The 144,179-nt window shown below is 35.9% G+C and overlaps 7 protein-coding genes across 8 annotated transcripts; 5 read left to right on the top strand and 2 right to left on the bottom strand.

Moving 5' to 3' along the window:
- Positions 1-16,920: 16,920 nt before the first annotated feature.
- LOC127813585 (uncharacterized) lies at positions 16,921-17,662 on the top strand. The gene is made up of 2 exons (XM_052354628.1): positions 16,921-17,111; positions 17,194-17,662. Exons 1-2 carry the CDS (start codon positions 16,936-16,938, stop codon positions 17,342-17,344), a joined length of 327 nt encoding a protein of 108 aa, XP_052210588.1. The 5' UTR covers positions 16,921-16,935; the 3' UTR covers positions 17,345-17,662.
- A 9,286-nt stretch (positions 17,663-26,948) lies between these two features.
- Positions 26,949-27,599, top strand: LOC127812700 (putative B3 domain-containing protein At3g24850). Its single transcript, XM_052353219.1, has one exon. It carries the CDS (start codon positions 26,949-26,951, stop codon positions 27,597-27,599), a length of 651 nt encoding a protein of 216 aa, XP_052209179.1.
- A 17,182-nt stretch (positions 27,600-44,781) lies between these two features.
- LOC127813589 (ABC transporter I family member 20-like) lies at positions 44,782-73,016 on the bottom strand. Its single transcript, XM_052354632.1, has 3 exons — positions 72,735-73,016; positions 72,536-72,651; positions 44,782-45,019 (listed from the first exon to the last, which is right to left on the bottom strand). The coding sequence occupies exons 1-3, from the start codon at positions 72,856-72,858 to the stop codon at positions 44,843-44,845; spliced, it is 417 nt and encodes a 138-aa protein (XP_052210592.1). The 5' UTR covers positions 72,859-73,016; the 3' UTR covers positions 44,782-44,842.
- Positions 73,017-77,758: 4,742 nt separating this feature from the next.
- LOC127812698 (mitogen-activated protein kinase kinase kinase 20-like) lies at positions 77,759-78,772 on the top strand. The gene has a single exon (XM_052353217.1). The coding sequence runs from the start codon at positions 77,759-77,761 to the stop codon at positions 78,770-78,772; it is 1,014 nt and encodes a 337-aa protein (XP_052209177.1).
- Positions 78,773-79,584: 812 nt separating this feature from the next.
- On the top strand, positions 79,585-83,879 carry LOC127812436 (uncharacterized). The gene is made up of 3 exons (XM_052352813.1): positions 79,585-79,752; positions 79,942-80,110; positions 83,466-83,879. Exons 1-3 carry the CDS (start codon positions 79,693-79,695, stop codon positions 83,660-83,662), a joined length of 426 nt encoding a protein of 141 aa, XP_052208773.1. The 5' UTR covers positions 79,585-79,692; the 3' UTR covers positions 83,663-83,879.
- A 22,694-nt stretch (positions 83,880-106,573) lies between these two features.
- LOC127813759 (uncharacterized) lies at positions 106,574-112,655 on the top strand. The gene is made up of 7 exons (XM_052354897.1): positions 106,574-106,881; positions 106,961-107,107; positions 107,205-107,303; positions 110,318-110,509; positions 110,680-110,799; positions 111,332-111,403; positions 112,064-112,655. The coding sequence occupies exons 1-7, from the start codon at positions 106,615-106,617 to the stop codon at positions 112,286-112,288; spliced, it is 1,122 nt and encodes a 373-aa protein (XP_052210857.1). The 5' UTR covers positions 106,574-106,614; the 3' UTR covers positions 112,289-112,655.
- A 12,446-nt stretch (positions 112,656-125,101) lies between these two features.
- Positions 125,102-126,665, bottom strand: LOC127812539 (protein yippee-like At4g27745). Of its 2 annotated transcripts, none has more exons than XM_052352958.1 (4): positions 126,388-126,665; positions 126,089-126,163; positions 125,796-125,921; positions 125,102-125,534 (listed from the first exon to the last, which is right to left on the bottom strand). In XM_052352958.1, exons 3-4 carry the CDS (start codon positions 125,886-125,888, stop codon positions 125,307-125,309), a joined length of 321 nt encoding a protein of 106 aa, XP_052208918.1. In that variant the 5' UTR covers positions 125,889-125,921; positions 126,089-126,163; positions 126,388-126,665; the 3' UTR covers positions 125,102-125,306. The 2 variants fall into 2 exon arrangements, with proteins under 2 accessions (XP_052208918.1, XP_052208917.1); XM_052352957.1 differs by having other exon boundaries at positions 125,796-125,939; positions 126,388-126,663.
- Between the last annotated feature and the right edge of the window lie 17,514 nt (positions 126,666-144,179).

Here is a 144,179-nt window from a genome sequence, read left to right as displayed (position 1 = left end):
GTGATTTAAACAACTCTTTTTAGAGTTACTCTTAAAATTATGTGTTCATGCTAAAATATTTTTCAAAATTAATGAAACATTGAAAATCCAATGGTTTCCGAAGAGGCAATTAAGAGTCACCTCATCTACTCTAGTCTCATCTCATCTCCATTAATTAATAAGAAAAACAAATTTAATGATAATTAATCAACTATTCATCACCACTCAAGGTAATTAAATTTGTAACTATATATATATATATATATTGTAAAAAGAATCAATCTGCTAGTTAAATAAATTGGTGACCATTTAAAAAAAATATCAAATCATCCACGATCAGTAGTAGTTTGCAAGTTTAATTAAGGATTTGATTTGACAACCTTGACTGATTTGTAGCTATGCGTACCATGGAGTCCAAACAATGTGCGTAGTCTCAATTGGCTAAAGGCATATTTAGCCCCTTAGCTTTCCCAGTTTAATTATTTTATCCCCTGAACTTTTGAAAAATGGGCTATCAACCCTCTCAACTTTTCATTTAAGGTTTATTAAACACTTCAAAATTTAAAATTAATATTTAATAATACAAACATACACGGTAAACATAAATTTATCAATATTTAAATTATTAAATATTGATAAATTTATATTAATACAAACATACACAATGAACATAAATTTATCAATATTTAATAATTTAAATATTGATAAATTTATATTGATACAAACATACAATTATTTCACTGTGTATGTTTGTATTAATATAAATTTTTAAAAAATAATTGTGTATAATTTATTAATATTTAATAATAAAAATTTATCATTTAGACATCAACATATATATTTATATTGTATTAATATAAAATTTTAATAAATAAAAATATATAATTTATTAATAGATAAAATTTGATTAGACATCAATATATTTGCATTGTATCAATAATAAAATAATAATTTATAATTTATTAATATATATCATATTAATATTAAATTTAATATTAAATAAATACGCGTGCAACATAGTGTCCCAGAGATGATTTTGAATTTTGAAGTATTTAACAAGCCTTAAATGAAAAGTTGAGGGGGTGATAGACTGTAAGCACCCCCGCCCGGATATTCCAATCACCCGGTCAATCCGAACGAGAACGCCTACATAAGAGAAGAGAAACAAACATAAGACAAAAATACCCTACCATGCATACATATGAAAAATACAACAGCGGAAGCAAAACAATAGACATGCACGCCTACAAGTACCCTGCTGGAACAGCAGTCAATGAGTATGTAAAAATATACAGACACCTGTGCCAACGATAAATGATACCAGGAACAACCGGGCACAGTCAAAAATGAGAGTCAGAACTCCTAACAAAACATCAGAGAAAACGGAGGCAGCTAACTGTACACCCTACCGACACGGCTGGCTGTTAGGTGGCACGGTCCTCGCCCTCGACTTTAGCCTTACCCTTACCTGGAATGATGGAAAGCAAGGTGAGTCGCAAGACTCAGCAAGTTTATATGAAAAGGAAGGCTGTAAACGAAACAGAAGAGGAGATCACCCCAAATATAAACCCACATGTACACACAAGTCATGTGACGCAACAACGCAACAGTGCCGCATAATAAAACATATACCGGTCCTTGGGGCCCACATAAAACACCTGGCACCCAAGTCCCATACCAACCTGCCGCTGCCCTGAAAGGCAACATAAATCACCACAAACCTGTGCGCACTGTCCCGGGTCGGTACTCCCGTCACCCGTATCCCTGCCGGTACTCCCAACAGCCGAGCCAAAGGCTCCCTCGGAACGGTACTCCCGTCCGAGAACTAATAACTACCAGTAACCATGCAATGCATATAAAATGCAAGGCGTAATGAGCACCAACGTGATACAAGGCGCCCATACATCCAGGCATCAAGCCATGCTCCGCCCACGTAGTAAATCACACGCGATGCATATGCCCGTGCTGGATGCAACCTGACCAATCTAGAATGTCCGTGATCAAGCATAACCAAATCATGATGATCCCATCATGCAGCCCGAACCCATGTGCATACCAAATCATGCAACAAAAATGAAATAATCAGGCATGCTATAATCACATAACGGTAGAGTAGGTTAGCAGTGCCTGACACCGGTCAGCGGTCAGTGATCAAGAGAGACCATCTAACGGTCTAAAATAGACCGTATAACAGTCACACCGTCTCCGTACAGCTAACCCTTGCCCCCACTGCCTAACCACTCTAGCCAATAAATAACAAAAAATCTAATAATAATACCCGACAGCTAAGAACCTAGCCCCGGGTGAGTACGACATCATTCCCATAGGCTTGGGGGTGATACAAACCCCCGTAGGCAACCAACGAATAATACCCTCGAAACCAGGTTAATAAATTAAATTATTAAACACACCGTTTAAATTCCATAATTTATTAACAGCCAAATCTAACGAATGGAGGTCAAATAAATTGACATTGAAAGAATCGACAATGAGGGTATAAAGAACTTGCCTTTCTGGAGATAGCCTTAAGCTCAATTTGACTAAACACGGTCAAAGTTATACCAACTGCAATATTCTATTTATTGACAAAATTAATAAAATTGGGCCCCAAATGAAATTTCAACCGCAGAGAATATTAATTACTAGTTGAGGTACATACCTGGATAATTAAATCAGGGATTAAACGGAGTTTAATTAGATTTTTGAAGCCCCAAAATTCTCAGATTTACGTCGCGCACGCTGCTGAATTTTCTGCCAAAATTTGCTCACTGTTTGAGCAAAAGAAGTGCCCGAAATCGGGCTTTAAAAAGAGGCAAAAGGGGCGGCCCACAGCGCGCCACGTGGCGCGCCCAGCAGCTGCTCATGGCTGCCACCGCCTTGCCCAAAACGACGCCGTTTTGGGCAAGGGTTTTGGCTGAAAATCAGCCAAAATTCCTTCACAGCATGCGCGCACCCGCGGGTGCTCGAACCCGCGTCTCCCCGCTGGCAATCCTCGCGCGCGACCACTGCGCCACACGCTACTTTTAACCTATATATGATTTAACTTATATTTATTATAACTTTTTCCCTCTTCCGCGATTCACGCCCGCACCCCTAAACTTTCATTATATACACAAACGCCCCCTAATTTAATTACAGTTATGCCCAAAACTTCTAAAAATCACACAACTCAATTTATTTTAATTTTTTTTTTTAGAATCCCAGAAATTCCTAAAATAACACAATTAATTATCCTAACTTCTTATTTCCATAAAATCATATAATTAAATTTTTATTTAATCCCAACAACTTATTTTAATAATTCTTTTAAATCCAATTACCTCAAAATTAATTTAATTACCATATACGGGCGTTACAAATCCTCCCCCCTAAAAAGAATTTCGTCCTCGAAATTCGTACCTGGCTAGGCAAACAACTGAGGATGAAGTCGCCTCATCTCCTCCTCTAGCTCCCAAGTAGCCTCTTCAGGGGTATGTCGCTACCACTGGACCTTCACATAGGGAATCGTACGGTTACGGAGCATTTTTTCTTTCTGATCCACAGTGCTAGCAGGCAACTCGGTATATGACGCATCCTCTTCCACCACGAGCGGATGGTAGTCAATTACATGCCCGGGATCTGCCACGTACTTGCGAAGCATAGAAACATGAAAGACATCATGTACGTGGGCTAACTGAGGGGGTAAAGCTAATCGATAAGTCAACGGTCCGACTCGCTCAAATATCTCAAACGGTCCCACATAACGAGGACTCAACTTGCCAGATACTCCAAAGCGTCGAACACCCCTCATCGGCATAACCCGAAGAAAAACATGATCACCAACCTCAAACTCCAAATCCCGGCGTCGTCTGTCAGCATAACTCTTCTGACGGTCCTGAGCTGCCTTCATCCTAGCTCGAATCAACTGGATCTTCTCTGATGTCTGCTCTACCAACTCCGGTCCAAGCAATGCTCGCTCCCCAATCTCGGTCCAACAAAGCGGTGATCTACACGGTCGCCCATACAACGCCTCAAATGGTGCCATCCCAATGCTGGCCTGGAAGCTATTATTGTAGGCAAACTCCACTAGTGACAGATGATCATCCCAACTCCCATGGAAATCCATTACACAGGCGCGGAGCATATCTTCCAAAGTCCGTATGGTCCGCTCCGACTGCCCGTCAGTCTGAGGATGGAAAGCTGTACTGAAAGTCAACTGGGTCCCCATAGCACTCTGCAACGCCTCCCAAAATCGTGAGGTAAATCGAGGATCCCTGTTTGACACAATGCTAACTGGGACTCCGTGCAGTCTCACCACCTCGTCAATGTATAATGTGGCCAGTCGATGAATAGGATAGGTCTTCTTGACAGGTAGAAAGTGCGCTGATTTGGTCAATCGATCGATAATCACCCATATCGAATCGAATCCCCAAATAGATCGTGGCAATCCTGAGACAAAATCCATAGCTATGCGCTCCCATTTCCACTCCGGCACAGATAAAGGTCGTAACAATCCTGCGGGCCTCTGGTGCTCAGTTTTGACTTGCTGACACACTAAACATCAGGATACAAACTCTGCTACGCTCCTCTTCATGCCGCTCCACCAATATTGACGCCGTAAGCCCTGATACATCTTCGTCGCCCAGGGTGGATAGTATAGGGAGAACGATAAGCTTCATCTAGGACCTCTGCCTAATATCACTGTCACTCGGCACGCAAATCCGCCCACGAAACAATAGCAAACCATCGTCCCTCTGGCTGTACCCTAATGGCCCAAATCTCTCCATATCAGCCATAATCGCATCAAGCTCCACATCCTGTTGCTGTCGATCGCGAATCTGATCCTCAAGATCTGAATGGATACTCATGGCAGCACAATAGAGTGTAGGATTATCTGATGCCACTGAGATAGTAAGATCACTCATCTGCTCCAATAAGAACCACTCCTGCACCATCATAGCTGCAGCTGATGCTCCACGACGACTCAATGCATCTGCAACCACATTGGCTTTACCTGGATGATAGAGGATCTCGCAATCATAATCTTTAAGCAACTCTAACCAACGGCGTTGTCTCATATTGAGTTCCCTCTGTGAGAAGAGGTACTTAAGACTCTTGTGATTAGTGTAAATCTGGACTCTCTCACCATAAAGATAATGCCTCCAAATCTTCAAGGCAAACACTACGGCCGCTAACTCCAGATCATGTGTCGGGTAATTCTCTTCGTGCCTCTTCAACTGTCTGGATGCATAAGCATTCACTCGGCCGTCCTGCATCAAAACACATCCCAACCCTGCATACGAGGCATCGCTATATACAGTAAATAACTCACCACACCTGGGTATCGTCAGTACTGGCGCCGAAGTCAAACGTCGTTTCAACTCCTGGAAAGACCTCTCACAAGACTCGTCCCAAATAAATCTGACGCCTTTCCTCGTCAACTTCGTCATGGGTGATGCAAGCCATGCAAAGCCTTCTATGAATCGTCGATAATAACCGGCAAGGCCAAGAAAACTCCGAATCTCTATCACTGTCATCGGTCTCGGCCAATCCATCACGGCTCTAGTCTTTTCTGGGTCTACTGAGATACCCTCACCTGAGACCACGTGTCCCAAGAATACCACTCGGGTCTGCCAAAACTCACATTTCGAAAACTTGGCATACAACTGCTCCTCTCTAAGCTTCTGCAAAACCACGCTCAGATGTGCCTCGTGTATCTCAGGGCTCGGTGAGTAAATTAGGATGTCGTCAATGAAAACTATGACAAAAGAATCTAAGTATTCCTTGAATACTCTGTTCATCAGATCCATAAATACTGCAGGTGCATTGGTCAGCCCAAATGGCATGACCACAAACTCGTAATGGTCGTAACGTGTACGAAATGCGGTCTTCACAATATCCTCATCTCTGACTCGCACCTGATGATAACCTGACCGCAAATCTATTTTGGAAAACACTGATGCACCACGCAATTGATCTAGTAAATCATCCACACAGGGTAAGGGGTACTTATTCTTAATTGTTACCTGATTAAGCTGCCGGTAGTCTATACACAGTCGCATAGACCCATCTTTCTTACGCACAAATAATACTGGAGCCCCCCATGGCGATGTGCTCGGTCGAATAAAACCTTTCTCCAAAAGATCTTGCAATTGCACCTTGAGTTCTTTCAATTCATTGGCAGCCATACGGTAAGGAGTCTTGGAAATAGACTGCGTACCTGATATCAGATCGACTGCAAAATCAATCTCCCGGTGCGGTGGTAGTCCCGACAACTCATCTGGGAACACATCTGGAAAGTCTCGCACCACAGGATAGGCAACCAACTCCTTCTTCTCCCCAGCTATCACGGTTATAAATGCAAAATAAGCTTCACACCCACGTCGTATAAGCCTCTCGGCGTGCATAACCGATATAATCGGCGTAGTCACCACAGGCTTTACACCCCGGTATGTAACAACTGGTCTCTCCGGGTGCTCAAATGAAATTACCTTCCGACGACAATCAACTCGAGCATAGTGCCGTGAGAGCCAATCCATACCCAACAGTAAATCAAAATCCTGGATTGCCAAAACAATAAGATCCCCCACAAAAACCTGGTCGTAAATCCCTATCTCGCAATCCCTGACCATCTCACTTCCCAACAATACCATCCCTCCCGGTGTCGAAACAGATAAATCATATGGTAAGGGGGCACACGGGATTGGGATCTTATGCAACAAATGGGGTGCTATAAAAGAGTGAGTAGAACCTGTATCAAATAAAGCACGTACATCGTGGTCATGAAGAGAAAGTATACCTTGTACCGTATCACTGCCCTCAGCTGCCTCGGCGGCTGTCACCGCAAACGCCTTCCCTGCTGTAAGTCAACAAACTCGAACACCTTCTGCTCTCTGACCCAAGCCGGTATATAAATCTCATTGAACGCCGCGACAAACTGTGCCCATGTCGGGCCCCCATCACTATATCGTTGTCTGGTGGTCTCCCACCATCGCTCGGCGTCTCCTCGCAACAGAAAGGTTCCTAGTCGAACTCTATGGGCCTCTGCACAGCCTATAGATCGTAAATGCTTCTCCACAGCCAGTAGCCAATCCTCGGCCTCTGTCGTATCGGGGCCTCCACTAAACTCTGGTGGACGTAGGGCCATAAAGTCTTTAAGCAATGCAGCACCAGAACTGTCCCCATCTCTCGGAGTACCTGAATGTGACGCTTGGGCCGTAGCTACCATCATGACTGCGCTTCTGACGTAACTGAGATGCCGCCAGTACGTCCACGGCCCGTAGAAGACCTGCCAATGTCTCCTGCATGTCCGGAGGCCCTGGCTGTCTCTCATCTCCTGTATTTGTCTCCTGTACCTCAAGAGTAGGGACAAGGTGTCCTCTACCTCGTGCTGGCGGTCTACCACGACCTCGTCCACGGCGTGCGTCCATGAGTCCTTAACAACCAAAATTAATTAGAACGTATTTCGAAATTAAGGACACGACCTAACACTCTAACTCTACCTAACAGCCTTGGTGTACAGTTACTTGTCCCCCAAATTGACTCAATGACGCTCTGATACCAACATTGTAAGCACTCCCGCCCGGATATCCCAATCGCCCGGTCAATCCGAACGAGAACGCCTACATAAGAGAAGAGAAACAAACATAAGACAAAAATACCCTGGCATGCATACATATGAAAAATACAACAGCGGAAGCAAAACAATAGACATGCACGCCTACAAGTACCCTGCTAGAACAGCAGTCAAGGAGTATATAAAAATATACAGACACCTGTGCCAACGATAAATGATACCAGGAACAACCGGGCACAGTCAAAAATGAGAGTCAAAACTCCTAACAAAACATCAGAGAAAACGGAGGCAGCTAACTGTACACCCTACCGACACGGCTGGCTGTTAGGTGGCACGGTCCTCGCCCTCGACTTTAGCCTTACCCTTACCTGGAATGATGGAAAGCAAGGTGAGTCGCAAGACTCAGCAAGTTTATATGAAAAGGAAGGCTGTAAACGAAACAGAAGAGGAGATCACCCCAAATATAAACCCACATGTACACACAAGTCATGTGACGCAACAACGCAACAGTGCCGCATAATAAAACATATACCGGTTCTTGGGGCCCACATAAAACACCTGGCACCCAAGTCCCATACCAACCTGCCGCTGCCCTGAAAGGCAACATAAATCACCACAAACCTGTGCGCACTGTCCCGGGTCGGTACTCCCGTCACCCGTATCCCTGCCGGTACTCCCGACAGCCGAGCCAAAGGCTCCCTCGGAACGGTACTCCCGTCCGAGAACTAATAACTACCAGTAACCATGCAATGCATATAAAATGCAAGGCGTAATGAGCACCAACGTGATACAAGGCGCCCATACATCCAGGCATCAAGCCATGCTCCGCCCACGTAGTAAATCACACGCGATGCATATGCCCGTGCTGGATGCAACCTGACCAATCTAGAATGTCCGTGATCAAGCATAACCAAATCATGATGATCCCATCATGCAGCCCGAACCCATGTGCATACCAAATCATGCAACAAAAATGAAATAATCAGGCATGCTATAATCACATAACGGTAGAGTAGGTTAGCAGTGCCTGACACCGGTCAGCGGTCAGTGATCAAGAGAGACCATCTAACGGTCTAAAATAGACCGTATAACAGTCACACCGTCTCCGTACAGCTAACCCTTGCCCCCACTGCCTAACCACTCTAGCCAATAAATAACAAAAAATCTAATAATAATACCCGACAGCTAAGAACCTAGCCCCAGGTGAGTACGACATCATTCCCATAGGCTTGGGGTGATACAAACCCCTGTAGGCAACCAACGAATAATACCCTCGAAACCAGGTTAATAAATTAAATTATTAAACACACCGTTTAAATTCCATAATTTATTAACAGCCAAATCTAACGAATGGAGGTCAAATAAATTGACATTGAAAGAATCGACAATGAGGGTATAAAGAACTTGCCTTTCTGGAGATAGTCTTAAGCTCAATTTGACCAAACACGGTCAAAGTTATACCAACTGCAATATTCTATTTATTGACAAAATTAATAAAATTGGGCCCCAAATGAAATTTCAACCGCAGAGAATATTAATTACTAGTTGAGGTACATACCTGGATAATTAAATCAGGGATTAAACGGAGTTTAATTAGATTTTTGAAGCCCCAAAATTCTCAGATTTACGTCGCGCACGCTGCTGAATTTTCTGCCAAAATTTGCTCACTGTTTGAGCAAAAGAAGTGCCCGAAATCGGGCTTTAAAAAGAGGCAAAAGGGGCGGCCCACAGCGCGCCACGTGGCGCGCCCAGCAGCTGCTCATGGCTGCCACCGCCTTGCCCAAAACGACGCCGTTTTGGGCAAGGGTTTTGGCTGAAAATCAGCCAAAATTCCTTCACAGCGCGCGCGCACCCGCGGGTGCTCGAACCCGCATCTCCCCGCTGGCAATCCTCGCGCGCGACCACTGCGCCACGCGCTACTTTTAACCTATATATGATTTAACTTATATTTATTATAACTTTTCCCCTCTTCCGCGATTCACGCCCGCACCCCTAAACTTTCATTATATACACAAACGCTCCCTAATTTAATTACAGTTATGCCCAAAACTTCTAAAAATCACACAACTCGATTTATTTTAATTTTTTTTTTTAGAATCCCAGAAATTCCTAAAATAATACAATTAATTATCCTAACTTCTTATTTCCATAAAATTATATAATTAAATTTTTATTTAATCCCAACAACTTATTTTAATAATTCTTTTAAATCCAATTACTCCAAAATTAATTTAATTACCATATACGGGCGTTAGATAGACCCCTTCTCAAGTTCAAGAATAAAATGGTTAAACTGAAAAAGTTGGAGGGGCTAAATATGTCTTTAGCCAGTCTCAATTCATTAATTTTCTGGATATGGTTAAGATGGAGCATATGAAAATTTTAGACATGCATGCATGCATGTGTATACATCTATCTACTTATCCATACACACTTTATGCAAAGATTCTGATCCCCTTTTGATTCTCCCATATATATATATATATATATATTTGTCTACACTCCGTGTCGGTCACAAGTTTTTATTTGGGTGGATAAAAGTAAAATAATAAAAAAATTAAAATAATATAATATTAATAAATTATTACAATTATTCTCCAAACATTTTTATATTTTGATAACATCTTAGAATGATATTATTATCAATTTACAAAATCTTCATGAATGTCAAAAAAACAAAAACAAAAACAAACTTGAGATTTTTCAAGAATATCTCAAAATGCAGTTTTAAGATTTTCAAAAATTCTTTAAATTATAATTTTAAAATTCTTAAAAATGTCCCCCCCAAAAAATATCAGTACCTAAATGCAGTTCGCCATCGCTTTGGCGCACTGAAGCTTTGACTATAGTGTTACGACTTACGAGCCACGTATGACCAAGGGCCGGGGCCATTGCCTGACATATGTGGCTCGGCCACACTACAAGCAATGTTCTAAATATCGGATTGGAAAGTGAATCTGTGTATTAATTAATTAGGTCATGGCTCACTTGGTCTGACCTATTAAATTAGAATCGTTCGATCAATGATGTCATATATATATATATATTTTATAATTAAATAATATATATATTAAATTTATATTTAAAATACTAATATTTTATATATTATTATGAAAAATATTATTATTAACTAATATACAGTTAATATTTTATATATAATTGTTATATATGTTATTAAAGAATTAATTAATAATTAAAAATTTAAAAATAAGTGAGAAAGTAAAAAAATCGAGATTAACTCACTTTCCGATTTACCTGTCCAATCGAATTTTGATCGGCTTGAAAGAAATTTAATTTTTTAAGTTAAATTGGAACGAATAGGTCACCAATTCCTGATTAAACCAGTCCGATCGATTGATCCAATCCGAATTTTAAAACAATGCTTACAAGAAAATGTAAGTGCAATCCGGAGCACATGCCAACTAAAAAAAAAAAGAATCAAAACAACACACTCACGTGAAAAAATAATAAAAAGGTAAAAATAAAAAATAGTCTCAAAATATTGCAAGGTTAAGCAAAAGGGATACCAACGAGACAAAAAAAAAAAAAAAGAAGAAGAGAAAACAGCAATCAGTTCAAGATACATTGGAGCTTGAGAGCATGATAGGAGTGTTAGAGAGAGAAATAGAGTCATAAATTGCTCTCATGGAAAGCTTCCGCCAATCATAAATAAAAAAAAAAAAAAAATGAAAGGGCCCCATGAGGTAGCTCAGCGGAGGAAGAGAAAAATGATGGTAAGGACGTCATAGGTTCAAATGGTGGGAGGAGCAGTTTGAAAACAAGTGATGTAATTCTTGCTGAATTATGTGTCGTTGGATCCAATACTGATTCTGTTGACTGAGATCAGACTCGAATTTATCTGCCTGTGATTCTTAGGGGGGGTCATAGGCCCAGGATTATGGGAGCGTAAGCAACGATATCTGAATTATAAAAAAAAAAACGAAAGAAGAAGACTGAAATATAAGCGAGTAGCAGCTGAAGACGATTCCAAAGAGTTAAAAAAAAGCTACATGATCATTTGAATGGTGACATTTTGAAATCGGGTTTTTGCTACCGATTAATTAAATTAAATTTTTATTTTTTAAAATCAAACTAACTATTTTAATCTGATTTTCAAGACAATCAATCTACTGATCCAAAATGAATAGGTATATATATCATTGTAGTAGATGTCAGCCAGCGGATTTTCTCGCAGGGAAAGTGGGATCTGGCTCTGAGTTTTCCTCGTGTTCTCTTGACCTTTTTTTTTTGCCCTTTTTGCTGAGCGCACATATTAGTCAGTCTCGACTCGACTTTCCCCGGACTTAATTCATAGGAAGAAAGGGAGAGAATAAGGCCCTTTTTTTGCCGTTTTTGCGGAGCCGGCTCCTTTTGTTGCTCGGAAGGTTCGAATACCAATTAAACTTCTAGAAAACACGTGGGGGACCCAATTAAACTTCCAAATGGGCCGATTTCTTCTAATTGTTTTGATCTAAAAGTGATTATTATTTTAATTTTATTTTTTAAATAAATAAATAAATATTCATGTATTACATGTAACTAGATAGATTTGATTTCTTCAGAGGTGGGTGTTATACCTACATAATAATAATTGAATGGTCATAAATTAATAAATAAAAAATTAAAATAGCTCCATCATTTGAATGGTCACATACATACTATTAGACAAGATCCAATCATTTTTACTTATTAATTTATATAGGCGAGTGCATATTTACTTTACGCCACTCACTCCTGACTCGAATTGTTTTGATCTAAAAGTGATTTATCGTCAAGTTTTAGCCATGCATGTATATATATATTAATTTACTTACGCTCACATCACACATTAGGTGAGTGGGTGCATAGCCCCCTTTTCTCCAGATCACCCTGGCCGGGTTTATTTTGTAGGAATCTAATTAAACAGGATGAGTACCTTTTCTTTTTTTTTTTTTTTGTCTCTGTTGATGTCTGAGATGATGATGGAGGTGGAGCACCCAGAAGGCAATTTTCTACGGAAAAATCTGAGTGTGATTGGATCTTGTCTTTGATCATCTTTATTAATTTTTCAAGATAGATATTATTTATCATTATACAATTGAAATTAATTTGTATTTATGACAAAATATAATTAGATATATGATGTTATAACACAATTTCTGGGGGGTGGGGGTAGACAAAGAAGCCAGTTAAAAGAGAATTTTGACGACTTTTTCAACCCAACCGCAAGGGATGACATGAAATCCACGATCGGGCGTAGTAGCTTTTATAAGCTTTAATTAAAGCAAACAATAATCTACAGGCCAACACTCGTTGAATTCTTGGAGTAGTCCATAATATATAATTAAAAGTGGAAATTGCAAAAAATAATCACTATTTAAATGTAAAATTCGTTTTTATCCCATTTTTAAAAAAAAAACGTTTATGTACTTTCAAACAAACTAATTACATGAAATAGCCACTTTGTCAGATTTGACCATTATTTATTTAAAAAAATAAAAAAAATAAATAAATAAACACAATAAAAGTAAAATACTAAAATACCCCTCAACCCCCCCCCCCCCATTACTCCTTTCACCCACCCACTTCATCTCCCTCACAAAGCAACCGCCCGCCGCCGCAGTGACAGCCACTTGCCGCCACCGCCGCCGTGATGCCACTCGCCGCCGCCGCTGTAAGAGCCACTTGACCCGCCGACATCGATCTCATCTTGGCTAAAAAGGTAGGAAAATGTTTATTTTAATAGTTAGATGCTAGAAATGGTCGCCGACGAAGCTTCGTCGTCGGCGACCATGGAGATCGACCGGGCTTCGTCGCGAACGAAGTCCCACGGTCGGGCTTCGTTCGCGACGAAGCCCGCTGGGTAGAAGCCCGACGGGCTTCGTCAATGGCTTCGTTGCAGACGAAGCCCGATCGGGCTTCGTCTGCAACGAAGCCCCCTCCCTTCCGATCGAGCTTCGTCTGGAAACGAAGCTCGATCGAGCTTCGCTTCCAGACGAAGCCCGAACGGGCTTCCTGTAACGAAGCCCGATCGAGCTTCGTCTGGAAGCGAAGCTCGATCGAGCTTCGTTTCCAGACGAAGCTCGATCGGGCTTCGTTACAGGAAGCCCGTTCGGGCTTCGTCTGGAAGCGAAGCTCGATCGAGCTTCGTTTCCAGACGAAGCTCGATCGAGCTTCCTTGGGTCTTCAATCGAAGCCCGATCGGGCTTCGTCTGTAATCGAAGCCCGATCGGGCGCTTCCTCTCCCTGCAAACGAAGCCCGATAGGGCTTCGTTTGCCGTTTGCAATCGAAGCCCGATCGGGCTTCGTTTGCAGGGAGAGGAAGCGCCCGATCGGGCTTCGATTACAGACGAAGCCCGATCGGGCTTCGATTGAAGACCCAAGGAAGCCCGATCGGGCTTCGATTGCAGACAAAGCCCGATCGGGCTTCGATTGCAGACAAAGCCCGATCGGGCGCGACTAAGCCCCACACCCAATTGGACTCCCCCGACTGTTGGGCTATGACACAGCCCGATTATCGCTGCCCAACAAAGCCCAATCAAGTTTGGGTTGCGATGATAAGGTTGGGACAATTGGGCTTCTTCTTCTTTTACTTGTGCTTTTACATGTGCTAAGACAATTGTTGTTTTTGTATTTTTTTTCTTACAGATGGCTGAACAACAAACTACAAAATTTACTTATGTTCATGCTCACCGAATATTACCCCCCGGAATGCGAGTTACTACTCATTGTGGGATCAAACACCTTGAGGCGATGCGTCGTGCTCTAGACCGATACAAGTTATTGGATAGATTCCTACAGGGCCCATTAGGACATTTCTTGAAGATGCCTTTGTCCCTCCATTTGACTGCACCACAGTTGATATATCATGTTCTACTTAGGGAGGTGACATTTTCGAGTGCCCACCACGATGAGATGTGGTTCGAGATTGGCGGCACACCATACAGATATGGGAGGCAGGAGTTCATACTTATTAGTGGACTCCGATTTGGGGCTATTGATAGGGAAAGCCTTGAACCCAAACCTATTGAGCCGGAGAGTTTACGTGCTCGATTATTTCCACAACATAAGAAGGGGGTGACTGGAGACGACCTTGAATTACTTATTAGTACCAAAGAGGATATGGTTTCAGAGGATGCCCTGAAACTGATTTACATTGCTGTGGTCGACATGTTTTTGTTGGGCCAGGATGAGCGTGGGCATGTGGATGATTTCTTGTGGACTATGGCCGAGGATTTACAAGCATTTGAGATGTTCCCTTGGGGTACATATGTCTACAGTAAGAGTCAACATTACATCCGGTTGGCCACGAAAGAAAGAAAATTGACTGGTGAAGGTGGGAAGAAAATTAACCTTTATGGTTTTGTATGGGCGTTTCAGGTACTCTTTCCTTATTGTAGATGATTTGCCGTACTCATTCCTTATTGTATATGATTTGTCTATAGTAACTAAATATTTGTTTTGTTTTCTAATTTTTATTTTCATTTCTTTTTTTTTTTTTTGCTTTCTACAGTGGTGGTTGATCGAAACGTTCCCATGGATTCAGAATAAATGGGCCGTCAGACTGTCCGAAGCAGACATTCCAAGATGCAGAAAATGGCTATCTAAAAAAAGGCCACAGATAAAAAATTACGACGACTGTCTTAGGAAAGAAGTAAGTGTGCAACTTACCTCTAAATTTAGTTTATTTTTAAATCATATCTATCTATATAATACAATTTTGCAGGCACGAGGATCGAGTCCGACTCTTGAACCCACTGATGATGAGAGGGAAACGAATTTTTGGAGATCTTTTAACCCTCAACACTCGGTTGGGGTCGACGTCTATAAATTTGGGGGCGGAGGGGGTGAAAAAGAGGAAGAGAATGACGGGGATGAGGACGAGGGCGGGGATGAGGACGAGGCGGGTATGATACATTTAGATGAGGAGGGAAAGGAAAAGAATGGGGAGGAGACAAGATTCCCTGATAGTTCGCACCACGGACAATACGAGACAGGGGTATGATTTTTATTATAATAATGGTTTTAATTTATATTTTTTGTAATTGTTTATATATTTTTTATAGGAGGGAAAGGAGAAGAAGGATAATGAGGAGGCAAGGTTCCCTGACAGTTCACATCACAGACAATACGAGGCAGGGGTATGATCTTTATTATAATAATGATTTTATATTTTTGTAATTGTTTATATATTTTTTGTTTGCCTTTTGTAGATCACCGAGATGCTGAAACAGACTCTAGATATGTTGCGGAGAATAGATGGGGAAATGGGTCAGGTGAGGACACAATTGTTGAGACTAGAGAGGGCGCAGGAATCACTAGAGAGGGGGCAGGCAGCACTATGTGCTCATCTACGCATCCCACATATTTCCCTAGATCGCAGCGATCATGCTCATGAGCAGTCCCAGGGTGGTGATCAGGTAAATCTTGATCATCACGATGAGGAGCAGGCATCTACATCTAGAGTAAGTTCCAAATTTACTTTTATATGTTTTACTTCATTCTAAAATACTATTTTGTAACAGTTAGGTTTTGTTCAGCTACAGGAGGAGGAAGTGGTTAGGGTCGACAGACGACCTATGCGAGATAGATTGCCATCGCAATTTCGTCGGCCACCCTTCACCGATCCAACAAAATATAAAAGGAGAAAGAAGGATGCCGCTTTGGAGGGGTCGGACGTGGACTCGACGCCACCGGTACTAGACCTAATCCCGCCGGACATAGAGACAGTGCCCCCTGAGGGCTATATTGAGTTCATAGGTTCCAATGAAAATATTAGGTAAGTAACAATATTTATATTTTTTCTATTTGCATCAACAATATATTCTTACTTTTATTTTTCTTGGTTGTTGTAGTCTTCACACTGGTTTCATTCTCAACCTAACACCGGATGACCTCCGAAACATAGAGAATGAGGCCAACTGGTTGGAGGGTTACCATATTGATAGTTACATGTGTTGCTTGAGACGTATACAGTCTCGGCGTCAATATGACACAAACTACGCTATCATGTCAACCTCGTTTTTTGTGAGTTTGCACTACTTATTTATTTTTTTTATTTTTTTGCATTTAATTTAGTCTATGACCAATATTTTTATTTTATTTTTCAGGCATCCATAGTAAGATTTTGGGAACAGGAGTACGGGGGCAACAGGAGGTTTTTTGCGCCTTCTATCGCATCTATCCCGGAAGAGTGGACCGGTTTCGTCGACGGGCGCACTGACAGGAGTCTCCCTTGGTGGACGGTCGATTATGTAAGTCTTAATTCATTCCATTTAATGATTTATTTATTTATTTCCGTACTACTGACGTATTAAAATAAAATACAGGTGTTGCTCCCTTGTAATGTAGCGAATTCTCACTGGTTTCTCTTAAAGATTTGCTTAAAAGATATGAGAATTGTCATATATGACTCCAATGCCATGAATGAAGACAGTCGTAGGAGCAGGGTCGAAGCTATACAACCACTTGTGAGCCTCTTACCCATTCTACTAAAGAAAGCTGCATATTATGAACATGTAACCACAACTGCGACGCTAGACAGAGATTGGGAAGTAGAGAATACTGATCCTCAGAAGTTGCCTCAACAACCGGATGGGTAAATTAATTTAAATTATATTACATAGTCAATTTTCATGAAAATATGGTTATGCTACCAATGTGTGTTATGTCTAATACAGGGCCAGCTGCGGGTGCTACGTTATCAAATACGTCGAGGACATACTGAGGCATAATGAGGATCACTGGCAGATGCACCCGACTGTGGATGTCCGTACCCTCCGGAGACAGATTGGAATATTTTTGTATAGACATAGTACGATAGTACGGTAGTATACTTGTAGATTAATAGATTAGAAAATTCTTCGTTTTGTGTTTTTATTTTCATCTAGTTTAAATGTTGTATATATTTTTGTATAGGTATAGCAAATAGCAAATTATGTATTGTTCACTTGATGAAATGTGGTTTGTGGTGTTGTTGAGGGTAAGGGATAAGTGGTTGTGGTGGCAGTATGTTGTTGGGAAGAGAGACTGAGTCTCTAATGTTGTGATGTTGTCATGTTATTCCATTGTTGGACATAGAGACTGAGTCTCTAATGCAGGTAGGATGACCAAGAAACAGGGGAGACTCTGTCGAAATTTTTAAATCACACTTGTGGGGTAATTTGAAGATCATTACATCATATTGGTCAAATGTTAGTACTTAGAACAATTCATCATGTATTTGTTGTGCATTCTACCTTCAACTAACCCAAACAACGTAACAAGAGATCATTTTAGTGTTAGTGGAAACCATAGATTGAGAGGAAAAAAAAAAACTTGAAAATGACAAAAGAAATTTTGAAGTTGTTCCTCACACAAAGTGAAAAATAATGACGTTGTTGTGATATATACATTATGGCTTACTCAAATAACATTAAAAGACATCATTTTAGTGTTAATGGAACATACTAATTTGAAGAAAAATCAAGAAAAATTAAAAAATTTCATTTTCGGGCTTGGTGGGCCACAAAGCCCGATGGCCGGGTTTCGTGGCCCACAAAACCCGATGGCCGGGTTTCGTGGCCCACAAAGCCCGATTTTTTTTTCGATTGAATTTTTTTTTTTTTTTTTTGTAGTTTCCCACTATTTGCCTCAAATAATAATGATTGTTAAGACAATACACTCTAATTTTTGAGCAAGTTTATTATCATAGCATTATTATCTTGATTTGTCCAATTATTAGTACCAATTGTGATCATGTGTTGGTTGGGTTGATGGTAGATGGACATTAAGTGAAAAATAATGACGTTGTTGTGATATATACATTATGGCTTACTCAAATAACATTAAAAGACATCATTTTAGTGTTAATGGAACATACTAATTTGAAGAAAAATCAAGAAAAATTAAAAAATTTCATTTTCGGGCTTGGTGGGCCACAAAGCCCGATGGCCGGGTTTCGTGGGCCACAAAGCCCGATGGCCGGGTTTCGTGGCCCACAAAGCCCGATGGCCGGGTTTCGTGGCCCACAAAGCCCGATTTTTTTTTCGATTGAATTTTTTTTTTTTTTTTGTAGTTTCCCACTATTTGCCTCAAATAATAATGATTGTTAATACAATACACTCTAATTTTTGAGCAAGTTTATTATCATAGCATTATTATCTTGATTTGTCCAATTATTAGTACCAATTGTGATCATGTGTTGGTTGGGTTGATGGTAGATGGACATCAAGTGAAAAATAATGACGTTGTTGTGATATATACATTCTGGTTTACCCAAATAACATTAAAAGACATCATTTTAGTGCTAATGGAACATACTAATTTGAAGAAAAATCAAGAAAAATTAAAAAATTTTATTTTTGGGCTTGGTGGGCCACAAAGCCCGATGGCCGGGTTTCGTGGGCCACAAAGCCCGATGGCCGGGTTTCGTGGCCCACAAAGCCCGATGGCCGGGTTTCGTGGCCCACAAAGCCCGATTTTTTTTTCGATTGAATTTTTTTTTTTTTTTTTTGTAGTTTCCCACTATTTGCCTCAAATAATAATGATTGTTAAGACAATACACTCTAATTTTTGAGCAAGTTTATTATCATAGCATTATTATCTTGATTTGTCCAATTATTAGTACCAATTGTGATCATGTGTTGGTTGGGTTGATGGTAGATGGACATCAAGTGAAAAATAATGACGTTGTTGTGATATATACATTATGGCTTACTCAAATAACATTAAAAGACATCATTTTAGTGTTAATGGAACATACTAATTTGAAGAAAAATCAAGAAAAATTAAAAAATTTCATTTTCGGGCTTGGTGGGCCACAAAGCCCGATGGCCGGGTTTCGTGGGCCACAAAGCCCGATGGCCGGGTTTCGTGGCCCACAAAGCCGGATTGCCGGGTTTCGTGGCCCACAAAGCCCGATTTTTTTTTCGATTGAATTTTTTTTTTTTTTTTTTTATAGTTTCCCACTATTTGCCTCAAATAATAATGATTGTTAAGACAATACACTCTAATTTTTGAGCAAGTTTATTATCATAGCATTATTATCTTGATTTGTCCAATTATTAGTACCAATTGTGATCATGTGTTGGTTGGGTTGATGGTAGATGGACATCAAGTGAAAAATAATGACGTTGTTGTGATATATACATTATGGCTTACTCAAATAACATTAAAAGACATCATTTTAGTGTTAATGGAACATACTAATTTGAAGAAAAATCAAGAAAAATTAAAAAATTTCATTTTCGGGCTTGGTGGGCCACAAAGCCCGATGGCCGGGTTTCGTGGCCCACAAAGCCCGATGGCTGGGTTTCGTGGCCCACAAAGCCCGATTTTTTTTTCGATTGAATTTTTTTTTTTTTTTTTTTTTGTAGTTTCCCACTATTTGCCTCAAATAATAATGATTGTTAAGACAATACACTCTAATTTTTGAGCAAGTTTATTATCATAGCATTATTATCTTGATTTGTCCAATTATTAGTACCAATTGTGATCATGTGTTGGTTGGGTTGATGGTAGATGGACATCAAGTGAAAAATAATGACGTTGTTGTGATATATACATTATGGCTTACTCAAATAACATTAAAAGACATCATTTTAGTGTTAATGGAACATACTAATTTGAAGAAAAATCAAGAAAAATTAAAAAATTTCATTTTTGGGCTTGGTGGGCCACAAAGCCCGATGGCCGGGTTTCGTGGCCCACAAAGCCCGATGGCCGGGTTTCGTGGCCCACAAAGCCCGATTTTTTTTTCGATTGAATTTTTTTTTTATTTTTTTGTAGTTTCCCACTATTTGCCTCAAATAATAATGATTGTTAAGACAATACACTCTAATTTTTGAGCAAGTTTACTATCATAGCATTATTATCTTGATTTGTCCAATTATTAGTACCAATTGTGATCATGTGTTGGTTGGGTTGATGGTAGATGGACATCAAGTGAAAAATAATGACGTTGTTGTGATATATACATTATGGCTTACTCAAATAACATTAAAAGACATCATTTTAGTGTTAATGGAACATACTAATTTGAAGAAAAATCAAGAAAAATTAAAAAATTTCATTTTCGGGCTTGGTGGGCCACAAAGCCCGATGACGGGGTTTCGTGGGCCACAAAGCCCGATGGCCGGGTTTCGTGGCCCACAAAACCCGATGGCCGGGTTTCGTGGCCCACAAAGCCCGATTTTTTTTTCGATTGAATTTTTTTTTTTTTTGTAGTTTCCCACTATTTGCCTCAAATAATAATGATTGTTAAGACAATACACTCTAATTTTTGAGCAAGTTTATTATCATAGCATTATTATCTTGATTTGTCCAATTATTAGTACCAATTGTGATCATGTGTTGGTTGTGTTGATGGTAGATGGACATCCTCACACAAAGTGAAAAATAATGACGTTGTTGTGATATATACATTCTGGTTTACCCAAATAACATTAAAAGACATCATTTTAGTGCTAATGGAACATACTAATTTGAAGAAAAATCAAGAAAAATTAAAAAATTTCATTTTCGGGCTTGGTGGGCCACAAAGCCCGATGGCCGGGTTTCGTGGGCCACAAAACCCGATGGCCGGGTTTCGTGGCCCACAAAGCCCGATTTTTTTTTCGATTGAATTTTTTTTTTTTTTTTTTGTAGTTCCCACTATTTACCTCAAATAATAATGATTGTTAAGACAATACACTCTAATTTTTGAGCAAGTTTATTATCATAGCATTATTATCTTGATTTGTCCAATTATTAGTACCAATTGTGATCATGTGTTGGTTGTGTTGATGGTAGATGGACATCCTCACACAAAGTGAAAAATAATGACGTTGTTGTGATATATACATTCTGGTTTACCCAAATAACATTAAAAGACATCATTTTAGTGCTAATGGAACATACTAATTTGAAGAAAAATCAAGAAAAATTAAAAAATTTCATTTTCGGGCTTGGTGGGCCACAAAGCCCGATGGCCGGGTTTCGTGGGCCACAAAACCCGATGGCCGGGTTTCGTAGGCCACAAAGCCCGATGGACGGGTTTTGTGGCCAACAAAACCCGATGGACGATTTTTTTTTTTTAAATTGAATTTTTTTTGAAGATGGTCCCAGTAGTAGTCTCAAATAATAGTGATTGTTAAGAAATGACACTCTAATTTTTTAGTATTATCATTGCATCATCTTGGTCCAATGTTGTTAGTAATTCATATATCAAAAAAATTTAGCAAAGTGTCCCTTGTTTCTAGGCCATTGAAACTGCATTATATACTCAGTTCTCTACTCAACAATATACTACAACACAAGCTGTTAATCATTAATTATGAGTTTAGATGAAGGAAACTGAAAGATTACGAATATGAATAAATCCCAATTTCAAATATTAATGTAAAAAATAATATTCATTACTGAACTCCCAACAAAAAGAGATTTGATTGATGTTGTCATCCTTTTTGTATCGTGCCAGTGATTTTTAAGCATTGCTGAAACACAAAAGATATATGGTCAGAAAAAATTCCATTAACACTTTGCGAGTAAAAAATATGTTTTTTTTTTTTCACAAACGATCTAACAACTATTGATAATATATGTGATAACATTTGTGATAACATTATATCATACCTGAATGAGTTAATGCCTATTGATTGTTTTCTTCATTGATAATATTATCATCACCTGGAATTGACAATTGTATAGGGCACCGACGACGAGTGTGTCCAGTCTCTTTGCAAATGCTGCATTTTCGGCTTGCCCTTGCAGAGGCCCTAGCAGCGCCCCTGGATTCTGGAGTAGTGGCTGTGCTCGACTCTCCAATGGAGGAAGTCCATTCATTAGGGCAACCAAGACTATTGTGTCCTAGTTCACAGCATTTTCCACATTTTTTTCTTCGACGAGCTTCCCCCATGGAAGGAATTCGACCATTTCTCGGTCTACCCGGTTGTCTTCTTTGCACAGGTGGGAGTATAACCATCTGTCTGACGTACGCTGGAAGAATCCAAGCAGTCTTGTTAGGGAGAGGATTGATGGGAAGTGCATATGCACGTCTGACCCAATCTGCGGTGTAATATGAATGGCAAAGCATATGGTAGTGCACCCTCATGAAACTGTCGCATAAGGCAAAGAAACACATAGTGTTAACATATCACACTAAATTACGAACATAAGACGCAAATAAAAGTCAAACCATGATACCTGCTAACAGCAATTGCATGAAGACATGGCATTTGATCAATGTCCCACTTGCGACAACTACATGTACTCGCAACAATGTCAACTATCCCATCGCCTTCCTTTGCATGTTGCACGAGGTATTTGTTCCCTTGTATTACAGGAACTACACGATATCCTCGGTCTAATGTTTTGGCATGCGCCAAATTGACATGTGCCACTGCAGCGGAGGTCACAATGGTTTCGAGTCTGGCAGCTGCAGCACGCCTATCACTAAACCATTTCTGAAGCATATGTCTCAAAAATTCATGTGCACTTGTTATAGGCAACCGACGTGCTTTCATCATGCATTTATTGAGAGACTCGGCAATGTTGGTGGTCATCATGGAATATCTTCTTCTTGGACAATATGCTCGTGACCACTTTTCCGGTCTTGCTTCCATCAATGTCAGATGAGTCTGAGGATGCATCGATTGTATTTCTGCCAAGTATGTATCACACTCTATTGTGGTGTAGCTGTATGCTGCAAGGTAGAATGCAGTCATCACATCTTTTCGTTGTCTACAACGTTTCTTCAAGTTTTGCTTAAGGTGGAAGAAACAAAAGACATGTGGGACAGAAGGGAAGACACGACTCATCGCATTTGCAATGCTTTGGTGACGATCAGAAACAATGACTAAATCTTCTCGCACTCCGATAGCCTCTCTCAATTTTGTCAAAAACCATATCCATGATCTGTCAGACTCACCATCTCCAAATCCAAAAGCGATGGGATAAATCATTTCCTCCCCATTTTTGCAAGTGGCAACGAATATCACCCCTTTGTGTTCACCTTTCAAATGTGTGGCATCAACGGCAACAACTGGTCTTATGTAAGACTGGAAACCATGAAGGCAAGCTCCGAGTGCAAAAAATGAATATAAAAAACAATTATTTTCATCTGTCTCTATTGCCGTGATGCTGCCAGGATTTGTTTCTTTTAACATGTGAAAATATGAGGGTAGTTGCTGATATGATTCATTAGCATTACCATAAGTAAGTATCTTTGCATGTTGTAAAGACCTCCAAGCTTTAGTATACATAATCTGCACACCATGTTGCTCCAACAACTCCCCCATTAGCATTTTAGGTGTATATTCACTACTCGTCACTCTTTCAGAGAACAAACTTCCGATGACAATAGCCTTCACACTTCGAAAATGTGAATCGTAGACATCCGGAGTACACGTGTGACTCGGCATAAATTTCACCACATGCCAAAACGAACAACCAGGTCTGCATCTTGCACGAAGCATAAATTTGCAGTTCACATCCTTGCAACCAGCCTCAAATCGAATTGTGCACGAACGTCTGACTCGATAGTCCATCTTCACATCAACACAATATTGTCCAAATGCCAAAATTAGTTCCTGTTTACTTCTAAAGAGTGCACCCATGTGTAAAAGATCACCCTGGTATGGAATTGACACTTCGGGTCTTGTTTCCTCAATTGCATAATTTTCTACACCAGGAACAATCCAATTTCTTTGTAAATGGTTGTCCTCAAATTGTGAACCTGAAAATCTTACTTCTGGGTACTCCGGACTCACTCCTCTTTCATCACCACCACTATCACTATTATCACCATCGCTATCGTCACTATTATCATCAGTTTCATTATCACAATCATCATTCGTGTCTGGAGCGTCATCTGACAAACCATCCATACCATATATACCAAAATCATCATTTTGTAGTGGACTATGTGCAGATGTAAATGGAACGGCACCTGAATCTTGATTACCACCACTACGTAGGTTACAAACTCCAATATCTTTACAAATCATATCAACATACATCACTTTATATTTTCTGTCATCGCACATAATAAACCTGACACCGTAGTCGTCCTTGATAGGGAACTTGGTAGCTGGAAGTTCACTTGAGTGTTCCGTTACAAAATGAATGGTGATGTCGTATCTTGTTTTATCAATTCCTGTCACCGTGTACACAATCTCAACCAATTGAGTAAAAGTCGTATTTTTGTAGATTCCCGCACACATCCTATTACCCCCAATATACTTATTATCATTCCATTCCCCGTTCCACACGATAACCAACTGCACTAAATCCATTGCTGTAAGATTGAAAGGAGGAAAAAATTAGTCTCACCATTACCATGGATGTAACGGATCCACACACACCCAAATCGGGTTAATTTCCTCATTAAACCAAGTCATAACTATAAGTAAGTAAGTTTATTTGCTTTTTGAGATTTGTATTTTATTTTCTTTTTCTAAAGAGTTGATTTGTACAATTAAACATGATTTTTGACTTATAAACCAACAACCAAGTCATGATAATTTTTCATATGTAGTTTAAGAAAAATATTTAAAAATTTTATGAAAAATATTGGAGGATTTTAATATAACACATTTAGGCACAAATGCTTAAGAAGTGAAATTTTGTTAAATAATATGATAAAATTAAATATATTATATTAAATTATATTATTTTACACTCATATATAATATTAAATTATTTAACAAAATATTCATATTATTTTAAAAATAATATATATAATCGTGCTTGTGGGCTACAAAAATCATAATCGGGCTTAGTGGGGTAACAAAGCCCTATCGGGCTTAGTTTGGGAACAAAGCCCTATCGGGTTTTGTTCCCCCACTAAGACCCATCGGGCTTTGTTCCCCCACTAAGCCCGATCAACTGTTATCGCCCACAAAACTCATTAACGATGTGCAGTTTTGATTTTTTTTTTTTTTTCACCCAAATTAGTGCAAATTTGGAATGATATGTATCAAAATATGTCTTGCCAACAACTACAATCATTCTACACAACCTTAATAAGCAATGTGAACACAAAAATTATTTTAAAAAAATTAAATAAATTGTAAATCGAATAAATACCTTGAGATTGGGTTTGGAGAGAAATAAACTTGTTGAATGGGACTTCAGTGAGGTCGCTGTAATTGATAAAGAAGATTGAATGACCCAACAAACAAAAAGATTGAATGTATGAAGAATGACTAAGTTTGGATAGTTTGACAATGAAAAGATAGAGAGTAACGTGAATTTTGGAAGAAGAGAGAGAAGAAAGGTTATATAAAAGAGATAAGGATATTTTGGTAAATGAGACTAATAACAGTAGGGTTTTCTATTTTAAAATTTCATTAAGGGTATTTTTGGTATCTTACATAAAAGTGGCTATAGAGTGTAATTAGTTTGTTTGAATAGTTAAAAACGTTTATTTTCTATGAAAAGTACAAAAACGATTTTATACATTTGACTTTGGTCAAATGTGAATTCAGCCCTAATTAAAAAGCCATGAATTAATATTAATTAATTAAAACAGGGCCTTTTTGAATTTTGTATGGGATCAAACAATAACGCTATTAATTATTGCCAATAACACCACCATCAATCAAATTCCCACTATCATTGTCATTAGGAGGAGAGAGAGAGAGAGAGAGAGAGAGACAAGGCGGTACTGTCTCCCACGAGGGAATTAAGCTGAGATTCTAATGATGATGATGGTTTGACTAATTATCCAATTCTCCTCCTCAATACGAAAGCAAATATATAAGTATGCGGCTCGTAAACATAATAAGACAGTGATACGCATTCCGTTGTCTATATATATATATATATATATATTTATATTCTCTCTCTTATTTTCTTCTATGAACCCTGTCCATTGACTCGATTGTCGTAGTTCCCTCCCGCCGCCGCCCATTCAGTTGCTATATCGGTCCTCTGGCCGCCGATTGCACGGTACTCCGTTTCCGTTCTGGATTGCTTTGTGATTGTGTGATTTCTGTAAGATTGTGTTTTTGTGCAGCCTAGCTAGGCTAACAGTAAAGTTCTAATTAAAAGAACAAAAACAAAAAATTATCTCGTACGTGACTAGCCAATTTCACCTATATATTCAGGCGAAGTTACATTAATTCCTTATATTTTAATTAATTAGTTACCAAATAAACGTTTGATCAACATCTAACTCGAAATCTGATTAGATTCTCAAGCTGTTTCTCATGTTAAACTGAGAATAATGTTTGATAATATTTTCCAATTAATTCAATGATCAGATTTAGAATCCGTGTCCAAATGAACATCAGGTGCATAGATATCCTCATATCTTTAGAATAAGTAAGCTATTAGCCATGCAAGTGTATATATATTTACTTACGCGCGCACTTTAGGCAAGTGCATAGCCCCCTCTTCTCCTGATCACCTTGGGTTTATTTTGTAGCTAGGAAATCCAAACAGAATGAGTACCGTTTTCTCTCGGTTGATGATGATGGAGGACCCAGAAGGCAATTTGGCCAAGTTTGACGCCTTCATAGACCCATACAAAGATGATTTAAAGAAGCTCGAGGAGGGTGAGCAGAAGATGGAGATTCTCCGCCGCATTATCAAGATGCGGAATTACGATAAAGTAGATGCTTGCGAACTAATTCGCTTGCCTCTGCGCCCGGTAGGAAATAATTCATACGAGAATAATCACGACGGGGAGAATGATTTTGCTCCTTTGCCGGAAAAGTTCCGACGAAGGATCGAAAACATGAACGGGTCTAACCCGGTTTTGGTGATTCAGAAAGAATTATTCAAAACCGACGTGAGTCCTCATCGTGGCCGTTTGTCAATGCCGGAAAGCCAAATTCGCGAGGAATTTTTTCTCTTTCATGAAGAGCTGCAGCTGCCGGAGATCAAGGGGACGTTGATCGGGCCGTCGAGACAATTCGAGTGCTGTGTGACCTTGAAGAAGTGGAACATGGCCAAGAAATCCGGCAGCGTCACGTCGATATACAATTTGGTGTCTGGTTGGAACTCCTTCGTGTCGGCGAACCATCTCCGGGAAGGCATGGCAGTGCAGGTTTGGGCGTTCAGAAAGGAGTCGAAGCTCTGCTTTGCGCTGGTTAAAGTTGGTGGCGACGACGAAGATGAATGAAGCTCCAGCCGGCGCGCAGTGGAGAAGATGGTTCCACATATATATTTGCATGAACCTGATGATGCATGAGAGATGAGATGAGATTTCCAATTGTTATATATCAAGGAAGGGGTAGGTATTCTAAAAGTAGTATTGCATGCATGTATATATGGTGAGTTTAATTAGTTTATCTCAGCATTACTTGTTTGGGGAGCATCATGCAGATTTACTTCTTTTTATTAGATGTAAAATGTAAAATTCCTGATCCCCTGCACATTGTCCCACACACGTGGGAGGAATTAATCATAGTACACAACGATTCCTAAAGTAAGAGGCTCAGATTTACTTATTTTTCTAGTGTGAGTGAGGTTTGGTCTGGTTTGTTTCTGGGCGTCTTTGCGGGATATGTTGGTGGTCTTTTTGTTAACTCCCGTTCAATTTTTCTTATTAATATATTTTTATCTATTAAAAAAAAACAGACAGTGAAAGATCATAGATTGAAATTCCCTTTTCCCTTTTGTTAGTTAGTTTCTTTGATTTAACCATAACGATATTGTTCATTATTATTCTTAATTTGTTGCATCCACTACTTAATTCATTACAAACCAATGATATTACTATTCCCTAAAATACACTATAAATTTACTTTAGAGTGATACAATCTTTATAAGCAACTCACTGATAACGTAAAAATATTAAAGAATATTCAAGGAAAACAAAATAATGGAAACAAGAAGAATAAGAGCATATAATAATTGTTAATGCCTTTGATTGGAAGTTTGTAATTGAGAGATTTTTTTAAAGTTATAATTGAAAATTTTATAATAAAAAATAAATTTATAAAATATTCATGAAAAATAATAAAGATTGAAAAGAGAAAATTGGGAACAATAGAAAGAAACAACGTAAACATTGGAAAAAGAAAATGAAGAAGAAGAAAATAAAATATTATAAATTGATTGTTGTGCTGGTATTCATGTATCTATCTATGTGAAGTTTAAATTGAAAGTTAAATTTTATTTTTGAGTAAATTTTTTGAATAAAATATTCGTTAATAAAAAAATATTTAAATTACAAAAATTTTGCACCTTCCTAAGTGCGCGGACCTAATCGGTCGCCCAGATGGCTTTGTGGTCCAGCCTGGTCTGCATTGACAACTAGATGGCCCAGTTTAACCGAATTTGTGCACCCTGAGTGACTTTACTTGGCCACCCATTCCCACCCCCCCAAAATGACTGTTTTACTTGGACAATGCTACTCGGACGAATAACTTGACTAACAGATTGACAAACCCTTTTAAATTACAAATTAACCCTCAGCTTTCACTCTCTCTATTACTCTCGGTTCTTCTCACTCTTTTTCTCTTTCTCTTTCACTCTCTCTCTCAAAACCATCCTCTCTCAAACCCACTCTATCTCTCCCCCATTCTCTCTCTCAAACTTGCAGTATCTCTCCCCCCTCTCAAACCCACTCTATCTCTTTCCCATTCTCTCTCTCAAACCCTTGCAGTGTCTCCCCCCTCCCACCCTTTCTCAAACCCACTTTATCTCCCCCATTCTCTTTCTCAAATCCCAGCGTTGCAGTGTCCCCTCCTCCCCAGCACACTGCTCTCACACCGTCGTCGCCCAAGGATGGCCCCACCATCGTCGCCCGCCGTCGACCCCCCCCCGCGTCGCTCGAACCGCCATTGTCAAGCCCCATCACAGCTGTATTGACAACGTTTATATACAGTTTATATATACAGTTATAAATATTTTAATTTTTTACATGTACATATATACATTTATATATTTTCTTTTTTTCTGCTGTTATTTTTTTTTTGCTTCTGTTGTTTTCTTTATGGTGATTTAGCTATTGAAATGAAAATTAAAAAATATAATTTATTTTGAATTATGAAAGAACATAATTTATTTTGATTGTATATTTAACAATTGAGTAAAAAATATTAGTTGTGTTATTTTCGCTTATTTCATCTGTTATTAATTTTTCTTCAATTTGAGGGTATTAATTAAATTATTTACTTGTAAAATTATAACATTTGTGTAAAATAACTGTAAAATAAGATTAATATTTTACTTAAATCAGATTGGAGTAAAATTACTTGGTAAAATTTTGGAGTAGTGTAAACCAGTGTAAAATAAGATTGGTAAAATTATAACTTGGTAAAATTACTGAAATCAGTGTAAAATAAGATTGGAGTAAAATTAATATTTTTAAGATAAAATCTAATATAATTATATATATATTTTTATTATTTTACAATTAAATATAATAATAATTTTTTTTTATTTTACAATAAGATATAACAACAACAATCTTGATAGTTGTCATTATTAATATATATATATATATAATAAGATCACACAAGTAATTAAATAATTTATTTTCTCATTTAAGATCACTTTAAATACCAATTTATTGCAACACTATTAATTATATCTTAAAATCATCTCTTTTTTTATATTAAAATTATATTTCTTAAATAAAAAAAAAAACATAACAGAGAGTGGGTGAAGTTTGGGCGATTCGACCAACGCGATCGCGGGGGGGGGGACGATGGCGGCGACACCATCCTTGGGCGACGGTGATGGGAGCAACGATGGCGCGTTCCTCCCTCAAGGCCGAGAATAAGAGAGAGAGAGATAGTGTGTGGGTGAAGTTTGGGTGGCAGTTGTTCGCGATGGCGGGTGGGGGCGAGACGGTGCGAGAGGCGGTGTGGGGGGCTGGCGACGATGGTCAGTGGCTGGTGGGGGGGTGATGGCGACGGCGATAGCGATAGCGATGGCGGGGGGTGTTTGCGGTGTTGGTAGGGGAGACGGCCTGTGCAAGCAGGGGGGCGACGACGAGCGGTGTGGGGGGCTGGCGACGATGGTCAGTGGTTGGTGGGGGGGTGATGGCGACGGCGATAACGATGGCGGGGGGTGTTTGCGGTGTTGGTAGGGGAGACGGCCTGTGCAAGCAGGGGGGCGACGACGAGCGGTGTTGGCGGGGGAGACAGCGGTGGCGCCATCTTTGGGCGACGACAATGCGAGCAGCGATGGCGAGGTTGTCGGCGATGGAGGTGCGATAGCAGTGTGGGGGGCGGATGCTGCACCCGCGGGGTGGGTTTGGGGGGGCGATTTTGAGAGAGAAAGAGTGGGAAAGAGACAGAGCGAGAGAATGATTTTGAGAGAGAGAGAGAAAGGGGGTTTGAAAATAAGCTTGAAAATGGGCGGGCAAATATAAAATTTACTCAAATTGAAACTAAGATTATCGCGAGATTTTGACACTAAAATCTCGCGATAACTTGGGTTCGTCAACTCGTGCGTCAAGTTGTAAGTCCGTGTAGGTGTAGCATTATCCGTTTTACTTGGGGGTGGGGTCCACCCATTTCCACCACCAAAATGACTGTTTTGCCCCTGGGGTAAAGTCACCCCAGGGTGCACAAAATTGCACTCCAAATTGGAGACTGGTGTCTTGTGTTGTCTTCTGAGTTCTAAGATTATCCGTGCATTAACAAAATTACAGATTGTAGTCAAATAGGAACTCAATCAAAAATCACAAATTTTATTGTCTTAAATTATTATATTATTATTATTACTATTTTCAATACTTAATTTTTTTTTTTTTAAATGTAGAATAGCTGGGTTGGTTGGTTGGTTCAATTCAATTCCGATTAAACTGATGCTATATATATGGGCCCAATTTCTAATTGTTTTGATCTAAAAGTGATTATTAATATTTCAATCTGATTTTTAAAATAAATAAATATTCATGTACGTTACGTAGTAGACATGAGCGGATTTTTAAAGTGGGTGGTCATGTCTGCACAATAATTATATTTCTAAAATAAAAATTATCCTAACAAAAGTCTCAATCGCCATCTAATAATTCCATTTGAGTTAATTTTTTTAAAAATATTATAGAGAGAATCTATCAACAGTCACGTGTCACATTATATTAGGCGACGTCCTTACAATTGGGAACACCAAGAACCAAACGCGGAGCGGACAACGCGACAAACCAGCAAGAGCAAATACTACAAAATCCTGTAGTGGGTCCATCTCTAATTGGCTAGTTGCTAAATAATTAACGATGGATATTTTTGTTTTGTATTAATTAGGGTTCAGAAAAAATCATATGAAATCACCAAGAAAGATGGATGAGGTGGACGGGCTTCCATGCATTATCTATTTCATGTTCTTATCTATGTTTATCATGAACTATAATTTGTTATTTTCATATTCCCTTTAGTGAGTCTTAGGTCTTATCCTCCATAACTAACCTTACAAATAGCTCAAGACCTAACATGGGAAGGCAGTGGTGATGGATACATCATCGTTGGATGCAAATGAAGGGTGTGTTAAGCTAAGATGGTATCTTGTTCCAAGCAACCTAGGTACCAGTGGTGAAAGTTTTGTATAATTGTTTATTTTATCATTTAGGACTTGAGTTATGTTGAGCCAACTTACTTATACTAATTAGGTTTTGATGATTAATAAAAAGGGTATTATCAATATACAAATTATAGTATTTTGATGATTAAAAAAAGAGTATTTTTAAATATACTAATTGTAATATTGAATTTATTTTTATTAATTATCAAAACTTAATTAGTATGAATAAATTGGCTCAACATTTAGAATCAAAGCAAGAATAAGATTTTATGAGATAAGACAAATCTTATAAAATCCCATAAATAAGATCTCTCTCTCATCTCATAAAATCCCAACAAGTTATACGATTATCTATATATATATATATTATAACAAAACAGTCGTCAAATCATTTTCCAGCCCATTTTTAGTTTCTATTTTGAAATTTTATTATGTTTTGTTTATTTTTTTCTTACCCGAAATAGAATTTTTGTAAATCATTAATTAAGCCTAGATTTGTGAAAAATATGTAGTTCTTGGAATCTGTAGATAATGTTTTTTACCTAAAAAGTTTTTGGAAAATGTGTAAGTATGGTATATGAAGAGACAATAAATAATCTATATTATTAATTCTTAAATATTAATATAAAATTTTAATTAAAATAAATTACAGAAAAATAAAAATTTTTTAAATCGAGAGAAATTTTGAGATATCAAGTATTACCATTGAATACTGACTGTCAAGTAAAATTTTTTTAAAACTAAATTTAATTTTTTATTTTATTTTTCATAATTTATCTCTCATTCTCTCTAAATAAAGCCACCACTACTTACTCTAAAACCCTTAATTGGTTTCAAAATCATGCAAAAAAAAGTACAAATCTTATATATATTTATGTTATTAATTAATTTTAAAAAATAAGTAGTTAGTAGGTTATGTTAAATTAGTTATTTAAGCAAAATTTAATTATTTTAAATAAGTCATTTAAGTTATTTTGACAAAATTAATATTTTGTATAGGCTATTTATATTTATCATATGTTGTCATATTTCTTTTAAAAAATTTATTATGTTTTATATTTTAATTATTGACAGCAGAAATATGTGAAGTCATATATAGATAATTAATTTTGAAAATTTGATTATTATCATTTATATAATTAATTGATTATTTGAATTATTTTTATTTTTTATATATAGTTTAATTAATTTAATTTTTTATAATTTTAAATGTTATAATTTTATATATAACTTAAATATTATAATTTTATTTTTTAACTTTATTTTTTTTATTGCTTTCTTAAAAATTGACATGTCTTAAATGTGGTAATTGATTGTAAAGAGAAATATGTAAAGTATGTATGGATAATCAATTTCAAAAATTTATTATTGTCATTTATATAATTAATTAATTATTTAAATTATTTTTATTTTATATATAGTTTAATTAATTTAAATTTATTTTTTAAAATTTTAAATGTTATAATTTTATTTTTTTAATTTTATTTTTTTTATTACTTTCTTAAAAATTTGATCGTCTTGAATGTGGTAATTGATTGGCAGGAGAAATTTGTGAAGTCGTGTATGGATAATCAATTTCAAAAATTTGATTATTATAATTTATATAATTAATAATTATTTAAATTATCTTTATTTTATATATAGTTTAATTAATTTGAATTTATTTTATTATAATTTTAAATGTTATAGTTTTATATAATTTTATAGTTTAATTAATTTAATTTAATTTTTTTAAATTTTAAATGTTATAATTTTATATATAAGTTAATTGATTATTATCATTTATTTAATTAGTTTAATTGTGCTTTTGGTTTTCAATCAATTAATTTTAATCGTATTTCTGGTTTGTTGTGAACAGGTTTTGTGTAACAACTTAATTTTTTGAAAATCATCCTAACATTAAGTTTTTCAGTTAATAGTTATTTTTTAACTTTATTTTTTTGTTACTTTCAAAAAAAATTGACCTATCTTACATGTGGTAATTAATTGTAAGGGAGAAGATGTGAAATATTGTATAGATAATCAATTTTGAAAATTTGATTATTATAATTTATATAATTAATTAATTATTTAAATTATTTTTACTTTATATATATCATTTAATTAATTTAAATTTATTTTTTTAGATAAGTCGTTTAAGTTATTTTGACAAAATTAATATTTTGTATAGGCTATTTATATTTATCATATGTTCTCATATTTCTTTTAAAAAATTTATTATGTTTTATATTTTTATTGTCGGCAGGAGAAATATGTGAAGTCATATATGGATAATTAATTTTAAAATTTTGATTATTATCATTTATATAATTAATTGATTATTTAAATGATCTTTATTTTTTATTTATATAGTTTAATTAATTTAAATTTATTTTTTTATAATTTTAAATGTTATAATTTTATATATAGCTTAAATATTATAATTTTATTTTTTAACTTTTTTTTTGTTTACTTTCTTAAAATTTTGACATGTCTTGAATGTGATAATTGATTGCCAGCTTGTATAGATAATCAATATTTAAAGTCATGTCAATGTAAACAGATTTTTTCTAACAGCTTAATTTTTTAGAAGTCGTCCTAACATTAAGTTTTTCAATTAATAGTTATTTTTTAACCTTTTTTTTTTATTACTTTTTAAAATTTTTGATATATTTTGAATGTGGTAATTAATTGTTAGGAAGAAGATGTGAAATCATGTATAGATAACAAATTTTGAAAATTTGATTATTATAATTTATATAATTAATTGATTATTTAAATTATCTTTATTATATATATAATTTAATTAATTTAAATTTATTTTTTTATAATTTTATATATAACTTAAATGTTATAATTTTATTTTTTAACCATTTTTGTTGATTTTTTAAAATTTGACATGTTTTGAATGTGGTAATTGATTGTCATGAGGAATATGTGAAGTCATGTATGGATAATCAATTTTGAAAATTTGATTATTATCATTTATATAATTATTTATTTATTTAAATTATCTTTATTTTATATATAGTTTAATTAATTTAAATTTATTTTTTTATAATTTTAAATGTTATAATGTTATATATAACTAAATGTTATAATTTTATTTTTTAACATTATTTTTTTTGTTACTTTCTTAAAATTTTGACCTATCTTAAATGTAGTAATTGATTGATATGAGAAATATATGAAGTCATATATGGATAATCAACTTTGAAAATTTGATTATTATCATTTATATAATTAATTGATTATTTAAATTATCTTTATTTTATATATAGCTTAATTAATTTAAATTTATTTTTTATAATTTTAAATGTTATAATTTTATATATAACTTAAATGTTATAATTTTATTTTTTAACTTTATTTGCAAACGTAGTGAAGTTTTTAGTGTGATGAAGTTGGTAATTAACCCTAATTTGATCTTTAAGTGCACGTGTATGCTAGAAGCAAGTCTGGTTAGTATAGTGTTTGAGGTTTGCAATGTGTTAAGAATGATTATGTGCTAAAACATGTTCTAACATGTTATGCTCATCTTTCTCAACAGCAAGAGTCTGATCTTTATTAAAATATTGAAAATACCAAAATTGAGGAGAAAAGTGTGCTTAATCAATTTTCATAATTTAATGTTTATATTTGTAAAATAAGTTTGGGGGTTCCTAATAAATATGATGTAAGTACTAATTAATGACATTATATTCTAGATTTTTTCATCTAATGATGAGGTTACTACGTCTTTGAAGTCGGGTCGCGAGTTATAGATACATTGAAAAACTATGAAAGTGTTTTATCAAAAAGGCTCTCCTTGGCGATTTGTTAACTAATGCAACTAAGAAGATTCAATCGATGATCAAGAAGGAGAATAACTGAAAAAAGTTTATTTGATTGGTTTCGGATTATAATTTTTTTTATTAGAACCTATTCCTATAAAACTTTTGAGGTTATTTTGTTAATTGCTACTGAATTTTATTTATTGACTTTTGTTATAATTTCTTATGTAAGGTAAACTTGGTTTGCTAATTTTTTATTTCTAAATATTTTGGTTGTTGCTGGATTTATATCTAGGCAATTTGTTTGATCTACATGTTTTTTGTTTTCTTTTATTATTTAGTTTTTTTCTTTTTTTTACTGATTCACATTTATGTATTTGCTCATTTTTTATGTTCTTTCACTTCTATTTATTTGTATAATTTTTTTAGTCCACTAATTTATAGTGGGTGTCTAACATTCCTAAGCACATTCTTACTTGTATTTTTTTTTTCACTGCACAAATTATTCTTTTCAATGTATTGCTCAAGAATTTATCATAATTTAGCTATAGTTTAATAACATGCATAATATTGAAATAATAACGAACGAAAAACATCTTCAATCAAATAATTAATAAAACGGATCGAGAAATCATCATTTATATTGAGTAATCAACTACTTTACTACTGAGAATTCAGAATAAGATATGCCACATTTTTAGTGTTTCATGCATCAAAGTGAAAATATTGTATTAGAAATGGTAGACGTTAACCTCACTCTAACGAGTCACGAATACTATAGACGCTGGATACAATCTTTTGTTAAATACACACATATGTGTTGTTGTATGTTTATTCATTTCTCACGATTGTAACATGATTATTTTTTTTATTTTCTACTTCTTTATTATGATTTTTATTTGTTATAACTACTCAATTATGTAATTTCTGCTTTAACGATTATATTTTTTCTTGCGATATTCGTGCATCGCATGGGTGATGCACTAGTTTTTGGCTTATAATAAGTTGGTGTGGGATGAATGAGTTTCAAGCATAAGGTTGAGATTTTTAACTATTTACTAGAAAGCAATAAGTTTTATTTAAGTTTACTCCCATGATCTCATTATGCCTCTATAACAATTATGAGATTTCAAACATGTAGCCTAACTGAAATTCAAGTGTTTTTCATTGTCTATTTTATTTTGGGACTTGAGTTCTTAGAGAGCAAAGGCGGCGAAACCTTGATTCCACCCAGCGTGCCCAAACCTGTAAGAGCATAGTCGACCTGCAAATTTAGCCAACCATGAGTTACGGAGGCACCCCAAAGGTGGGACTGAGGACGCCATACTATTAGAAACAAATTTGTTTTCGTCTCAAAAAAAATTTGGTCTCTAATTCGGTTGTGTGATTGGTTTCAAAATCGATCAAATTTTACATTTAGAGGTGAAATTTTCTCCATCTCTAAATTTAGAGAAATTTTTTGTCTCTAAATTTAAAGGCAGACTTAAAAGAAATTACCTACCATTGGTCGCCGTCCATGGCAGATTCCAATAATCAGAATAAATTATCAAAATCGCCTTAGCTTGATAACCAACATACTTAAAAACCAAAACCGTCAAACGATCGAATCTCAATAAATTTAAAAATTAACTTTTTGAAAAAAATGATGCCTATTTCTGGGAGGAAATTGCTGGCCACTATTCATTGCAAATTCCGACAATCATAATTGATCAACAGAAAGGCCTTGGTCTAGTCACCAACGTGCCCAAAAATCAAATTGATCCAATGATTAGATCTCAACAAATTTGAAAATTAACCTTTTAAAAAAAGCTACCCATTTTTGGAAGGCATCACCGCCAACGTCCATGGTAGATTCCAACGATCCGGGCAGATCATCAAAATGACATTGGTTTAGTAACTAACATACCCAAGAATCAAAATAACCAATAGTCAGATCTTAATAGATCTAAAAATTATTTTTTTTTAAAAAAATATTACTCATTTCTAAAAAGACAACACCGGCCACCGTATATGGTAGATTCTGATGATTAGAATCAATAATCGGAATTGCCTTGATCTAGTGACTAGTATACTCAAAAACTAAAACACCGACAATTGAATCTCACTGAATCTAAAAATTATAATTGGAGACCATTAGTTCTTACTTTAAATCGAATAAGAAAATAATAGATTTAATTTAATTTTCATCTGTTCAAATTAATTGAATAAGAAAACAATAAATTTAATTTTAAAATATGGAAATCAAGTATAAAGTAAATTTCATTTTACGCGATTATTTTTTTGGAAACTTTTTATATGATTTTTATTTTGAAATTGAAATTGAAAATGACGTAATTTAACTCAATTTAATTGAAGTTGTACGAATGTTAATTTTTGATCAACTTATTAAGCATTTATGTGACTTTAACAAATCACACTTTGATTTTATTTTTTTATGAATTCAAGATTTTCTTTTTTTAGATTCTAATATTTCACAAAATTATCTTAACTCCCATTTAAGTCTAATTTTTATTAATTTTAAGATAAATTTTAATTTTAAAAATTTCTCTAAAATTTTTTATTTGTAAGAATGCTTCTCAAAATAAGGTTGAGAAGCATTTTAAAATTTTTATCAGACTGTTTATTAAATTTTTTGGAATGAAAATTGCACTTTTTATAAGATGGGGATCATATAGATCATTTTTTTTTTATTTGTAAAACCACAGATAAATTTATCTCCCATCATTTTTAGATAAATTTATCTATAAAATCTCATATAAAAAATCACGTGATTTCTTTTCAGTGAGTTGTCAGATAAATTTAATAAATACAATAAAAATATTTTAGTCTGGAATGCTTTTCAAATCCCACTTCTTTCAACCCATATTTTGCTTAATAAACATTACTTTTGTTGCCAAACTACAATAATTATATTTATTTATTTGGGATCAACTAAAGTAGAGTCCTTCACTAGAGTTGAGGGTTTGAGATGTTGCCGGCGAGGTCAATAGGGTCGGAGCTACAGTCCTAGAAAGCCAATAGAACTAGAGCTCAGAAGGGGTCTTTGGGATAGCTTGCCCGGATAAGGTCTTTGGGGCGACGATGGAGGGATGCCCCAAAAAGTCTTTGGGGAGATGAGCCTTCAGGGATCATAACTTTGCCTTAGCCTGTGAACACAATGGATGTCAGAAAAGCAAGTTAGATATTCTCTCATGTAGGCCCCCACGATGCCTAAGTCAGACAACAATCCAAAGATAATGTCCAAGAATATGCATGTGAATGTCTTATGTCCAATGTACATGTGATGTAATGTCTCCCATAAGTCCCGAAGAGTAGTCAGGAACGTTCTAAATGAGTTCTAGAGAGAGACAGGGTTAGATCCAAATGACTCGTGAGAGTTGAGGAAAAGATCAATTTGCCTTCGAAGAGACTAATATTTATAGACAAACACATAAGACCCACGTATAAGTCCGAAAAATGCATCAAGAAGCATATGTAGAGAGAGGTCGGAAGGCTTGGGGATGTCTTTAGGGTGAGGCCTCGATTGTTGTCCCAGGTGGTCTTGAAGAGGGTTTCGGGGACACTAGATGGTTTTGATTCAGGAGACCCGAAAGATGTCTCCAAACTTAGCAAAATGAATGAGGCCAGATTATTCTTGGGAGACCCTTTGGGTGGCTCGGGAGGCTATCGTCTTGGAGATTATCTAGGGAACTATGATTCACTTACTTAAAAAAAATTTAAGGCACCTCACAACAACTATCTTAATGGTATTAGATCAAATTGAGATATATATTAAATTAGTAATATTAATTATTGTCCATAGTTAAGTTGGCAATAAATGTTTTCTATTTTTAATTTATAAATAATTTTATTAGATGATAATAATTATATTATATTTTGAATTAATTAATCAATTAATTCAATTATTTAAAAACACTAATAAAATGCAGTAAATATACAAATTAAAGATGTTTAAAAATAATTTTATTAAAAAAAATATTTTTATTATTTTTATTCTTGGACTATAATATCATTCTTACATATACTCTATTATTGAAGCAATCTAGAAGAATTATATATATATAAAGGGTCATTTTTATACAAAAATAGAAATAATTAACACAATATTGATTATTTCATTATTTTATTATAAAATAAAAAAACCTCAATATAGAGTTTATATTCTGTCTTTAATTTTAGAAACGAAAAAATTCCATCATGGGAAAAAGAATTCTAGAATTTGTCAAAGACAAAAAAATTTGTCTCTGAATCCCTTTCTAAAGGAAAAAAATTTAAAGACAAAAAATATACATCTCTGATTTCGTATCTGACTTAGAGAGATATTTTTCATCTCTAAAAATTAGAGATGAAAATTTTCTATCACTAATCCCTCTTAGGAAGAAAGAAATTTTAGACACGAAAAATATCCGTCCATGATTCTCTCTTTAACTTAGAGACAAATATTTTTCATCTCTAAATCCATCTCTAGAAGTTTTTTTTGCCAATCCGTCTTTATCAGAGACAGAAAAATTTCTATCTCTAAAATCGTTTTTTTTTTATAGTATTCGGACATGATATATGGCATGAATAACTAATTTTATCAAACAGATGGTATCTTAATATCACAAATTGTACATTCACATGAACTTTTCAAAAATAAAAATTGACCTGTGTAAAATCATTTTCTACACTTTATGTCATATTATTCAACATAATATGCTATACAATCACATATTTTTATGTTAATTATGTAAATAAAATGCTCATACCCCATTCTTTGATTACACCTAGAGAAAAACTAAGAAAATAATGTTTATGTTGCTTCAGCTTCTAACTTCTTATTGTGGCTTCTTGAAATGTTTTTCAAACACTTAGTAGTTTTTTCAAATATTTTTATTTATTGATTTTTTTTCTAATTTCTTCTCTCTTTTTTTGAATTTTTATTTATTATTATTTTTCCTTTCTTTTTCTTTTTCTTTCCTTTTTTTTCTTCTTAATTTTCTTCCCCACGTGCCTCCATGCACAACTCACTTGGCATGCCAACTGCACGTGCCCAACCTTCCAATCGTCTTTTTCGGTGCTCTCACTCAACTTTGTTGTTTTTTTGTCTTGTCTTTCCCTTCTTTCTTCCTCATTTCTTCTTTTATCCTTATTTTTATTCTTCTATTTTTCATGCCAAAACAGCCTCGGCCCTTGAGAATTCTACCTTGTTAGACTGGCAGCCAAGCCATCTCATCTTAAAATTGATCTAAACATGGCTGATTTGTCCCTTAATTAAGTTGTAGCCAAGCCATCTCCCAGGGCCGACTTAAGGCATAGGCCACTAAGGCCTATGCCTAGGGCCCCCCAAAAATTGAAATTCTCATCCATGGCTTGGGGCCTAGGATTGTAATTCATGAAATTGTCAACTTCCTTGAGCAACAACAATTTAGGTTTGGTGGCCTCGTTCTCGGAGAAGGCCAGTCGGCATCGCTTCTTGGGGCTACCGTCGTCCCAATCCAGAAACGAGCTGTAGAAACAAGTGTAATCCTCCTGGGTGAGAAACGGAAAGGCAGAGACTTCCATCAAAAGGACAACAAATCTAATGAGAAAAGAGAGCTCATCGGAGTTGAAATGCATGTGAACGAAGAAGACAGTTTGAACATGGGGAAGGATGTAGTATACATATATGGAGGATGCATGCATATATATGGGTTAGTTGGTTTACGCGCTTGGGGATAGCGCGAGGGGGGAACGCCCATTGAGATTCAGCTCATGCCTTTCCTTTCCTTTCCTTTCCTTCCTCTTGTTTTGTTTCGTTTCTTGTGGGCACATTTGGGTTTGGCGAGTCCGAAAATTGCCCAGAAACTTCTCGAAAATCAGCGGAAATGGGGCCAATAACTTGAAAAAAATCCTACACATTACATAACTTAAACTTTCAAAGTTAAAAAAAAAAAAAAAAAAAACTAATTTGTTATTCTATTAAAGAAAAATCTGTATAAAAGGGATTTTCAGTTTTTAGATAAAATTAAAAAACAGCATCAACTGTTTCTCTTTTTGGGTGAATTCATAAAGCTCTTAAAATTAGCTTCTTCTTTTTTTTTTTTTAAGAGAGATATATACACATTTTAGGGTGTTTTAATTTCAAAAATTAGATTAACTAGGTATTCGATTTGATTTTAGAAATAACACCAACTCCAAAAGTAAGTGTAACACGAGAAAGATTAACTAATTTGACTATATTATTAATTGAAAAATATTTATTTTTTAAATTAGAATATAAAAATTTAATTAGTGATTTTATATATCAAAAAATAAGAAAAATAAATTTTTAATATTTTTTATTATTTTTTAAAAAGTCACTTATTTAGTTATCGCCTAAGCCCTACTAACCCTTGAGCCGAACCATGTGCTTCTCTCCGAGAATCTTGAGAATCGTCGTTTTCCCTAACCACAACCAAACAAAACCGATCAATAGCAAGAATTTCGATTTTTAATTTCTCGGGGATGGTGCTAAAATGGGAACGGACTGGCACCAATGTAGGCAGCAATCGTTGGCGTGGAGAGTGAGTGAGAAGCCGTCGATGAAGGGGACGGAGCCCGACAGAGGATGGCCGTCTATGCTGGGGTAGGTCAAACTGAGATCATTGATCACCGGATTGGGAGAAGTCTCTTTCACCACCATTGATTATTACGAACAGAAAACTTGGGGGGCGCTTTCCAGAGTTTCCATCGGCTTTAACTGAGCTACTAACATAGTTAGTTGGACCGACTTGGTATAAGTGTATAATTCAGTAATTTCATGGCTCATGTTGGACACTAATGCACTAAATAAATGTATAATTCAATAATGTGCAAGTGTTGTTCCCTACTTATGGTTCAATCTATACGAGTGCAACTCCGTCTTACTTATATTTTTCAACGATCAAATTAGTTTTGATATCGAAAATAGAATAAAATAATAATTTAATTTACCTTAAAATTTATGTCTTCATATAAACGTATTATAAAATAAGAGAATGTCAACTACGAATCATGACTCAATGTAGTCTAACCTAACATCATGGAGAAATAGTTATTTAACTTATTTACAATAATGCAGCCTAAATATTTATAATAAAATATGAAAAGAAAATAAATTTTTAATTAAAATAATATCATTATATTTTAATAATTGATAAAATATTTATAGTTTTTGACTATTTAAAAATTATGAAAATATAGCTTTTTCACTTAACAACTAAATATTTATTAATTCTTATAAAATTATAAATGAAAGTGGGTTGAAATTAAATTATTTTAATTTTTTTTTTAGTCCACTTTTTTTCCATTTTTAGGAGTGATGTGTAGGAAAAAAGAAGTGTAGATCAACTTATAAAAAAATAAGATCATTTGAGTTGGGTAAGACTCAACACTTGAAATTATGAAGGTGAGTAAAATTTTGATTAAATCAAAATAATCGACCAAATTTTTACTTCTATTCGATCTCTTTATTGAAAAAAAAAAACTAAAATACCGAACTGACTAAAAGTAAAAAATAATGTCATTTTTTACCAAATTAAGAATTAGAGAAGGATAGATTTGACAAAAGAAGAAGTTGTTCAACATACCATAAGGAAAATTTAATTTTTTTAAGTTTTTTTCAATTTGAGCAACTATTCAATCGATGCAATTCAATTTTTAAAAAATGTTCAATTTATTCGATTTGAGTAATTCAGACCAAATGCTCATCTGCACTTAAAACCTTTTAGGTTTCTTAATTTTTAATTAAAAAAACATGTTAAACAATACATAAATTATGAAAATGTTATATGTAATACCAAATAGCAAAACTGGCCACCTTAACTTAATTTGTTAATTAAGTTTGTTTTCAATAGTCTATTTTAATTATGTGATTATCTATATTTTCTACCTGTTTACAAATATCTATGAAATCCACAACACCAAATCAAAAAAGATTATGAATTTATTAAATCATTAATATATTACAATTGGGATTAACTTAACAGTCTATTAAATCCATAACAGTTTGGGACTAGAACTCAATATGCATACACACTTATAAATAAGGTTAGATGGATGCATATATGCTTGTGCACGTCATTAACAAAAAGTTGTAGCAGTTTGGGTGAAGATTGAAAAAGGTTCTTAATCACTAATTGGCAATGGATACTATTAACTGTAACTGGGTGAAGATGTGGGCCATTGGGAATGGAGCATTCGGGGAAGCGCACATGGGAATTCATCGGCCCCCCAACATTGATTATTCGAAGTTATTGGTTCCTATAATTACAGTCCAGTCCGCTGAATTCAAAGACTCGTCGTCTCTTCAAAACAAATGAAGCATCATATTCACATTGAACGATTGCCCAAGGATCATTGGCTGATACAAAGAAGACGTAAGCAACGAAGACAATAGGATGGTCTACAACCTTTTGCTAGAGTTCGCTCCTGGCAATTCCCTAAAGAATCTCATGCAGAAAAGCAGCGAAGGAAAGTTGTCGAAGTCCGATGTGAGGCGCTATCCTAGGATGATCCTTAACCCGAGAACATTCTTGTTTTTTCCTCCAAAAATGATGGGAACAATGTAAAGATAGTTGATTTTGGGACAACTCAAAAAACAAGAGACGACAAAAGAAGCTGTAGTCCTAGAAATGGTGGTTCACATTGTGGAGATCTTCGTTTCGCTTCACCGAAGTCTATTTTCCATGGTTTGATCATAGGGTCAATGGATATATGAGATTTGGGGTACATGGTGGCGAAGATATTGACTGAAAAATGGTATAGGAGTATCGGAAATTTTGGGACCTAAGATGTCAAGTTTCTCTTAGAGCTAGGAAACCTCAAAATTGTCAAAAATCTCGGATTCCCCATCATCTGTCAGATGAAGGGCGAGATTTTGTAATAAAATGTCTAAATAGGCGATCGGAGGGTATATGGATAGCTAAAAGACTTCTGAACCATCCTTTCATTGTCGATGAGTCAAATGGATTGGTGGATGATGAGGATGAGATGGTGCCATCGTGGATTAGTGTTGATGATGGCGAATGGATTTCTCGAGTCTCCACATTTGGGGACTTGGGGGGGCTCGTCAGTGCAGAGAAAATTACAAGGGAATTGTGAGATACTCACTCAATTAACAATCAATGTGTACAGTGAACCAATTATGTTAATAACATTAAACACTTAATATAAAAAGGGTGAAAAATAATTTGCTAGGTTTTTCATTTCTCACCTTAATGGGTTCGATTCTTCTATGAGGATTAATTCTAGAAACCACAAAAATCATCTTCTTATCAGAAACATCCATTTGTATCGGCACCTCAAAGCCAGCAAAAGCAACCTCTCGCCTCCACTGAGAAAAAGAAAACTTCCAATCAGATATAATTCATTATCAGTGCCATTGTAGGAAAACCCACGGCCGTTAGTGGTTTTCAATATTTCTTTCTACAACATGCTTTAGTAATTCCCTTCTAAAGAGAGAGAAAATGAAAGGAATATGGCAAGAAAAAAAATAATAAAGGGAAACAGAACTCTCACTACAAAGTTATAACAACTTGAGCCTTAGGAAAATCCAGATGAGAAAGAAGCTTGAAACACTTTCCTAGTTAATGCTTTATTTCACTAATAAAATGATGTCCCTTTTCAAAATAAAAACCAGAGCTTACTCTCAAACACCCTCCCCCTCCTGTTTCTTTCCCTCCATAAGTTGGAAAATTCTAATTCTTAGCTCATTTATGCGAAAAGTGAGTTGGAAATTAACCAAACAGAGAGAAAGAAAACAATTGCATTAAATTTCATCAACTCCCTTCCACTGGGAGAAGGAACTAGGAAACCAGATTTAAATCTTTGTAGAAGCAAGTTTTGTCAGAAAATAAATTTCCCCAGCACATGAGAAAAAGGGAAAAGAGTTCCGTCAAGCAATCAACCTTAAATTCACAGGTTAAAGCAATTAACATTATCCCATGAAGACATTTCACACAAATTCACAGCTACTTTTCCTACCAAACAGCCACCAGCTGAATCACAGCCTCCATTTACGAAAATACTCACAGATCAATCAGAAATTTTGAACTGAAGCAAAATAAGCAAATCAACCACAAATGTATGCAAAATAGACAAGTCATCAAAGCATACAAACCAGAAAATGGTTAAAGTGCACGATATATAAGTTATCCATAAAATACTTTTAGAATTACAAGATAGAAACCAACCTCTCCCCCGAGGTAACAGAATGTTTTAAAATGCATGATTATTGTGGTATCATGCACGTAATATTGTTGAAAACCAATCATAATAAATGTTATAATGTTCTCTTTCTTTTGATTTTTGTATGGGATCCAACAATAACAATTACATACCAATTACCCTCTAAAAATTTAAATATTAAGGACAATCCTAAATATCAAAAGCAACAAAACACAAAGGCTTCTTGCATGTGTGTGTGTATATATATATATATATATATATATTACAGAAATTTTTATTATAAGAAGTTATCATACTTCTAAAATTCGCATTTATTAATGTTGAACTGCTAAATATCGGAAACTTTGCTAACTAGAAAGCAAATTTTCATTATCTTGAGATGGTTAAATGGATTAATCCAAAAAGTACTTGTGTCACTTTCCTAATTTCACCGCCATTGCCAATATTGATTGATTCTTAATTATCCAGACAGGAAGACTCAGAGGCTTAATTCCTTCTAGATCAGCTATTTTAGTTGGATTTACTTTACCGAGTGATATACTCTTTATCTTCTAACAGAGATAAGAAGCCAAAATCAAAATCAAAATTAGTTGTACATGATCGGATCACCTATTTAGCCAATTGATATACAATATTTCTTATCACGTGGAAATCAGACAAATATTACATTGCCACTGGGTAATGGGAATAATTGGCAGTAGCTTTTGATAAGATTACTGCAGATTTTGATCTCATCTGATCTGATACCATGTGTAATCCAATTCATTATTGGTTTTGGATTAATGGACCTACACATCCTTCTATAAATATGCATGCATACGTACATTAGAAAATATCATCGTCAATAACACCATCATCAAACAAATTAACACTATCATTGTCATTAGGGGGAGAGAGAGAGAGATTGAAGGGCAATTAATGGGTTCTTGGGTAAAGATACAGTTTCTTGGCAAGGGATCCTTTCGGACAGTGTGCAAGGCAGTGCCTCCAGTAAGGGAATTAGGAGATTCTGATGATGATGGTTTGCCAACATCATAGCACCTACAATTGCTGTCAAGTTTGCAGATTTCGACTTCTCATCCTCTCTACAATGGGAAGGAGAACTCCTTCACATATTGGGTGATTGTCCTACAATCATCTGTTGTTATGGAGAAGACGTATCGGAGGAAAACGGCAAGAGTCTCTACAACCTATTGCTGGAGTACGCTCCCGACAGTTCACTCAAGAGTCTGATGGAAAGAAGCAGAGGGAGATTGCCTAAATTTGACGTCAGGCGCTATACTCCCATGATTTTGAAAACTCTATGCTACATACACAAGAATGGCTACGTGAATTGCGACATTAAGCCACACAACATTCTTGTTTTCCCGTATGAAGATGGTACCGGATACTAGGTGAAGATAACCGATTTTGGATTAAGAAAGAAAATAAATGATGACAATGGACGAAACTACGGTCATTTGTTGGGCCACAATTGCAGAACTCTTCTATATTCTTCACCAGAAGCTGTTCAGTGGGGCTCTAATAAACCACCTACAGATATATGGGCTCTTGGGTCCACGACATCCGAGATGATTACTGGAAAACATCCGTGGAGGTACAAGAACAATATGGAGCTTAGACACAAGATAGCTCTTATGAAAGAACGACCCAGAATTCCAATAAACATATCCAGCGAGGGAAAAAGATTTATTGATCAAGTGTTTGGACAAGCAATGGAACACAAGATGGACAGTTGAAAAGCTTCTACAACATCCTTTTGTTCAAGGGGGAACCAGAGGAATTGGCCAATGAGAAGCTACTACTAAGTATTGATGAAGATATTCAATGGATTTCTTGGCTCTCCATGTTTGAAACTTCAGTAAAAGAACATCAAGAACAAGAACAAGAAGAAGAAGATGACAATGAAGATGAAGATGAGGAGTTGTTCTATTTGCCTTCATTTTTGAAGCTTTTTGTAATCTATTAATATCTCTCCATTGTCGAAACCATCAAACTTAACCATTCTTCCTACATTCAATCTTTTGCTTGTTGGGTCATTTAACTTCTTCATCAATCATCGCAGTGACCTCATTGAAAAACTCATTCACGAGAAGTTTCCCTCTCCAACAAGCATTCAATGTATTGATTTTGATTTATATTTATTTGGTTTTTCAAAAGTATTTTTGTGTTGACATTGCTTATTAAAATTGTGTAGAATGGTTATGGTTGTAAATAAAACATTTTTGGTAGATATTTATTCCAAATTTGTGTGATAAAAAAAAATTCAAAAAAGACACACCGTCATCGAAATTTGCAGAAGTGACACACCGTCATCTGGCTTCATTGGGCAACAAAGCCCAATGGGGATTCATTACCCAACTAAGCCTGATGGGATCCGCATCGGGCTTTGTTGTCCAACAAAACCATGGGGATCCCATTGGGCTTTGTTGGCAACGAAACCCATTGGGCTTTGTTGGGCAACCAAACCCGATGGGATCCCCATCGGGCTTTGTTATCCCACGAAGTCCGATAGGCTTCCCATCGACCTCTTGTCCCACGAGGCCCAATGGGTTGGCAACGAAGCCCGATAAGACTTTTCATCGGGCTTCGTTGGCCAACGAAGCCTGATGAGAAGAACTCTCATGTGTGCCAAAATGTTATAAATTAATTAAATTAAATGTGCTTAATGTGTTATGTTAAAAGCATTGCGAACGCGATGAGCCTTGTTTTGCCTCATGTCCCCCATGTATTTTGTTTCTTCCACCTTAAACAAAACCTAAAGAAACGATATAGACAACAAAATGATGTGATGGAGACATTCTATCTTACAGCATACAGCTGCACTCAAGTAGAGTGTGATACACATGGCAAAATTTCAATTGATGTATCTTCAGACACACCTAACATTAGTGGAAGCAAGAATGGAAAGGTGATCGCGTGCATATTGTCCGAGAAGAAGATATTCCATGATGACCACCAATATTGCCGAGTCTCTCAATAAATGCATGATGAAAGCACGTCGGTTGCCTATAACGAGTGCACATGAATTTTTGAGACATATACTTCAGAAATTGTTTGGCGACAGACATGCTACTGCTGACAGGATTGTAACTGAGATTACTTACAGTGGCATATGTCAACTTTGCCCATAGCAAAACATTAGATCGAGGAAGTAGTGTAGTTCCTATAATACACGGGAATAAGGTCCTCGTGAAACATGTCAAGGAATGCGATGGGATCGTTAACATTGTTGCGAAGACATGCAGTTGTCGTAAGTGGGATCTTGATCAAGATCCCATCGCATTCCTTGACATGTTTCACGAGGACCTTATTCCTGTGTATTATAAGTACTATGTCTTCATGCAATTGTTGCTAATAGGTATCATGGTTTGACTTTATTGTTCTTATTACATTCATTGTTTAATGTGATATATTAACACTCTATCTTTCTTTATCGTACCTGACAGTTTCATGCGGGTGCACTACCATTTGTTTTGACATCCATATTACATCGCAAGCTGGGTCAAAAAGGGATATGAACTTCCCATTAATCCGGTCCCTAACAAGTCCGCTTAGGTTAATTCTACACATGTCAGATGGGTGGTTGTACACCCACCAATACAAAGAAGATAATCGGGTAGACTGAGAGAGCGTCGAATTCCTTTTGGTGGGGAAGCTCGTTGAAGGAAAAAATATAGAAAATGCAGTACACAGGGACACAACCGTCTATCTTGCCCTAATGAATTAAGAGACGCCGCCATGGTCGTTCTCTTTTGGTGAGTCGAGTACAGCCGCTACTACAGAATCAAGAGACGCTGCCATGGCCACTGCAAGATCAAGTCAAAAATGCAGCATTTGGAAAAAAATTGGACACGCTCGTCGTTGGTGTCATATACAGTTGAGCAATCAAGATGATAATAATTTTGGCAACGATGTAGACAATCAATATAAATGAACTCATTCAGGCATGATAATGTCGTCACTTATGTTAATTGTTAGATCGTTTGAAGAATAATGTGATTCCTTACTTGCATTTACAGTGTGAATAGATTTCTTACTGACCATATGATACAGTCGCCGTAGAAGGCACGAAAATTGTCCCGGTGTCATTCTATTTTTTTCTCCAAAATTCTGCTATAAACACCTGTAACCAAATAAAACAATAACCCGGTCGACAAACTAAATTGAAATGCAAAAAAACCAAAAAACAAGACTAATTTAAAATGTTTGCAGCGCTCACAAATAGCCCGGTCGACATGATAGCATAATTCCTATCGTATAGTGGATGAGACTGTGCACGTCTTAAGCAACACATGTAACTATCAATGTGTTCCTCCCCCAACTATTCGGTCTCTTTCTCAATGCCCTGAAAGTCGACCAGGGATAAATTGAGGACGTAACCGGTGTGACAACTACAACAACCAAGAATTAGAATTTTTAAAGTTGAGAACGTATTGTTGTTGTAAATAAAAAAATAATACAAGTTACTTACCAAATGTCTTATTTTGAGGTTATGAACTCAATGTAGCCTTCAAGGGGGTTAAGATCATCATCCCCCACTTTCTCGGGCACCGATGGCATTGCCTCCACGTCTGGCTCATTCGCTGGGACATATTTCTTTCTATTCTTCGGTCGGATCGAATCAGTGTAAGGAGATTTTAGAAACTGTGACGGCTGTTTGTCTCGCATAGCACGTTTAGCGACCCTAACCACTTTCTCTTGCAACTGTACGAAATATTACAACATGCATTTTTAAAACGATATGTAAAACGTATAAATAAAAGTGAATTAGGAACTTACCCCAGATGTAGATGTTTGGCCCTAGAAATCGTGATGATCAGGATCTATCTGATCAGCACCCAAGTGCTACTCATCGCCATCGTTGCTGTGAGCTGAGAAATCCTCAATAGGCAGGACGCGTAAATGAGTGCACAGTGTTGTGATCTGTTCTCTCATTTGACTCATTTCCTTGTCAAACTGTATCCTCATCTAATTGATTTCTTGTTACATCCATGTCCTTAACTGACAGATTTTCTATTGCATCCATGACCTCAACTGACTGATTTCCCCATCCATCATTTGCAGCGTTTCCAACGTTAAATCCAATCTCTCGGTAAACTGTAAAAGACAAAAAAAAAAAAAAAAAGTAAAAACAAAAAACTTATTACAAAAAATAAAAATAAAAAACATTATTGTAATAAACATATCCCATTCTCATATTGTGCGCAATGCGGACTGTGCTACCCAAATCTTGGCGTCCTCTGTTCATGTACAGCCTCTTCCTCCTCATCCCTATGTATCCAACCCTGCCTACCTCCTCACTCCCAATTTTGTAGACGTCGACTCCAACCGAGTGGAGAGAGTTATAAGACCTCCAAAAATCCATCTCCCGCTCAGTATAGATGGGGTCTAGTGTCGTAAACGATCCACGTGCCTACAGAATTGTATTTTTTTAGATAGATATTATATAAATAAAAAGAAACGAGACATTTTAGGTCACATTTACACTTACATTCATCAAATATTTCTCGTAATTTTTGACTTGTGGCCTTTTATTTCACAACCATTTCCTACACCTAGGAATGGTGATTGATTCGGATAGTCTGACAGCCTATTTATTCTCAACAAATGAGAATGTCTCAATCAACTACCACTATAAAGAGCAAAAAATTTTATAATAAAAAAATATAAAACAAATTAAATTAAACAAACGTTAATAAATACAAATCATATACAATGTATAATGTAATGTAATACAATACGAAGAGATTAAAATATTAGTGATTGTACTTGAAACGCCCACACGAAACCATAAATGTTGATTTTCTTCCCAACCTCGTTAGTCAACTTCTCCTTCTTTGTGGCCAAACGAAGGTAATGTAAACTCTGACTATAGATGTACGTCCCCTAAGGGAACGCCTCAAATGCATGTAAATCATCGACCAAAGCCTACATGAAATCCTCAACATATGTACGGTCATCATGGCCCAACAATAGTATATTGACCACAGCAATGTAAATTAGTTTCAGGACATCCTCTGGTACAAGTCATTTATCATAAGTTGCAGTTTTATGTCGTGTCCGTAAACTATCTGCCTCAACTGGCCTCGCTTCAATGCTTTCTTTATCAATGCGCCCAAACCGGAGTCCACTAATAAGGATGAACTCCAGCTTCTCATACCTGTATGGTGCGCCGCTAATCTCGAACCACATTTAATCGTGGCGGGCACCAGGAACTGTTACCTCCTTAACTAAAATTTGAAATAGCAGTTGTGGTGCAGTCATCATTTGTGATAAGAGGTATATGCAATAAGTGACCTAATGAATCCTGCACGAATCTATCCAACAATGCATACTGGTTGAGAGCCTCATGAACTGCCACAAGGTGCTTGATCCCACAATGAGTAGTGAGTTGCATTCCCTACATTATTATTCGGTGAACGTGAACATAAGTAAATTCTCTAGTCTGTTGATCAATCATCTGCAGGAAAAAGAAAAAAAATAATAATATAAAAAATTAAAATAAATTAACAAACAGTTAAATAAAAAAATTTGAAAAACACTAAAACTAATATAAAAGAAAAATTAATAAACTAATTGAGAACATGTGATAAAAATGATAGTGAAAAAGTTAATTTGACATTCTTTAAACGTATGTTTTGATTGGGTAACTAAACAATATCAAATTAACTTTTGATTGGCTGACCAGAGGTCATCGGCCATGGCGTCGATAGCTATTGCAATGCCGAGATTCGACTCGTGGCTGAGAAGACTCGTGTAAATCGGTCGACGAAAACGATGACCCACGTCGTGAGCCATCGACCAAAAGGGGACACGAACCGTCAGTCAGGGCAGTCACGATGAACCTCGATTTTGGAGAACATCGTCGACGATGGCGGATGCAAGGCCCAATCAGTCGACGGCAATAGACCCATGGCCCTTGTCATCTTCTAAACATCGATCTCGCCATGGTCGTTTTTTCCCATCGACCTCCGGTCTTCTCCCCTCTCTCGTCTTTTTACAATCGGCTGCCTATGTGACCGCCATTAATGGAAGCAAGCCACCGGCGATGAAGAGTGAGAAAGAAGAAGGTGGCCAAGGGCAGGAAAAAGGCACCAACGGGAGCGGCAGGGCAAGGTGGAAGGCGAAACCCTAGGTGATTTGGGAAAGAAAATGAGTTTTGACCTATTAAATGTTCGGTCGACCCACTGGGTCAGATTTGGATCAAAGTCAAGCATGAGTTTGTTTTGCTAATGTGTCCATTATTGGACACAACAGCACGCCACCTCAGCGTCACGTATGTAGGTCCACACGTCTGTCTACTTTAGGACAAAATTAAAACAAAAGTTAAAGTTCGATAATAAAATTGAAAAAAATGTGAGAACTGGATAATAGAAAAAAAAATAACGCTAAGTTCAGTGTAAAATAGTCTATTTGGCCATATTTTTATGATGTTTTCGATTGCAGGAAGTCGTTGGATTGTTCTGTGGAGGTCTACATGCAGCTTCAACGCTAGCAGTTATCACTGTAGTGATCTTTTACCTTTTATTCCTTTGAATTCCTTTCCCTTTTTTTTACGTCTTGCTATTTCAATCATGATGCTTAAATAGTCATTCCATTTTAAACTGATTGGGTTGTGACAATCAGTTTAAAATGGAATGACTATTTAAGCATCATGATTGAAATAGCAAGACGTAAAAAAAAGGGAAAGGAATTCAAAGGAATAAAAGGTAAAAGATCACTACAGTGATAACTGCTAGCGTTGAAGCTGCATGTAGACCTCCACAGAACAATCCAACGACTTCCTGCAATCGAAAACATCATAAAAATATGGCCAAATAGACTATTTTACACTGAACTTAGCGTTATTTTTTTTTTCTATTATCCAGTTCTCACATTTTTTTCAATTTTATTATCAAACTTGAACTTTTGTTTTAATTTTGTCCTAAAGTAGACAGACGTGTGGACCTACATACGTGACGCTGAGGTGGCGTGCTGTTGTGTCCAATAATAGACACATTAGCAAAACAAACTCATGCTTGACTTTGATCCAAATCTGACCCAGTGGGTCGACCGAACATTTAATAGGTCAAAACTCATTTTCTTTCCCAAATCACCTAGGGTTTCGCCTTCCACCTTGCCCTGCCGCTCCCGCTGTTGCCTTTTTCCTGCCCTTGGCCACCTTCTTCTTTCTCACTCTTCATCGCTGGTGGCTTGGTTCCATTAATGGAAGCCACATAGGCAGCCGATTGTAAAAAGATGAGAGAGGGGAGAAGACCGAAGGTCGATGGGAAAAAACGACCATGGCGAGATCGATGTTTAGAAGATGACAAGGGCCATGGGTCTATTGCCGTCGACCGATTGGGCCTTGCTTCCGCCATCGTCGACGATGTTCTCCAAAATCGAGGTTCATCGTGACTGCTCTAACTGACGGTTCGTGTCCCCTTTTGGTCGATGGCTCACCAACGTGGGTCATCGTTTTCGTCAACCGATTTACGCGAGTCTTCTCAGCCACGAGTCGAATCTCGACATTACAATGGCCATCGACGCCATGGCCGATGACCTCTGGTCACCCAATCAAAAGTTAATTTGATATTGTTTAGTTACCCAATCAAAACATACGTTTAAAAAATGTCAAATTAACTTTTTTCACTATCATTTTTATCACATGTTCTCAATTAATTTATTAAATTTTTTTTTATATTAGTTTTAATGTTTTTCAAATTTTTTATTTGACTGTTTGTTAATTTATTTTAATTTTTTATATTATTATTTTTTTCTTTTTCCTGCAGATGACTGATCAACAGACTAGAGAATTTACTTATGTTCACGTTCACCGAGTAATAACGCAGGGAATGCAACTCACTACCCATTGTGGGATCAAGCACCTTGTGGCAGTTCGTGAGGCTCTCAACCAGTATGCATTGTTGGATAGATTCGTGCAGGGTTCATTAGGTCACTTATTGCATATGCCTCTTATCACAAATGATGACTGCACCACAACTGCTACTTCAAATTTTAGTTAAGGAGGTAACAGTTCCTGGTACCCGCCACGATTAAATGTGGTTCGAGATTGGCAGCGCACCATACAGGTATGGGAGGCTGGAGTTCATCCTTATTAGCAGACTCTGGTTTGGGTGCATTGATAAAGAAAGCGTTGAAACGAGGCCATTTGAGGCAAATAGTTTACGGGCACAACATAAAACTGCAACTTATGATAAATGACTTGTACCAGAGGATGTCCTGAAACTAATTTACATTGCTGTGGTCAATATACTATTGTTGGGTCATGATGACCGTACATATGTTGAGGATTTTATGTAGGCTTTGGTCGATGATTTACATGCATTTGAGGAGTTCCCTTAGGGGACGTACATCTATAGTCAGAGTTTACATTACCTTCGTTTGGCCACAAAGAATGAGAAGTTGACTAACGAGGTTGGAAAGAAAATCAACATTTACGGTTTCATGTGGGCGTTTCAAGTACAATCACTAATATGTTACTCTCTTCGTATTGTATTACATTACATTATACATTGTATATGATTTGTATTTATTAACGTTTGTTTAATTTAATTTGTTTTATATTTTTTTATTATAAAATTTTTTGCTCTTTATAGTGGTGGTTGATTGAGACATTCTCATTTGTTGAGAATAAATAGGCTGTCAGACTACTCGAATCAATCACCATTCCTAAGTGTAGGAAATGGTTGTGAAATAAAATGCCAAAAGTCAAAAATTACGAGAAATATTTGATGAATGTAAGTGTAAATGTGACCTAGAATGTCTCGTTTCTTTTTATCTATATAATATCTATCTAAAAAAGAACAATTCTGTAGGCACGTGGATCGTTAACGACACTAGACCCCATCGATATTGAGCGGCAGACAGATTTTTGGAGCTCATATAACTCTCGACACTCGGTTGGAGTCGACGTCTACAAAATTGGGAGTGAGGAGGTAGGCAGGGTTGGATACATAGGGATGAGGAGGAAGAGGCTGTACATGAACAGAGGACGCCAAGATTTGGGTAGCACAGTCCGCATTGCGCACAATATGAGAATGGGATATGTTTATTACAATAATGTTTTTTATTTTTATTTTTTGTAATAAGTTTTTTGTTTTTACTTTTTTTTTTTTTTTGTCTTTTACAGTTTACCGAGAGATTGGATTTAACGTTGGAAACGCTGCAAATGATGGATGGGGAAATCAGTCAGTTGAGGCCATGGATGCAATAGAAAATCTGTCAGTTAAGGACATGGATGCAACAAGAAATCAATTAGATGAGGATACAATTTGACAAGGAAATGGGTCAAATGAGAGAACAGATCACAACACTGTGCATTCATTTACGTGTCCCGCCTATTGAGGATTTCTCAGCTCATAGTGACGATGGCGATGAGCAGCACTTGGGTGCTGATCAGATAGATCCTGATCATCACGATTTCTAGGGCCAAATATCTACATCTGGGTTAAGTTCCTAATTCACTTTTATTTATACGTTTTACATATCGTTTTAAAAATGCATGTTGTAATATTTCGTACAGTTGCAAGAAGAAGTGGTTAGGGTCGCCAAACGTGCTATGCCAGACAAAAAGCCATCGCAGTTTCTAAAATCTCCTTACACTGATCCGATCCGACCGAAGAATAGAAGGAAATATGTCCCAGCGAATGAGCTAGAAGTGGAGGCAATCCCATCAGTGCTCGAGAAAGTGGGGGATGATGATCTTAACCCCCCTGAAGGCTACATTGATTTCATAACCTCCAAATAAGACATTTGGTAAGTAACTTGTATTATTTTTTTATTTACAACAACAATACGTTCTCAACTTTAAAAATTCTAATTCTTGGTTATTGTAATCGTCACACCGGTTACGTGCTCAATTTATCCCCGGTCGACTTTCAAGGCATTGAGAAAGAGACCGAATGGTTGGGGGAGGAACACATTGATAGTTACATGTGTTGCTTAAGACGTGCACAGTCTCATCCACTATACGATAGGAATTATGCTATCATGTCGATCGAACTATTTGTGAGCGCTCCAAACATTTTAAATTACTCTTTTATTTTGATTTTTTGCATTTCAATTTAGTTTGTCGACCGAGTTATTGTTTTGTTTGGTTGCAGGTGTCTATAGCAGAATTTTGGAGAAAAAAATACAACGACACTGGGACAGTTTTCGTGCTTTCTACGGCGACTGTATCATATGGTCAGTAAGAAATCTATTCACACTGTAAATGCAAGTAAGGAATCACATTATTCCTCAAAAGATCTAACAATTAACATAAGTGACGACATTATCATGCCTGAATGAGTTCATTTATATTGATTGTCTACATCGTTGCCAAAATTATCATCATCTTGATTGCTCAACTATATATGACACCAACGACGAGCGTGTCCAATTTTTTTCCAAATGCTGCATTTTCAACTTGCTCTTGCAGTGGCCATGGCAGCGTCTCTTGATTCTATAGTAGCGGCTGTACTCGACTCACCAAAAGAGAAAGACTATGGCGGCGTCTCTTAATTCATTAGGGCAAGATAGACGGTTGTGTCCCTATGCATTGCATTTTCCACATTTTTTCCTTCAACGAGCTTCCCCACCAAAAGAATTCGACCCTCTCTCAGTCTACCCGATTGTCTTCTTTGTACTGGTGGGTGTACAACCACCCCTCTGACATGTGTAGAATTAACCCAAGCGGACTTGTTAGGGACCAAATTAATGAGAAGTTCATATCCCTTTCTGACCCAACTTGCGGTGTAATATGGATGGCAAAACGAATGATAGTGCACTCGCATGAAACTATCAGGTACGATAAAGAAATATAGAGTGTTAATATATCATATTAAACAATGAATGTAATAAGAACAATAAAGTCAAACCATGATACCTGTCAGCAACAACTGCATGAAGACACAGTACTTGATCAAGATCCCACTTACGACAACTGCATGTCTTCGCAACAATGCTAACGATCCCATCGCATTCCTTCACATGTTTCACGAGGACCTTGTTCCCGTGTATTATAGGAACTACGCTACATCATCGATCTAATGTTTTGCTATGGACAAAGTTGACATATGCCACTGCAGGTAATCTCAGTTACAATCCTATCAGCAGTAGCACGTCTGTTGCCGAACAATTTCTGAAACATGTCTTAAAAATTCACGTGCACTCGTTATAGGCAATCGACGTGCTTTCATCATGCATTTATTGAGAGACTCGGCAATATTGGTGGTCATCATGGAATATCTTCTTCTCGAACAATATGCACGCGATCACCTTTCCATTCTTGTTTCCACTAATGTTAGATGCGTCTGAGGATACATCAATTAAATTTTTGCCATGTGTGTATCACACTCTACTTGAGTGCAGCTGTATACTACACGATAAAATGTCTCCATCACATCATTTCGTTGTCTATATCGTTTATTTAGGTTTTGTTTAAGGTGGAAGAAACAAAATACATGGAGGACATGAGGCAAAACAAGGCTCATCGCGTTCGCAATGCTTTGGTACCGATCGGATACAATTATCAAATTCTACTACACGCCGATAGCCTCCCTTAATTTTCTTAAAAACCAAATCCATGATCTGTCAGATTCACCATCTCCAAATCCAAAAGCGATGGGATAAATCATCTCATCTCTATCTTTACAAGTGATAACAAAAATCACCCATTTGTATTTACCTTTCAAATGGACGGCATCAACAACAACAACCGATTTTGTGTAAGGCCGAAAATTCTTAAGCGAAACCCTAAGAGTAAAAAATAAATACAAGAAACGATTATTTTTATTAGTCTTTATTGCCGTAATAGTGTCGGGATTTGTTTCTTTTAACATGTGAAAATATAAGGGTAGCTGCTGAAATGACTCATCTACATTGCCATAAGCAAGTTTCTTTGCATATTGTAAAGACCTCCAAGTTTTAGTGTACATAATATGCACACCATGCTGCTCAAGCAGCTCTCCCATTAGCATTCCAGGTGTATATTCACTAATTGTCACTTGTTATGAGAACAAACTCCCGATAACAATAGCCTTTACACTCCAAACATGTGAATCGTAGATGTCCGGACTATATGTGTGACTAAACATAAACTTCGCCACACGCCAAAACATACAACCAGGTCTGCATCTTTCACAAAGCCAAAACTTACAGTTCACATATTTGCAACCGGCTTCAAATCGAACCGTGCACGAACGTCTGATTCGATAGTCTATCTTCACATCAACACAATTGTCTAAAGGCCAAAATCAATTCCTGTTTAAGTTTAAATAGTGCGCCATGATAAAAAATATCACCCTCGTAGGGAATCAGCACTTCTGGTCGCGTTGCCTTAATTGCATAATTTTCTACACTATGAATGACCAAGTTTCCATGTAAAGGCTTATCCTCAAATTGAGAAACTGAAAATCTTATTTCTGGATACTCCGGACTGGCTCCTCCTTCATCACCACCACCACTGTCATCACCACCGTTATCATCACCGTTATCATCTATTTCATTATCACCATCATCATCTGACAAACCAGCCGTACTATATGTACCAAAATCATCATTCCACAGTAGACTACGTGTTGATATAAGTGGAACATCAACACCTGCATCTTTATTACCACCACTATATGAAGGAAATTGGTATTGCAGCTCACTTATGTATGTTACATACTCCAGCATCTTTATGAATCATATCAACATAAATCACTTTATATTTACTTTCTTCGTACATAACAAACTCAATACCATAGTCGTCCTTGATAAGAAGCTTAGTGGCTGAAAGACTGCACGATGGTCCATTAAAAAATAAATGTTGATATCGTACCTTATTTTATCAATTCCCGTCACTGTGTAAACAATATCAGTTAATTGAGTAAAAATCGCATTCTTATTGGCCATCATACAAGTCTTATTACCCCCAGTATACTTATCATCATTCTATTCCCCGTTTCACATAATTACCAACGACAGTTTATCCATTGCTGCAAGATTCAAAACAAGAAGTTAGGTTATTTAATCCGGACATGGTAAATTCCCCAATTCTAACTATTAGTAAGTATAATAGGCTTGATTTCATTTTCTTTTTCTAAAGAGATAATTTGTACAACTTAAATACATTATTTTTTACTTACAAAATAACAATTTTATTACTAATATAATCTTCTCTAATTATAACTAAAATATTTAGTATATGAAAAAAATTTAAAAATTTTATAAAAACATTAGAGGATTTTAACATAACACATTAGGCAAATTTAATTTAATTATTTTATAACATTTTGGCACACATGAGAGTTCTTCTCATCGGGCTTCTCATCAGGCTTCGTCGGCCAACGAAGCCCGATGGAAAGTCCTATCGGGCTTCGTTGCCAACCCGTCGGGCCTCGTGCGACAAGAGGTCGATGGGAAGCCTATCAGGCTTTGTGGGGCAACAAAGCCCGATGGAAATCCCATCGGGTTTCAGCCTATCGGGCTTCGTGGGCAACAAAGCCCGATGGGGATCCCATCAAGTTTCGATGCCTAACGAAGCTCGATTTTTGCCCCACGAAGCCCGATGGAAAGTCCCATCGAGCTTTGTTGCCCAACGAAGTCCAATGATTGAGTGCCACTTCTGAAAATTTCGATTATGGTGTGACTTTTCTAGAAAAAAAAAATCAACACAGATCTAGAATGAATATCTACCAAAAGTATTTTATTCACAACCACAACCATTCTACACAACTTTAATAAGCAATGTCAACACAAAAATACTTTTGAAAAACAAAAACAAATATCAATCAAAATCAATACTTTGAATGCTTGTTGGAGAGGGGAAAGATAAAACTCTTACTCAATTGATTAAATTCCGCTATTACAATGGAAACTACCCAATTACAGTAGCTTGCAGCAATGGAAATCAGCAATAGCAAGAAAAGAAAACAAAAGAAGTCGGGCCTATTCGAGAGGGCCTCACTCTCCCACAACTTCTTCAACAATTTTCCAGATCTTCCACACCTTTCTCTCTCATTTCCCCTCACCTTATATACCTTCTCAACAATCTGTTACAGCCACGTGAGAGAATATTCTTCCTATGATGCACGGAAACGGCTCGAAGGCGCCGTTTTGGCGTTTTCGAACCGTTTCCCGTTTCGAAAAAGGGGAAAAATGGCCCGAAACGTTTTCGGGTCGTTTGTGTAATTTTTAGATACTTCTGCGCCATTTCAGCAAATAATAAAATTTATTGGAAACACGTTTCAGCTAATTTCAATGGCTTGAAGAAAAGCCCTAACCCCAAAATTAGTTCCTCTCCTCCTCTTCTTCTTCTTTTTCTTCTTCCAGTTCGAGTTCGATCACCCTTGCCTTCGCCGCCATCTGCTTTCGGTCCTGTTGCTTCATCACTCTCGCCGCTGTCCGGTTCGTCGCATCGCCGTTAGCTTCGTCGCACTCACCGTCTAGTTCATTTCAGTGCTCCTCGTCGTCTGCTTCCAGCCCTCCACGTCTACTTCCAGCGCCTCGCTTCGTCGCCTTCGAAATCGCCATTGCTGTCGTGCCGTCATCGCCCTCGCCGTCGTGCCATCGTCTGCTTCATCGCCATCTGCTCGGCGTTTGCTTTCCTCTTGTAAGTAATCTCCCTAGATGTTCAAATGCAATTACAGTGTTGATCGTATAGTTGCAATTACAGGTTTCTTCCCTTGTATTTGATGCATACAAACTGATGCTAAACAAGATTCCTGTCTTTAATTAAAGCCTTTGGGGAAGGATGCATTTTACCCTGGCAAGGTCATATGGAAGTCTAATTATACATAGAATGTAGGTCAGGCATGTAATGTTACAGAGGGTGATCAACATCTGATTGATGTACCTTTCTCAACATTATTGCTTGTGCTTCTTGTGCGAAATAAGTTGGAAATGAATCTTACAACAGATGAGATAAATATAGTGATGCAGAACCAGAAACAAAAACACAATAGCAAACCCGATTACTTAAATCAATATCAATAATCAAAGTTGTTTTCAATTACATCCTAAAGAACTATTTATAAACAACTAGGAGCTAAATTCCTTTCTTACTAGGTTTCTAAAATCCCAATCTAATTAGGATTCTACTAACCACTAACTATTGGAACAAAAGAAATCAAAAGAAATTGCGAAGCAAACTAAAATAAGAAATAAATAAAGAAAACAAAATAAACAATACTAATTGCTAAAATCTACTCTTTTGTCCTGCATCATATAGTCTTATCGTAAGGTTATTATGTAGCATGCATATAAACTGACACCACTACATGGAAAACCAAATTATATAAAGATTTTTCATTCTTTTCTGAACCTGAAACTTGTTATCGATTTTCTGTCCATTAAAGCAAAAATGGAAACAAGTTGGCTGGTTCTGGTATTTTCAAGCCGATTAGGAAATATTTACCAATTACTATGCTGCAGATCAACTAGGGAAGTACATGTAAGAGGATTCTATATGTACTCCAGTAACTCTATCCTCATATGTCCTGACACATGTCTGAATTTTGAAAAAGGCACTGTCATTAGTTTGTTACTGTCTTTTTCTGATTTTTATCACCATTCTTTGGCCAAGCAATAAGCTTTTCCTTATCTGTATGAATTTATTTTTGATTTGGCTAAGTGACAGTTTCCTGAAACAAACATGCAATTTGACTTGAGATATTTGTCCTCTAATTGGCATTTGTTAACAGTCACTCACTCGACCTTGTTCTAAACTGAACTTTTGGATATTAATCTTTAAAAATATTTGTCATGTTTAGTGCTGAAGCCCTATATTGATCCAAGTAATCCTCTTGTAGTTGTAGTTTGTACTTTAGGATCTAAAACTTGATCTCCACCTATGTTGATTGAAATATGGCAAGACTTTTCTCCTGTTAAGTGAAAAATTATTGCAAGTTTTGAGTCTTCAAGAAAAAAAAGTGAATCAACTATCTTACAACAAGAGAGAAAAGTATATGAGATTTGCAGGACTTTTCCCGACAATATTTGTATGCCCTCTTAATGGAAAAGTATATGCATTATGCTTATTACATGGATTATAAATTTGTTAAAATTTAATCTTATATTATGAACTCTATATTTGATCATATATTGATTTATTAATTTAATTCATAGGTCATATGGCTCATTCAACTTCAAGTTCAGGATCTAATAGCAGTATTTCATCAAAAAATAAGAATGAGGAAAATAGTCCATTATGAAAATATGTGACTAGAATGGAGAAAATGGGAGAAAGAGGGGGTAGTTGGAAATGGACTTGCAACTTTTGTGGTTTGCAAAAATTTGGGACATACACAAGACTTAGGGCTCGTCTATTAAGTATCAGTCAGAAAAGAATTGCTTGTTGTAAAAAGGTAAGTCCTGAAATTATGGTTGAGATGAAAAAAGTTGAAAGAGAAGTTGAAGAAAGATTATCAAGTTTACAACATAAGCAAGTGCCATTACCGACTAGTAGTGTTTCTTTGGGGCATTCTTTGTCTTTACATGAACCAAGTGTTTTAGAACATTTAAAGAAAAAAAAATCCATGGATTCACCTCTTGCGAAAGCTTTTGACATGGAAACTAGAGCACAATTAGATGCTGAGATTGCTAGGATGTTTTATACTGGGGGTTTGCCTTTTAATCTTGCTAGAAACCCATATTATCTGAGTTCTTATTCATTTGCTGCTAATCATCCATTAGGTGGTTATGTGCCTCCGAGTTATAATAAGTTAAGGACCACATTACTTCAACAAGAAAAGGCAAATGTTGAAAAATTGCTAGAACCTATTAAAAGCACTTGGTTGGGAAAAGGTGTTAGCATTGTTACTGATGGTTGGAGTGACCCACAAAGAAGACCCTTGATTAATTTTTTGGTTGTTTCTGAAAATGGTCCAATGTTTATCAAATCTGTGAATTGTTCATGTGAAGTAAAGGATAAATAATTTATTGCTAATTTGATAAAATAGGTAATAGATGAAATTAGTGACCAAAAAGTTGTACAAATCAATGCTGCTAATTGCAAGGGAGCTGGGGAAATCATTGAGGGTATGTTTCCACATATTTATTGGACTCCTTGTATTGTCCATACACTTAATCTTGCTTTGAAAAATATGTGCAGCTAGAAATTTAGAAAGTAATCAAGAGACATATGATGAGTGTCATTGGATCACTGAAGTGCATGGAGATGCTTTGGTTATAAAAAAATTTATAATGAATCATTCAATGAGATTGGCCATGTTCAATCGGTTTAGTTCTTTGAAGTTGCTTGCAATTGCTGACACTCGATTTGCTTCTATTGTTGTTATGCTTAAAAGATTTAAACTTCTTAGACGTGCACTTGAAGCAATGGTTATAAGTGATGAATGGGCACAATATCGAGATGATGACCAAGAAAAAGCTCGATTTGTTCGTGAATTGGTTGTGAATGAGAATTTTTGGGAAAAAATTAATTATATTCTCGCTTTCACAGCACCTATTTATGATATGCTTAGAGTTTGTGATACAAACAAACCATGCTTTCATTTGGTCTATGAGATGTGAGATTCTATGATTTTCAACATGAAGAAGGCTATTTATGATCATGAAGGCAAGCTGCCAAGTGATTTTTCATCATTTTTTCATGTCATTCATCGTATTCTTCTTGCTCGTTGGACAAAACATAGCACTCCATTACATTGCCTAGCTCATTCTTTGAACCCGAGTAATTTTCAAATTCAATCTTTATTTCTTACTAATTCAACACTCTATGTATTATTTTTTTTATTTTTAAATTTTTTTTGATTTTGTCTTTTGAAGGTATTATAGTGATAAATGGCTTCAAGAAAAAGAAGGTAGAATGTCTCCACATATGAATGGAGATGTCTCTACACAAAGAATGAAGTGTTTTAGGAGACTTTTTCCTAATCCAGATGAGCGTGTTATTGTTGATGATGAGTTTGCTGATTTTTCTCTCAAAAGTGGGCCATTTGGAGACCCAGATGCTATCTTGAATAGCTATGACAGGGAACCTAGGAAATGGTGGGCATGTTATGGTTCACATGCTCCTTTGCTTCAAAGGTTAGCTTTTAAGGTGCTTGGACAACCTACTTCATCTTGTTCTGAAAGGAATTGGAGTACTTATTCTTTCGTTCATTCATTTAGAAAGAATAAATTAACTCCAAAACGTGCAGAGAATTTGGTCTTTGTTCATAACAATCTTCGTCTTTTATCGAGAAACACCTCTCAATATTATGACGAGAAGACAAAGATGTGGGATATAGGTGGAGATGAATTTGGAAGTATGGAAGATGTGGGTATTCTCGAATTTGCTAATCTCTCCTTAGATGAATCAGAGTTGGAGTCTGTACTCCTTGACGAAGATATTAGTTAGTTTATAGAGACATAACGTGATGAACTAAATGAATTTTTATAAATTGTATTATGTTTCATTCTGTTATTTAAATTCTATGTTTATTTTAAATTACTAAGTCATGTAAGGATAATAGAACTTTCTAAATATTGTTTATGGTTATTTGAATGCATTGTGGACTTTATGTTTATATTTGTTTAAATACATTATGGAACTTATGTTTATTATTTATATTTGAATTTTTTTATATTAAAAATTATATTTATAAAAAAACCCCTATATTTTTTAAATTTACAGTTTACCCCGCGTTTTCGTTTCCTACCTTTTTAGAAAAATACCGTTTTCACGTTTCCGTTTCCGCGTTTCCCGTTTCCGTGCAACATAGTATTCTTCCCCTAACAAACTTTGGACTCTTCTATCCTTTGGTCAATTTTCTTGGCTACCCTTGATTTCTCCCTTCCTTTTACGCCTCTGATAGGCATGAATAACGGGGGTCCTAACATTAACCCCGCCCAAGAGACACACCTTATCCTCAAGGTGAAATTTAGGAAACTGTTGTTGTATCTAATGGTAGGGCTCCCAAGTTGTCTCTAGGGGTGGCAGCCCCTTCCATTGGATTAGAACATCAAGGTTTCTCAAATTCTTTCTTGTGCCCGGCCTAACCCCCAACAAAAACTCTGGTTCTGCCTTCATCTCCAACTCAGCCGTGAGCTGGTCTGGAATTTCTGTTGTCCCTTGCACTGCTCCTTCCGCCTTGCGAAGCTGGGAGACATGGAAGACGGGATGGATCACGCAGGAAGGTGGTAGGGACAGCTTGTACGCCACCTTCCCAATCTTCTTCTCCACAGAAAAAGGCCCATAAAATTTCGGTCACAACTTCTCGTTCACCCTAGCAGCCAGTGTCTTCTGTCGGTAGGGGCGGATTTTCACATAAACCAGTTCGCCCTCAAACTGCACGTCTTGTCGCCTTTTATCTGCTAAATTCTTCATTCTTGCCTGCGCTCGCCGCAATTGGGCCTACAACTCCTCCAAAACAACATCCTGCTCTAGCAACTGTTGCTCGATTGCTGAAACTGCCGTAGTTCCTTTCTCATAACGCAGCAACGGGGGAGGTTCACGCCCATAGACTATTTGAAAAAGAATTAGTTTTGAGGAGACATGATAAGAGGTATTATACTAATATTCTACCCACGAAAGCCAGCTGCACCACGCCTTGGGTTTGGAGGAGGAGAAACACCGGAGATAAGTCTCTAAAGTGCAGTTTAGGACCTCAGTTTGACCATCTGACTGGGGGTGATATGCGGTGCTTCTGTTCAACTGAGTGCCTTGCAACCTGAATATTTCTTTCCAGAAATGGCTGACAAAAACTTTATCTCAATTGGAAACGATCGAGTTTGGAACTCCATGCAACCGGACAATCTCTTTCACGAAGATCCCTGCTATGTTGGCTGCTGTAAATGGGTGTCTTAGAGCAATAAAATGTCCATATTTACTAAGTCGGTCCACCACCACTAAGATAGAATCTCTCCCCACTGATTTGGGCAACCCTTCGATGAAATCCATAGATACCTCCTCCCAAATTTGACGAGGAACAGGAAGGGGCTGCAGCAGCCCTCTCGGAGACAACGCCACATATTTGTTTTGCTGACACACAGGGCAATGCCTGATATATTGCTAAATGTCTCACTTCATTCTCGTCCAATACACATTGGCTAATATCCTCTTATAAGTCTTGAGGAACCCGGAGTGGCCCCCAATCTGTCCGTCATGTCCTTCTTCTAACATCAACGGAATGAGAGTGGAGCCCTTAGGGAGAAACAATTTCCCTTTATACAACAACTGCCCATCCACCCATGCAAAATCGGGTCTGTTCTTAGGATTTTCCAGCACCTCTCTAATAATTTCTTTAAGTTTCCCATCTTCATCAACCTCTTTTTTGAGCTGGTCCAGCTGCAATACTCAAGGAATGATGAAGGTCATAAGTGTGGTAGGTGAATGGACGCGTGAGGGCATCCGCAACCCGATTCTCCATCCCCGGGCGATATCAGATCTCAAAGTCGTAACCCATCAGTTTGACAACCCACTTTTGGCACTCCGGACTGACTACCCGCTGTTCCATCAAGAATTTAAGGGTTCGTTGATCCGTTCTTATAACGAACCTTCATCCCAATAAATAATGTCTCCAATTCCTCACAGCAAAAACTATTGCCATCAGCTCCCTCTCATACACCGACTTGTTTCGACCATTGGGATTTAGGGCATGACTGAAGAAAGCGATAGGTCGCTGCCCCTGCATCAAGACTGCCCCCAAACCATGACCCGACGCGTCTGTCTCCACTATGAATTCCTTCGAAAAGTCCGACAAAGCCAGCACGGGCAGTTCAACCATTGCCCTCTTCAGAGACTGGAAAGCTTGCTCCGTCTCCTCATCCCAAGAGAAATTATCCTTCCTTAGGCGATCTGTCAACGGCCAAGCCAGCTTGCCGTAATTCCTTACAAATCTTCGATAATACCCCGTAAGGCCTAAAAATCCTCGAAGTTCTCGCAGCGACTTAAGACTGGGCCAGTCCAGCATCACCTGCACCTTGGCATTATCGGCATCCACTCCTTCTTGGGAGATGATGTGCCCCAAATACCCAATCTTCCGCTGTCCGAACATGCACTTCTTAGCGTTAGCATATAGCTGGTGAGCAATTAGAACTGTTAACACACACTTTAGATGTTCCTTGTGCTCCCTCATACTCTTACTGTAGACTAAAATGTCATCAAAGAACACCAAAACGAATCGTCTCAAGTGCTCCTTAAAAATCTCATTCATCAAGGATTGAAAAGTAACGGGTGCATTTGTTAAGCCAAACGGCATGACTAAGAATTCATAACGACCCTCATGAGTGTGAAAAGCAGTCTTCAGAATGTCATCCGATGCGATACGTATCTGATGATACCCCGATTTCAAGTCTAGCTTAGAAAAAACAGCAGCCCTGTGCAATTCGTCCAATAACTCTTCAATGACAGGAATAGAAAATTTATCGGGAATTGTTACCTTGTTTAAAGCCCTATAATCCACACAAAATCTCCAACCGCCATCCTTCTTCTTGACCAACAATACCGGGCTGGAAAATGGGCTGATACTCGGCCTGATAAGACCTGCTGCCAACGTCTCTCGAACCAGCTTCTCAATTTCGTTTTTCTGGAGATAGGGGTAGCAATAAAGTCGTACGCTTACCGGAGAGACTCCAGATTGTAACGTAATAATGTGATCCCTTCCCCGATGCGGGGGCAGCCCACAATGCTCCTTAAACACCTCCTTAAAATCTGCCAGCAGGTCCTGCAATTCCCCAGGAACCATCTCTTCTCCCTTCTTTTCTTCAGCTGTCAAACTTCCCAACTCCAACAGCACTCCTTCTCCGTTTTCTCGAAAAGCCTTCATCATCGACTTCAAAGTTACCAATGTGTTGCTGAGGCTGGGGTCCCCAAGCAGTGTGACTGTCATACCCCCCAATCTGAACTTCATAACCAATGAACCCCAATCTACTTGGGTCTCCCCAAGCGTGGCTAGCCACTTCATTCCAAGAATTACATCAGAGCTTCCTAGCTCTAATGATAGGAAATCATCAATTACCTCAACATTTTGCAACCGCAGAGTAACCCCCTTACACACTCCAACCCCTTGAACAGCCATACCCGACCCCATGATCACTCCATAACCTCTCGTTTGAGTCTGAGACAGCCCCAGCTTCAGCACCAGTTTAGCAGCTATGAAGTTGTGAGAAGCCCCACTATCGATTAAGACCACTACTTCTTGGCCATCAATTTCCCCCTTGATCTTCATGGTCTGTGGAGGTGTTAACCCCACCACGGAATTCAAGGATAGCTCCACCACTTCCCCTATTCTGACTGTGTCTTCCGTTTCCCTTGAATTTTCTCCAGTTTTAGCCTCTACTGTTTCTACTTCTCCCTCTTCCCTTTCTTCCTCATAAATTACCATCACCTGCAGCTCTCTGTTCTTGCACTTGTGCCCCACCGAGTACTTCTCATCCCAACGAAAATAGAGACCCATCGCCCATTTGGCTTGCAACTTGCTCTCGCTTAACCGTTTAAAAGGAGGGTTACTCCACCTACCGACGGCTGCTGGCCAATGCGAGGAGGCGGTGCTGTGTGTCGCCAACTTCGGCGGTGCTGGTGGAAGGGGCCGAATCACCGGCTGGGTGTTTGTTACTGGGAAGGAAATGGCCGATACCCGAGTTGGGCCTGATCCAAGATAACCTCCGCGGACCACCTGATTCCTCTCCTCAATCCTTTGGGCCATCTCCATCATCTGCTCCAGTCTCGTTGGCCGCAATACCCTCATCTCCGCCCGAATATCCAGCTTCAGGCCATTTAGGAAGTGACCTTCCAGAAACGCTTCTGGCAAACCTTCAAGTGATGAAGCTAAGGTCTCAAAACAAAGGCGGTAGTCCTTGACGGACCCCATCTGCCTAAGCGCGAGGAACCTCTCCTCCGCGGTGCCTTCTTGAGTCGATCGGAATCAATTGACCAACATCGCTTTGAGCTCCTCCCAACTCCTCACGCGCCAACACCTTTGCTCCCACTAAAACCAGGCGAGAACAGCTCCTTCAAAACAGAGCGCCGTCGAATCCAGCTTCTCCGCGTCCAACAGTGGATTCACAGCGAAGTAGCATTCCGCCCTAAAGACCCACCCCTCAGGGTCGTCTCCCTCAAACAGTGGCATCTCCAAGCGTCGACCTCTCGTCTCCAGTCTTCCAAAGTCCTCAGGCACTCCGCATTTGTCCCTCACTCTTTCTCCCACCCCTGGTGTCTCATCCGCTGTAAAAGAGGAACCCAATGGTACATTCTCCTCACCTCGTTTCCCTTTCCTATCCTTCTCCTGCGCCTCCCACCTCTCTGTCAGTAAGTTGAATTGGTCCAACATCATCGCCATGTTCTTCTCTATGTTATGCACCTTCTGAAAGTCATTCCGCATAGAATCCAACCCCACTCACAATCCCTCCATTCGCACTTCCATCTGTTGTTGATAAGTTTCCAATCTTCCCTCCAACTCCCCTACTCTCTCAGAAACAGAGACACCCATAGATCAATGCTCTGATACCAGAATGATAGAACTCTTACTCAATTGATTGAATTCAGCTATTACAGTGGAAACTACCCAATTACAGTAGCTTGCAACAATGGAAATCAACAATAGCAAGAAAAGAAAACAAAAGAAGTCAGGCCTATTCAAGAAGGCCTCACTCTCCCACAACTTCTTCAACAATTTTCCAAATCTTCCACACCTTTCTCTCTCCTTTCCCCTCACCTTATATACCTTCTCAACAATCTGTTACAGCCACGTGAGAGAATATTCTTCCCCTAACAAACTTTGGACTCTTCTATCCTTTGGTCAATTTCCTTAGCTACCCTTGATTTCTCCCTTCCTTTTATGCCTCTAATAGGTATGAATAATGGGGGTCCTAACAGGAAACTTCTCGTGAATACGACTTCAATGAGGTTGTTGCGATGATTGATGAAGAAGTTAAATGACCCAACAAGCAAAAGATTGAATGTAGGAAGAATGGTTAAGTTTGATGGTTTCGACAATGGAGAGAAGAAAGTAAAAGCGTGAATATTGGAAAAGAAGAGAGAGGGGAAAGGTAAGTGAAAGAAATAAGAGTATTTTGATAAATGAGGCTAAGGGCAATGTGGAATTTCCATTTTAAAATCTCATTAAGGGTATTTTAAGTATCTTATAAAAGTGACTATAGAGTGCAATTAATTTGTTTGACTATAGAATGCAATTAGTTTCTTGAAGTGGCTAAAAACAAATCTATTATATTCATTCTGGTTAATTATGAATTCATCCCTATGATAATAGGGTTAATCCAGCATAAATTATCCATTACAAATATATTACATGTGCACAATAACTTTGATTATCCAATGTTTATACTCTAATTATGCATGACAACTTGAAGATTCGTTGGACAGTGACCTTCTATCTAATTGGATTAGTCGTTCCAAGTGCAAGTATGGCATTGTATTTATGTCGATTGTAACTTTAGAGCCATATTATCACTTTTTATTTGTTTATTTAATTTTTTAAACTTTAAAAATAAGATTTGAAATTGTAACACACAGTATAATAAAATTAAATTTTATTCCTTTAGAAAAAAAAAATAAAGTCAAAACTATTTCATAGTACAGATATGACAGAAATTTTAACTCCGGGATAAAAAATTCAAATCCTTAAAATTAAATATGAAAAAAAAACTAAACTGTTTGAATTAATTAGCAAAATGTTTTTCTATTGTATTTCATTTTCAATGCAATATATAACTCCTAATTTTGTTATTTAAGCCCTTTCTATTTTATATCTACATCAATATCATCCAATTATTCATTGTCAAATAGGAGAAAAGTTTCTTTTTATATAGTCATCTAAGCCAAAAAGTAATTTCCTAGTATAGATAAACAAAAGCAAATTATTAACTATGTCTCAATAATAAATATTTCATTTTAGCATAGCAATTAATAGAGTATAACATATAATTTATTAAATTATATATTTTTAAAATCACCAAATGAATTTATATTTTTCTAATTAAAACAGGAAAAGTTGAATGACCAAAGGGTCGTGTGTACTACTTTATCCTGCCTGACCATGAGGTGCAGCTGGCACCCAATGCCGCATGGTACCGCCCCACCATGAGGTTAGGCACACAGCAAATAGTTACTGGAGCTACTAAGAATGGATCATTCAAGAACTACACAACGGGGAATAAACAAAAACTCATGTATTCCCTCAACCACAGAAGAAAGGTCGATAAGGTGATGACCCCATTCAAAATAGAAACAGAGCTTACTCTCAAACACCCTCTCTCCTATTTCTTTCCTCCATAAGTTGTATAATTCTTTGATCATTTATAAGAACAGTGAGTTGGAAATTAACCAAACAGATAAAGAGAAAACAATTGCATTCAATTTCATCAACTAACTTCACTGGAAGAAGGAACTACGAAACCAGATGTAAATCTTTGTAGAAGCAAGTTTTGTGAGACTGAATCAGTTTCCCAGCACGTAAGAAAAATATAAAAGAATTCCATCAAACAATCAACCTTAAATTCACAGTTTAAAGCGATTAACGTTATCCCATGAAGACATTTCACACAAATTCACAGGCACTTTTCCTACCGAACAACCACCAGCTTAATTACAGCCTCCATTTATGCAATTACTCACAGATCAATCAGAAATTTAGAACTGAAGCAAGATAAGAAAATCAACTATAGATGTATACCCATAGATAAATCATCAAAAACGGTGAATGGTTAGAATGCAAGATAGAAACCTAACCTCTCCACCGAGGTAACGGAGATCACCAAAAGACGTCAAAACGGTGTCGTGAAATGCCGATCTCCCAAGCACGCGAATGTGCTTCCCTCCGAGAATCTTGAGAATCGTCGTTTTCCCTAACCACAACCAAACAAAACCGATCAATAGCGAGAATTTCGGTTTTTAATTTCTCGGGGAGGGTGCTAAAAAGGGAACGAACGGGCGCCATTGGAGCCGACGAGGAGGCAGCGATCGCCGGCGTGGAGAGTGAGGGAAAAGCCATCGATGAGGGGGGCGGAGCCCGGCAGAGGATGGCCGTCGGGAGAAGCCTCTTTCACCGCCATTGAATATTGCGGACGGAAAACTTGGGGGGCTTCCCAGAGTTGCCGTTTGATTTAACTGAGCTACTAATCGAGTCAGTTGGACCGAATCGTGGCTCATCCGTGAATAATGCTATTCATCTCAATAAAGATAAATAGTGATGAAATGACATGTGAATATTGGGATTCGTTCCCCTGCAAATCGTGCCTCACTGGTGAATAATGCTATTCATCTCAATAAAGGTGAATAGTGATGATGTGACATGTGAATATTGAGATTCGTTCCCTTGCGAATTGTGGCTCACTGGTGAATAAAGCTATTCACCTCAATAGAGGTAAATATTGGGATTCCCCCCCACCCCCAAGAGAGCAGGTAAATCAAGATCTCAAGGGCCGCGTGACATGCGAATATTACTCTTCACTGTTGGTCGCTAATGCACTAAATAAATATATAATTCAGTAATGTATAAGTATTGTTCGTTAGAGTCGGACCACTACTAATTTCAAATTATAAATAAGAATTTTCCTTAACAGTGTCCTCCTGATTGACTAAATCTTTTAATTTAATATCAAAGTCATAACATTCCTTTTAATCTTTTTCAAATGAGTGAGAACCAATAGGTTAATCATTCAATCAATTCAATTATTAATTTAATAACGAATCAATTAAATTATTCAGTCTAAATAGAATAAATTTATTTTAAAAATACAATTAAACCAATAGATGTTTAAATTGAATAAATTAAAAAACTAAAATAATGAAAAAAATTAAATAGACTGAACTGACTACAAAATAAAATAAAATAAAAAAACCAACAAAATTGAAAAAATTGAAAATTTGGTCAAAAAAATTATGTTCTTTTTTTTATATATTTTGGTCAGTTCGATTATTTTAATTTTTTAATATTAAGATTGAACCGGATTAAAATAACTAAAATTGTCAAACTTATAAATTAAACTAAAGCGATCTACCGTTTTAACCGAATTGAACTGATAATTTCAATTGATTCGGTTCGATTATTTTGATTTAATCGAAATGTTACTCATTCCAAAAATTTAATACATTTCTTTTTTTATAAAGTTATTTATATTTTAAATAAATTTAAAATAATTTCTTAAAATATAATTGGATCAACTCACTCAATTTGGCCAAATTGGATTAGAGACATAAGTGTCAGAGCGCAAGTTCATGGCAACTTACTCTTTATGAGTTATGAGACTATTGAGTCATCCATATTCACGTCAGATTTAATCTAATAGACACAATGTTAGACCTAACAAATACTAATCCAACTTAACTCATTTTTTTTTACACAAATTCAATTATTTTAGTTTCACTACTTTAGTCGTTTGATAAACAAATCGACAGAATGCTCACCTCTCCATGTAATTATTGTTCTATTTATTGTTGCTTTTAATAGACTTTTATTTTGGCCACCAATAGGGTATTAAAGAGGATTTAATTATAATTATAATTATTTTAGTTTGTTTTCTCAAATTTATTAACCACATATAAATATAAATGTATATGTTTTTTAAAGTGCATTTCATATAATTTAGACACTTTCTTAATTTCACAGTCATTGTCAATTAATACTAATTGATTCTTAATTTTTCTTATCTTCTCTTCTCTTCCATAAGACATAGCATATCTAACTGCCAATTTAAAATGATTAAGATTTCAAAATTAAAATTAGTTGTATATATATAATAGCATGCATAATCCAATTCATAATTGATTTTGGATTAACGGGTCTTTGTCTATAAATATGCATGCATGCATTAGAATTTACAATCGTCAACAATGCCATTATCATCGTCATCAAGGGGAACAGAAAGAGAGAGATTGAAGGACAACTAATGGGTTATTGGGCGAAAATACAATTCCTTGGCAAGGGATTATTCGGGACAATGTCCAAGACAAGGGAATTAGGAGATTCTAATGATGATGACTACAACGATGACGGTTGGCCACTGATCACAATTTCAGCAATCATCATCAAGTTTGTAGATTTCGAATTTTCCACCTCTCTTTAATGGGAATGAGAATTGCTTTGTGTACTGAGTGATTATACTAGAATCATCCATTGTTATGGAGAAGACATATCCGAGAAAATTGGCAAGAGCCTCTACAACCTCTTATTTGAATATGCTCTCAGCAACTCTCTTAAGAGCCTGATGGAACGAAGTGGATGGAGATTGCCTGAATATGACGTCAAGCGTTACGCTCACATGATTCTGAAAGCTTTGCACTACATGCACAAGAACGACTACATGCACTACGACATTCTTGTTTTTTTGTACGAATATGGGTTTGGAAACATACGTGAAGATAGCGAAATTTGGACTAGCAAAAACAACAAAAGATGGCGACAAATGGGACAAGGGCCATTTGTTAGGCCACAACCGCAGGACACTTCTATATTCTTCACTAGAAGCCATTGGGTGGGGCTCTAACATACTACCTACAAATATATGGGCTTTTGGATGCACCATATCGAAGATGATAACCGAAAAACGTCAGTGGATGTACAAGAAACAATGTGGAGCTTAGAAAAAATATAGCTTTTACGAAAGAACATCCCAAAATTCTAAAAAACATATCCGGTGAGGAGAAAGATTTATTGTTCAAGTGTTTGAACAAGCAATGGAACATCAAATGGATAGCTAAAAAGCTTCTACAACATCCATTTGTTCAAGGGGAACCCAACGAACTGGCCAATGAGACACTACTGATGAATATTGATAAAGATGTTCAGTGGGTTTCTCAATTCTCCATGTTTGAAACTTTGGTAGTGGAAGATCGAAGACGAGAACAAAAAAATGAAGAGGAAGAGATTAAATAGGAGAATGATGAGCTGTTTTGTTTGCCTTCATTTTGTAAGCTTCGCGTAATCTATTAATATCTCTCATCTTGTAAGATTTTGTAAGTATTATCAAATAATAGTACATTACTCATGGATTTGATTATGATAATTGGGTTAATCATGTACTAGTTAATTCTTCTTTTCAAATATATTACACGTGTACATTAACTTTAGTAATTATGCAAAGTTTGTATTCTAACAAGATATTGCAACATTGATAATTGAATTGGTCGTCATGACATTGTATTTGTGTTAATCATGACTCTATAGTTAGTCCATGATGGGCTTTCTAGTTCTTAAGGAAAAAAATCATAAGTTCAATGGTTGTTCAGATTTAATTTGAAGCCTAAGCTATATCATACTTGTATGACTCACTTGAAAACTTAGCTCAAAAACTACTCAAACAAGGAGTACCAAAAAGTGCACGGACCCAAACTCACGCTCATACTTGGATCGTCCAATCTATTTAAAGAATCAAATCCGATTATCGACGTGACATAACCCTGGCCCATATCGACCCTCTAGCCTACCTACATAAAAGCATAGTATCCTAAGAAACATGATAACATTTATTACACAGTTATTGACTTACTACTGTGTTATTAATTTTTTAGCATAGTGAATAATTTGAGTGTTGGTGAATGCACCAAAGACAATAGAAAAGTTGGTTAAGTTTGAAGGTTGCTAAAACTATTTTAGAATCGAGATAAACTTGAAAAGAATACGATTATATATAACATAGATCAAGTAGTGATAAGGTCGACTCCAAAACCCTCATCAATAGCTGGAATATATTTTTTATTTTTATATAAGTTTTTAAATAAAAACTTTTAACACTACTTTAGTTATTGGATAAATCACCAAGATATTTTGCTAAGTGTATTTAATCCCTTTATATTTTATATTTACACTAATATAATCCAATTATATACTGTGGAATAGGATAAGAATTATCTTTTTATATAGTTATCTAAACCAAAAAGTTATTTCCTAAAATAGATAGGCAAAGAGAAACTATCAACTACCTATATATAATAAATATTTATTTTTTCAAATTAAATAATAAATATTTCATTTTAGCATATGAATTAATAGAGTATAATATATAATTTATTACATTATATATATTTCATAATTAGTAATAAATAAATTTATATTTTTCTAATTAAGTAGATAAAGTAAAATGACCAAGGGGTCAATACTGTGAGATTAGACATAAAACAACTAGCATCTACCGAAGTATGGTAAATGACCACAAGGGACTTACGGCTATTTGACATTTGATCAAATAATAATAAAATTAAATAATGTTGTGACCACGATATTATTATAAATTAATTATTAAAGACCAATTTACCCCTTTATCCAAATAGATTATCATTATAAAAAAAATATATTTTTGCCATGACTCAAACTATTTTTAAATAAAAAATATATTTTAATAGGTATATGTAAATAACATATCAGAAAAGTGATAAAAAATAAAATAAACTGTAATTATAAATAAATTTATTTATAAATTTTTATTTTTGTGCACGTGAATTAGTCCTCGAGTGTGTATATATATATATATTTATATATAAACATAAATTTAAAGAAAACTATCTATAGATAAACTTTACATATAAATATTTAATTTTGTGAAGGAAAATAAATAAAAGGAGATAAATAATTTTTTCCCAGAATGAGAAAAAGGTAGAAAAAACAAAAAAAAAAGGAAATTAATAAGAAATAAAGAAATATCAAATATGATATTAGTTATAAGAAACTTAGATAAATCCACATATAAAAAATATATCATTAATTTATTTTGATAAAAATATAAAATATTATGCTATAATATAATGATTGTGAATTTATTAAATCATTAATCTAATATAACTAGAATTAGCCTAATGGCCAATTAAATCCATAACCAGTTGAGATTAGGATTCAATTAGCATATATGCTTATAAATAAGACTAGAAGGGATGCCTCCATGGTTGTGCATGCCATTTAGAAGAAACTACAGTAGCTTTGGTGAAGATTGAAGAAGATTACTTAATCGCTAATCAACGATGGATATTCTTAATTATAATTGGGTGAAGACGCGAGCCATCGGGAAAGGAGCGTTCGGCGAAGTGCACATGGCGATTCCGCAATCCCCTAACATGGATTATTCGAAACTTTTGGTTCCTACAATTGCAGTCAAGTCTGCTGAATTCAAAGACTCATCATCTCTCCAAAAAGAAGGAAGCATCTTGTTCATGTTAAATGATTGCCCAGGGATCGTCCATTGCTATGGAGAAGATATAAGTGATGAAGGTGACGGAAGGGTCTATAACCTTTTGCTGGAGTTCGCTCCTGGCGGTTCTCTTAGGAATCTCATGCAAAGAAGCAGTGAAAGGAAGTTGCCAGAGTCCGATGTGAGACGATACACTAGGATGATCCTTAAGGCTCTAATACACATACATGAGAGGGGTTACGCTCACTGTGATATCAAGCCTGAGAATATTCTTGTTTTCCCATCTAATAATGGTGGGAATAATGTGAAGATAGCTGATTTTGGGCTAGCACAAAAAACACAAGATGGTGTAAGAAGTTGTAGTCCTAGAGGTAATGGTTCACATTGTGGAGATATTCGCTTCGCTTCTATTTTGCATGGTTCGAACATAAGGTCGATGGACATATGGGATTTGGGGTACATGGTGGCGGAGATGCTGACTGGAAAATCAATATGGGAGTATCGGGAATTTTGGATCCTAGGACGTCAACTTTCTTCTGGAGTTAAGAAACCTCGAAATCGCCAAAAGTGTCAAATTCCACACAATTTATCTAATACAGGGCGAGATTTTGTGATAAAATGTCTGGATAGGCGATCAGAGCATACGCTGACAGCTGAAAGGCTTCTAAACCATCCTTTCATTGTCGGTGAGCCAAATGAATTGGTTGATGATGAGGATGAGATGGTGTCATCAAGGATTAGTGTTGATGGTGGCGAATGGGTTTCTCGAATCTCCATGTTTGGGATTTTGAGTGGCTCAACAGTAGACCCTTGTTTATCTGATCTCACAAATGTTAGGTGTTTATAGTGATATATTTGCAATTTATGATAATACTGATAGTGAAATTACATTGTGATGAAGTATGTATACAATTAAAAGGATACTATTAAATGTATTTTCATCGATAGAAGAACAATAACCTCCTTAGAACCCATTGGAACAATTAGCATACGATGATGTATGGTAAATGACCACAGGGGACTTACAACCCATTTGATATTCAATCAAATAGTGATAAAATTAAATAATATTGTCTCGTGTTTGGTACAAAATGTATAAACTAGAGTTATTCCAATTACATATCTAGCTTGTGAAATTGTGAATGAGATATTATTATAAAATAATTATTAAAAAACCAATTTATCCCTTTATCCAAATATATTATAATTAAAAAAATATTTTTTTTTGCTATGATCAAAACATTTTTAAATTAAAAAATATATTTTAATATGTATATCTAAATAACATATATGAATTTAAAAAATAAAAGACATGATATTGTCATAAAATAATATCATGTTATATAAAAGAAATGATATTTTTTTTTTATAGACGAAGAGTGTAGGAGAAAAAAAATAAATTATGAAATGTTTTTTATATAACCTGAAAAATTTGAAAGTCCTTAGTATTTCAGCAGGATTTGAGTTGAATTATTCATTCTTTTTAAAATTCATGATCTACTCATATCCTACCTTAGATAAGGGATAAATTAAATACGAGTTGAATTTGGAGGCTTGGCCTCTTGACGCACAGTTACTCTTTAAACCCTAAACAGCAAAACGACATTGTTCCGGCGTTTTGGCTAATAGCTTACCTCACCTCGGGAGGGTAGTTTAGTCATTGCGTAATGGCCTCTTTGTTCGATTTGCTTCTGCAACTCAAACTGAAGAGCAGCAACAGAACAGAGGCGGTCGCGATCTCTAGCAATCAGCCGACTGTTCACTTCAATGGCGGCCATTTACAGCCTGTACATCATCAACAAATCAGGAGGCCTCATTTTCTACAAGGTAAGAAAACTTAATTCAAACGAATATGTAGACTCTGATCCATTTTCATCTCCACTCTGTTTGTTTTCTCGGAAAACACTTCCCTGCGATTGATTTTCTCCCATAAAATTAACGAATTTCGCTTCGCCGTTGCGCTATCTCCCCCTCTTATTCGGAATTTGCGTGAATAAAAATTGGGGAAAATGCCAGGATTACGGCTCCGCGGGACGGATGGATACGAACGATAGCTTGAGGCTGGCGAGTTTGTGGCATTCGATGCACGCGATCTCTCAACAGCTTTCGCCTATCGCTAGATGTACGGGGATCGAGCTTCTTGAAGCTGATACTTTCGATCTTCATTGCTTCCAATCGCTTACCGGTACGTCTGATTGGATCCAGTTTTCTTTGATGTTACTTTCGTAACTACATGAAATCTTTTAACCTTATGCTCGATTCTGCTTGTTCTCGAATAAAGATGAATAAGAAAGAGAAGAAGTGAAAATGAATTGTTGAAATTAGTGGTTTTATTTTTGGTTTTTTTGTAAGGGTTAAGAGAAAATTTCATTGAGAAAGAGGGGTATCAAATAAAGTGATAATGAAGGCCTCACTAACAAATCGGTAGCATCAAAGGGCATTGTTAGCTAGAGAATGGCTAGTTGGCTTGTCGACGTTGTCGTTTTATTTCCTTTTGCTTGATGATGGAACTAAATGGAGGCTAGATCGGTTGCCAGATTTGGTTTTAGTGAACATTTGCAGATGAGCTGGTTTTATTGTCCCAACTTTTCCAACCATTTGTCTCACCTCTTCGCCCAGCAAAAGAGAATCCTAGAGTTATTTAGTAATCCAACTTAGGAGATCGCAGAGATGTCCAGTTATCCAACTTTTTATATACTTTAAAGCTCATTGAAGTTGCTGGAATCTGCAATCTCTTCTATGGTGACATTTTAGGCTCCGATTCATCTATCCCTCCCTGCCTTCTGTGGTGGTTGTCTTCCTCCAAATTTGTGCCTGCTGTATGGAATGTTCCTTCTGTTACCCTGGTTCTTCTAAACCAATTGGATCTTGTGTTATGAACTGGTTTTGGCTGTAGTGCTGTCCAAACCGAGGATTTCCATCTGATTTGTTGTTGCATTCTGATATGATGTGTTCCAGAAGTCCACAATCGTAACGAAAGTTTTCTAGCCTTTCCCATGATAAAGAAATTTACATGTCCTCCAAAGGCTTTCCTTTTAGAATGAAACCTGTACTGTGAGGTTTGGTAAATATCTATTCCCACTCTTGTTCATAAGCACTCTACCCGTCTCTGAAATGCAGTAAGAGTTTCATCCACCTGGAGAAACTTTCCAATGCATGAAGCCATTTTTCTGCATTTTTAGAGTCATTTTATCTGGTGGTGCTGTGGTAGCCCATATATTTGAATCAGCAGGGTGTTGATGAGAAGTCAATCTCCTTGATGGTCAGCTCTGAGTTCCATCTTTAGGAGGATGAGCTTACCCATTATATTCCTGGGGTTCTTTCCACAATCTTTTGAGCATCTTTTTTGTGTGAGAAATATAGGACAAATATGTTCTTCTCCTGTGGCTGGACTTGAACCACGATCCCCTTTGAGCTCTGGATAACAGCTCTGACTGCATTTCTGTTGCATGTTTTGGTGGATGAAATCTTACCAAGCAACAATTCTTGAAAGAGTTGGATAGAGTGATTGATAGAGGACTGGAATATCCTTTACCTACTAGAGAAGGCCTACGACCGATGGTGGCCAAGGAGGAAGAGACCTCCGCTTTTTTTTGGAAAGCAAGGTTTTTAACTGTTGTGGTTTCCAGACATATATTTGTCCCTTGGAAATATGATAAAAAACACTATACCCAAATTGATGTATTACCTAACAAGGGTAACACATAGAGTAGATAAAGCATGCTCATTTTTTGTCTTTGTTCCTTTTGTATGTGTTGCAAGCAAATGAATAGTAGGAGAAGGGAAAAAGAACTAGGGAGGAGAGACCACATTGCACCTCAAAGCCCCTACTCATTGGGGGATGGGTTTGTGCATATTAGATAGTGATGGGGATCAATAATTTTAATTATTTTCTAACTTTATAATTCTAGTTATCTTAGGATTTTATTTGTTTAGGAATTTTAGAGGATTTTTGTTCTGTAATTTCATCTTAATGTATTCTAGTTTTATTATGATTTTTAATAGATTTTATTGGTAGAATTGGAGTGTTATTAGGTTACCATTTTAGGGAGAATTTTGAGTGTATGAACAAAAATTAAAATTTTGGATTAGCTTTGAGTTCTTCCCCATCTTCACCTCTCCTCTTCTTCCTCTTTTCTCTCTGCTGATTCTCTTTCCTTTCTCATCTCTCCTGTCTTCTTGTTTGGTTCTACAACAATTGAGAGAGAGAGAGAGAGAGATTTAAATATAACTTAAATTCTTTTAGGCATATTACTGAAATTTCTAATAAAGTAAAGAAATATAATCTCAAACAAAAGCACACTTAAAAACTTTTTTTTTTAATTACTAGTAAGATGAATAAATTAATTATGCTAAACAATGCAATATCTTTACATGAATCTCAGATCAAACAAAGTAATGCAAGACTCTAGAGATAGAGATATTCTTAGTCTGTGATAGCATAATTTAAAGTAAATTTCATTTACAAACTTGTAAAATTGGTCCATTAGCTACAAGTTGCTGGAGATATTAGGAATTTTAAAGCAAAAAAGAAGAGTAAGGAGAGGCAATAATGATCTTATTTATTACGATCTAAATGTAAGTATTTTTATAAAATTTTGAAAATGTTAGCTCAAGATGAGAAATTCTAGAAATATACTTACTTCCATCATCACATTTTAGCCGTTCATAAAATTTTGAAAACGTTAGCTCAAGATGAGAAATTCTAGAAATACTTATTTCCATCATCACATTTTAGCCTTAATTTAATTAAATATCTTTGTTCATTAAGATGACCTAGCCGCTTAACAAGTAAGGAAATTACACTACCTTCATGGTAGTGATTAAATGCAGCCAAAATTGTCAAATTAATGCCTGCACAAATTATCAAACAAATACCTGAAGTAATCTACTTCCCCATGTTTGTTGAATCTCTCCAGCATTATTCTGAGAGAACTGGGATTTTTAAGAACTTTTACTATTCTTTTATTTTGCTGATCATTTCACTTTTTGCCCCTCTCCTTTGTGCTGAATGTGGAAATATGTGAAGGTTTCTTGGAAATAAGGGAAAAACTACACCACCACCAGTGTCAGATGCAGACACAAGCTTCTTGGTATACTTAAATAAAATGATCAAACTATAATACTTTCATTTAGTTCCTCAACTCTTCATTTCTTTTGCTTGTCAATGTGATTCAGATTGACGATGTCATGTATACGTTGCTTCCATAGCTGTTCTTGTTACTGCAAGGCTGTTACATCTTTGTGAAGGAAAATTGGTCCATACCCTGGCAAATCAACTTTATTGATGAATAAGTCTCTGTATCGTTATCCTTCCATCCAGTCATATCTCTCCCCATACTGACATGAAGGTTTGGCTTTTGCTGAAACTAGAATCTATGTAGCACCAATTTTTCCTTGAACATTAACATATATTTAGATTGGATTCAGAGGGTAATCTAAAAGAGCGCTGTTTGTTCATGTTCATAGGAGGAAACTGACATTTCAGAAATTAGTATGTTTGAAAAACCGTAATCAAGCAGTGGATTGTTACCCTGCAGGAACAAAATTCTTTGTGGTCTGTGAGCCAGGAACGCAGCATATGGATGCCCTTCTGAAACACATATACGAACTTTATACAGATTCTGTTCTAAAGAACCCCTTCTATGAAATGGAGATGCCGATCCGATGCGAGCTCTTCGATATCAACTTGGCACAAGCAGTTCAGAAGGATCTGGTTGCCTTGACGGCACGCTGAAATTTCCGCTATCTATTGTTTTAGATAATTATATTAATTTTCAAAGGTTTAATCCTCTAGTTTGTTTTAGCAAGTCGTGTGGAACAACTTTGTTTGGATGAGAGTCCATTTGTTGCAGCTTAGCAGTTAGAACAGAGAGAAGTCTCTCTCTTCTTTGCTTAACACTTTGACTTGAAAGAAAATAGAAAATGAAGCCACTACGGCAATATTTGTAGTTTCTTCATTTTTCTTCTTTGCCTGTGAAAATGAACTGATGATATAGTTGAAAGGGGATCGTTGATTCTCACCTTTGATGAACAAAGCTGATGAATTAAGTAAATTGTAACCAAGCGAGGAGTTTTGATTTAGACACATTTTTTATCTCGATTATGGAAAGACAAAGCCGGTAGTCTAGTAGGATCTCGGATCTAATAATATAAATTCTCAGTCAATGGCAAGAATTAGGGCAGAAAGTGACGAAAATTAATGTAGAAAATAGGGAGAATGGAGGGGAAAATTGAGAGTGAGAGAGAGAGAGAGAGAGAATCAGTTACACGTTATAACTAATCCTCTACAGAATTAATATGCTACAACTATTATACAAATTAAACTACTACACTCTAATGAAACCACCCTAAGAACTTGACAGTCATATGTTCAAGTAGCTTGATGTGGTCAGTGTTCCTATTTTTTTACTTGAAAAATCACACATTTGCACAGCTTTCTTATTAAGAACAGAGGAAGAAACTCGGAAAAAATATTCTCTATTATTCACAAAGCTACCTTGCAACAAACTTAAATACAATAGGAATGAAAAGACGAAAATAACCCTGCTAACTGTACAATGGAAAGAAATACAGAAAAAAAAAAACAACCAGCAATATCAATATTTGTTACTCCCCCTCAAGATGAACCTTGGATGTCAAGTATGGCCATCTTGGATAACAAAGATGAAAGCTGGGCTGCTTGCAGAGGCTTAGTGAGCACATCAGCTAGCTGGTGCTGAGTGCGAATAGGGAGCAACCGAATAAATCTAGCAACGATCTTCTCACGAACAAAATGACAATCCAACTCAATGTGTTTCGTACATTCATGAAACACCGAATTGGTGGCAATATGAACTGCTGCTTGGTTGTCACAAAAGAGGAGAGCAGGGATGGAAGCCTTGATCTGAAAGTCTAATAGCAACTGGGTAAGCCAGGTAAGCTCACTAGCAGTCATGGCAAGAGCCCTGTATTTAGCTTCAGCTGAAGAACGGGAAACAATGTTCTGCTTCTTAGCCTTCTGACTGCACTCTCACCCTGCAATTAAAACACAAAACAAAATACAATAAAAATTTTATATTTTTTTTCCTTTATTTTGGTGAGAGGTTTATATTCATCAGTGTACGAATGCAGTTGTAGTCCAAATTTAAATTTATATTTTCTAGATGAGTCCATGTCGTCCACTAAGAGATTTATTTATGGCAAAATAAAAAAAATGTCACACACAAACACATGCATTTGGACAAATTGGCAACAAGGTTTTTTTATGATTTTTTTTAGACAACGTAACTAGGAAATAAAGTAAGACAGAAATTGCAATAAATACTGAACGTGAGAATATAAAATTGAACAACACTTGAATTAAAACAATTTCAGCACCAACCCGTTGATTCCCAAATTTTAGCATAAAGGATTAACAACATTAATTTAATTTTAGATATGAGGGTTTGTTATTAAATGCAATTAGAGATGATGATAGTTCTAGTTTAAGCAATCCCCATACATGATATGAGAGATTTTAATTTAAGCAACTACCATAAATTCAATTGGAATTAATACACAAAATAACTAAATTAATCATCTGGGTTTGGGTATGATAGCATTTCCAGTTCTAGTAACTCTCATGCATGACATGAAAGCTCTAAGTTAGGTTTACGCTCCAATCCAAACATAGTAATTTCTCAATAATCAAGACACACTCATACTGAAATTTAAATTAATATTACTCATTTAAAGTGCAGATTTCTTTGGGAATCATTGGCGTTGGACACTGTCCTTGCCTTAACCCAAGACTAGATTTAGCTACTCATCTCCATTTAAAAGTTGATTGACAGGAATTTAAATGACGTAATTTAAATAACATAATTTAAATGGCAGGAATTAAAATAGCAGAAACTAACCGGCCATTTAGGTGGTGGATAATTAAAAGACAAGAATTAAAATTTCAGAAATTTAAAGGCATAAATTAACCGGCCATTTAGGCGGTGGATAATAAAGTAACAATAAATGACATAAGAATTTAAAAGAAAAAAGAAAGGAAGTAAGATCACAAAAGAAAATAATAAAGAAAAGGAGAAAGAATAAGAACAATTCTCAAAGAAAGAATTATAAGGAAACAACTAAACTTTGATTCAAGAATAATAATCACCCTTACAAATGCAATCAAATGAGCTATTTATAGCCCACAAGATGCAATACAAACCACACAATTTCAATTATTCAACTAGACATAATTATATCTAGTGGGCACTCACACACTTAAAGTTAAATAGATTTTAGCTATAATACACACTTAATATTAAATGGATTTTAGCTAAAATACATACCTAATAAAGCACTCATAAAGTTAAACGGATTTTAGCTATAATACACACCTAATAGTTAAATGGATTTTAGGTAAAAAACACACCTAATAAAGCACTCACAAAACAAATAAATAAAAAAAAATAAATTTCTACAATTGGGTTTTTGATCTTCATTAGGATTAAAAATAATGTTTGGGCCTTCTCCAAATGATATCTTTCATGAGTTGCTCAAGTTGGGCTTTAATTCTTTTAATTCTTCATAGGCTTTAATTTTTCATGGGCTTTAATTCTTTATTCTTCAATCCAATTTGAATCTCCAATCACACCTTCTTCATGCCTACAAAAAAAAAATAAATTTAGTATTATTAATAAATTAAATTATATTATATATATATATATATTACATGCACGCATGTAATGATGTATATGCATTATATATTTATATATATATATTATTATTATTATTATTATTATTTTTAAATTTTATTTTAGAACTTCATTTCATTTATTTTTCAATTTAAACTTGCATATAACCATAAAATATATATTAATATCTAATTTAAGCCATTTTTAAGATAAAAAAAAAGAGTGTAATTATAACAAAATTTTTACAAAATTAACCACTAATCACCTTCCAAGAAACCAAAAAGTCACCAACGAAGATACAGAAACCAGTAGTAGACTTCCTTGAGTCTAAACAAGATCCCCAATCAGCATCAGAGAATGCCCGTAGCTGAAGAGAAGAAGAAGTAGAAAAAAACAAACCTTGACCGGGAGTGCCTTTAAGATATTGAGAAGGTGATGAGCATAAATGAGGTTGACGAGGTTGAGACACAAATTGACTCAGCTTGTGTACAGCAAATGTAATATCAGGCCGAGAAAGTGTGAGATACAATAACTGACCAACAAGTCTTCTATATAAGGATGGATCTGCCAATAACTCTCCCTCAAAGGAACAAAGTTTGGAATTAGGGATCATAGGCAAAAATGATGGCTTACAGGCTAGAAAACCAGTGTCCTCAAGAAGTTGGAGAGTGTAATGCCTCTGTGAGAAAAATATACCAGAAGAAGATTGAGCAATTTCCAACCCAAGGAAATATTTCAATCGGCCAAGATCTTTCAACTTAAATTGACTATGAAGAAAACTCTTGAGAGAATTAATAACTCCAGCAGTAGGACCAGTAATGATTATGTCATCTACATATACAAGGAGGGCCACAAAGGAACTACCGGTACCTTTAGTAAAAAGAGAATAATCGGATTGAGACTGATGAAATCCATACTGAACAAGAACACTAGAGAATTTTGAGAACCATTGTCTAGAAGCTTGTTTTAAACTATAAATGGACTTGTGTAGTTTATAGACCAGCCTCTCCCCTTTAGACAAATCATGTCCAGCAGGTTTATAACCAAGTGGGAGGTCCATGTATACCTCCTCAAACAAATCCCCATTAAGAAAAGCATTGTTCACATCAAGCTGAACAAGAGACCATTTGTGAATGGCAGCTAGGGCAAGTAGAACCTTGACAGTGACCAATTTTGTCACTGGAAAAAAATTATCAAAGAAATCTAAGCCTTCTTGTTGGGTGTAACCCTTAGCTACTAACCGAGCTTTGTACCGTTCAATAGACCCATCAGACTTGTATTTAACTTTATACACCCACTTACACCCAATAGAATGTTTGGACGGAGGAAGAGAAATGACTGACCATGTCTGATTTTGCTACATAGCATCAAGCTCAGCATCCATAACATATTGCCAATGAGGATATTGAACAGCTTGATGATAATGTTGAGGTTCAAAAGTAGATGAGACTGTGGATAGAAAAGAGCTATGAGAAACATAGAGCTTGTCATAGGAAAGGTAGTGCTCCAAAAGGTAAGGTGTATGATCAAACATAGGTAACTTGCTAGCTAACAGATTACAATGAAAATCTCGAAGGTATGAATGAGGCTTAGTCACTTTGACTGTCCTGTGAATAGGAATAGAAAACATAGGAGAAGGACTAGGGCTAGAAGAAAGTGCTGGCATACTATCATTAGGCACATCAAACAAGGATACAAAATCATTTGACTGTAATGAAGAATGTGGGAAATCAGAAATTGGCTTAGGCAAAACAAAATTAGGAAAGGAATCCACCATTTCATTAGAAGTAGTAACAGAATGGAAAGGGAATACATCCTCATAGAAAACTACATCTCGAGAGACCAACATAGTCTTATTTGAGATATCATAAAGTTTATAACCTTTCATTCCGGGTGGATATCCCATGAATACACAAGCTGTAGCCCTAAGATGAAACTTATTCCTATGAGAAGGTAATGTGGATGCAAAACATAAGCAACCAAATACTCTAAAAGAATCATATTCCATAGGAGAATGATACAACAAGTAATAAGGAGACCGGTTTTGTAGAACAAAAGCTGGGGTTCTATTAATCAAGAAAGCTTCAGTGAGAACACATTCCCCCCAAAAATTAATAGGAACTCGAGATTGAAAGAATAAAGCCCTAGCCACATTAAGAAGATGTTGATGTTTACGTTCTACCACTGAATTTTGTTCGGGTCTTTCAACACAAGAAAATTGATGAAAAACCCCTTTAGAGGTAAAGAAATTAGTGAAGGATAACTCTGGAGCATTATCAGACCTAAACCTCTTGATCACAACATTAAACTGAGTTTCAACCATAGTGAAAAACTTTGGAATGATGGTCCTAGCATCAGATTTTTTTTCTCATTAGAAAGACCCAAGTGTATCAAGTGCAATCATCCACTAAAGTGAGAAAATATCTATGTCCAGCCTGAGTAGGAATATGATATGGACCCCATGTATCACAATGTATAAGATCAAATGCATTTTGAGACAAATGATTATTTGAAATAAAAGATAATCTCCTTTGTTAGGCTAAGGGACACACTGAACAAGGAACATGAGCTGTAGTTTTATTAATAGTGGGAAATTTCAGCAAACCACTCAATTTGTCCAACTTCTCAAAGGAAACATGACCTAGCCTATTATGCCAGGTATGCCTACTAATTACATGAGCGACTGTATTAGTAGAATTACGGCTCCTATCAACAACTTTATTACCAAAGAGAGAAGAACTAGCATCAATGACATACAGTCCATTTATGAGATCACCCTTGCCAATCATCCTCGAATGGCACACATCCTGTATAACACAGGTGTGAGATAAGAAACTGAGGCATAAAGAAGACTTCTCTACTAATGCACTGACAGATAACAAATTAAACTTGAACTAAGGCACATAGAGCACATTCTCTAGCACTATATCAGATGATAATGTCATGGTCCCAATAAAAGAAATAGAAAACCTGCTATGACCAGGTAATGTCACATAAGCATCATGAATTTGTCTCAACTGATCAAACGAAGACTGATCATAGCATATATGACTTGTGGCCCCTGAATTAACAATCCAGAACCTAAGACAACTAAGTCTAGGACTGATAGAAGTGGAAAAACATGTACCTGATGCCTGATCAGGAGAAGTGTCAGCTTCTGTACTTGTCTTAGCAGCAGATAAGTGAGAACTCAACACATTCAAGAGCTGCTGATACTGATTATGATTTAAGGACTGCATGAAGTCTCCCACATCTGATTTCTTGCATTGGCTAAGGTTATTATCATTCACCTGATTAGTAAGGGAAGAATTACATGATTAGAGTTTATCTGATTAAGATTAGTCCTTTGCTTAGGCTTATATCCTGGAGGATAGCCATGAAGCTTATAACACTTTTCCACTGTATGTCTACTATACCCACAGTGTGTACATATAGCCCAGTCTCTCCTTTGGTTTTTACCATGACTAGGCCTAGTCACATCATGTTTCATAGAAAATAAATCTGAATCACTACCACTAGTAGAATCCACTATAGTTCTTTGTTTCTCCTCTTGAGAAATTAGGGCAAAAACCTTATTTATTGGGGGAATAGTATCCATGAGCAGTAATTAACCTCGTACTTGAGCAAAAGACTCATTTAATCCCATTAGAGATGACATGACATACTCCATTTGATAATGATCCGTAAGAGATTTAATTCCACCACAAAAATAGTTCCCACATGTACATACAGGCCTATAATTGCTCAACTCATCCCAAACAATTTTAAGTTTCGTAAAATAAGCACTGACAGACAACTGGCCTTGATTTAAGTTCATCAATTCACACCTTAATTGAAATATCCTAGGACCATTGCTTTGTTGATACCGTTCTTTAGATCAGTCCAAATATCACATACAGATTCATAGTATATAATGCTAGCAGAAATCTCCTTAGAAACTGAATTGAGAATCCAAGATATGACGATGTTGTTATTCCTCATCCAAGCATTAATAAGAGAGATATCACCTTTAGGTCTTGAAATTGAACCATTTATGAACCCTAGTTTATTCTTCACGGATAGCGCGATCACCATTGCACGACTCCATGACGTATAATTTTCTCCAGTCAGGGGCTGAGACACCAAAACAAGTCCAGGACTGTCGGAATGGTGGAGGAAATAAGGACTAGATTCGTCGTCGACGGAAGGATTGTTCATCGACGAGGAAGAAGAATTGAGTGCAAATGCAGCCATAGACAAAGTTTGGACGATCAAAAAACCAATAGAATACTAGATCTGTCCAAACAATAACAAGATTGAACGAATCGATGAGCGAGGGTTTTGATTTTGAACGAGTTCGAACAAATCGATGAGCTAGGGTTTCGATTTTGAATGAATTGAAACAAAACAACAAGATCGCCTGAAAAGAAGAAATCAACGAGATCCGGTTAGAACAACAAGATCTAACCGGAAGAAAAATGATAGCTAGATCGCCGGGAGAAAGTCGGCGAGAGTGACAGAAACTAGCGGAGGCGATGGAAGCGCTCTGATACCATATTAAGAACGGAGGAAGAAACTCAGAAAAAATATTCTCTATTATTCACAAAGCTACCTTGCAGCAAACTTAAATACAATAGGAATGAAAAGACGAAAATAACCCTACTTTACTCTAACTGTACAATGGAAAGAAATACAAAAAGAAAACAACCAGCAATATAGCAATATCAATATTTGTTATTTCTCCTCAAAGGAAACCTTCAGCGGATACAAAACGACTATTTCTTATAAGCCACAAATTAAAATGGGATTATGGATTTATCGTTGTGAGGCGACGAGGGGGTCTTCAGGTGACCCGAGAAGTCACTGGAGACTTGACTGTATGCTTAGGTAAATGTTTGAAAGGGTCATCCACGGGTGCTTGTGAGGGAGGAGCTCGTGACTCGGTGCCTGGTGTGGTGAGGCACGCAACACAACATGGGTAGGCATGTGGGTGCATTGGCTGAAGGCTGTGCGGTGAACACGCTGCAGGAGGGCGTGCGTGGGCGTGAAAGGCCAAGCCACGAGTGGCCACATGGGGCACGCATGGGCATGGCAGTAGATGCATATAAGTGCACGAGGCATGGTTGAGGTGCGAATAGGCAGGCATGGCATGTATGGGTCATGTTGGGTCTTCAGGCCCTACAAGAGACTTTGCGCTTGCACAGCCAAAAGAGGCCGTAACAAGGCCGCCCGCCCTTATTTTTTTTTTTTGGATAAAAAAATATTAATTGTATAAATAAAAAAAAATGTACACAGAACTAGGCAATCCTAAAAAATACATGATAGGTATAAGGCGCTCTGACCCATAGCTAGAGTCTCATATTGGACTAAAACATAAGGATACAAGATAAATATAACATTGTATACAAAAGTTTTAATCCTCCTAATGATACTATCTGCTTGGGGTTTCATATTTTCAAAAGTCATACAATTCCTTGCTACTTAGATTTGGTAAATTGTGAATGAAAAGCCGATCCTCTTTACCTTACTTTGCCAACCCGTCATTCTGACTTCTCACTTAATCCACTTAAGAGTGCTAGCAATAGAAGACATAGCCCTCGAGATACCCAGCCAAACCCGAATGTGGCTCCAAATGGTTGAGCTCACCGAGCACTGGAAAAAAAGGTAATGCAAAGACTCATCGACAACATTACAGAGAAGGCATCTGTGATCAATGTCCAAGAAGAGAAGCTTGTCCTTCGTTAGAAACCGCTCTTTAGCACACAACCATAAAATAAACGTCTACTTAGGAATAAGACAAGGGTGCCAAACATCAGTAGCCCATCTCATCCGTGGCCTTTTAGGCTTAAAGAACACATATGCAGCTTTAGTACTTAGTTTGCTTCCATGAGCCTAAAGGGAATCACTAGTACGGTGGTATAGATAAAAATAATTTTTTTGTCATGAATCAGATACACGCAGCGGAATATAATGTACACGTCATACACAGCTTGGATATTTAAGCAACACACATATACAACAATCGAATGCATAAATAAATGCATACCTACTGAAGGGATGAAATACAGAACCAATTTCTGTATAGAGACAGAGTCCACCTCAAGATGTGGTGGTTTTAGTTGGTCCACACCTAGTATGCAATAGGGTATCGTTCCGGTCATATCTTCCCGTACTAGACACAGATGATCTATGCATCATCAGTGTTCATGTTTTAAAATTATACGTGTAACTATTACATGTATATTTTTGTTGATATTTCAGAGGAAGAAGAAAAATAAATGAACTTTCAATTATTGCAGTAGGATATTTTTGTTGAGAGAGAGCCAGAGGCACCATTCCCTTTTTATAAAATCCCCTCCCCTTTTTCCTTCCGTCCCCTTCCTCAGATTGCACCCCCTTCCCTTCAATTATTGCATGCAAAAATTCAGAGGTTACTATGCACTTTCATTATGCACTATACATTGTGCAAATTTTGACCACTGCCTCTTACTATACAATCAATAATTGATTTCATGTTATGCACTATAAACTGTGCATTATGCACTATGCATTTTAACTATGCACTATATACTATGCATTTCAACTATGCACTATTGGTTGGGGAGCCAATGGTCAACTTTTGATCAATCAATTCTAGAGACATTCTTGAGCACACGATATTGATACCAAACGCAACACTATATGGTGTGTGACTTTCTAGATTTACTATTTGCTAGCAATCAGATAACACTGAAACTTTTTTCGATATCGGTCAACCCCTTGACCCATCACTGGAACTTTTCTAAATTCTGATGACATTTCGAGAATTCCTAAATAGCGCCTAGTAGCGGTTCAGGACAATATAGGTGGCAATGAAGTCTCACTTCAAGTGAACTTATTACAGTTAACTATTACTGTGTGCTATAATCCTTCTATCACCCAACGTTTCGACTGAGCGAGAGTCATGGAGAGATAAATTCACAAACTCAATAACTATGTATCAAACCTCATTAATATGATCAGATGACACCTCAGGAAACACCTTTCTTGAATTTCAATCTGCCCTAATTAGGGATTGTTCTGTCACATCAATAGTAGATCGCATAGGACGTTCACCCCATCAAATACCGACGAAGGCGACGGATCCTACTCCCAACACCTGTCTCCATATACCAATAATATGGAACCACATAGATGAACGTTCCCACCTCCCAATTAGATGGTTAGACTTATTAACAAATCCCGCACACTAATATACAAAACAACCGTGCCGGTTCAAGTCTAAGGATTAACACACAATCAAAACCTGATGACATGACCATTATCCATCAGGCCATGTAGTCATTCATCAGCGTCACATTCGACTGATCGTTCCCCAACTACCACCCATAGGTTTACTAGTGACATCTCATATCATATGGCGCGTGACACACCATCATTCCATCGGTATCCCCCGATATCGAACAAGGTAGTAACCCATGTGCTAGTTCATACTCGATTAATCGGAGTCCATATTCAAAGAATCTAAAGACTATGAATAGTTTAAGATATTTTGTTATTAGAGAATTTTGTCACATAGTCTCAACACCTTGAGAATAAGATTCTCACACAGAAAATCTAGGGATTTATTCATATAATTGATTGGAGAAAATATGAATGAAGAAAACCTTGTCTTTTATAGATTTATACAAAAACACAATTAATGCATTAAAACAAACCCGCTAGATGTCATCCAAATTTAGCATCAGGGCACACAACACTAACAGAGCCCAGCTAGATAAAATGTCTGAAACAGCTGCACAAAAACCCCTAGCTCGCCAAATAGCGTCCCCAAATACCCAGGAGCTTGTTGATAAGTGGGGAGTCCTCTTTGCAAGCCGCCCAATCCCAGATGCACGTTGAATTGAGGTACTCGTGATTAATCCATTTCACCCAAAGAGAGTCTTTCTTATAGTGAATGTTCCAACTTTTCAGCTATTTAAAGCCCAACCCCCCTTCACATTTAAGGAGACAAACATCCCTTCATGGCACTAAGGGGAACTTGGAGTTCCAGAGGAAAAGCCTGCACATACGATAGATCTTTTCAATGAACGCACATGGAACATGTAGAACAAAAAGCTAGAAGCATTTTGCCCTTTGGAGAACAGCCTTGGTAAGCTCCACACGGCCCGCATAAGACAATGAGGAAGCTGTCCAAGCATTGAACTTATCCAAGATCTTATCAAGCAAGGGGGTATAGTAGTTAACTCTTAATTTCTCTGTAGGTAAAGAAACACCCAAGTACCTGAAAGGCATACTGCCCCTCGGGAAGTTAGTTAGGGCCAAAATATTTTCAAGCTCCTGATCGTCTAAACTCGCAACAAAAATATTCGACTTTGGCAAATTAGCACTTAGCCTAGACTTAGAACTGAAATCTTTAAGGCAATCCATGAGAATCTTAACGGAAGTAAAGTCTCCACGAGCCATTAAAATTAAATCATCCACAAAAGCAAGGTGGGAAATCCTTAGCTTGCTACATTTAGGGTGGAAATTGAACTCTGAATTGTACAACAACTTTATTGAGGGATCTAGACATATACTCTAAGCAAACCGCAAACAGAAAAGGGGAAAGAGGATCACCTTGATAAAGGCCTTTTTTACCCTTGAAAAAACCATATAAGTTGCTATTAATAATCAACGAATAGGAAGGAGAAGTAACACACACCATGATCCACTGAACAAAGAGAGATGGGAACCCGAGACCTTCACGAACTTGACTGATATATCCCTAGTTAATGGAGTTATAAGCTTTACGCAAATCCACCTTGATCGGCACCTTGGTGAAATCCTCTTTCTACCATATTTCCTGAGCAACTCCTGCACATGATGAACATTTTCAGTCAAGCTTTTGCCTTCCACAAAAGCTGACTGGGCATGGTTCACTATAGACCCAAGAATGAGAGCCATCCTGCCTGCCAGAATCTTCAAAATCGCTTTATAGATCACATTAAAATCAGTAACCGAGGATGCATGAGACAACTTAGGAATTAACACGATAGTTGTATGGTTAAGTAGCTTCAACAACGAATTAGAGGTGGAAAATTCTTGAATAGCCAGACAAAACTAAGGTCCCACCGTATGCCAACCCTTTTTCAAGAAGCCCGAAGTGTTACCATCAGGACCAAGAGACTTGTCCTCCCTAATACTAAAGAGGGCCTCCTTAATCTCAAGGGAAGAGATCCTTCTAATTAAACTGGAAGCCTGCTGAGAAGAAACTAAAGGGCTAGAACTCAATATACCCATGTCAATCGACTCACAGATGTTGGCAGTCCCCAAAAGGGATTCATAGTAGCGAGTGAACTCTTTAACAACCTGATTAAGAGAGGGAGTAATTGCCCCATCCTCCATGTATATCATTGTAATATGGTTCCTGTGAGCATTCCGTTTAACAATATCATGGAAAAACTTGGAGTTTTTATCACTTAGCTTGAGGTAAGTACATTTTGATTGCTGCAAGTAAAATAATCTTTCAGCATCCCTCAAGAACATAGCTTTTTTCCAAAGGCCGACAAATCTACTCTAAAGCACCTCGCTTTGCAGTTGATCGTGAAGGGCCAATTGAGCCTCTTCAAGATCCTCAAAGGTTTTCTCAACTCTGGTTGAGATATAAGAAAAATGTTTAGTGTTAATCAACTTTAGGGGCCTCTTCAACCTTTTCAATTTCTTACATAAGACGAACTAGTAGGACCAAGGAAAATTATGCTCCCACACTAAACTGACAATGAATTGAAACTACTCATGATTAAACCATATAATAAAGGACTTGAAATGCTTTTGAGGCAGTGGTGGAGCCAAGAAAGAATTTTAGTCCGGGTCAAATTATAAAAATTATAATTATCTATAATAATATATATAAAAAATAAAAAATAAAAAAGTCAGCTTGGACCAAGGCCCCAGCTAGCCAAAGCGTGGCTCCGCCACTGTTTTGAGGGGTCCTATCATGCTAGAAGAGGGTGACCACAAAGGGAAAGTGGTTTGACAAACAGCTTGAGGAGAGAAAGTTAGCCTAGCCAAACAATCCCTTAATAAGCCACTGCTTGTTAATCAAAACTCTATCAAGTTTGGACCAAACCGTATTATTAGTCCAAGTGTAGAAACACCCAACGGAAAACGCCAAATCTAAGAGCCTTACACTGAGACAACAATTCAAAAAATCCTTGACCTCATAATTGGTGACAACAAGCCCATTACATTTCTCTTTATACTTTAGAACACTATTGAAATCCCCCAATAACATCCAAGGCCCCTGACTTTGCTCCCCAAAATCCGCAATGCTGCTCCATAGGGATCTCTTGCAAACAATGGAGTGGAAACCATAGACAAAACTGGTATGAAAGGAAAATGAGGATACCTTACATTTCACAGAGCAATGGATAATCTGGGGGGAGATATCGATGGCTTGAAGATCCAAGAATCAAAAAATGACCAGTCGCATGAGTATGGAAGTTATTCACTTCCTACTAGCCTTGAAATTTGTTACGCATAACTCTAGAAAGCTTAGCCTTGTTCAGCTTTGTTTCAAGAACACCCATGATATCAATTTGATTCTGTTTCATGATGCTTCGCACCCCATTCTCCTTCAGGGGCTTATTCAAGCCCCTCACATTCCAACATGAGATCTTCACAGGAGGGGCCTTAAGCTTTATCCCCTTTGCATTATCAATGCTTTCAGGACACGAGGAACCTACCTTAGGATTCTGGCCAGATGATGTTCCTTCCTGCTTATTGACTTTCTTCTCCTTCTTTGATACCACCTGAAACTGGTTGTCGTTGGCTGAAGGAAGAGGATTGAGGATGATCGATGGAGCCCTTAAACTCTGCTTTTCCAATTGACTCGGGTCATTCCCTAGATCCTTTAGATCCTTAGCACCAGAACATGTCCCACTAGCCTGTTATCCATCAGGGAGAACTCCTAGCAAACCCGTTTTCCTTAGCCTCTGATCTAGATTGTTACCTATCCAGCTTCACAAGCTTCTTATTCTTTCTGGAGACCACCTGGAACGAGCCTTCAGTGTCCTTCGGGGGGGGGGCAATTGACCTACGATGGCAATCATAGATTGCTCTTGCATTTGCTCTACTCGGGGATCCAAACTAGAGAAAGCAGAGCTCATGGGCTCTATGGATGCCTCAACAGCAGAAAGGGGATCATTGGAGGTCCTGTTCTCTTGGAGATGGGTTTGAGGGATCTAAGGTTTATTCTTGCATATGTCAAAGAGTATGGCCAAAAACCTTGCATAGAGTACAAAACTTGGGCTCATATTCATAAGTGACCTATTGAAAATGGACCTTACTGATATTTTACTCTTAGTAATAAAATAGTGGTTTTGATAATGACTATATGAAAATCAATCTCTATGGATTATATGAATGAGAAAATAAATTTGTAATATAAAATCAATCTCTATGGATTATATGAATGAGAAAACAAATTTGTAATATATGAATTTTGAAGCAAGGTATGAAATCCTATGGAAGAAATATTGAGTATGGTTGAGTGAGGTTTTGTTTTAAAATATATTTTTGATAATTTCAACTTGCTTTCAAAAGATCAAAATGAGAATTTATTAAGTTTTCAATGTTTTCAAAAGGAAAGTCAACTATGTGGTTTAATGCTGTTGACTATGCCTAAAAATAGTCGACTATGTTATAAGGATAGTCGACTATGCATAAGGATAGTCGACTATACTGATTTGATCTGTCGACTATTTAAGGCATCTGTCGACTATTTTTGTATCTATCGACTATCATATAAGGATAGTCAACTATGGCTTTTCATCTGTCGACTATTTTTGTTCATAAAATTCAAAATTCTCTTCACATTTTTGCAATAGTCGACTGTGCATATGTATCTGTCGACTATGGGATTTTTGTGTTATAAGATAGTCGACTATGTGTTTTTGTCTGTCGACTATGTTTTGTTTTATTTGTAAAAATAGTCAACTATGCATTTTCTTCTGTCGACTATATCTTTTATAAAAAGCTTCTAACAGCTAGTTTTTCAACTCCAACGGTCACAAACGGCTACATTTCTCTTCAATCTCTTGGGAAGCTTATAAATATAAGTCGTGGATGATCAAGAGAAGGCTAATGGATGAGAACGAGTTGATCTAAAGAGTTCAAATCATTTTTACTCGAGCTTATAATATTTGCGCTTTCACTGTTGTATTTTTTTTTCCAAGGCTTCGTTGTTCTATCATTGTAAATTTATTATTAAGCTTTGTTTTCATTGTGAGAGAACTTGTAACTAAGAGTGTTAACTCTTAGCTTCTCTCTTTACATTTGTATCATTCTTATTTTCCTAGCTTTGTGCTAGAAGACTTGCTCGTTGAAGCAAGGGGCTGTTTTCCTAGCTTGTGTAGCTAGAGGGCCTACTTGGTTTAAGTAGGAGGTTGTATTTCCTAGCTTGTGTAGCTAGAGGGCCTACTTGTGTAAGTAGGAGGTTTTAGTGAATTGGTTCAAAATCCTTAGTGGGAGCTAAGGTAGTGGATTAAGCTTGGTTTAAGCCGAACCACTATAAATTCTTTGTGTCATTTATCCTTCCTGCTTTTACATTCATTGAGCTTTATATTTGTCATTTCATATGTTTAATGTTTTAAATCACTAAAACCTCAATTGGGTCAAAAAGATTTCAAGTCCTATCAAGATTTTTAAAATAGCCAATTCACCCCCCTCTTGGTGTGTGCCATAGCACCTCCTGTTCTAACAATTGGTATCAGAGCCTAACTCCTTATTTGAAGGTTTAACAACCTGAGGAGAGATCCATGGCTCTTAAAGAAGGTTATCCTATAAATGTGGCACCATATTTTGATGGCTCGTTTTATGATTTTTGGAGAAAAAGAATCTGTATTTACTTGCAATCCATTGATTTTAATATGTGGTCTATTGTAGATAAAGGATTCGTTTCAAAACCAAAATGCATTTGGAGTGAAGATGATAAAAATCATTTTATTTTAAATATCAAAGCCATGAAAATTTTGCATCAAGGTTTGCATGAAAATATTTATGCAAAAATTTCTAAGTGCACTAATGCCAAAGATATTTTGAATACTCTTGATTCAATTTATCTTACTAAGAAATGTTGTGAGCATGTTGATGAAAATTTACAGGATGAAAATCACTTGAATCATCAACAAAGAGAGGAAGAAAAAAGCTCAAATCCCATCTCGTGCTTCATAACTCAAGAAGAAGAGGAGGTAACCTCTACTTCTACTTATGATTTTGATGATAGTGTTGATATTGAAAATGTCCATGAGTCTAGTTCTTTGAATTCTAAAAATGATAATCATGATACTGTTTCAAAGGAAGAGTTATTGATTGCTTTTAATGATTTATATGTAAATTTCGAAAAGTTATGTTTGAAAAATAAAACTCTTCAAAAGCAATTAGACTTACTATCGAATGAATTGGAAGTTTTAAGATCAAAGAATGAATATTTGATTGCTTCAAATAAAGAATTTTTAAAAGAAAAAGTTTTGAAAGAATTTGAAATGAAATCCTCAAACAGTGCATTAAATGAAAAATCCATTTTAAAAGAAGAGATTTCAAATTCTTATGATCATAACAAAGGTGTTCAAAACTTTTATAGTCAAAGAGCTAATGTCAAAAGCTCATCTTGTCACACCTCTCATGATGCTAAGTGTTTTTACTGTTGCAAGAAAGGCCACATTGCATTTTGTTGTCCTTTTAAAAGGAAATCAACCAGTGGTCCTAAGTTGAAATGGATTCCTAAGGGAACTAAGGTATCTAATGTTTCTTATTTTAATCCTCAAGAATTCAAGCATGTTTTGATACCTAAAAACTCTTATTTTAAGAGGAATGTGCATAAGGAAAAGAAGCAAACAATTTTCATAAAAAGGAAATAAAAATCTTTCGCTTCACATCCTAGCTATTGGTATAATTTTAGAAACAAAGGTTTTATAAGAAATGACCCTCATAAGCTTAAACAAATTTGGGTTCCTAAGGAGGAGCTCCATGCTAACATTGGTGAACCCAAAGTGGTTTGGGCACCAAAAGCTTGTGGATGAGTTATTTTTGCAGGTTGCTTGACATCCAAATGAAACTTAAAGTGAAATCTTTGCGAATGAATCAAGCATGAAAGAAAAGGGGATGAAAAAGAAATTCAACCCCAAAAGAAGCTCATTTTTTTTTCCAACAAAGAGTAAGAGAGATTGTTAAACTCAATCTTGGTGGTATATTTTCTATCCCTAAACTCTCTATGATTATGATGTTTATGATGATTTTGAATCATGTATTGCCTTTATGATTTTACTTAAGAAATTGTATCCAAAATTTCAATCATATTGGTTTCTAAAATTAAGGAAGAGTTATAGTGTTTTGATATATGCATTGATTAAGGGGGAGAATAACATTTGTTGATATGTGCTGAAAAATGTGTTTGTGGTAAATGGCCTTAAACATAACTTGATTAGTGTTACCGATTATGTGATATGAATCATAATGTATGCTTATTGAGTTAATTGGTATTTACTCTTGTGTATTGCTTGAGTAAGAAATTATTCTAATTCTTGCTCTGTATTTAAAAATTAAAGGATCATCTTGCCTTTTCCATACTTCTATATGTAATAATCCTATGTTATAATCCTAAGTTTAGGATATGGTACCTATGGCTTGATCTCTTATAAAAGCATTAAATATATTGAATGTCATACTTTTGGGTACTGTATATTAAAAATGGAATATTTTGCTACTATTTTGTGATTACAAGTATGGCTATGATTATAAAAATTGAACGTATGTTCTTAAAGCTTATCTTTAATGTCTCTTGCATGAAATCTGCCATAACTTGTTTAGATTTATATTTTTGGATGACCACTTATTTTTTTTGTGGTTCATTTCTCAAATTTATAGCTATTGATATTTTTGTGAAAATCGTTGAATTAAGACAGTTACTATTTTTTATGAAAAATGTCTCTATGGCTAAAACCTCCCGTGTGAGTTCAAGGGGGAGTTTTTCAAAGAAAGTCTTTCTATTTGCTTGAAATGATTTATTTCACTCCTATATTGATCATTTAATGTATATGCCTCTTATATGATGAATGGCTATGCATTTGATCTAGTGCTTTGATTGTTTAAATATGAGTGATTATTTTGAAAGATATAGATTGGCTCTGATATGATTATGAGTATGCAATATGGTATGAAATTTTTTTTTGGGTATCTCATGAAAAAGGTTTTTTAGATATATATATATATATATATGACATGTGCTCAAAAATTATGTTTGATATTAATAATGTCATCTTAAGGGGGAGCCTCAGTGTGTTTCAAAAAAAAAGGGGAGTTTTCATCTTTTTTTGATTTTGACAAAAAGAGGGAGATAAAATGAATGAATTGATTTTCATATTTGTTTTTGTCATCATCAAAAAGGGGGAGATTGATATTTTACTCTTAGTAATAAAATAGTGGTTTTGATAATGACTATATGAAAATCAATCTCTATGGATTATATGAATGAGAAAATAAATTTGTAATATAAAATCAATCTCTATGGATTATATGAATGAGAAAACAAATTTGTAATATATGAATTTTGAAGCAAGGTATGAAATCCTATGGAAGAAATATTGAGTATGGTTGAGTGAGGTTTTGTTTCAAAATATATTTTTGATAATCTCAACTTGCTTTCAAAAGATCAAAATGAGGATTTATTAAGTTTTCAATGTTTTCAAAAGGATAGTCAACTATGTGGTTTAATGCTGTTGATTATGCCTAAAAATAGTCGATTATGTTATAACGATAGTCGACTATGCATAAGAATAGTCGACTATGCTGATTTGATCTGCCGACTATTTAAGGCATCCGTCGACTATTTTTGTATCTATCGACTATCATATAAGGATAGTCGACTATGGTTTTTCATCTGTCGACTATTTTTGTTCATAAAATTTAAAATTCTCTTCACATTTTTACAATAGTCGATTGTGCATATATATCTGTCGACTATGGGATTTTTGTGTTATAAGATAATCGACTATGCGTTTTTGTTTGTCGACTATGCTTTGTTTTATTTGTAAAAATAGTCAACTATGCATTTTCTTCTGTCGACTATATCTTTTACAGAAAGCTTCCAACGGCTAGTTTTTCAACTCCAACGGTCACAAACGGCTACATTTCTCTTCAATCTCTTGGGAAGCTTATAAATACAAGTCGTGGATGATCAAGAGAAGGCTAATGGATGGGAACGAGTTGATCTAAAGAGTTCAAATCATTTTTACTCGAGCTTATAATATTTGCGCTTTCACTGTTGTATTTTTTTTTCCAAGGCTTCGTTGTTCTATCATTATGAATTTATTATTAAGCCTTGTTTTCATTATGAGAGAACTTGTAACTAAGAGTGTTAACTCTTAACTTCTCTCTTTACATTTGTATCATTCTTATTTTCTTAACTTTGTGCTAGAGGACTTGCTCGTTGAAGCAAGGGGCTATTTTCCTAACTTGTGTAGCTAGAGGGCCTACTTGGTTTAAGTAGGAGGTTGTATTTCCTAACTTGTGTAGCTAGAAGGCCTACTTGTGTAAGTAGAAGGTTTTAGTGAATTGGTTCAAAATCCTTAGTGGGAGGTAAGGTAGTGGATTAAGCTTGGTTTAAACCGAACCACTATAAATTATTTGTGTCATTTCCTTCTTGCTTTTACATTCATTGAGCTTTATATTTGTCATTTCATATGTTTAATATTTTAAATCACTAAAATCTCAATTGGGTCAAAAAGATTTCAAGTTCTATCAAGATTTTTAAAATAGCCAATTTACCCCCCTCTTGGTGTGTGCCATAGCACCTCCTGTTATAACACTTACCTGTGGGCAAAGTCATGCGAGCATAAGACGCTCGTTCCTTCGTGGTTGTGAGTCTGTTAGTAGAAATGGGCTTATCGATCCTTGAAGCAATTCCCCCAAAATCACCATGTTCCAACAATCAAGGGGTAACCGGGGAAGTTAACCCAAACTGGCATCCAACAATCCGACATATCATCAAATTCAAAATAGGTAGGCATCACTTTAAGCAATAAGGGTTGGCCAAACATGAAGTAAGGCCCTCCCATTAGCACCTGGTCACGCGCTTTTGCATGCTCAAATTTAAAAATCAGCTTGCCACTGGCATGGGCAAAGTAGGTGTATCGGACATCCTAAGAATCACATAACCAGAGTAGGGCCGATTTGCCTGAGAATTTCCTCGCAAAATACCCAACAAGGCAGAACCCCCAAGCTTTCTCAACATCATCAACCTCATGAGCTCCGATAACTAGCTCGTCTTGTTGGGCCTTGCCTTTTTTTTTTTTCTTTTATTATTTATTTATTTAATTATTTATTATATATTTATGATTATTATTTATTATTTATGATTATTATTATTAATTTTAACCTTGGCTTTTAATTATTGGCCTTTTAAAAAAGGTGCTTGACGGACACTTGTCTAGCCACAGACACGTTTCTCAAGGATCATTCTAGGGACTTATCTAGGGAAATTGTCCTAGGGCTATCCTACAATAGTTGGAGGATCCACCAAGGGATTAAACCTCATTTTTTTTTCTTTTTTATTTTTGCGCATAGAAAATGTCAGTTTAGATAAGTTTACCATTGAGAATTATTTGGACAACCTCAGAAGTGAAAGAGACCTAAAGAAAGCATGACTATAAGGCTGTTTGGTTTACCCTTTTTAAAATTAACTTATAAGTTGTTTAACTTTTAAGTTGTGTAAAACTTAAAAATTAAGTAGCATTTAAACTGATAACGTGGATAAATTACATCAAATATCACTAAACTTTAGCGTGTTTTTTATTTTGATCACTAAACTTTAATTATTTTCAATGTGATCACAAAAGTTTAAAAAATTTTACAATGTAGTCACATATAAGATTTTTCAGTTACTTTATAGCTGGAGTGGGTGACGTGGTGCTGATGTGACAAATAATAAAAATATTATGCAATAATATTTTAATATAATATTATTATATATTGACACGTGGCAAGTTCTGATTGGTTGTTATTGTACAATAATTTTTATTATTTATCACATTAGGCAGAAAATCTTACATGTAACCATATTGCAAAACTTTTTAAACTTCTGTGATCATATTGAAAAAAATTAAAGTTTAGTGACCAAAATGAAAAACACACTAAAATTTAGTGATCTTTGGTGTGATTTACCCCTGATAACGTGTTTGGATAAATGTACTTTAAATTGTCATTTATATAGTTATGAGTTTGGTTTAAAAAATATGAAAAATTACCAAAATTTGACAAAAAAAACTAAAATAGACATGTTGCTAAATAATATAAATAAAATGCATATAAATATTAATTTTTAATAAAAATAAAATTATAAATTGATTTCTAACTGATAAAATTTTACCATTAGATGTTGATAAATTATATATAATTATTAAAATATATATATGTTAAATATAGTGATAATTAAATATATATATATATATATTCACACACACAACGATGGGGGAGCACGTCAGCGATGGTGGAAAAGGCAAGGAATGATGAAGGCACTAGCGATGGACGACAACGACAGACATGGAAGAGGCAGTGGCCTCTGGGATGGGTCTAGAGACGATGGCCAATTTGGATAGGGATGGGGTTGGAAGCGATGGGCAAAAGCCGCCATGGAAGAGATAGAGGCACAAATGGCTACGAAGAAGCTAGGGATGGGTTTGGAGAAAGAGAAGACAGAGAGATGAGAAGGGATAAAAGTGTGTAAATATGTTGAATGTTTGAGGGTAAATTTATCATTTGCTTGGTCAACACAATAAGCTACAAAAAGTTTATTTAGAACAGTGAGGGGAGCTTTTTGAATAAGTTGCTAAAATAACTTAAAAGTTCTATAGCGTTTAAACTCTTAAATTTTAACAAATGCATAACAAAATAAGCCACATTGCTTATAAATTAAAAGAATAGCTTATAAGTGGTCAAATTCAAACATTCGTTTTCAAAAGCAACTTATAAGTTGTGTAAAGTTTAAAATATGGGTAAGATTTAAGTTAAAAACGTATTTAAATAAATGTGCTTTAATCTGTCAGTTACATAGTTATGTTTGATTTGAAAAAGTTGATAAATTGTTAGAATTTGACAAAAATGACTAAGATGAACATGTTACTGAATAATACAAATAAAATTTATAAAATATTAATTTTTAATAAAAATAAATTATAAATTGATGTCCAATTCATAAAATTGTTACCACTACATGTTAATAAATTATACATAATTATTAAAAAATATATTAATATAATACTTTATGTTTAAATTTAGGTTTAATTCATAAAAATGTTAAATATATTAATACAATAGATATTAAAATATATTTGTATAACATTATATATTATATGTTATATATACATAGTGAAGAAAAGAGGTGGCGATGGATGACGACCGACGCAATGAAGAAAGAGATAGGTGATGACGATGGGTAACGGAAGGCGACGGCGACGAGGCAATGACTGATCTGTTGGAGGCGATGATCAATCTACTAGAGGCGGCATTGTTGTAATGTCGACAATGGATGAGGTAGATAAGAAGATAGGAAATGGATAAAATAATGTAAATATGTGGAAAGTATGAAGGTAAATTAATAATTTGATTGATCAACGCAATAAGCTCTTAGGAGCTTATTTGAAAAAGTTGAGGGGGGGGAGTTATTTCAATAAGCTGTTAAATTAACTTATAAATTCAATAACATTTAATCTCTTAAATTTTAATAAATACATAATAAAATAAATTATGCAGCCTATAAATTAATTCAATAATTTGTAAGTGATCAAACGCGTAAGTCAAACACCTCTATATCTAGGATTGGGTGGTGATTTGTTCTAAACCACTCATTAAAATATAAAATTAATAAGTTTAAAAATTTGGTATGGAATTGTTAAAATAGGGAAAAATTGATAGGTGACTTGTTAATAATTATATTTTGATAAAAGATTAAAATTTTAGTGCAAAATTAGGAATATAGTTAAATTTTGATATAGACCGGGGAGAGCGGCATTAGGGTTTTAGAGATCGACAGGGACAGAGGGATATGCTAACAGTGGGAAAGTGGGGGCTGCTGAACCAGAAGCCACTATTCTTCACTTTCCAAAGGCAGAGGCTCCCTGCTCTCTCCTTCCTCATGGCCAGCCCTAGGGTTTCATCTTCCTCGGCTGGCTCCCCCGCCGCCGCCTCACCCCCCAAGCTCGTCGGAACTCACAACGGTAGCTTCCACTGCGACGAGGCCCTAGCCTGCTTCATGCTCCGCCTCACCGCCGCCTTCTCCGCCGCCCAAATCATTCGAACTCGTGACCCCAAGGTTCGTCGTCCATTCTCGCTTCCAACTGCAAATCCTTCCACTTGGTTAAGAATCGATTTCTTTTGCTTAAATGTCTCAGGTTCTTGAAACTCTTGATGCGGTGGTTGATGTTGGGGGAGTGTATGATCCTAGCCGAGACCGCTACGACCATCACCAGAAGGGCTTCAATGAGGCCTTTGGACATGGTTTCACTACTAAGCTCAGCAGTGCAGGTCTTATTTACAAGGTGGAATAAAATAAAATAAAAAATGTGTTTTCTCAATTTTACCCATTTTTGTGGTGTTAGCTTTTGATGCAGTTTTATTTGTATTTTCGTTCTGTAGCATTATGGGAGGGAGATAATTGCAAAGGAGCTTCAGCTAGATGAGGGGCATCCCAACGTGCACAGGCTATTTTTATCTATTTATAGGAGTTTTATGGAGGTAACCGAAATTTTCCATGTTTGTTGTGCTTTTTTTCCAATTGTTTGGAAAACTTTCCTTCCAAATTGAACTTTGCAAGGAGTGAAAACAAATAAAGAAAAAGGTAAATGCACTTCTCATGCTGGTGTTTCTAGCATGTAGAGTCCTTGTTTGGTGTTTCTAGCATGTAGAGTCCTTGTTTGATCCAGTTTTTTTGTCCATGTTTACACATGTGTAATTTTCCTGGGCACTGCTTTTATTGATTAAATGTTCAGGTGATCCCGAATTTTATTTGTCCTTTCCATTTTCTTTTAATAGTAAAATCAATTTTGTGTTTGAAGGAGGAGAGGTTATTATAATCAATAATAGTATAAATCAATTTTATGTTATTAGAAAGCTGATTTTTCTACCAATATCTTTGAGAGAGATAAGAAGAGACAATAATTCATTTCATGTTTGAAGGCAGAGAGGTGTAGTACTTACCAATCCAATGTGTTTTTTCCTTTTCTTGTTGGGATTAAGTCTTGGATATATACAGAATAAAAAGGACATTAATTTGGTTAGTGCCTTCCAGTTTTGTGAAAACCATTAGAATCACATGGAATTGATTTATGCTGTTGAAAGCCAAGAGGATGCCAGATGGTTGTGGCTTAAGATTGGTGGAGGATAAAAGGTGTTGGGAGGGGGAGCTTGAAAGAAATTGTTAAGGTCATTGCATTGAGAGCTGGGTGATTCTTTTTTCCTGGGGAACTAGATTTTTTTTTTTATCTAAGTTTGGGAACAAAAATTCCATTTAAAGATAAATCAAAGTTTTATCAATTGGTAATTACGCCAGTTCTGCTGTATGATATGAAATGACGGTAGTAAATTATTAATATGTAGAGAACATGTGTAATTGTGATAAGTATATTATGATATATTTGTGACCATACAAGAAAAGATAGAATTGGAAATGAGATAATCTACAATTAGGTTGGTGTTGCCTATTGAAGATAATGATGTGGGAGATACATTTATGAGGAGAGTGAATGAGATGGGAGAAGTTTATAATGAATGGGGTAGATGAAAATGTTAGGACACTGATGATTGAAAGGAACTACAAGGCTGGAAATTAACAAAATGAAAAGAAAATAGACTTTCGAGAGGTCTGCACTCTCCCTCTATATTCAGCAGAAATTTTTTTCTCCCTTCTACTCTATTTGCTTCTCTATTTAAAGGAATCTGTTGCCCTCACATGCCTCCCCCTCTTTGCTCTTCCCATACTACCCCTTAACTGAATCTTTTGGCTGCACATACACCACTTGCCTTCTCCCATTTCAATATCCCTATCTGCCCTTATTTCTTAGGTCTTTGGTAGGGGAATGTTATGGGCTGCCTATCAATACTCCCCCCACGGAACTCACCTTGTCCTCAAGGTGAAGAACAAGGAACTGTTGTAGGGTTCCCAAGTGGTTCAGGACCAACTTGTGTTGTCTCCATGATTTGCGTTAGACTCGATGGCTATAACACCCTAATCTCTGCCCTAATTTCTGGCTTCAACCCGTTAACAAAGAGGCCCTCCAATATGGCCTCTGAAGCTTCGTCCACCGGGGCCGCCAAAGTCTCAATGAGGAGGCGGTATTCCCACACAGATTCATCCTGCCTGACCGAAATCGTCTACGTAGATGGATCTTCAACTCTTCCCAGCTCCTGACTCTATGTCGCCTTTGTTCCCATTGAAACTAGGCCAGTGCAGACCCCTCGAAACAGAGAGTCGCCGAGTCTAATTTCTTAGCCTCCGTCAACTGATTAACGTTGTAGTATCTGTTGGCCCTGAAAACCCACCTGTCAGGGTCGCCCCCTTCGAAGATCGGCATCTCCAGTCGCCGACTTCTATCATCTTGCCTCTAGGGAGCTTCGTCCTTCGTTTCGACCTCGCGGCTACGTTCCCCCTGCGCTGGCGAGCCACCCATGGTAAGGGACGGGTTCGCCAGTACGTCCTCCTCTCCTCGTTTCCCTTTTGCTCCCTCTCCTCTCTCCCCACTTCTTCGCCAACAAGTTAAATTGTTCAAGCACTGTCGCTAAACTCTTCTCAATTCCTTCCATCCTCTGAAACTCAATCTTAAGCGAGTCCATTCCCGCTTGCAGACCATCCATCCTTCTTTCTATTTGCTGCTGGTAAGTCTCCAACTTCTGCTCTAGCTTGCCCACTCTCTCCGATACAAACCCCCCATCGATCACGCTCTGATACCAAATGTTAGGACTCTGATGATTGAAAGGAACGACAAGGCTGAAAATTAACAAAATGAAAAGAAAGTGGACTTTTGAGAGGTTCACTCTCTCCCTCTTCCCATTCTACTCCTTAACTGAATTCGTTGGCTGCACATGCACCACTTGCCTTCTCCCATTTCAATATCCTTATTCTGCCCTTATTTCTTAGGTCTTTGGTAGGGGAATATTATGGGCTGCCTATCAGAAAACTAAAAGAAAATTGAGAGGCACTTAGATGCCAAATTTAATGTAATGTAATGGCCGTACAATGATATAATCATATGAATAAAGATGATTGGTGTGCTAGAATTCAAATATCAGAATTCACCTAGTGGGATAAAGGCTTCTTCTTCTTGTTTTAAGATTGGGGAATAGAACGTCTTCAATCATACTGATGGTAGAGGTTTGGAATGTCATGCTTTGACAATGTGGATGTGAGTCCAAGAGCAGTTACTTTATGCAAATTTTGTCAAATGTTACCTTTACCTCATGTGGCGTTCAGCCAAATGTTATGATTAACAGGGACACTGACACTGGGTAATGGCCAGTTGAACATCATACATACTGTAGAAAACCTTTACTTTTTAGTTAAAGTTCAATGGAACATATACTATTAATGATTTATCATGGCAAAGGAAGACGATTTCATATGCTCTCATTTGCTTGTGATGGCTTACCCATATGGAGTATTCTCATTTGGTTAAGTTGTCATCCATTCATTCAGAGAGATTTTGTGCTGTTATAAATTGATGGCATGATTTCAAATTCTTGTTTGCTTGTTGCAGGCTATTGATGCTATCGATAATGGAATTAATCAATTTGACATAGACCAGCCTCCAAGATATGTGAATAATACACATTTGTCTGCAAGAGTTGGAAGATTGAATTTGGACTGGATGGATCCTGATCAGTCACCTGAGAAGGAGAATGAAGCCTTTCAACGGGCAATGGCTTTAGTGGGCAGTGAGTTTTTGGATGTGAGATTTTCTTTAAATCACTTCACATTCCTTTTTTCCAGTTAAAACACTTCTTCAAGGTTCTGTGTAACCTCAACTGTAATTTTGTAGGGTTTGAAAGAGTTGTTTATGAGTAAACACTTCACATATATCGTTCACGACTTTTCTAACAATTGTTCTTTGTTCTTTAGAGTGTTAGGTATCATGTAAAGTCATGGCTGCCAGCAAGGTCGATTGTCAATGAGTGTCTTGCAGCAAGAAAAGAAATTGATCTCAGTGGAGAAATTGTAGTCTTGAATATATTTTGCCCTGTAAGTAGTCACCAGAGTTACACCCATAGACTGCAATTTTTTTATTTTGTGCATACTTGACTAGCTTCATGTCAGCTACTTAATATTAGTTTACTTGTTTTTGTTTTCTTCCTTTAAATTGAACTGACGGTCTTTACTCAAGAAGTGAGTTCCCATGGTCTGTGCTAAATATTATTCCATGTTTTTCTTGGGGAATGGCTACTCAATAGTGAAAATCTCAAGTCATTGTTATAAACAAGAAGTTGCCAACAAAGAAGTGTGCTAGTTAGTTAGTGGATGGTTGTTTGGAATGTCCCAAACCAGGAGTTATCAAAACATTTGGAGCTTTTGAATTGAAGATTTGGAATAGTTGGTGCTCTTTTTTTTTGTAAGTTTGACTTTGTTGTAAATTGTTCACTACTGACGCCCTTCAAGTACAACTCTTTTACATACAACTAAAACACATTACTTTGGAAAGTGATGGTACATAATCCTATGCACGTACAATTTGCCAGTGTGGAAGATTCTTATTTATGTTTTATCTGCCTGACAGTGGAAGCTTCACCTATTTGAGCTTGAGGAGGAGATGAAGATTGACCCACCCATTAAATATGTGCTCTACCAGGTATTTTAAGTCTTCTGGGTGAAATGGCTTTTGCTATGATTTAGTTTTATGGTACTTTGTTTATCTATTTAATTTCTTCTTGTTTAAACCAGTCCATATTTGCAACTTGCAAACATGATAAAAGAAATTACTTTTTCTTCCATAAACGTCAAACATGAGTATTCTGTGGAGTGCAGATATTAGACCACATTGTGGGTATGTATCACTACTGGGCTTGCTCTGTTCAATCTGGCAAGGAAGAAATGAGGGCGACTCTAAGTAGTAACAGTAAGGTTATTTCTCTGTGATGGGAGGGTCATGGTTTTGAGTTGTAGAAAGTTGCAATAATCTTTTTGTTTGTAAGAGAAATGTTGCACACAAAAATGGCCCTCACAAGTAGGGAGCCTCTTGAACTGGGGAGGCCCTTTTGGAAGGGAAGAAAATATCAGCCTTTTGAGTCAAGGTACTGTAACGTGTACTATACTTTCTCTAAGATGTGGTAACGGTGCATTCTGGGGCTCCGTATATCACAACGTTGGGAGAGACTAGTCTTTCCTTATTATCCGTGTAACTTTCAAATTAGGGTGTTTCTTTCCTTTTGTCCCTTGGCCAAATCTGTCTTTGCTTTGCGCCATCTTGTAGAATGAAATTTCTAAGAACCTTTCTCCATGAAATCTGCAGGATGACCGGAGCAAACAGTGGCGGGTGCAGGCAGTGGCAGTATCTCCCGATAAATTTGAGAGTCGCAAGGCTCTCCCATCTCCCTGGCGAGGGTTGAGAGACGAGGAACTGTCAAAGGAGGCTGGAATTCCAGGTTGTGTATTTGTGCACATGAGCGGGTTCATTGGCGGGAACCAGAGCTACGAGGGTGCACTAGACATGGCCAGAGCTGCTCTAAAGCTGTAAGCAGACCTTACAGAGTCTCAGGATACTTGCTGGCAAAGTTAAAGCGGCCAAGCCATTGCCATTTGCCACCCTCCCTCCCAATTCTTCATGCGAAAGGCACTGACACTGCCATTTCGCAATCTCATGCTTGCTACGATCCTGTCATGCTCCGGGAAAGTGAAAATTTACTCTTTAGTAGGACCAGTATGTCATTTGATTTTGGAATTGCAGTGATTTATTTTGTGTGTTTAGGATTAGAGCTCCCTCTTCATTGCCCGGTGCATTAGCTCCCTCCTTTCAATATTTATTAAGATAGTGTTTGTTAATTCAGATATAGGTTAAAAAAAAAAAAAAAGTAAGATATAAAAAATATTTTAGATTTTTGTTTTTTTTAATGTGTTAAATTTATTTGATGTTTCAATAAGTCACGTAATTTTTTTATTTAAATTTGTTTAGATATGCTTATCTTTTCTATTTTTAAGATAAGTATATCTTGGCCTTAAAAAATTACTCGTGTCATTTAGTGTATTTTAAAAAATTCAATACATAATCTGATAAAAATTTTAAAATATTTTTTAATTTTATCTTGATTATTTATATTTTAATTTTAATAAAATCTTACTAAATATGTTACCTAAGAATAAACCTTTTTGCTTCAATGCATTAATTAATGTTTTCTTTCCTTGACGGAAGGCCCTGTCTGTCCGCTCATAGCTTTGTGCCCATCATTAACAGTTTATATTATTATTTATGTTTATGTATAATAATGATTATAATTAATGTTTAAAAATATTAAACATTAATAATTAAAATATAAAAGGAAAAAAATAAAGAGAGGGTTGAGGGTTAATAATTAGGCAAGGTTGGGATTAAGATATGTTTATGTTAAATAAATAGATATATAATAATTAAAATTATAATATAAAAGTTATAAATAAATTAAAATGTTATTTATTTTTTAAATTAAAAATAAAATAAATTCATAAAGATAATTTTGTCAAAGGCCATAGAAATTGGAAGCCACAATATATATATATATATTTATACTAGAAAGTTTAATTTAAAAATTAAATATTAAATTTATTATTTTAAATAATTCTAACAGAATTGATAATTATAATTTTTTTTAATATTTAATTTTTTATCAAAATTTAAGTTTAATTAATTATTCGTTGTTTAATATACTAATGGAGAACATTCTTAATTTAATGTACCGTCATTTAATGTGTTAAAGAATAATTAACGCATTAAATATGTCATTTGGCAAAATACTTATAAAATTAATTATTTATTATATTATATTTATTTATAAATAAATATTATAAAATTTATAATATATTCATCAAAGACGTTCATTATTTTCTATTTATTATATTATAAATATAAATTAAAATTCTTAAATGTGAGTAAGAATAAATTTTTAATAATAACAAATTTTTAAAAATATGAATTTTGATTTTTTCCATAGTCTTAAAAATGTGATACCCTAAATATTAATTAACATTCAAAAAACCAAGCATTTGACAACCTTAAATATCTTTTTATGAATTTGTTAAGATATCACATTTTCAAGACTATAATATAATTATTAAAGTAAAATTAATAATTAATTAATCACTACCTTTGATTTAATGCAAGTTTTTTAAGAAAAAAAATTATCATTGATTGACACTTGGCAAAATACTTTGCCTGACTATCATATTTTAATATTATATATATATAGAATAAAGATATAAAGATAAAATTTTAAATAAATGAATAATTTTATATGACTTAATTAATAGTTCAAGTTGTCTATTAATATTTCTCAAAAACTCATACAAATTTAATATAAATTTTAGAAGTAAAAACAGTTTGGCAGATTTTTGGAGCGAAAAAAAAAATTACAAACTATTTTACTTTAATATAATATATTATATATTATTATATTATACAAACTATTTGATGTTTCATCGCTAAAATGTTGATTTTTTGTAGTGTGATCACCCTCATCAATCCAATTGATCCTGTTAGTATAAAATTTTGAAATTCAATTTCAAATAGTTCTGGGTTTATGTAATGTGTGCACCCTTTTTGGACCAATGGCATCTCATGTCACATTTTTTTCCGGTATAAGCCTATCCAATATAATCTAATTACATCTAGACGAACACCTAAGAAATTGGACAACCGGCAACGCGAAAGCATGAAACGATCCACAATTATTCCCTTATGGTGCTAGATCAATCCACCGTCTCAAAGACAATTAATTACTCCTACTGGAACAATAGATAAATCAAACATCATGACAAACATTCGTTCTAAGATGGTTTTACAAGTTTAGTCGAATAACTCCAAAAATGGTCGATCGAAGATCTGGGTCTTGGGTTCGATCAACTAACCTGAAGGTTCTGTCGACTGAAGCCATCCAGAATTGGAAGGTTCCAACTTTGATCGACTGACTTGGAGGGTTCGACCGACTAAACTATTCCAGAATCAATCCGACAACTTTGGACAATAGTGACAGACAATGCAAACTTGCAATAAAACGATGAACAACATGCCTTAAACAAGCCCATAATACAATGAACACCTGCATAGGATGAAAATATCGAGCCAATGCTCTAATACCATTGAAAGGAAATGAGGGGTCGAGACAAAAACCAACCACGAGTGAATCAATGCAAGGATTTAGAGGTTTTAAAACATTTTTCAAAACCATAATATACATCAAAGCAACACAAAACGGAAGTAAAAACAATCATTACAAGACTCGATATATATCATCCATATGCATTAACAAATAAAACCATGCTATAGGAGGTTTTATCGGCATACCTTTCAACAAATGCTAGTGTCGGTTGTCCAAACGGTGGTCGTTCACCTTGGTATCCAACAAGCTCTCTTGAACTAGCTACGACATTGGGTGACTAGCCCGCCTTCTCAAATGTGGAGGACCTAGTTGGTCCACGCCTGAGATGCTCTCAAAACTCTCAAACGGAGTCGTATTAAGACCCTCTCAATAAAGGTAACTCGAATCTCTACCGAGATTCCTTCTCGGTTGCACCTTTGCTATCCCACAACCGAATCTAAATGAGAGAATATGATGAGCAAATTGCACCAACCAATTTGGAGCGAGAACAAGAAATGACTGCAGCAATGGAGAACCAAGAAGAAGAGGGATCCAACAAGAGGAAACAAAAGAAAGAAGAAGGAAGAAAATGGAGAGCAATGCATCCACAGGGGTGCCTCCTTAATAAAAAATTGCCTCCTTAGTTTACTCTAAAATCCCATACTTCCTGTCCAAGACTCTCCCTTTCCCATACCCCTTATCATGCACATCGTTAAAGCATTCAATGTTATAATGTGACAAAGCAACCAAATTTTAGTCAATTGAACTGAAGGGTTTGGTCGACCGAAGCTGTCCAGAACCGAAAGGTTCAAAGTCCAACCGACCGACCTGAAGGGTCCGATTAACTGAAGCTGCCAACTCCGCCTACTTCTCAAATTTTACACTTCGGCCATGCTATTATCATTTAATAACATTTGCACTATCCAATAATGCAACTAAGGCCCCTGTCAACTCTTAACAGTGTGCCCTACTATCCAATAATGGTCTCCCATATCCATAGATCAATGTGTTCAACATATAATAGCAACCAACATCATAGTCTCACAGTGATGAGGAACACCCTAACAACTACAGATTACTAATCCAATACATTACTCAGTATGCGTGTGACTTTCTAAGTTCACAACTATATAGCAATTAGGACACGCCAACTCTTTGATGTCGGTTGATCCCATCGGCCTACTAAGAGGATCTCTTCGAATCCCTATAGCCCCCTGAAAGATCCTGAGTATCCTTTAGCCAGTACTTAGGACGATCCTAATGACAATGAAATCCAACTTCATTTGAAGCTATTAAGGATCCTCAATTGTTGTGCATTATAATCATTCCATTGACTAATGTCCTGACCGAGTAAGAGTCGTGAACTAATTAAACTCACAAGACTCAGTAGCTATGAAAGATCCAGTACTGTGTGATTGAGATAGCTTATCAGATCCCATCTGACATTGAAAATCTTTCCAAGGGATTTCCAATCATTATGACCAACATAGGCCATATAGGATGTTCGCCCCCATCCAACAAAGGTCAATGGATCCTATTAACAAACATCTGTCTACATACACCACTCCATATTAGACTGAATGTCTAAATTTGTGAACCCATTAACACAAGTATCACCTTTTCCATAGACCAAAACCATATCCCTAGTCCTTCGCAAGTACTTTATAATATGTTTAACGGCCACCCAGTGCTCCTCACCTAGGTCAGACTAATATCTACTGGTGACACTCATCGCATATGTGATATCAGGCTTCATACATAACATAGCGTACATGAGCCTCCCTATCATCGAAGCATAAAGAACTCTCTCCATGTGTTGCCTCTCATTCAGAGTCTACAGAGACATCCTCTTACAGAGTGGAACTCCATGCCAAATAGGTATCAACCATTTCTTGGAGTTCTTCGTGCTAAACCTCTTTAGCAACTTGTTTATGTACAGGCTTTGGGAAAGACTAATCTATCTCCTCGCTCTATCTTTATAGACACAGATTCCCAAGATGAATGTCACATCTCTCAAATCTTTCATAGAGAATTTATTGGATAACCAAATCTTAGTCGACATCAACATGCCAACATCATTCCCTATAAGGAGAATGTCATCTACCTATAAGATAAGACAGGCTCTCGCGCTCCCAAATGCAGGTGATTGCTGATGCATTACAAAAAGAAAAAATTATTTTTAGAGACAATTTATTTTCGTCTCTAATAGAGACGGATTTCAAGACGGATAACGAAATTTCTATTAAAGATGGATTTAGAGATGAAATTTTTTAGAAACAAAATTAGTGACAGAAAAATTCTATCTCTAAAAGTTTTTTCCGTCAGAGACGAAATCAAAAGTAGAATTTTTCTGTCTCTCAATTCAAAGACGGAAAAATTTCTGTCTTTGCATATTTTTTGGAATCAAAGATAGAATTTTTTCCTTCTTTGAATTTTTTTCATCAAAGATGGAAATTTTCCGTCTTTGAACTCAGAGACAAAAATTTTTTTTTGTCTCTAATGTGAACAAAGATGAAATTTTTCGTCTACATGCCTCCCTCCATGTATTTATCCTCTTCTCCTTTGCTTGTGCTTATTCCTCTCCCTAGTACCTATGTCTCTTTCTCCTCTTCTTCCACGACCGATAACTACTGGCCATCGGCTCACCCTCTATGCCTCTTATTTGATAGTCCTTTCTCTCTCTCTCTCTCTATCGACCACTGAATGCCATCTCAAATGCTAGTGACTGGAGTTTCTCTAATTTAAGGTAAGAATTTACAGTTTTTTGATTTTAAATTTTAGATCTAGAGATATCCAACCGTTGGATTGTTTTGGTTTTTGAGTATGTTGGGTAGCAAACCAAGGTGATTTCAATGATCGGTTCCAATCATCAAAATCTAGCATGGACGATGGCCAGCGATGCCCTTCCAGAAACGAGTAATTTTTTTTTAAAAAATAATTTTCAGATTTATTGAGATCCAACTAGTGGATAGTTTTGATTTTTGGGTATGTTAATCATTAGACCAAGGTGATTCCGATGATCCGTTCCGATCATCAAAATCTAGCATGGACGGTGGCCAGTGATGCTTTTTCATAAATGGGTAGCATTTTTAAAAACAAATAATTTTTAAATCTATTGAAATCCAATCATTGGATGATTTTGATTTTTGGGTATGTTGGTCTCTCGACCAAGGTGATTCCGATGATCAATTTCGATCGTCAAAATCTTTCATAGAAGATGGCTGGCAATGTCCTTAAAAAAATGGATAGTTTTTTTTTTTTTTTTTTTCAAAAAATTAATTTTTAGATGTATTGAGATCTGATCATTTGATAGTTTTGATTTTTGGATATGTTGGTCACGAAACCAAGTTGATTCTAATGATCGGATCGATCATCAAAATTTGCCATGGACGATGGCTGGCGATACCCTTGTAGAAACGGGTAGCATCTTTTCAAAAAATTAATTTTTAGATCTATTGAAATTTGACCATTGGATTGTTCTAGTTTTGGGGCTATGTTGGTCCAGACCAAGGTGATTCCGATGATCGATTTAATCATCAAAATCTGCTATGGACTGTGCTCAATAATGCCCTTCAAGAAACGAGTAACCTTTTTTTCAAAACATTAATTTTCAAATCTACTGAGATTCGACTATTAGAACTTTTTTATTTTAGGGTATGTTGGTCACTAGATCAAGGCAATTAAGATGATTGGTTCCAATTGTTCGAACCAGCAATGGATAGTGGCTGATGACCAATAAGTTTTTTTTTCTCCATAACTAATTTAGTAAAGAAATTATTTTTGTTTCTAAATTTTTTTTAGTTCATATCTTGAACTAGAGACGAAATTTTTTTCATCTCTAATTCAAAATATAGACGAAAAAACTATCTCTAAATACAAAATTTGACAGATTTTGTCATCGATTTTAGAACCAAATTAGAGACAAAATATTTTTTTTTATTGAAAAATTCCGCCTTTTATAGCGACGAGAGAATAAATTTGTTGCTGAATTGTTAGCAACGCAACACTTAGCGATGGATCAAAATTCATCACTAAATTTGTCGCTAAGCAATTAGCAACGAATTTTCCAAGAATTAGCGACATATTTCTTCCATCACTAATTCTATTATTATTATTATTATTATTTTGGTAATAATGGGATCCATTGACCTCCTACATGAGGGGAATATCTTATGCGATCTTTGTTGTCCTTTGATTGGAAAACCCTTGCCCAAGGTATGATTGATAAAAAAAGAGTTTCCAATGCCATCTTGATCACAACAAACTAGATCCTTAGTATAGTTACCGAGTCTTGTAAGTTTAATCAGTCGATGACTTTCACTTAATTGAGATATTAGATAGTGGAAGGATTGTATTACACGATAATCGTTAGCCCTAATAGGTTTATATGAAGTTTGACTTCATTGCCTTATAAGAATGTCCTAATATAATGTTAACTGTCACTCAAGACCTTCTGGGGTATTTTAAGGAGATGAAGAGATTCCCAAAATAGGTGAAAGAGTTCGGTCGATGTCAAAGAGTTTGATGTTTCCTAATTGTTATTTGGTTGTGAATCTAAAAGGTCACACACCATACAAACATAACATTGAATTTGTGATATTTAGTTGACAATATGTTCTTAATCATCATTAAGAATTAATGATGATAGATATTGTTAAGAGTTAACAGAGAGACCTTTAAGAATTAATGAATATTGTTAAGAGTTAACAAATGGATCAAAGGACTTTTAAGAGTTAGAGTTTAGGGTTTAGGGATCAAGTTTGTGAAACTGTTGACTTGTGGTAGAAAAATGTCAACAGTTTCACTCAATAGGATTTCAGATTTGTGATTTGTCTTCCATCTGAATCTAACGACAACAAAGCATTTAATGCTTTGTCGTTTTCTTCATTGTGGCCCTCATCAGTGCATTTAATGAAGGAAGAGAAATGGGGGAAGAGATTTAATAAAGAGAACGAAGAGAGTCTCCATTTGAGTATGCAACCAAAGCAAGAAACCAAGAGAAACCTTTCTCATCCGAATAGTCTTCTTACTACTGTTCATCTTCTTATTTATTTGTCTTGTTGCTTGCCTTCTTCTCTTCTTGCTCCTTTCCCCTTCCCTTTGATCCTACAATCATTAAATGATTGGAGACCATCCTTAAAAACAGAGAGTCAACCTAATGTCACCTTCATTTTGGTTTCGACTAGCATAAGGAACCAACGAAGGGTTTCAATGTATGCCTAGGTGTGGAGCGACTTGGTATTCTATGCTTGTGGGAGTGGCTTGGTTAACCAAAGAACATGTACGAGAGCTAATCGGAAGCTATTCGTGAAGTTGTTCGTGCAAGCTTAACAAGAGTCTGAAGTGTTTTGAGTTCGAAGGCACAAATGGAAGCAACTGGCTACCTTCTTCGTCCATAAGGTAAATGTTACTTCTTATGAATTTTTCATTTTGAATGAATGTATGCATATGGCTGTATATCTCTAAGTCTTGCAAGAGTTTTGATCTATTTCCACTACTTGTTTTATGGTTTTTGAAAAATGCTTTTGAAAACCAGTTTAAGCTCTTCTATGTTTCGCTTAGTGTAAGCGCACCTTTGTACCACAATGTGAGATAGGTTAATTGAGGGCGACCATGGGCTTTTTTATTCGATATTGCCATCATATGCCAAGGAGGTTGAGAGAACAAACTTGGGTAATTTCATTTAAAATGAGTTGGATGTGAAGCCACCAAACCTTAAACTTGCCACATTTCAAAGAATTTTTTTGTCATATGCAACTATTTATAAAGGGTTCATGGTAGGATGCAAGCCATTCTTAAGATTAGATGGCCACCACCTTAGAGGTCCTTATGGTGGTATTCCATTGCTACAGTTTGATAGGATGGTAATAGTGGCATTAAACCCTGGCAACAATAGTTATTTGAATTGGTGTGCAAGGATAGTTGGTTATTTTTCATTGGAGAGAGAATCAATGGTGTCCTTTCGACATTCATGTCTAATGGCTAGAAGTTTCATTGGAGAGAGAATCAATGGTGTCCTTTGGACATTCATGTCTAATGGATAGAAGGATAATGAACCTACACTAAATCAGTTCCACTTGGATTCTGATCATAGAAGATGATGTAAGCACCTGTTCAATAACTTGAAGACTATATTTCTGAGACTCAAACTTAAGAGAACAATTATTATTGGCGGTGGTAATGGCTTATAATGAAACTACTTTTAAGATTGTCATGATAGAGATGGAGGCCCTAAGGATGCAGCATGTTGGCTAAAGTAGATACCATTGCATTAGTGGGGTAGACAGAAGTCTTCATCTGAATCCAAATCTGATCGTGTTATAAATAATTTTGTTGAATCATTCAACAATTAAGAGATGTAAGGAGGGAAACTAGGTCTTACTCTTCTAGACACTACAAGAACTAGAATGGTGGACCTTAACGCACCGAATGGTTGAGGAGGCTGCAAGTTGGGAAAGTATTGTCACTCACAAGATTGTCAAGAGGGAGGCTAGATGTTGTGGGACAACAAGGCAAGATGTGCAAGATCTTAATAGAAATATGAGATGATGGAAGAGAATCCGACTTATGTTGTGAGGCTTGCTAATAGGACCTCTCTTGTTACCATGCTTGGCAACTAATTGGGGTTCTTGGATGACCATTCTTGCACGGTCTCCATTGTTCGTACCCTTAATTTCGACAGAAGAAATAAATTGTAAGTGTGAGATTTTATCTCACTCTATAGAGTTAGGATCGAACTCATGATCTATTAATGCGAACTAAGTATATTACTTGTCCAACCACTCAATCTATGTCTTGGAAGCGTAATTGAGATCCTTGCCAGCATATAACTCCAGCATTACTGATGCCAACGTTACTCTTGAAGACTGTTGCAATGCATTCTATACAAAAGAGACTTATTTAAGGACTCGGATGGAGTTTATCTGCCCAATCCATGACATGAGTGTTAGGCACAACAGTAAGAAGGTAGCCTAGTAGGCCCATGAAGCTGATAAGGAAAGAGCCAAATGAAGCAGGTAGGTCAACCAACAGGCCCACCCCTATTCGATGCAACATTTGTAGCCAAATCATGCACAATAAGAGGCCTTGCCATAGGGCACTAGTTAGGAATAGTATCCAGCTAATATGACATGATTTCTTTTTCACATGAACTTTTTATTTTCTATTTGTACAATAATTTTTTTTTTTTTTTTTATGGCTGAGACCACAGGCAGGGGCAAGGATAGAGGAATTCAGGTCACACCCCTCTCCTTTGTTATCATGTCAGGCAACACATCTTACCACAAGGGCAGGGGTGATCGCCCAAACAATGGTAGCAGTGTGTCACTTCAACAAGTAAGATTATAATTTTATTGCAAAACTTTTCTAATTTTATTTTTATTTTTTTCCTTGTACATTAAATTAAAAATATTATTTTAAAAATATTATTTTTCATATAAGATTAGAGTCGAGATGGAGGTCGAGGAAGAGGGCAACCGGGGAAACACAACGACGAGTAGGACTTGGTTGTGTTTTTCATTTATTTAATTATTATTTTTATTTACTAAAGTGTTACAAACATTTAGGTCCGATTCTCTTTATTATTTTCAAATCGTTTTTAATTTTTAATTTATTAAAACAGTAAAAATATATTTACTTTCATATTTTCAAAAACAAAAAAAAAATTGTAAAAAAAATTAAAATAATAAAAAATTATTTTAACTATTTTTATCACAAACATACTCAAAATTTTCAAAACACGAAAAATACTATCGATAAAAAAAATACATTTTCAATAATCTCAAAATAAACGCTTAAAATATAAAATTAAAAATAAATTTAAAATTGAAAACTGAAAAAGAAAGAGAAGAATCCCTTAATTTGTACTCACTTATTTTCATTCAACCGGCGGGTAGGGCAAACCAGGAGTAACCAACTGGCATTAATTGAGTAGCACCAGCCAAGCAAGTCATTGGTTCAATGAGTCACAATAGTAGATAACTACCTAATTTTACTATATTTTTAACGTTCTTTTCTCTTGTCATGATTCTAAACCAAATCAACTTTTTCTAATCCTTAGGCAACTGTATCATTAGGCAGTGGGAGCCAGTGATAACAAACATTTTACCTGTCACAATAGTAGGTGGCATTCTATTCTCTTTGCTGTTTCTTTCATTTCTTTTTACCTTTTCTTATGGGTCACCTTCATTTATTACAAGGATTAAAGTTAATTTTCCTGCTATTTCAAAGAAACACAACTATTAGCAACTCCCCTTGTGCAACTTCAAGCCAAACAAACACACCAACTACAAGCCCCTCTTCACAAGTCAATCTGTGTGGCACGACTTGCTTGCCGGCCGCTAACATAACCCATTTTACAAGTCTAATCATCTTGTGGGTTCAGCAACAAGACTAATCTTCTGTAGCAATACTAACATTAGTTTGTAAATCTGTTTAGAAAGGCGATTTCGAATTAGCAATACTAAACTAACACTTGATGCAGGCTCAAACATACATTTATCTCATGAAATTTTAAATGAGAATCTGGGTTTACGAGGATTGGGAGATGATCATATTCGTGCATAGTCTCATCTCTTACAAAAAGAGTTTTCACAAAATAAACCTATAACCTTCCAGTAACCAAGAAACAACCGGAAGGTTGCTACCACATCAGTTCTAGAATGATCTTAAATCACGTTTTAGAAAGCTCAACCCAATCAAGTAACATTTGAGTCCCGCTGCCAGTTTAAACAAGCATAACTAAGACTGGAGAAGGATCAGCATTTTGTCATCTGGTCCATTCATATTATAAACTAGCAACGATTCCTTCAACTTCCATCTTCACAAATTTGAGCTTCATATGACCTCATTACCCAGTTTCCTACTAGGTTTATCACAAGAACAAATCAGTAGCAGAGTGAACAAGAAGTCAAATGGATGGATCCATCATTTAGACAAAGCTCATGAATAAAAACTCAATCTCAGAGCTGCAAAGAACTTCCTAAGACAACCATAGAGTGGAGAGTTGAACAATAGAATAGCAAAACAAGTGAAGACACTGGCCTGGCAATTGGACCTATATTTATTATGACCTGTTTGAAGAAAGTACGTGTTTCTTCTGGTCATACTGCATTCTGGGGTGAATATCAGGCACCTTAGCAGAGTGCATCTCGCGTAAAAACTGCAAATAGCAGGACTTTCTACATGGGCAAGCAGCAAAACAAGGAAACAACAGCCATGTGGTACAGTGAGGAGAAATGAAAACTACACAGCATGTGATCAGCAAGAGCCAGTCTCACAGGAGTATTGGGACAATGACATTTATTCATCTTTAAGCTATAATGTGATTTGTCAACACTCCTAACCCCAATCTTACCCCTTCTATGGACGTGACATGATAAACCTATCTGGCCTTAGATATCACCTCTAGGAAACTATCTACAATTTGCTGTCACATCAGTTTTAGACTTTTAGCCACCATTTGTCCAACCAGAACATCGTAACTTGGAGCAAGCTGCCCCAGTTGGTGAGCCAAAACCTATACTACAAGGGTTAAACTTAATAACTAGAGACGGTTAGACGTGATTTGAGGATACAAACTTGTGAACTCGTATCTGCATTGTAATATGCATGCTTTGTATTAGCTTTTCCAACTCCCGAACTTACTAGTAGAAGCAGCAACAACATATGTAGTGCTAATCCCACTAGGCAGGGGTTTGCAATATGACTTCTAGCTCGTCAATCATTTCTATCTATGGCTATATCTTCTATAAGTCCCACACTTACTAGTAGAAGCAAAGTCATAAATTAATATAAGAAACTGCTAAGAGGCCATAGTTAGCCATGACATAACAATCATGCTACCCAAATGAAAGCAAATAGGAGTGTTATAGAATTATACCTCCATGATGCTAAGAACAGCACACCTGACTGTTATATGCATCTGACTGGTTGATACCAGTCATAATCAAGCATAACAATACTGTTGATTCTACAGATGATCATATTTGTACTTTGTAGAAACAATTGTATAGTTCTATCTTTTATGGGAGCCACAGCTTAAACCTATTCACCCACACAGAGATCGGTTCTCATCAACAACTAAGGGTAGATCATAAACAAGAGAAAGCAACACAAAAAGACAAGTAGTTGGTCAGATAATGGGAATACTAACAACCAATTTTTAATCACATAAAACTTTCTTATGGTTATGCACATTCTACAGCATAAAGAGCCAAAGCATAGACCAGAAAGACAAGCACTTCTATTCACAACTTCAATAATCTCAAATGTAATTTCTGCACAAGAACATAAAAGAAAGGCACATCAGGGAATGATGACTGAACAAATTTAAATTGATTGCACCTTTTTGGACAACATGGAACTTGGGGATGATTGATAGACTTTTACACCAACAAATAAGACACGTGAACAGGAGTTCTTAGTGAACTACCAGTTTTCCTTGGCAATTTTTGATTTCTCAAGTACGTACTTCCCTTCTTTGTACTTTTGTGACTCCTCATAAGCTCGTTCATACTTCCAACCCAGTACCTCGTGGCAGTCACTACAATAGACATCAGTGACTGTGTGGAGGCCAGTCATTAGCTGCCTGTCCTCTTTCGGTCCAGTGACAATGTTCATTGCATGGGAGAAGAGAAATGCCCGACCATTTCTTCCCTAAGATGAAAACCAAAAAATCTTTAGTCATGCAACCAAGGAACAAGCTTTGAGCTAAGGCAAAATGGAAAGTTCAGGTTCCTAAGCAAATTAACTTAGTGAAAGCTAATTGGTTTTTCATTTCTTTTTCTTACTATGTGTCGAAAACAATTGTTTTCAACAGAGTCAGATCTTGATGAGAAAATGAGCTCTTACTTTTATTTTATTTTCCTATCATTACACAGATTCACAAGTTTAAGATCACCTTACTAAAACTTTCACCTGAAAGGCTTTAGATATAACATCATCGTGAAAGGCAACATGGCTTCGACAATTACAGCAAATGTACAATCTTGGTCCAATCAACTCTTCCATGGATGATCAATATGGACACCAATCTGCTAGTTTCTGTTTAAAAAGGATGTTCTTCCAAACCAAATATCAATAAACCAAACAAAGCATCACTCTACAGCAATGAATGGCCAAGGAACAGTACATCAATTTACTTGCCATACACACACGCACATATCTGTATGTGTGGATCTATATAATGGACAGGGAATAAGAAGCTTTACCACTATTACCAATACTCGAAGACACACAATCTTTATCTTGTTAAGCCTTCTTTGACCAGAATTACCAGATTCCCACTGTCCATAGAGCAAACAAGGCAATGATTAAACCAAATCAAACCAAACCCAGATGAAAACAAAAAGGCCAATTACGAAAACCAATGTTGGAATTTGAGATAAGGGGCCAAACAGAAGAGAACCCAGTAACCGAAACAAGCTGCAACTGAAGTTCCTTATGTCCAGGCCGACAATCCACGGTGCGTGTTTGTATGTCAAGAAAATCTTGGGAAAATAACACTTACCCAGAAACCAAAAACAATCTTGGACAACAGAAAGAAACAGTTAAACCGTTGGATTGAAACTAACGGCAGCTTCGCCACCCGGGACGATGAATTCAGAGAGAACGGGAAAGGGGAGAAAGAGATTGTAGGGTTTTTGGTTCTTGCAAACTAAGGAGTTTTTCTTTTTCTGTCGAGTTAGGTGGGTTTTCTGATGGGAAGACGACAAAGATGCAAGGGTATCACTCCCAGTACGGAAGATGGGTCACACCGCCCTTCGGGGCTTCTCTATTCTGTTCTTATTATTACTTCTGGTAGGACGGGCTGTGTCTGGATTGAGGGTTTATTCGAAGATGAAAATAATAGAATTCGATATAATTGAAATAAATAAAAATAGGTTTCTTTTTATTTAGGAGGTTAGTTAACAATAATGAAATATAATGAATGTCACATCCTTTTGTTCATTCTCGAGCATTTTTGTCTTTTCCAAAGTAGAGAAAAAAAAAATAGACATGTATCGTTGACTTATTTATCATTATTTTTAATTAATTTTATTATTTTTTATTCTATTCTTTCTCTCGACCCAAAAGAAATAATGTTTCATTGCATTCATTTATAATTCATTTCATTTCATTTTATTAAGAATGGGTAGTATAGGAAGAAGGGAAATAACCTTTAAAAAGAAGAGAGGAAAGGACACTTTCTTTCTCATCCTACCTCCTAGGTTTCATAGCTTTTTAATTTTGGGGTAACCCATCCGTACTAAATTGACCATTCACCTCTTAAATCTTAGGCATTAGACTTAAAGCCCCATTGAATTTTAAATTTTTTCTAATTAATTATTAAAAATTTTAAAATTAGCTATGATATTCTCTCCATTACTAATTTATTAAGTACATCAATCATACACCTTTTGAATGTTAGATTTTTGGCTCCTTTGTCCTCCAAAACTTTTATTTTTTTATCAAAATGGTCCTTAAACTTTTTTGAAATGGTTAGAACACCTCCTACGTAAGAAATGGTTAAACTTCTCTTCCCAAATTCATCGACACTTGGCCCTCCGAGCCCCTAGGGATGTGTGACACATGACCTTCCAAGAACTTGGGAATGAAACACATGTGTCCCTTTGATTTCCTCGGGAATCACGCCTATGTAAACCCAATTATACCAGTTATAAGACAAAACATCAACTTTCGGTAATATCTACATTCATTTACCTATTACAAATCTTCTTGAGCAATTGTCTTCATGTAAATACTGAGTTGAGCATTGAAGGGTCATCGCAAGCTAGGAATCCATGCGAACCTTTTAACCATTGTCCATGATCACAACTGTCAGGCGAAAGCCACCCTTCTTTCCAGAACCTAGGCATCAAGTGCAGACCTTTCCCGGAAAGACATCCTACTTAGGTAGTGTTTGTTAACCAAGATATAGACCAGAAAATGTGGGATATGGAAAGCATCCCGGAGGTTTGGTCTTTTCAACCTGTTTGTTAAACTTATCTGGTGATTATTGGAAAAGAAGTCACTTGACTTCTTATCTTGCTTGTTCAAGATATGTTTATCTCTCCCCCTCCTCCTCAAGATAAGCATATGTTAGTCTTTATAGATAATAAAAAAATAACGATTGTGTCATCTAGTGCATTTTAAAAAATTTAACAAACAACTTGAAAAAACTCTTGGAATGCTTCCCAACCTTATCTTGACTATTCCATATCTTAGTCCGAAAAATATTTCGACCTTATCTTGATACTCTCTTATCTTGCTCATTTTAACAAACATTGAGAAACAATATTCTTGAGGTTACATTCTTTCCGGGCCTTCTTCCTTCTTGGTCGTATTCTTCCTGAGCTAACTTTCTTCTCGAGTCAGTCATTCTTTCTAAGATTTTCTCCTTCCCAGATTGCTCTCTCTCTCTCTCTGGGGATGCACTTTCCTCCTAGAAGCCTTCTTCCCAAAGCCAGCTCTCATCCTAGAGTCTAACCTATTGGAGCCGAAACAAACGCCTAGCAACCGTTCCCATGCAATAAATCTTCAATTGTTGTATTTCAACAACAACATATATTTAATTGCTTTAAATTAAATCAAATATAATGTAACATAAAAAAATAAAATTAAAAAATATAGGCTATGGTTCATCAAAATCCAAAACAAATGGTTGGTTTTTCTTTTTATTTCCCTCTATGTTTGTTGAAACCCATTCCATCATCAAAAGATGATGTTTGTTCATTTTATTTTTATTTTGTATTAGACTTGACTTAATTTAACTTAATTAAATAGATATTAGAGATAATTAACTTAAATTAGTTAAGGTGTTTAGCTTACTAGTTTGACCCCTTAACATAGCTTATAAGCTATGTACCTTATTTTTTTACGCATTTGGTAAGATCTAAGAGCTTAAACACTACCTAGCTTTTAAGTTAATTCAATAGCATTTTTCAAAATCTCCTCCCCTCTAGTGTTTCCAAATAAGCTCTTAACAGCTTATTGTGTTGATCAATCAAATAACAAATTTACCCTCAAACATTCCCAATATTTAAACACTATATCCTTTATCCTTTCTTTGTTTTCTCTTTCCAAACTCATCCTCATATTCTTTATTGTCGCCGACGCCTCCACCTCTTCCATGGCGGTTGCTAGTTGTCGTCTCCAGCCCCATCTCCATCCTCATCGACTGCCGCCTCTAGACTCATCACCAGTCACCACCGCCTCCAGTCTCTAGCCTCCATCGTTGCCTCTTCCATGCATGTCTCCTCCATCAACTTCTCTGTCATTTGCCACCTGCGCCTCCATAGTCCGCTACCGTCGCCTATCTTCTCTTTTTGTCACCCATCGTTGCCTTCTTCATTGTGTGTATATATATATATATATAACACATATATAATATATTGGCTTTAATAAAATATTCTATTAATATATTTTTTAATAATTGTATATTATTTATCAATATCTAATGAAAAGATTTTATCAGTTAGATATCAATTTATAATTTATTTTTATTAAAAATTAATATTTTTATACATTTTATTTGTATCATTATTCAACTACATGTTTATTTTTGTTTTTTTATCAGGTTATAATAATTTATTAGCTCTTTTAAACCAAACACATAACTATATAACTGACAGCTTAAAACACATTTATTCAAACACGTTATCAAGTTAAATGCTACCTAACTTTTAAACTTTATACAACTTAAAAGTTAAGCAGCCTAAAAGTTATTTTGAAAAACAGTAAGCCAAATACCCTATTAATTTTGTTTTTTATATAAGGTTTAAGGGGTGTCATGGCATTTTTAAAAACAATTAAGGATTGATTTAGTAAAAAATAAAAATTCTGGAGATATTCGGTTTAAAGAGTCTTGAAGATATACAATCAATATATATATATATATATTAAGGCTGAATCTAATATCTTAAGGCTGAATCTAATATCTTCTTTGATGAGTATTTCATTTTTTTTTAATTTTGTGGTGATTTCTAAGTTTTAAAATTTTAAATTATTTATTTTATTAATTAACTATATGTACATTTTTTTAATGTAGTTAGGTGCATAGATTGAATCTGTCTAATTTAATCTAATAATATTATTAAACCTGATAATTTTTTATTCCACTTGAATTTTACACATCCAAATAATATTTTATATTTATAAATATTTATTTATTACTATTAAAGTAAGTTGCACATATATAACTATTTAAAATATTAAAACAAAGTATACCACCACCTGCATAATTAGTTATGGTTTGCATACAAGAAGAAAATAAAGAGTTGTCCGAGCCATTTGAAAGATTGATACAAAATATATCACTTGCTTAATTAGTTATAGTTTGCATATAGGAAGAAAATGAAGAGTTATCCAAGTAAATCATTTTTTATAAGTATTTTATTTTTCTAATTTTGTGGTGATTTCTAAATTTCTATATAACCATTTGAAAAATTAATACAAAATATACCACTTAATTAGTTACGATTTGGATACAAGAAGAAAATGAAGAGTTGTCCAAGTAAATATTCTTTTATGAGTATTTCATTTTTCTAATTTTGTGGTGATTTCTAGATTTTTAAAATTTTAAATTATTTGTAATTTGACTATTATTATTTTATTAATTATCTATATGTACATTCTTTGAATGTAATTAGGTGTATATATTGAATCTATCTAATCTAATAGTAATATTATTAAACCTAATAATTTTTTATTCCATTTGAACTTTACACATCCAAGTAACATTTTATATACATAAATATTTATGACTATTTATTACTATTAAAATAAGTTATTTTTCTAATTTTGTGGTAGTTTTTCTAGATTTTTAAAATTTTAAATTATTTGTAATTTAATCATTATTATTTTATTAATTAATTATATGTACATTCTTTGAATGTACTAGGTGTATACATTGAATCTATCTAATCTAGATTGAATCTAACATTTTATTTGATGAGTATTTCATTTTTCTAACTTTGTAGTGATTTCTAAATTTTAAAATTATTTATTTTATTAATTAAATATATGTACATTCTCTGAATGTAACTAGATGCATACATTGAATATATCTAATCTAACCTAATAATATTATTAAACTTAGTAATTTTTTATTCCACTTGAACTTTATACATCGAAGTAACATTTCGTAAATGAAAAGCTATCAAAGTAAATCTTCTTTAATGAGTATTTCATTTTTCTAATTTTGTGGTGATTTCTAGATTTTTAAAATTTTAAATTATTTATAATTTAATCATTACATTCTTTGATTGTAAGTTACATTCTTTGATTGTAAGTAACTGCATACATTGAATCTATTTAATCTAATCTAATAATATTATCAAGCCTAATAATTTCTTATTTCACTTGAACTTTACACATTTAAGTAACACTTCGTATTTATAAATCTTTATTTATTATTAAAATAAGTTATTTTTCTAATTTTATGGTGATTTATAGATTTTTAAAATTTTAAATTATTTGTAATATATTTAATCATTATTATTTTATTAATTAACTATATATACATTCTTTGAATGTAGCTGGCTCTTGGTACTGGCGCAAGCTTCTCAACCTTAAGGACAAGGTTCGTTGATTCTTTGGGTGATTTGTTAGGGATGGGTGTAGGATCTTTCTATAGCACGATCAGTGGCATCCTTTAGGGGTGCTTGTTGATTATTTTTCTCGCTCCCTTCCTTGTCAATTGTCCTTTCCCTCTATTGCCAGAGTGTCTGACATTATTGTGAAAGGCGTTTGGTGTTGGCCTAATTCAGGCCCCCTTAGGCTCTTTAGCTCATTCTTTCTTCAATGCTGAGCCTTCTGCACATTTCTTCCCCTGATCGCCCTCGGTGGCTCCCAGCCCTAATTGTGCCTTATCTATGCGTTCTACCATAAAGGTCTTGCAAAATAAGTATGATAAAGTCTATTGGTATCGTCTTGTTTGGCATGGGTTAAGAGTCCCCCCATATGCTTTTATCTTCTAGTTTGCTATTAAGAAGCGTCTGTCCATTCTCGATCGTCTTAATCTATATCTATTTTTTCCTAACAGGTGTTACCTTTGCATAGCTGTTTCTGAGAGCCACAACCATTTGTTTTGTTACCCAGAAAAATATCCAAGAGGGGAGTGAATTGAGTTTTTCAAAAATTAATAATTTTAACTCTTTTAAAAAACTTTTAAATATGTGATCTTAATATGTGGTGATTGCAATAAGATTGATAACAATAAAATTACATAACCATAAGGAACAAGAGAAATTTATAGAGATTCGGTTCTAAAGAGCCTAATTCTCTCTCTCAAGACTTAGCTTGAGGTTCCACTAGAGAGAATCAACACTAGTTTTTAATTGGAGGTAGAACCAACATACAATCATTTGCTTAAGCAAGAACTATTAGCATATTATTTGCAAATATAATCCTCTCACACAACAAGTGAGTAAAAATAACAAATTTACAACTAGAGACAATTACAAACAAATTATCAACGATTGAGAATTCCACCAGCCAGCACACTTCCAGCACTTCAAATCTTCTGACTCTTGTTTGAATGCTCTATCAAGTTTGTTTCTCCTTGAGCCTCCATACTTACCTTATATATATACATCTTTGAAACACACTCGCCATTAAAGAAAGGGTTAATATGAAGTTTGAAATTCAAAAAATGTTTAAGCTTTCTCAAACAATAATAAAACATGTCTCACCTTTAATTCAAAATAAATTTACTTTTTGCATGAGAAATCAAGATTTGAAAATTCAAATATAAACTTTTGAGACATAAATGATTAAAACAAGAAAATATGTCTAAAAGCAATTCTCCTTTAATTAAAATAAATTTACTTTTTGCATAAGAAAGAAATACATACATCAAGATATAAAAATTTAAATCAAGCTTTTGAGACATAAATTATTAAAACAAGAAAACATGTTTAAAGACAATCCACCTTTAATTAAAAATAAGTTTACTCTTTGTACCCATTTTTAATTCAAAATAAATTTATTTTTTGCATGACTAGAAAATACATTTATCTTATAAAAATATTTTTGTTAATCATCAAATCTTAATTAATATGATCAAGTTGGCTCAACATATTCCTTGCTTGATTTTTTCTTGGCAGGTGATTTCTCTTCTTAGAAGTCAAGTGAAGTTTGTCTAACCTTGGCATAGCTAGTCCCGTGGGATTCTTGTGGCAGTTCATAGATGGTGTGGCAAATCCCCGTCGATGGTACCGGTGAGGCTTACACTTCAAGCAAGTGTTTATCTCATTTGGCAAGAGCGCAATAATCATTGCTTTCACGACAATGAGTGCTCATATTTTCAATTAACTTCCTTGATCCAAACCTTATTTTTGTCCAAGTTAGCTTCAATGCGTTTCCCTTGTACTCTGCAAGGTTTAGCTTTTGTCCATTTTTGGCACCTCCCACTTTTTTGCCTGGTTTAGTCCTTTTTCCTTCTATGCCATGATGTCTCTTTAGATGCGACTAATCCTGTGGTACGAGAGTTTGTTTTCTTGTCCTTATGCAAATGCAAGTTTGTTCAAGAATTTTGCAATGGGTTTAGGGGCCGAGGCTTTTTCTATTGGTTGGAGGCCTTTTCATGTGAAGGGTCCCCATAGAGCTACTCTGTTTTCTTTCTACCTCGCCTGTTTGAGGCATTTATGTTGTAACATTATTGCTCCCATTATTTCCTGGTTTGCTGTCTTTAGGTTTGTATAGTTTTCGTGTTGGCAGGGCATGCCCCTATTGTTTCTTGTAATCGCTTTGTCTGATTTTTCTTGTTTGATGCATTTTTTTTATTTACAAAAACATCTAATCTAATAATATTATTAAGCCTAATAATTTTTTATTTCACTTGAACTTTACACATCCAAGTAACATCCAAGTAAGTTGTACCTACAGAATCATTTGAAAGATTGATACAAAGTATACCAACTGCTTAATTAGTTACGATTTACATATAAGAAGAAAAGGATGAGTTGTTTGAGTAAACGAGTTGAAGCTGCTTCAAATGCAAGAAAGAATAGGATGATAGTCGCCTGCATGGGCAGCTCAGTTGGTCATAGCTGGGGGCATAAAGTGCCTCCAAGATGAAGTTTGGGACAAGGACCAAGGACCAAGGATCGAGTCTTGCCAGCGACAGTGTGGGAGCAATCTCTCAAAATAAGGGGGACTCTTTATGCGCAGTGAACACTGGTCTAGCCATTGTGCCCGACTGAGTCACCATGATTAACCCCCTCACATTCTGTCGGGGCAGGTGTAGGGGCGCTTGAGGTAAGCGATTCACCTTTTGGGACAAAAATAGGAGGATAGTTATGAAATTGAGAAGATATTATAAAAGTATTTCTGCCATTGATCTGGATATCCGTACATTGGTAGAAATGATTACTACATAGATTTCTATCAAAAGGGAGAAGTTCAGATATGCTACGAAGGATAGGAAAATGACACTTATTTATAAGAGGCGAAAGAAAAATACATTATTGTCACGTCCAGAATACTTGGCAAGTAGTAGGGAAAGACGCACGGAGTCCTGGAGAAGTGATAATCCTGAAAAAAAGGTTCCAACGTGTCAAAGAAACTATGTTACATAAGGCGCTGCCAATTTTACTTAAACAACTATAACAGTCCATCTAAAGGTGATTTCTTTTTTGCCAATTTGTGTGCATATGTACGCTTAATTCAAAGTTGCAACCCCCTCGATTTTTTACCTGCATTTTCAAGGTGGAAATTAATTTCAAAAAAAGAAAGTATTAATTGCATTAATAGAATATTTATGTTAGAACTAATATAAAGTTTTAATAATTTGTAATATATAACATAATATCATTTGTGATATATTTTGTGTTAATAGTATCGGTAACATATATTTTGTGTGGATTATTGTAGAATTGGCAGTTAAAACTTGGAATTTTGGCCTGCCTACATGTACATGCGAATATTGTGGTGCTATTTTATGGTATAAAGAAAGAACACAAAAGAGCAAAATTGTTTTTAAACTAAAGTTTTCTATTTGTTGTATGGAAGGACATGTTCAATTGCCATTACTAAGAGAACCTCCAGCATTATTGAATTATTTGTTAGGTTCAAATTCAGGGAAAAAATGAGCCACCTTTCGACAATACATAAGACAATACAACGCCATGTTTGCTTTCACCTCAATGGGGGAAGGCAAAATTGACATTGTGCTTAATTGCAATAGAGGCCCTTATGTTTTAAGATTGAAAGGACAAAACTTGCACAGAATTGGATATTTAATGCCTAAAGTTGGAATTAAACCTTTGTTTGCACAGCTTTACATATATGATACTTAAAAGGAAACATCGAATAGAATCAAATCTCTTAAGAATAATGAAGATAAGAACGACATGGATACAAAAATTGTTGATGGCTTGCAAAAAGTATTGGATGATCACAACGTTTTGGCAAAAACGTTTCGCATGGCCAAAGATCATTTAAAAATTAATTTAGAATGCAAGATTTGCCTACGCCTTCAAAGTGGAAGGAAACAAGATGGGCAAGTATACAATCTCCCAACTACTTTTGAACTTGCCGAGCTAATAGTTGGTGATCTCACAGTTGATAATTTTGAGCGTGATATAATAAGAGAGCAGAGAAATAAGTGTTGTGGGGTGTTCTAAAAATTTCCTAAATCTTAAGTATTTCCTCGATGAGTTTCCTAGAGAGCCTTTGGGACGATAGCCTCTCGGCCACCCCCAAAAAGTCCCTCAGGAATGGTTTAGCCTAATTTATTTTGCATGTTTGGAGACGCCTTTCAAGTTTCCTGGACCAAAGCCATTTGGTGGCGCCGAAGCCTTCTTTGGGACCACCCAAGGATAGCCATCGGGACTTTCCCCCAAAGATATCTCTGGGCCTTCCGGCCTCTCTCTACATGCACTCCCCGATGCATCATCTCGGACCCATCCGTGGGTCCTACATATTCGTCTATAAATATTTGTCTCTTAGAAGGAAATATGACCTTTTTTGGGGATATCATTTGGACCTGACTCTTTCTCTTTCTAGAACCCATTTGGAACACCCCTTTCGAGACATACAGAAGACACCAAATACATACATACATCGAACATTTGTACATTTCTCAAACTTCTCGAACTGTTGTCTAACTTAGGTAACAGAGAGCCCATGTGGGGGAGTCTCCCATGTGACTTTTTGACGTCCTTTGTGCTTGTAGGCTAAGACAACGATGTGCTCCCTGAAGGCTCACTTCCCCGAAGACCCATTGGGGCATCCTTCTGACATCGTCTCGAAGACCCCATCTAGGTAGCTCTTCTTGAAGGCCCCATCCGGGCTCAAGTTGTTCTGGTCTTCTAAGACTATAGCTCCAACCTGGTTCAAACCCAATTGATCTCACCTGCAAGATCTCGGAACCTTAGCTTCAGTAAAGAACTCTGCTTTGGTTGATCCTAGACAAATAAATGTAATTATTGTAGTTTGACAACAACAATAATGGACTACAAAGGATTTTTGACCTCCATCCTAGTTTCATGGCACTGAACTATCCATTGCTATTTCCTTATGGTGAAGATGGATATAGGTTAGGAATACATTACAAACGGAACATTTTGTTAATGCGAGAGTATTATTGCTTTAGGTTGCAATATAGAGAAAAAGAAGGCAAAACACTTTTACAAGCTGACAAACTTTTGCAGCAATTCATTGTTGATGCTTACATGGCTATCAAGGAAGAAAGATTTTGGTGGATAAGAAACAATAAAAAAAAAAAATTACACAATGAACTTTATTATGGGCTCATGGATGCTATGTATCGTGGAGATTCTTATTGCAAAAAATTAGGAAAAACTGTTGTTCTCCCTTCCTCGTATACTGGAGGACCAAGATACGAAGGGCAAAACTACCAATATGCAAACGGGCTGGAAATCCTGATTTGTTTATCACATTCACTTGTAACCCAAATGGCCAGAAATCAATTATATGTTAGATATTCTAAAACAAAAAAGTGATGAAAATAGAGTTGAGATTACTTGCAGAGTATCTGAGATAAAGCTACATGAACTTATTCATGATCTTAAACACAAGAAATTATTTGGTTGCACAATTGCAAGTAAGTTCTTTATTAATTTGAGAATAATAACTATTATGATAGCTTTTATTTAAATTGTGGTCTATTTCATTTTTCAAATTTATAATATAATAATAACTTTTATTAAAATTATCTTCTTCAAATAACTAATAGCAAAGCTGCATTAGTTATAAATATTAGTGTTGCTTTATAGTCTTGGTTAGTGTTAATTTATAGTCCTTTTAGAAATTATATTTTAGTTGCATAAGTGTTCAATTTTTTTACAATTTTTTTTTATATATGAAAGTAGATTTAGTATAATATAAATTCATTTTGGTATCATTATCCTACTAATCTTACATAATATATTAGACGACATTGCAATTGATTTCATTGTTTGCAGTTGTCTATATGATTGAGTTCCAAAAATGAGGCCTTCCTTATGCACATGTCTTATTTTTTTTCGCATCCAGAAAGCAAAAATCAATCCCTAGACCATATAGATTGATGTGTCATACAAAACAAGTGGACAGAGTGGATCAACAAAATAAATAAAAGAATCAGAGGAAGGAGACATTATCACGTGGCTAGACGAGGAGCCCTTGTGTGCATGGTTGTGACAAGTCACGCAAGCTCTACACCCCACTGTGCTTGCATCGTCGTAGCACCGCCCAGGTTGGCATGCACTCTTGTGTGGTCACACGTGTCCCAACACATGCGCCCGCGCAGCTCGATGTGTGCCCGAACTAGCGCTACCCAGCGCGCGCAACCTATACCCCCAGGTGACCCCTACCTGAGGGGTAGCATAAGTAGCCATGCCTAGCCATGTGCAGCTTGCACCCTCGAGTGACCCCCACCCAGGAATGCCCCTACCTTGGGCGGCCATGAGAGCTGCCGGTCCCTCACCCACGCTGCCCAGCGCGTGCTCGAGCCAGCACCCTTGAGTGACCCTTACTTGAGGGTTCCCTGCACACACCCCTGAGTGACCCTTACCTAGTGACCCCCACTTGGGGATTCCATGGGCACGCCCACGACCCACGAGACTTGGTCAAAGCCCCTCCGAGATTCTTGCCATGGGGATCGGGCCACCCGACACATGGCAGCCCTTCCCATCGCTATAAATAGGGGGTTTCTTCCCCCCATTCGGTAGGCAATCTCTCACACTCACATTTTCTTCTTGCATTCTATTACTTTATACTTTTGAGAGGCTTACTTAGGCATCGAAGGGTCTGCGCGGGAATCATCACTAGCGCCCCTAACTGATCTTCTTTTTGGATAGGTCACCCATCACTCTCAACCTATTGGATGGACTTATCCATCGCTGTTGCTCCACCCGAGAGACTCATCCATTGTTGTCGCTCCACCCTGAGAGAGTCACCCATCGTCGGATAATCCACACATCATCCATCACTAGAGAGAGTCATCCATCCCCTAAGTGAGTCACCTATCACTCAAGCAAGCCACGCATGAGTCATCCGTTGGCGGTTTCCTTTTTAAAAATTTATTGTTGTAACTGAACAACAACATAGACAAAATAATAACTACAGAAATCCTTGACAAAGAAGTTGACCCTGCTGGATATGATGCTTTGTAGAAATTTAAGGTCCATGAACCGTGCGCTATCTACAATTCGGACGTGCCTTGCATGATAAATGGAAGATGCAACAATCATTTTTCTAAGCCATTTAATGAACAAACCACATTGGACTGTGATGGATTTCCTGTATTTAGGAAGATAGTTTATTAGAATCGTAATTCCTCGTAACAAAAATCATTTTTTCATACAATAAAAAAAATGATTAGGTTTCGTTCACTTTTCTGTATTAACTAGAAACTAAAATAATTACTTATAAGAATTAAAACACGTAGGAGATTAAGCAGTTACCCTTGTAGCGTGCTTTAATTCTTACTAATGATTCCACGATCAAGACTCCTTTATTTGAGAACTCTTTCAGACCTCCAAGCCTTCTCTAGTGTTCTTCGAGAAATCCAAGAGAATCTCTACACTTTTTCTTGTTATCACTACCATTCTTGTTTTGTGTGTGGGCACAAGATATAAGAATGTAGTAAATCCAAATTTTTTGAAAAAAATACAATTTTCCAAATAAGTTGGACAAATTAAACATATGAATTTTGGGAGAAAAAGGAAAACTTATTCAAGACATCAGTCTAGATACATTGTAATAATTTATGGTACTGTCAATGATTAAGCAATTTGTCCAATAAATATCTGATAATTTCAGTGTGGTCCCTTTTAAATTATATTTTTTTTTATAATTTAAAGTCAATTCTTATTTTGAAGCCACTAGAGGGACCTGATCGGACACTTAAGCTCCAATAATTCAATTTTGATCCAATCAACTCTGAACTGGTTAAAATTAATATATTAATTTTGTTCTATTCCACTAAAAGAACAAAATTGCACTCTCAAGTCAATTGAAATTATCGAAGTAATAAAATCTATAATTTTATCCTCTAACAAAATGATCCTACACACAATCCCCGTCAATCATTTGGATTGTTTGAAACTGAGCTAAAATGAATAGAGAGCTCTTTCAAAATATTTATAATTCCTCAGTCCCATTTTTGGTCCAACAATTGATCGTGATCATATCACGATAATAATTTGACTAAAAAGGCCAAATTATTGGGCTCAGATTTAACTGTCTATCGAAAAATTCCTTGAGTACTTAATGGTCGTGCCTTATATAGGTGTCGGATTCCGTATTGTAAATATATGTTCCTCGTTACTTTACTTTAATTCCCAAAGTACCAAGGTATTGACTAATAATTTTAATCTCACTCATTGATATTTCAAAGAAGTTCAAGTTAATAATCAAAGTCCATTAGTTACCCAGGATTAAGGTCTCGTGTACAATATGTTAAACATAATTTAATTTCACGTGGTCGTTGTCGTAAATTAAATTCAACTTGGTCTAGTCCAATATATTTAAAATATACTTTTAATTTTACTGCGAAAGTCAAAGATAAAATTTCAGTAAAATTAAAATGACATTATCAGAATAAAGTATTCATAATTTATTCACCAATCGTGAACAATAATTTAGATCACATTATAAATCAAATCTTTATGTACTTAACAACTTAAGTACTTGATTTATAACATCTTTACGATCATCAAATAATTGCTCAGAAATGAATACACATTAATAAACATTTATTCATTTATTTCAAATGTCGACAAAATACATAAAGATATACTCTTGGGCACATACGGTCTAACAAATCTCCCCCTTGCCCTAGAATATATGAGACATGTTAAGTACTCTCATTTCTTCAATATGTCCCTCAAAGCTTTTTCTTTTTGTTGGTAAGCCTTTTGTAAAGGGATTAACAAGATTTTTAGCTAAAGGTATCTTGCACATTGTCACGTCTCCTCGTTGGACTATCTCCCTGACTAGGTGATATTTCTGCTCAATATGTTTTTCACGCTAATGATTTCTTAGCTCTTTTGCATTTTCCATAGAACCACTATTATCACAGTATAGTGTTATAGGCTCCGATGCAATAGCAACCACCTCGAGATCTAGTAGGAACTTTTTGAGCCATATTGCCTCTTTGGCTGCTACATATTCTGCCTTCATGATGGAATCAACAAGATAAGATTGCTTTATACTTCTCCAAATGATAGCTTCACCACCTAGAGTAAATACCGAACTTGATGTGGACTTCCAAGAGTCCCTATCAGCCTGAAAGTCAGAATCAGTATAACTAATGGGATTAGATCCGCAGCTGAGTAAACTAGTGATGAGGGGTCAATGTTTCCTAAATCTTAATGAATTATATCCCCATTTTGGCTTTATATTTATGCTTAAAATAAATAATTATTCGCATTACATATTATTTTAGGATGAAGGAAGGAAGTTGACTTGTACAATTAATTAGGGGCATAAATCGAAGATGTTGGATTACACATTATTGTTGCTCAAATTCAAAGGCCAATTATGGAGTCTAGAGGATGTTTCAAGTGCACTTGGCCCAACTATCAAATGGAATCCAACATAAGAAAGGCCCAAGACCAACAAAGGCCAAAAACCAACCAAAGGCCCAACAAAAGCCCAACTTGTAGAAGATTTTTCTTTGTTTTATATTTTTATGAGTGATTTACCACCTAAAGTCTTTTGTATTTTTATGAGTATTCCACCATCTAAAGTATTTTGTATTTTTTTTCTTTTAGCTACTTTTCTTCCACTAGTTAGGTGAATGTTTTGTGAGTGCCCATTAGATATAATTATGTCTAGTTGAATAATTTTGTGGTTTGTATTACATCTTGTGAGCTATAAATAGCTCACTTGGGTGCATTTGTGAGAGGATTATTATTCTTGAATGAAAGCTTAGTTGAGTTCTTAGAGTTTTTCTTTAAGAATTGCTCTTTTTCTCTCTTCTTGTCTTCTCTTGTGATCTTACTTCTTTTTTTTCTTCTCTTGAATTCTCATGTTATTTATTGTTACTCTATTATCCACCGCCTAAATGACCGGTTAATTTTTGCCATTAAATTTCTGTCATTTTAATTCCTGTCTTTTTATTATCCATCGCCTAAATGGCTGGTTAATTTTTGCTGTTTTAATTCATGTCCTTTAAATTACGCCATTTAAATTCCTATCAATTAATTTTCAAATGAAGATAAGTAGCTAAATCCAATCTTGGGTTAAGGTAAGGACAATGTCCAACGCCAATGATTCCCAAAGAAAGTTATGCTTTAAATAAGTGACATTAATTTAAATGTTAGTATGAGTGTGTATTAATTATTAAAAAATCACTAGGTTTGGATTGGAGCGTAAGCCTAACTTAGAGCTTTCATGCCATGTATAGGAGTTACTAGAATTGGAAACGCTATTATACCCAAACCCGGATGATTAATTTAGTTATTTTATATATTAATTGCAATTGGATTTATGATAGTTGCTTAAACTAAAGTCCCACATATCATGTATGGAGATCTTAAACTAGAACTATCATTATCTCTAATTGCATTTAATATCAAACCCTCATATCTGAAATTAAATTAATGTTGCTAATCTTTTTTGCTAAAAATTAAGGATCAGCGGGTTGGTGCTGAAATTGTCTTAATTCAAGTGTTATCCAATTCCATATTCTCACAATTAGTGTTTATTTTTAACTTCTGCCTTGCTTTATTTCCTAGCACCTGTTATTTGAAAATCCATAAAAAAATTATGTTGCTAATTCATCTAAATGTGTGTGTGTGTGACGTTCTTTTTCTTTTGTCATAAATAAATCTCTTAGTGGACGATCTGAACTCATCCAGAAGATACAAATTTAAATTTGGATTACAATTGCACTCGTACACTGACGAGTATAAACCTCTCACCAAAATAAAGAAAAAAAAATATAAAAGTTTTATTGTGTTTTAATTGCATGGTGAGAATGTAGCCAACTAGCATATAATCTCTAGTTTTCCGTAGATACTATAATAGTAGTCCAGTGTTCTGGTCCAGCGTTCAACTGATATCTGCTAATTATCCCAACAGCATAACAAACGTTTGGTTGTGTGCATAGCATAACATACATGAGGCTTCCCACAACCGAAGCATATGGAACTTGTTTCACATATTCCACCTCACTAGGAGTCTTAGGGCATTGCTCCCGTGACAACTAAATTCCATATCTAAAAGGAATTTGGCCTCTTTTGGAATTTCGCATTGCAAATTTCACTAGTATTTTATCTATATATGAAGCTTGTGAGAGCGATCTGCCTGTTTTTCATGTCCCATAGGATTTGAATCCCAAGGACATAACTAGTTTCTCCCAAGTCCTTCATATCGAATTATTGGGCTAACCAACTTTTGATTGTAGTCAATGCTCCTACATCATTCCCAATGAGTAGTATATCATCAACATAAAGTATGAGAAAAATAACCTTGTTGCCTTTAATACGCTTATAGACATAAGGTTCATCAGGATTTTGATTAAAAATATAAGTCTTGATGGTTTGATCAAATCTCATATTCCAAGATCTAGACGCCTATTTAAGTCCATATATGGGCCTCTTTAACTTACATAGTTTATTTAAAAAAAAAAAAAAGAGAAGAAAAACTTACATAGTTTATGCTTTTGACCACCCTCTTGGATGAAACTGTCTGGTTGCATCATGTAAATGATTTCATCAAGACTTTCGTTAAGGAATGTTGTCTTGACATCCATTTGTCATATCTCATAATCATAATGAGCGGCAATGGATAAGAAAATTCTAATAAACTTAAGCGTGGTTATAAGAGAGAAGGTTTCCTCATAATCAATTCATTCTCATTGGGTAAAACCCTTAGCAATCGGTATAACTTTAAAGGTTTCCACCTTTTCGTCTACTCCTATTTTCCTCTTGTAGACCCATTTGCACCCAATGGGTTTTACCCCTTCAAGTGGATCCACAAGTTCCCAGACTGAATTATAGTGCATAGATTGCACTTTTGCATCTATAACACTTCTCCACGAGTCAACGTCTATGTCCTCCATAGCTTCCTTATACGAAGTGGGATCCTTTCCTTGCTTAGTTGAGATTGCCTCAAAGGTTTCTCCATATAGCAAACATCTAGAGAGAAGTTTAGTGACTCTCCCACTACGCTTAAGCTCTGGAGCTTCTTGGACTACTTGATTGACTGGATCAACGTTTTGTTCTCCCACTACTTCTCATGTCTCCCGTGTCTCTACTTAAGTCTCAACATCTTTCGGTATAGGTGATGATTGAGAAATGGGAGCTTGTTCTTCTAGAACCTCTTGTGTAGTTCAGTCAATGGGTGAACTAGGTAAAACTTGAGTACGTCTCCCACTACAATCAATTACTACCATTGGTGCTAGAGGTATGAAATCTTGTGTATTAGGTTCTACGTGGATCTCTAGAATAGATGTGTAGGAATCACTTCCTTTCATTTCTTCCGGTAGAACCTTATTCTTGGATTTACGTTCTTCTATGTATTTTTTTCTCTAAAAAGGTTGCATTTGTGCTAACAAATACCCTCTTATCTAGAGGACTAGAAGGAATACCCTCTTGTTCCTTTTGGATATCTTACAAACAAGCATATCTCTAATCTAGCTTCCATCTTATCCTTCTTTCCTTTTAACACGTGAGCTAGACATCTATAACACCCAATGTTACTGATGTTAAGAGAATAAGAAAGGAAGTGAGAAACTTTCAAAAATGCCCTTAAGAATGTGATGGATCCTTGAGAATAATGGTGCCCTATGAGAGGGACATTTTGGTAATTTGGATAGTGAAGTCCAATAAAATGGTATTTTGGTAAATTGAAAATAATTCCTAG

Source organism: Diospyros lotus, chromosome 11, assembly GCF_014633365.1.
Source record: "Diospyros lotus cultivar Yz01 chromosome 11, ASM1463336v1, whole genome shotgun sequence".
Lineage (NCBI taxonomy): Eukaryota > Viridiplantae > Streptophyta > Magnoliopsida > Ericales > Ebenaceae > Diospyros > Diospyros lotus.
Note: the sequence above shows the minus strand (reverse complement) of the source record. Positions and strands in the feature narration are given on the sequence as shown.

What these genes read in the sequence shown, in the direction of transcription:
- LOC127813585 (XM_052354628.1), top strand. Translation starts at nt 16,936, where the DNA reads ATGAATGAAGACAGTCGTAGGAGCAGGGTCGAAGCTATACAACCACTT. An exon ending in TTGCCTCAACAACCGGATGG is followed by an intron (nt 17,112 to 17,193) that starts GTAAATTAATTT and finishes TGTCTAATACAG; the next exon opens with GGCCAGCTGCGGGTGCTACG.
- LOC127812700 (XM_052353219.1), top strand. Translation starts at nt 26,949, where the DNA reads ATGGAGGACCCAGAAGGCAATTTGGCCAAGTTTGACGCCTTCATAGAC.
- LOC127813589 (XM_052354632.1), bottom strand. Translation starts at nt 72,858, where the DNA reads ATGGCGGTGAAAGAGGCTTCTCCCGACGGCCATCCTCTGCCGGGCTCC. An exon ending in CGTCGGCTCCAATGGCGCCC is followed by an intron (nt 72,652 to 72,734) that starts GTTCGTTCCCTT and finishes GGTTGTGGTTAG; the next exon opens with GGAAAACGACGATTCTCAAG. An exon ending in TCCGTTACCTCGGTGGAGAG is followed by an intron (nt 45,020 to 72,535) that starts GTTAGGTTTCTA and finishes TCTTTTTCTCAG; the next exon opens with TGGAGGCGAGAGGTTGCTTT.
- LOC127812698 (XM_052353217.1), top strand. Translation starts at nt 77,759, where the DNA reads ATGGATATTCTTAATTATAATTGGGTGAAGACGCGAGCCATCGGGAAA.
- LOC127812436 (XM_052352813.1), top strand. Translation starts at nt 79,693, where the DNA reads ATGGCGGCCATTTACAGCCTGTACATCATCAACAAATCAGGAGGCCTC. An exon ending in GAGGCCTCATTTTCTACAAG is followed by an intron (nt 79,753 to 79,941) that starts GTAAGAAAACTT and finishes GGAAAATGCCAG; the next exon opens with GATTACGGCTCCGCGGGACG. An exon ending in TTGCTTCCAATCGCTTACCG is followed by an intron (nt 80,111 to 83,465) that starts GTACGTCTGATT and finishes GTTACCCTGCAG; the next exon opens with GAACAAAATTCTTTGTGGTC.
- LOC127813759 (XM_052354897.1), top strand. Translation starts at nt 106,615, where the DNA reads ATGCTAACAGTGGGAAAGTGGGGGCTGCTGAACCAGAAGCCACTATTC. An exon ending in TTCGAACTCGTGACCCCAAG is followed by an intron (nt 106,882 to 106,960) that starts GTTCGTCGTCCA and finishes TAAATGTCTCAG; the next exon opens with GTTCTTGAAACTCTTGATGC. An exon ending in TTTATAGGAGTTTTATGGAG is followed by an intron (nt 107,304 to 110,317) that starts GTAACCGAAATT and finishes TGCTTGTTGCAG; the next exon opens with GCTATTGATGCTATCGATAA.
- LOC127812539 (XM_052352958.1), bottom strand. Translation starts at nt 125,888, where the DNA reads ATGGAAGAGTTGATTGGACCAAGATTGTACATTTGCTGTAATTGTCGA. An exon ending in TTATATCTAAAGCCTTTCAG is followed by an intron (nt 125,535 to 125,795) that starts GTGAAAGTTTTA and finishes TTTTCATCTTAG; the next exon opens with GGAAGAAATGGTCGGGCATT.